The sequence below is a fragment of the Schistocerca serialis genome, chromosome 8, assembly GCF_023864345.2.
Source record: "Schistocerca serialis cubense isolate TAMUIC-IGC-003099 chromosome 8, iqSchSeri2.2, whole genome shotgun sequence".
NCBI classification, from domain to species: Eukaryota; Metazoa; Arthropoda; class Insecta; order Orthoptera; family Acrididae; genus Schistocerca; species Schistocerca serialis.
In genome coordinates this window covers 436,108,985-436,253,163 of record NC_064645.1, presented here as the reverse complement: position 1 = coordinate 436,253,163, position 144,179 = coordinate 436,108,985, and the positions used below count along the sequence as shown (strand labels likewise).

The window sequence follows — 144,179 nt, the reverse complement described above, 5'->3', positions numbered from 1 at the left end:
TCCGAATTGGGGCGTTGTATTCTCCTCTTGTGGAAACAAATTTAAGTGATTTTATTCCTTTTTTAAGTAGCTTTTAGATGCGTACATTTTGGCTCCATGTTTGGTGTTTTTATGGCTTCCACGTTAATTAAAGTTACAATAAAGGTAAATTTGGTTTCGTGTATTTATTAGTTGCTAAGTGGATCCTAAGTTAAATGCAGGAACCCTACCACTGATTGTCCAATAATCCTCGCACTTGTCGGCGCCGTCAAGTACGCACCCGGAAAGCGCGTCGTCGGTCTGCGACCTGCCTTAACGCCGCAGACTGGGGTGCGTCACGTCACGTCCGCCCGCCGACCTGCGCCAACAGGTCCACACGTGGCCGAGCCAGCCTGCTGCCGCTACCGCTCCTACTGACCGCGTTGCGACGTCTGGATAGTAGCGAGCCTCGCGGTGGCTCAGGCGCGGTCGCTAGGGTGTGGGGGGAGGAGGGGGGAGCAGGGTGTCGTGAGTGCTATAACATCCCCCCCCCCCCTCCGGAAAAAAGAACAGTTTCAGCGTTTACATTTTTACATGCGCGGTATCAATATCCGAATGTCACAGCTAATTTTCGGAGGAGGTGATAGCTTACAAGGGAACTTCCCCATCGCACCCCCCCCCCCCCCCCAGATTTAGTTATAAGTTGGCACAGTGTATAGGCCTTGAAAAACATAACACAGATTACTCGAGAAAACAAGAAGTTGTGTGGAACTACGAAAAAAATAAGCAAAATATTCAAACTGAGTAGTCCATGTGCAAGATACGCAACATAAAGGAAATTGGGAGCTTAGCAGCGCTGTGGTCCCGTGGTTAGCGTGAGCAGCTGCGTCTTGGTTCAAGCCTTCCCTCGAGTGAAAATTTTAATATTTTATTTTCTGTTTATGTGACAAACTCTTATGTTTTCATCACTTTTTTGAGAGTGATATCACATCCACAAGAAAACCTAAATCGGGCAAGGTAGAAGAATCTTTTTACCCATTCACCAAGCGTACAAGTTAGGTGGGTCGACAACATATTCCTGTCATGTGACACACATGCCGTCACCAGTGTCGTATAGAATATTTCAGACGTGTTTTCCTGTGGAGGAATCGATTGACCTATGACCTTGCTATCAAATGTTTTCTGTTTCCATTGGAGAGGCACGTCCTTTCGTCTACTAATCGCACGGTTTTGCGGTGTGGTCGCAAAACACAGACACTAAACTTATTACAGTAAACAGAGACGTCAATGAACGAACGGACAGATCATAACTTTGCGAAAATAAAGAAAGTAAACTTTTCACTCGACGGAAAACTTGAACCAAGAATCTCTCGCTCCGTAGCTGCTCACGCTAACCACGGGCCCACGGCGCTCCTAAGCTCACACTCTCCTTGATGTTGCCTATCTTGCGCATGGACTACTCAGTTTGTATATTTTGGTTATTTTTTCATAGTTCCACGCAACTTCTTCCTGTTTTCTCGATTGATGTGTGTTCAGTTTTTCAAGGCCAATGTGCCAACTTATAACTAAATCTGAGGGGGGTGCGATGGGGAGGTTCCCTTGTTAGTCTCTAAAATGGGAAGCAAACTCTATTACTTACAAGTTACGTTTAGTAGCTCACATGGATACGCCTGCGACCTGGCCGACTGCACAGGACATTCCAGCCAAGTAAAGACGACGATGGTCAGTCTGTTGGCGAATGTTGTCAACAACAAACCAGACACGGTTCGTGAGTCCACAGGTAGAGCCGGCCGAACCACAGGAGGCTGAGTGAGGTAAGACAGGAAAGGGAAGGCCGTCCACTAACAAAAATAAGATAACGGTAAAACTGATTTCTGTAACGCAACAGGAAACGACTGAAAGAAACGGGCTTCCGTTATTCAAACGCTCTTATAGCCACAGTTTGACACTAGTATAGTTCTGACAAGGGGACCGCGCCCATTCGTCATCGACGATTTCATCCAGACTTGTGGTATATTCAAGGCTTGGCCAGAAACGGAGTGGGATCTCCAGATGGCCAAGCGTTTAGATAAATATACCATTTTTGGCGCGGATCGGGGAGGCATGAGCCGCATTTATGGTAGCACAGTTTCGAGGAAGCTGTCGGCGTAGCGGAAAAAGCACGGAATGGCAATCGGAGAGTAGTGGGTTCGAGTCCCTCTGGGATAGCCATATCTCCATGGATCCGAAACACGGACGTTGACAGAAGCTCATAGAAACGAAGTACAGACTGCCAAAATGAGATCCTTGATTCATTGGTTGGTTGACTGATTTGGAGGGACGGGACCAAACAACGAGGTTAAAAAATGGTTCAAATGGCTCTGAGCACTATGGGACTTAACCGCTGTGGTCATCAGTCCCCTAGAACTTAGAACTACTTAAACCTAACTCACCTAAGGACATCACACACATCCATGCCCGAGGCAGGATTCGAACCTGCGACCGTAGCGGTCACGCGGTTCCAGACTGAAGCGCCTAGCGCCACCCCGGCCGGCAACAACGAGGTCATCGGTCCCATCGGATTATAGAAACATGGGGAAGAAAGTCGGCCACGCCCGTTCAAAGGAACCATTCCTGAAGCGATTTAGGGAAATCAGGGAAAACCTAAATCAGGATGGCCGGAAGTGAGTTTCAACCGTCGTCGTCGCAAAGGGGAGTCCAGTGCGCTAACCACTGCGCCATCTCTCTCGGTATAAGATTCTTAAGAACAGGAAAAGAATATACTTCTTCAGATAAAAATGCAAATGAAAAGATAAGGGAAGAACTAGGAATAAATTGATTTGAAGGAAAATTGTAAACTGTACAACTGATTGGATACAGAAAGTTGATAACATGCCTCAAGAGAACGTCCCAAGATTAGTGCTGTATTATAGAACTGAGGGAAGAAGGTATTCAGCAAGACCAAGGAATCTATGTTCAGCAACGTTATGAAGCCGGAACGGGCAAACATTATCTAATCAATGGAGAGCAGAAGAAGAAGGAAACGTTACAGACTGCATGTATATCTCCAAAGGGGTGTGGGCTTAGATTCAAGGGGGAACATACAAAGAAAGAATAACCCCATCAAAATTTTTTTAAAAAAAGTGCCTTTACTGTGAAATAAAAACAAAACAGTAACTAAAATAAAGGCACTCTCTTAAAAAGTGCACAGCTGTAAAATCTAAATCTGCCACTGGTTAACATTTAATACCTTGTTGCTCTGACCGTGCGTTGTAACATACTTGCATCCTCATTCAGATGCTGGCTTCGAGATGATCAAGACGTGTCTACTCAAACCTGTTTCATTCTTCGATGGCGGGCCTCATGAATTCATCCATTGTCAGAGGAGGGTTCCTGTGGCAGCACTAAGCAATTTTTCACTGTTCCAAAGAATCTCAGCTGGGTTCATCACAGCAGATATCGCAGGCCTTTTCGTTAGGTTAAAAGGTGTTACTGCTCACCGTTGTGGGATCCGTACCAGATAGGGTTGATAGAAGAGATAGAGAAGATCCAACGGAGAGCAGCGCGCTTCGTTACAGGATCATTTAGTAATCGCGAAAGCGTTACGGGGATGATAGATTAACTCCAGTGGAAGATTCTGCAAGAGAGACGCTCAGTAGCTCGGTACGGGCTTTTGTTGAAGTTTCGAGAACATACCTTCACCGAGGAGTCAAGCAGTATATTGCTCCCTCCTACGTATATCTCGCGAAGAGACCATGAGGATACAATCAGAGAGATTAGAGCCTACACAGAGGCATACCGACAATCTTTCTTTCCACGAACAATACGAGACTGGAATAGAAGGGAGAACCGATAGAGGTACTCAAGGTACCCTCCGCCACAACCGTCAGGTGGCTTGTGGGATATGTATGTAGATGTAGATGAAAGGGGCACTGTGTTTTCGTGCATGAACGTGTCTTGAAGGGCGAATCTATCGCCATAATAGCGACCGCACAGCCGGACAAAAGGCTGGATGTCCAGTTTGATTCTACACGCCACTCAGATGACCCTCAAGAGTGATGACATCCAGACGTGATATCGACCCAAGATATGAGTGCCGCAAGTCCCTGTTGAACCTGTCGGACAGTGTGCCTGACATGTGAGTTGGTATCTGACGGCCTCCACACAGTCCTACGAAGACCATCAGGCGTCATACACATTCCCTGCTGGTGACCACTGGTGAGCAGAATAGCGTTACTTTTTCCACAGTCCATCTGTGAACGGAACGGAATAGAACTTTTGTAAGAAAAGTACCTTTTTCTGTAGCCCTGTAGAGATTCACGGTGAATATATGTCTGCAGAAGAAAATATAGAGAACGTACTTCCTTCAGTATGTCTGTAGATACACAAGCTAAAATTTTCAACAACTAAACGTCATATTCATTCATTCAATATTATGAACAGCTTATACAGTACAATGTAAAATTTGTGTACTCTACATGTGTTTATCACTAATGTACAGTGATCAGCCAGAACATTATGACCACCTACCTAGTATCAAATGGTTCAAATGGCTCTCAGCACTATGGGACTTAACTGCTGAGGTCATCAGTCCCCTAGAACTTAGAACTACTTAAACCTAACTAACCTAAGGACATCACACACACCCATGCCCGAGGCAGGATTCGAACCTGCGATCGTAGCGGTCGCGCAGTTCCAGACTGTAGCACCTAGAACCACTCGGCCACACCGGCCGGCTACCTAGTATCAGTCATGTCCACCTTTGTCACAGATAACAGCGGCGACGCGTCGTGACATGTAAGAAGTGAGGCCTTGGTTGGCCGATGGAGAGAGCTGGCACAGCATCTCCATAGGCAAGTCTCTTAATTCCGGTAAATTCCGGGGAGGAGGGCCATGAGCTCTGATGCCACGTTCAATCACTTCATAGATTTGTTCCATCGGGTTCAGGTCTGGCGAGATGGAGAGCCAGCACATCAAGTGGAACTCACCACTCCTTTAAACTCTCCATCACACTCCTGGCATTGTGACATGGCCCTCATCTTGTTGAAAAATGCCATTGCCGGTGTTAAACATGATGGTCATGAAGAGGTGTACGTGGTCTGCAACCAGCGAACGATACTCCTTGGCCATTACGATGCCTTGCACGAGCTCCACTTGACCCATGGAGGCCCACGTGAATGATACTCAGAGCATAATGGAGCCACCGCCAGCTTGTCTCCGTTCCGCGGTACAGGTGTCAAAGAGTTGTTTCCTTGGAAGACGACGGGTTCGCTCCCTCCCATCGGCATGATGAAGAAGGTTTCCGGATTCAACTACCATGCAACGCGACACTGCACCAACGTCCAGTGCCGATGGGCACGTGGCCATTCAGTCGTGGTTGCCGATGTACACTACTGGCCATTAAAATTGCTACACCAAGAAAATATGCAGATGATTCATTGGACAAATATATTATACTAGAACTAACATGTGATTACATTTTCACGCTATTTGGGTGCATACATAGATCCTGAGAAATCAATACCCACAACAACCACCTCTGGCCGTAACAACGGCCTTCATACGACTGGGCATTGAGTCAAACAGAGCTTGGATGGCGTGTACAGGTACAGCTGCCCATGCAGCTTCAACACGATACCACAGTTCATCAAGAGTAGTGAATGGCGTATTGTGACGAGCCAGTTGCTCGGCCACCATTGTCCAGACGCTTTCAATTGGTGAGAGATCTAGAGCATGTGCTGGCCAGGGCAGCAGTCGAACATTTTCTGTATCCAGACAGGCCCGTACGGAACCTGCAACATGCGGTCGTGCATTATCCTGCTGAAATGTAGGGTTGCGCAGGGATCGAATGAAGGGTAGAGCCACGGGTAGTAAAACATCTGAAATGTAACGTCCACTGTTCAAAGTGCCGTCAATGCGAACAAGAGACGTGAAACCAATGGCACCCCATACCACCACGTCGGGTGATACTCCAGTATGGCGATGACGAATACACGCTTCCAATGTGCGTTCACCGCGATGTCGCCAAACACGGATGCGACCATCATGATGCTGTAAGCAGAACTTGAATTCATCCGAAAAAATGACGTTTTGCCATTCGTGCACCCAGATTCGTCGTTGAGTACGCCATCGCAGGCGCTCCTGTGATGCAGCGTCAAGGGTAACCGCAACCATGGTATCCGAGCTGATAGTCCATGCTGCTGCAAACGTCGTCGAACTGTTCGTGAGATGGTTGTTGTCTTGCAAACGGCCCCATCTGCTGACTCAGGGATCGAGACGTGGCTGCACGATCCGTTAAGCCATGCGGATAAGATGCCTGTCATCTCGACTGCTAGTGATACGAGGCCGTTGGGATCCAGCGCGGCGTTCCGTATTACCCTCCTGAGCCCACTGATTCCATATTCTGCTAACAGTCATTGGATCTCGACCAACGCGAGCAGCAATGTCGCGATACAATTAACCGCAATCGCGATAGGCTACAATGCGACCTTTATCAAAGTCGGAAACGTGATGGTACGCATTTCTCCTCCTTACACGAGGCATCGAAACGACGTTTCACCAGGCAACGCCGGTCAACTGCTGTTTGTGTATGAGAAATCGGTTGGAAACTTTCCTCATGTCAGCACATTGTAGATGTCGCCACCGGCGCCAACCTAGTGTGAATGCTCTGAAAAGCTAATTATTTGCACATCACAGCATCTTCTTCCTGTGGGTTAAATTTCGTGTCTGTAGCACGTCATCTTAGTGGTGTAGCAATTTTAATGGCCAGGAGTGTACTAAATGGCTGATCAGTATATGCGTTACGTGAGCTTTTGAAGCTACACTGGCCTACAATAGAAGCGTTATGACGGATGAGAGTCTACATATTCCAAGCATATGGTACATTCTGCTCTCTGCACCCTTTTTTGTCTCTCATGTGCCGAAAGTAACGGACAGTCCAGTGCTCGGATGCGGTAACTTTATGCGATCAGTGACTTGGAAGTGTTCACCAAGCGATCAGCAAGTCACAGGCTAAGAAGAACTGAACTGCTCGAGTAGGGCACCGAAAACTAAGGAAACAATAATTCACGGCGTTCCACGCCACCCGTTAGAGCAGTCAGAGATAACGAAGGAACTCAGCTGTCAACGACAGGTTGCCCACGAAAATTAATATTATCCGAAAATAATAGAATCCACTTATGCTACTTGACAAAAGCAGCGAAGCACTCAAAAGATATGGGCGAATATCAGTGTTTAAGGGGCAATCAAAAAGTTTCTGTGTGCGTGTGTTGCTGAAGGGTATATGAAACCCAGCGCGACTCCAATGCGGTATACTGGGTGAACGTTAATGAAACCGACAAACTGCGGGAACGAATTTCTGACTGGAAATGGAGGAAAAAAAAGTTTTAAAAACATGTTTTCGGAAATGAATCGTTGCCACGGGAGATGGCGCTGAACGAATGACAGGTCCTCTGACCACGTGCTGTATGTTCCTTGCGTGTTGCAGGCTGTGTGATTGACGCAGCGTACTGTAAGCAGCAGAATGGTCCGATATTCATTTGGGAACAATCCGAGAAGCTCTTTGCGTACAGCCAAGCAGATGGGAACGATCGGTAGGCAGCACGGTTATACCAAAATAAATACCCTCACAGATACTGATCACATCCCACAACATTTCAAGCCCTTTCTGGGCGTTTGTAAGCTCATTGGTGATATCGAGACGAACCCTAGCACAAGCTCCAGGCAAGTGGCCATCCAAGATGGTGCAAGCCAAAGTACAATTATGTGTATCTTGCATAATATCGCATCCCATGGAGGCCACTTTGAACATCTGTTGTGACGTGGATGCGATGTAGCTCTGTACTCTGTTCTGGGACAGTTTGTTGTCGTTGCGCCCTCACCGTTCATTTGCGAACACGCATGCACAGGACCTTTTTTCCCCATTTGCAGTCATCCGTCCTAGCAATTTATCGAATTTTTCGGTTTTATTAACGTTCACGCCGTATAAGCTCTGATATAGTGACAAGAGGTTAGTGTGGCCTTCGAACGGAAACCTTTTGGTCATCCTGTAGGGAAGCAGCCTACTCACGCCATATAGAATTCATATGCTTTCTATTGTGTTCCAGCCTGGTCCGCTGTAGCTAGTTATGAAGTCACGAATAATCTGAAAAGTTGGTAGCATGTCAGGAATGATGCTAAAATGATAATGTGTTAAGTTTCATTTTAGTAACTTCAACAGTTTTCGAAATTTGGACTTTTTACGTAAAAATCATCAGCGCAACAGGAAGGAGCCTCAAACTTCAAAATTTATATTGGGATTCCTTTTTCATTGTAAATTAATGGAAACAGCAAACCGGATCTCAGAAAGCAAACTTTTGGTTGAAATTCATGATTTTCTGTTTTTGTGTCCTACGAGCATGGAACCATGATAGATTAAGTAAGTGATTAGATAAAGCTAGGATGTTTAGATTTAGATAGAATGGAGATACGCTATAATAACAAAGATGTTCCAAAAGGTAGTTATAAAACTACAGCTGTAGCGTCTCTCCAAAGGGCAAGTTCAGAGCTCATCTATTGCGTGCAGTGCAATTAAAATAATTCTCTCGCCAAAAGTATTTAACCTAGCCACATTAAAATTTTATTATAGATAATTACCTGTGTGCTGATTGCACAGTTAAATCGAGAGCTTCACTGGCCTTCAGCGAATGAAGCAATTAATTATTTAGTAACTTGAAATGGTGTTTTGCTAGCCCAGCGGCTAGTCAGTAAGGCAAATGTTGTCGGCTGCGCCTTCGGCGGTCCGCACTACAGCTGTATAAATAAGAGAGTGAAAGCTAGAATAAGTCCCCAGTTCTCTTCTAGATTTGTATCAGCGCGTACTCCGTGTCGGAAGCCGCGTCGCGTTTGTGCAGTTGCCAGTAACAGCCTTGGATGCCGCATTACGTAACTCAATATGCACTTAATAATGAGTTCGCATTAGGGTAAAGTGTTAATTGCAGAAAGACTTCAGTGATTTTATTCTCAGTTTGCGTATGTCGTATTTTCAAGTGTCGCCGCAGGACAGACTATCTACCATTACTAGCGTGGCGTTTGATGAGTATTTACATCAAATTTTGGCGAGCATCCACTTTGAACATTAACATCGGTAACGATTATTGAACATTTTTGTTATCTAGGGATTATAGGATCCGCGCAATAGACTCTGAACAGCTCTGATAGTACAATAGCTGATTTGAGTAATCATTTGTCTGGAATTTTACGCTTTATCGTTTTCAGAATATAGTGAAAATTGTTACAGTAAACTGCATTTTCTATGAATCCCAGACATCATCCTAAATCCTGAGAGTAATGAACTTCAATAATCAATAACTTAAATTCTCCATCAGAGTGGGCACAGTGAACTTTAATTGCAGGCATCACGTTTTTGCTAATCACTTTCTGGTTGCCAACATTGTAGTTAGAGAGCCTGTGTTGAGAACGGCAACAAATATATATATATATAATAACTTTATTTTCCATCCGCTACACCACAGTCCCCTACAACATAGTTCACAGACACACCATCGGCAGGTTTGTAAATGATCAGAGCTCCAGTTATGTGGGGTACGTAGAAAGGCTGCCAGAGTGCATTAGCATTGGCTTTGTTTAGTGTTGTTACCAGGGCTGGTAGAGTATTTAAGGGGCGTGAACAGCGTCAAATGTTGAGTGATCAATGTGGAAGACATGCAGGTGCCGCATACTCGTGTGAGACAGCGTTATCAGCACCTGACAGAGGTTGGAAAAAGCCCTCATTGTAGGTCTCCATTTGGCCAATTGGGCAAATCGTGCAGTATCCGGATTTATTCGGAAGGTAAGTTAACTCGAGGTTGGATTGTATGGCAACATGAGGGCACACGTAACAGTCGTCGTCAAGGTTCTGGTCGACCACGTCTGACCACTATAAGGGAGGATCGGTGCAGTTTGCATCACCACTTTGTAGCGCCTTCACATCTGCGCCTTTCATCCGGGAACCAGTAATAGACTCTGTGCTACATTCAGTACACCTTGCACTACCGGTCGGAGCGTAGAAGCTGCTGGACTAGGGATTCACCCTCCCAACCCGTGGAATGACGTTCATATTACAATACAGACAGTTGCGTTTGGAGTAGTGCCCTGACCAGGAAGTAAGGGCTGGTGATGAATGGAGCTGCTTTGTGTTCAGCGATGGCTCACGTTTCTGCAGTACCCCTGAAGACCATCGCCAGCGAGGCTGGCGGCCACCTGGAGATAGGTACTGAAACGGTACTGTCAGCTCCGTTCCGTACGATGTGTTGTTTGGCATCTCCAAACCAGTTGTAAGTGCTTGAGCAGCCATGAATCTTATTCTCAACATAGGATTAAACAGCCAACAGGTTGCACAATTACGGTAGGTACATTGACCTAGGTTTCGACACATACTAGGGGTGTATTTTTTGCTCAATCGTAAAATTTCATTGCTAAAAAGCAATAGTCAGAATGTAGAGCAGCTATGTTCAAGTTAAAAGTAAAATGAAACGTTGTAGCCTACGCCTAGTATGCCCAGTTGGGAACAACCTCAGACATGATGTTGTTCCCAGCTGGGCGTACTTGGAAAAGGCTAGAAATGCTTGAGCAACATTTCGTTCTGATGAAGACACCCCTAGTGTGTCAAAAACTAGCTCATTGTACCTACCGTTTATGTGCAACCGGTTGGCTGTTTAATTCTATGTTGAAAGTAGTATACGTTTGCTGAGTAACAGCCATGTTCAAAACTGGAATCTTATTCTTTTACTATTATGAAGAGCCTCTGGAGGAAAAATGAGCAGGATAATGTGTTCATTTATTACCCCGTGACACCTCTCAATTCACACTCCATCCTGAAAACCTTCCTGAATGAGTGAATGGATGAATCCGTTTTAAAAATTCCGTGATAAATCAACGACTCCACCCGCATAAGCTATGCTGACCTCACAGTATATCGGAAGTAGTTGTGCTGGCGATGAACATAGGGCATGTCACCGGTGTTCCATTGCTTGGGACCACATTGTCTGGCATTTGGCAACGTAGGTAACGGTACTAGTTCTCCCCTTCTCTTAGCGAGGTCGGGCCCGGAGAAATCAGCGAATCGGCCAGCATTTTTCTCTTGGGTGCCCTGTAAATATGACGTGTTATATTCATGTTCAGAAAGAAAACAGAACACGTTGAACGGCCAGAGATAGGGTGTTCATATTTACAGGACATGTACATTAGAATGTTCTGCAGAAGTGAATAGTATTTGAACCATTTCGGGCCGCGAGTTCAAGGTCATCATCGATATCGCGGCGCAACACCACCTACCGGTAAAATGTGGCTGTGGGTCTCGTTATCTCTACAAGGCGAGGGTAAGGTAGCAGTGCGACCTGGACAGACGTGTAGGGTGCCTCGCAGACGTATGCGTGAACCGTACCGTCAAACCAGTGAGTCTGAAAGAGGGCGCATTATTGGCATGAGAGTAGTTGCATCCATGCGGGAAATTGCTCCACGAGTGGGACGAACTGTTTTGGCAGTGCAACGGGTATGGACACAATAGTTCGTAGAAGGCCGTAGAGCACGACTAGATGGGTCAGATCGTACGCATCACCCAGACCACGCCCCCTCCCGTCCCCTCCCTCCACCGAGACGATCGACGCCTCGTCCGAATGGCATTGCAGGACAGATCTGTGTCTTCCTTGGCACTGGCGCAACAGTGTAACAGTGTAACACATCGTACACAGTTGTTGGTGACTGCCCATGGCCGTTATTGTGCCTGGATCATGTGCGCGTCGTCTACTTCTCCGCCTACCTTTAACGAATGTGCAGAAACATGCTAGACGGAAACGGTGTATGGAACGACGTCACTAGAGACAAGAATGGCATCAGATAGTGTTTTCGGACTAATTCAAGTTATGTTTGTTTGAAAATGATGCCCGCATTTTGGTTCTCCGCAGACAGAGAGAGCGGCATTTGCACAAGACATATAGCACCAAGTCAAGCTCTTATGGTGTGGGGTGCTATTGGGTACAACCACAAATCACAGTTGGTGCGTGTCCAGGGCACTGTGACCAGTGCGACCTATCTGAATAAAATCCTGCGACCCAGAGCCATACCCTTTCTGCGCAACGCCCCTGACGCCGTTTTTCATCAAGACAATGCACGACCACGTGCTGCTGTGCAAACACGTGCCTTCTTGGTTCACAGGCTGTCAGCGTTTCGCCCTGGCCCGCCAGATCACCAGACTTGTCGCCAACCGAAAACGTAAGGGATATGGTGAAACGACGGGTACAGCACTGTGACTCAGTGCCAACCACCACAGATGAACTTTGGAACCAGGTGAATGCAGCGTGGATGGCTACACCACAAGACGCCTTTCGAGCCTGATACACATCGATGCCATCACGCATGGAACGAGTTATCAAGGCCCATGGCGGACCCTGTACCTACTAGGAAACAGGACACATGCTGAACCGAGGCGACAGAAATGCTAGTCACTTCTGCAGAACATACTAATGTACATGTCCTGTGAATATGAACGTCCCATCTCTAGCCGTTCTAGGTGTTCTGTTTTTAACATGAGAGTATATTCACTCAGTTTACTGATACACTTTGGACTTAGGTATCGAGGCGCTATTTCATCACAAATTACTTTCAGTCCGTTATAATTATTCACGTTTCCCGCGCAGGAGACTTCTTGGTGAGATAGCCTTTGTGCACGAGATGCTTCCACGTGTGCTTCAAAACCAATGCGCTGAATGTTTCATGATTTAGCTTAATTGTAAGTTCGTATGTGAAAGTAATTTATATCAGAATTCGTGCAATTGTAATGTTGTCATTTGGTCTTGATCCTTTGCTGGTAACCACACCAAGAGGTACTGTATTCGATCAAAGCTCCACCTGAGCTGTTTAAAGGAATGCACCATCGGCTTCAGTTATTGCATTTGGTCACTTCGTGGTGGCACCTTATGAAACACTTTTAATCGAGTTGAGAGATTCTCGTCCAGCGTTCAGCATAGTAGTCAAAGGCCGAGGCTGCCATGTGTCCTTTAGTGTGCATGCTTCAAAACATACCATGCTTCATATTTCAGCAGATGCAATTACTAGTCGAGTGAGTGCCAACGTGCATAACGATTTTTTTCGTTTCACATATAGAAATTAAGGTGTTTTTCACCATATCGGTATCTGACCAGTGATAGGCCTGTAGTCACCCTAATTTTACTCTAGTTGCTTTGATTGTAGTTAATGAACATCTGTAGATATTTAACAGATCTGTCTGTTAATTTTTGTGAGTTTGAGTGAATTGTTTCCACTTTCATCTTCCCATATTACTCTTCCTATACACTGTGCATATAAAACTAGCTAGCAACGTCGGTGGTAGCACCTTTATTCTCATGAACTTGAGTTATTGATCTTTGAGAGGAGCCTTATTCAATTCTATGTCATTTTCCTCGGGCTGTCCTTATTTCATTGACTGAAATCACTATCATTCGGCTTTTATGGTAAAGATCGATGGCCGTAGTATATGTTTAGACACAATAAATGTCAATTTTTGTGATCGGTGACGCACTATCTTTTATTAATGAACCTCGTAGATCCAAACATTACACCTTCCCGCAAGCTAACCTGTCATCAGAACGTACCAAATGCTAGAAAGGCAAATGAAATTAACTACTCATATGCATATAAGCTTCCTGTATACACCATCTCGTATTCTTGAGCATGTGATAATCAAATTTATTTGTTGTGTGTAAAATAGATTTTCACGATATTGTCGCAGAAACCGTGGTGTAGTGGTTATGATACTAGACTCTTGCACGGAGGGTCGTGAGTTCAAAACTCACCTGAACTGTAAATTTTCAATTTCTATATTCGGTTCGAGTACATTCTAGAAGTATCCACAAATGTCAAGAATCGTTGTACTGGAATGTTCTGTAACGTTTACGTGGCAAGAAACCCGAGTTCGAGCCATATTCAACAGATCGCAATCTATCGGAGACAGAAGAAGAAGAGGACGTTACAATGACAGCAACTGTGTGCCACCACATAAGGCGTCCTTCCAGGTTCTCTGGTGACGATGGCCAAGATCCAAACAAGTGGCTGAGGGTATATGAACGTATAACCAAATTTAACAAAAATGTTAACACCATGTGTTTGGCTAACGTATTATTCTATTTGGAGGGCACCGCCAAGCAATGGTGAGAACAACGAGGAGAAGTTCACAAGCTGGGAAGTATTCCAGGTGGAACTGCGGAAGTATTTCGGCGAGAGACAGCGACAGAAGTGCAAGGCTGAAGATGAATTAAATTGCAGGGCACAGCGTCCAGGAGAAACTACAGCATCCTACATTCAAGACGTCTTCGAGCTGTGTAAAATAGTGGATCCTAGAATGAAGGAGGTAGATACGGTTGCACATCTCATGAAGGGTGCAGCTGAGGACATGTATCAAGCCCTACTCCTGAATGAGGTTTCGACAGCAGACGACTTCATAAAATGGTGCCAGTATATGGAGACAATGCATCAAAAAAGAATTACACGCAAGAACTTTGAACGGCTTCCAAACGTCGTATCGATATCTGTGATGGAGGACGCAACTGATTTCACAAGTGTTCTTCGTCAGGTAGTGAAAGAGGAAGTTCAGAAGGCGCTTGGATTTCACGGCGAGCAAAAAATCAAATGGTTCAAATGGCTCTGAGCACTATGGGACTTAACTTCTGAGGTCATCAGTATCCTAGAACTTAGAACTACTTAAACCTAACTAACCTAAGGACATCACACACATCCATGCCCGAGGCAGGATTCGAACCTGCGACCGTAGCGGTCGCGCGGTTCCAGACTGTAGCGCCTAGAACCGCTCGGCCACTTCGACCGGCAGCAAAAAATCGAGACGCTTCAAGTGGTCATAAGGGAGGAAGTGGAACAGACATTGAACCCAATTTCTCGTCCTTCATCTTCATTTAAAAAAGTCGAAACCCAGGCGAAGTTACGTTCCTACAATGCCGCATGAGGAACCTGTATGGGCACCAAGGAAGACTGACGTCTGGAGCACCCAGCATAACCAACCAGTACGTTTCCACTGCGGACGGCCGCGACATGTGGTGCGCTATTGTCGAGAAAGGCGGCGGATATTTGATGACGCCCGCACCAGAAGATAGCAGACCGATCTTAGCCGACGCCAATTCCGGGACGACGAAGATGAACAAGAAGAGGTGGGTGCAGGACGACGTAGGTCACCATCGCCGCAAGCTAGCCGCTGGGGAGGACGTTCCCCAACATGCCGATCAAGGTCTCCATCACCGTTTAGAAGCTCCAGCCGATCACCTAGCCGCCGCAACCTGGAAAACTATAGGGTGCGACCTCCCTTGAAGGTGAGGCCGCCGAAGAGAAAAATCCTCCGCTGTCGATCACTTCAAAAACGATAGCAAACTACGTCGAGATCCTCATGGATGGCCGACCAGCCCAAGCTCTTGTGGACTCCGGAGCATCACATTCAGTCATTTCGGAGAAGTACCGTCGCCAGGTGCAGAAAACCATATTCGTCGACAGCAAAACATGTCTGCTGAAGGTGGCTAATGGGAAATATGTCAAACCTACAGGAAGATGTACAATTCGTGTGAGTATAAGTGGCCATACACAGCCCTTAGAATTCATCGTCTTACAAGACTGTAGACATGACGTCACTCTCGGATGGCACTTTTTGGAAGTTTCTCTCGCTCGAAGATTATGCTAGACGAGATGAGATACGTGGACAGGAAGATGCGCATCCGAGTGTGTGGAGACTAAGTGTGCTGGATGAAGTGGTCATTCCTGCAGACAGCGCTAGAAAGGTAACTGTCATGTGTCATGCCATGCATCAACCCATGGATCTTGTAGTGGGATGTAAGAGAAGCATACCACTGAAGAATAACTTGGTCATCTCAGCCTCAGTTGTCTCGTTTAAGAACGGACTCGATAAATTTTGGATAGTTAACTGTCGCCGAGAACCGCAGATCCTTCCAAGACGCATGTGCGTAGAAAACGCTGAGCCGTTAATTGAAGAACAGCTGAGCGTCATAGAAACCCCCCATGCCGAGTCTGTGGGCGAAATAAGCGCTACCACTACAAGATCTTCTAGCTCGACTATCACCAGATCTCACTAAGGAACAACAGAAGAAGCTACTTGCCATTCTTCGAGAGTTCTCTGAATGCTTCAATCCACAGGTGAAGCGTAAATTAGACAAATCGACGGTGAATCACCGCATTAGCACTGTGGACCATCAACCAATAAGCCAGAGAGCATACCGTGTGTCAGCAGCGGAACGTCGAATAATTCGCGACGAGGTAGAGAAAATGAAGAATGACATCATTCAGCCTTCGCAGAGCCCATGGTCGTCACCAGTGGTTCTCGTCAGGAAGATGGATGGCAGTTGCGCTTTTGTGTTCATTACAGGAAGCTTAATAAGATAACTAAAAAGGACGTTTAGCCTCTTCCACGAATTGACGATACACTAGACCGTCTGAAGGAGGCTAAGTTTTTCTCAACCATGGACATGTACTCAGGATACTGGCAAATCGAAGTAGATGCTGATCGTGAGAAAAATGCATTCATCACCCCTGAGGGCCTCTATGAGTTTAAGGTAATGCCGTTTGGTTTGTGTAATGCACCAGCAACTTTTGAACGGATGATGGATAATCTTCTAAGTAACCTGAAGTGGACGATGTGTCTTTGTTATTTAGATGACATTATATTGTTTTCAGAGACATTTGATGAACACGTAAAAAGACTGAGGACCGTTCTTAAGTGTCTCGAACAAGGTGGACTGAAACATAATCCAAGAAAGTGTCTCTTTGGAGCAAAAGAAGTCAAAACAGTGGACACCTTGTTTCAAACTAAGGTGTGCGGCCAGACTCAGAAAAGGTGAGATCTATAACGGAATTTCCTATTCCTAAAAGTGTTAGAGATGCGAGAAGCTTTCTCGAATTATGTTCTTATTACCGTCGTTTTATCAAAGACTTTTGTGTCAAAGCCAGGCCACTCCAAGAGTTATTAAAAGTCGATGCTAAATTTATCTGGGGTGGTGCTCAACAAGATTCTTTCGATATGCTGCGAAAATCTCTGACGACTGACCTGTACTTGGTCTGTATGGTGAAAGAGCACCTACAGAACTACACACAGATGCCAGGGGGTATGGGATCGGGGCTGTTCTGGTGGAAATTTCGGATGGAAAAGAGAAGCTTATGGCCTATACTTCTAGGACACTTACAAAAGCCTAGCGAAACTACTTAACTATAGAAAGAGAATATCTTGCTGTGATCTGGGCCATGTGCAGATTTCGACAATATCTCTACGGAAGGCTATTCACAGTTGTTACAGACCAAAATTTACTTCGTTGGTTGACACGTCTTAAGGATCCAACAGGACGACTCGCCAGGTGGGTGCAACGTCTTCAAGAGTATGACATTACCACAGTGTACAAAAGTGGAAGAAAACACCAAGATGCAGACTGTCTCTCGAGATACCCTGTGCAAGACCCTCAACACTTTGATGAAGATAGTGACTGTCTTGCTGAACTCCAGGATCTCTCTGCTGAACAGAAGAAGGACGCCAAGATATCTCAAATTATGCTTGCCTTAAATCTGTCTGGGTATATGAAAGGACAATTTAAGGTAGTTAGTCGATTACTTTGCAAGAAAAACTTTGATTCGTTTGGAAAAGGGTGGCTACCAGTGATTCCTAAACACATGCGCTTAGATGTTCTGCAGAAATTCCATGACACACTTGAGGCCGGACATTTAGGATTTATTAAGACATACGATAGGATCCACAAGAGATTTTTCTGGCCAGTTTTATTTAGGAGTGTCCGTCACTATGTGTCGCACTGTCGAGAGTGCCAGAGGAGAAAGGCAGTTCCTCAGAAACCACCTGGCCGACTCATACCAATTCCACCAGCCGAAACGCCTTTCCAGCGTTTTGAGATTGACCTCCACGGACGATTTCCAACGTCTGCTAGTGGCAATAGATGGATTATTGTTTGCACTGATTATCTGACACGTTATGCCATTACAAAATCCGTGAAAACAGCCGAAGCATTCGAGGTAGCCAAATTCATCGTGGAAGACATTGTATTAAACCGCGGTGCCACAAGGTCGTTAATTACGGGTCGAGGGGAAGTTTTTCAATCGAATCTTGTGACGGAGATAAACCGTCGGCGCAACATTACTCATCACATGACGACTGCCCTCCATCCGCAAACTAACGGGCTTACTGAACACCTTATTAAGACCTTGGCCGACATGCTATCAATGTTCGGCAATGTTGAGCAGGGCAACTGGGATGAGGTGCTACCTTTCATGACACTTGCCTACAACACTGCCAAACAAGACACCACAGGATTTACGTCGTTTTTCCTGGTGCATGGGCGTAGGCGACTACGACGACGGACACTGTGTTTCCGTTACATCCTGATGACGTGGTCGACGACTACATCGGCCAGGTGTTCACCAGAGCTGAGGAAGTTCGGCAGTTAGCTCGACTCCGCACGCTGCAGGCTCAAGAAAACGATCGCCGAAGGTATGACGCGAGCCACCGCCCTGTTGTCCACCAGCCTGGTGGCCTCGTCTGGATCTTCACTCCAGTTGGTCTCTCTGAGAAACTCCTCAGGCGCTACTCTGGACGTTATAAGGTTGTAAGACAGTTGTCTAATGTTACTTATGAAGTAGAAGATTTCGACCCCGACACAAGATGACGAAATATCAGAGATATGGTCCACGTCCTTCGAATGAAGCCCTATAGGGATCCTGCAACCCAGAGACAGGCAACAAGCAGAAATGTGACGAAGACTGTAGCGGCAAAGGAAATTCTAAGAAGATCACCGCCAGGGCGAACATCAGTTATCGGGAGTCGGAGTATGCAGGACCGATAACTCGTTCCCGGACGAGGAGGACATAACCACTGTTCTCTTTAGGAGCGAGTAACGTGGCGGAAACCGTGGTGTAGTGGTGATGATACGTGACTGTTGAATGGAGGGTCTTGAGTTCAAAACTCACTTGAAGTGTAAAATTTTAGTTTCTGTTTTCGGTTCGAGTACTTTCTAGAAGTACCCACAAATGTCAAGAATCATTGTACTGGAATATTCTGTAACTGTATATACACCGTAGGTGTTCTGGCCGGAGGCAGTTCGCTCCACGCTCTTGTATATGCAAGTGCTGAATAAACCTTCGTTAAGTGAAGTTAGTGTTCGTCATTCATCTAATTGCACCTTTTTCTACGTGACTTTATCAGTGGCCCAATCAGATTGAAGCAGAGTCACATCCTTTTCTTATCCGCTTGGCTCACGCATGCTTTATTAATACGCAGATAAACTTGTGCGAACATGCATTTACACCTTATTGTGTCCCGTGCAACCACACTCATGCAGTAACAAAATTTAAATCTTTTCAGACAACAACTCACATCTCTGTCATTCCTGAACAAGTCAGTTACACGACTGTCGGTATTCGAATCAATTCAAACAGCCCTCGCTGTCAGTCCCATTCTTCCAATGTTTTGGAGAGGCACAATCATGTTACTATTAGCGTCATGGTGCGGGAAGTTACTGTGTACTACTTTAGGTCGCAGCTGGTGGCGATTCAGGCAATTCTGGTGGTACAGCAGATGTCAGGTACATCCCACGTCCTCGTGTGTACTCTCATGCAACAGTATCGTGATGCCATTTTTCAATACGACAATGATCGTCCACAAATGGCAAATGTTTCTATGAATTGTCTCCGTGCCGATGAAGTACTATTGTGACCAGCAAGATCTCTAGATCTGCCCCCTACACACTGAGGTGACAAAAGTAATGGGATACCTCCATATATAGTGATGGAACTCTTTTTCATTGGTGTAGTGCAGCAACTCGACGAGGCGTGGATCCAACAAGTCGTTAGAAGTCCCCTGCAGAAATCCGCCCATAATTGCGAAAGTGTTGCCGGTGCATGAAATGACTTCTCGATTATGCGCTATAAATGTCGGGTAGTTTGATGCATCTCTCCATGCCACTCCATCCTGTGCAATCCTCTTCATATCTAAGTACCTACGGCAACCTACATCCCTCAGAATCTGCTTACTGTATTCATCTCTTGGTCTCCCTCTAGGATTTTTGCCCACACGCTTCCCTCTTCTAGTAAGTAGATGTTCCCTTGATGTCTCAGAATGTGTCCCACCATCTGATCCCTTCTTTTTGTCAGGTAGCAGCACGAGGATCTCTTCTCTACCATTATATTACGTGATCGATCCATTCTCTGTAGGACCACATTCCAGAACCTTTTATTCTCTTCTTGTCTAAACTTATTATCATCCACGTTTCATTTATACAAATGCTTTCAGAAGGGAATTCTTGAGACTTAACTCTATACTCTATGTTAACAAATTTCTCTTCTTCTGAAACGCTTTTCTTGCCATTGCCAGTCTACAATTTATATCCTCACTTCTTCGACCACCATCAGTTATTTTGCTTCCCAAATAGCAAAACTCCTTTACTACTTTAAGTGTCTCATTTCCTAATCTAGTTCCCTCAGGATCACCTAATTTAATTCGACTACATTCCATTGTACTCTTCTTGCTTTTGTTGATGTTCATCTTATTCCCTCCTTTGAAAATACTACCCATTCCGTTGAACTTCTCTTCCAAGTCCTTTGTTGCTCTGACAGAACTACAATATCATCAGCAAACTTCAAAGTTTTTATTTCTTCTCCCTGGATTTCAATTTCTGCTCCAAATTTTTCTTTCGATTCCTTTACGGCTTGCTCAATGTACAGACTGAATAACATCGGAGATAGGCTACAACCCTGCCTTCTCAACCACTGTTTCCCTTTTTTGTTCCTCAGCTCTTATGACTGCCATCTGGTTTCCGTACAAATTGTAAATAGCGTTTCGCTCCCTATATTTTAGCCCTGCTATCTTCGAGTTTGAGAGTATTCCAGTCAACATTGTCAAAAGCTTTCTCTAAGTCTACAAATGGTACAAACGTAAATATGCCTTTCCTTAATTTATGGTCTATGAGAAGTCGTAGTGTCAGTATTCCCTTGCGAGTTCCTTCATTTCTCCAGAATCCAAACTGATCTCCCCCGAGGTGGGCTTCTACCAGATTTTCCATTCTTCTGTGAAGGATTCGTGTTAGTATGTTGCAGCCGTGACTTATTAAACTGGTAGATCGGTAATTTTCACACCTCTCAAGACCTGCTTTCTTTGGCTCTGAGCACTATGGGACTTAACAGCTATGGTCATCAGTCCCCTAAAACTTAGAACTACTTAAACCTAACTAACCTAAGGACAGCACACAACACCCAGTCATCACGAGGCAGAGAAAATCCCTGACCCCGCCGGGAATCGAACCCGGGAACCCAGGCGCGGGAAGCGAGAACGCTACCGCACGACCACGAGCTGCGGACTGCTTTCTTTGGAATTGAGATTATGTCATTCTTCTCTTACAACTGCAGTTCGATTTCCGCACAAGTTGTAGACTGTCTTCCATTCCCTCTAATTGGTCCCTGTTACCTCCAGAATTTTAAAGAGTATATGTCGGTCACCACTGTCAGGAGGCTTTGTGAATGATGTTCGGAACAAAACAGTATCGTTAGACAAGTAGGTCACGACGAGAGATAAACCCTGCTACAAATCGCCGGCACGTAGCAGAGTTGCCAGGTAGGTGAGGAAGCCATACGCGAGCGACGAGGCGGTGCGTTTTATCGACATGCGTCGTGCGTGTCCCGTGTAGAGGCGCGGCGCCGATCGCCCTGTAGATGGCAGCAGCGGTTGTTTTCGTCGCATTGAGGATGCGCTATCGGCTTTAATGTTGCACCCTCGGGTCGCCCGCCAGAATCCATGCACACCAGCGCCAGCGTAAGGCTGGATTCCAGCCAAGCCACGAGCTGTTCACTCCGTACCACCGGCAGTTTGCTGTAGGAGAAACAGTCTCGTAAATTTCCAATACAGTAATAATGCTAGCTGCTTGAATTAGTTACTCCGATTAAGTACATCACGAAGACTGTCATTGCTACATAGAGGGCGGTGGGATATTCACGTTACAAACTTCTAGGGCTTGTAGTGGGGAGTTCATAATATTTTTAATAGGAACACATGTGTAATGCATAACGTGTAACGTTTCTTGTGTATGGCGAAGCTCGGAGTAACAGAAGAGCTGCTAGTCGGTTGTATCACAAACGTTTTAGCGCAATGTAACACGCCAGTCGCACAAACTCTTATACCGAGTTACACAGCGGCTCCAAGAAGCAGTTACCTACACCCTTAGGAGTAAGGAATGTGGTGCTCCATGGCAACACCATGCTCCCGAATTTGAAGGAGACATTCTGCTTCGCTTTGAAGAGAACCCATCAATGAGTTCTTCAACAATTGCGCGTGTTTCGTTATGTTCCCTTTCGAACAGTTACCTAATAATTGTACTGCATCACGTCTAATTCATTTCTTCAAGCAGAAGTCGACGAGTCACACATCTGAACTGAAACTTCCGCAGAACGGAAACCATACTCACTTCCCTCTACATCTACTACAATGTTTTAAACGGAATATACGAACACCCTATAGTTTAGATACCCTATAGTTTCAATAACAATCGTATTTATTGCCAAACGGAAGCAGAAAGTAGCAAATAGAATGTACATTGGAAGGAAAATGGTGTTTTGGCTTATTTTAATATTTATTTATTTTCACATTTTGCCACCCACGCCTTTTGCGCTGGAGCGGTAAGACACAGTAAATTATAAGATATCTTCGAAATGTCTAGGGTTAGCAGCTTTCACTATGCAAAGAGGTTTCAGTCTGTCTTCACTGCAAGCAACACCGCTACTCTTTCTTTCCTATGCTTTCCAACGAGACGGTTTTCTTATTTAAAAGTCGACGTCCGGAGGCGAAGACAGTTGAAGAAAAAAAAAGACTCCTTTCGCCGCTGTTTAACATTTAGCGTGGATAGCAGTTTGGCAGTGGTCTTTCCAGTTCATTTTTTCATGACGAACGAACTGTGTCACCAACGCTCGCGCGTTCTCCACCAATCTTCCTAAAAACGCTGTTACATCTTTTTTAAAGTTGATGAGCAACGCCTCACTAATGGCGAACTCTTCGGTGTCGTGAATAACAGTGAATGCCTTAGCCTTCTCTTTAAGTATATGATTTCTGACAGTAGTCTTTGTCTTCTACTCTGAGAAAGCCACATCCATAAGGATCCTTCAAGACGCGGGGACACACCTTGTCGGTTTTTCATCAGTCCAGTGTTTTTTTATTCCAGTCTTTGAACATAAAATCAATTCTTTTGACGAAGACCGGTTTCAGTCAGTAATGACCATCCTCAGATCTTTTCTACAACAGTCCGATCTTTGTGCTTCAAGGAGTGCAGAGAGCATGGATGAGGATATCATAAATTTCCTGCTACATCTCTTTTTTCCATTCTCCATTCCACTTACTCAATAACATGCTTCTTTTCTGCGAGTGCCAAACACTTGCAATTATTGGAGTAACTTTCACAACTGATGTATGTACTGTAGTACATAATATACTCCATGTGGTGTCACCGCCAGACACCACACTTGCTAGGTGGTAGCCTTTAAATCGGCCGCGGTCCATTAGTATACGTCGGACCGGCGTGTCGCCACTGTCAGTGATAGCAGACCGAGCGCCACCACAAGGCAGGTCTAGAGAGACGTACTAGCACTCGCCCCAGTTGTACAGCCGACTTTGCAAGGAAAGGTTCACTGACAACTACGCTCTCATTTGCCGAGATGATAGTTAACATAGCCTTCAGCTAAGTCATTGGCTACGACCTAGCAAGGCGCCATAGCTTTGATAATATTGTGAAGCATGTATCATCAAGAGCGATGTTCTACAAATGTGGATTAAAGTTAAGTATTACAGCAACTGAGTCCATTTTCTAAGTTCTCATTTCCTTTTAACTGTTCCAGACCTCACGCCAATCTGCGTGAGCTTAACGCGTGCCTTTCGGCTTCCTCTCGTTGTAACTTGGCTGTCTTGCTAAGTCACAACACTCCAAAATAAAACGGGTGTCACGAACAGTTGAACAGTGAACCAATTAGCTAAACAACTGACGAAACAGTTCGAAATATCGATTGTTAGACAGCCGTCCACTTCTAATTACAGAATGTTTGCGGGCTCTCTGTCACAACACCGATTTACTGAGTGTTTCAAAATACACATGATTTCTTCGATTTATAGAGGTTTCTTCAAGGGATTTTGTAGTTCAAAACATCTAGAAATTCGTTTTATCGAGGTTCGAAAAGCAAAAGTGATAACAGCCAAGGATATCGTCAGGAGTACACTAGGTAAGTTGATAGCACCGCTCTTTTTCTCTATAAACGTAGACCATCTGACAGATGGGATGAGCAGCCATCTACGACTGTTTCTGATGACTCTATAGTATATGGGAAAGTGTCGTCATCGAGTGCAGGGGGACACAGGATGCCTTAGACAGAACTCATATTTGGCGCGGTGAATGGTAATCTGCTCTAAATGTAGAGAAATGTAAGTTAATGCAGATGATTAGGAAAAACAATCAGGTAATGTTCGAATTGTTAGTGTGCTACCTGACACCGTTACACCTAGGCGTATCGCTGCAAAGCGGTTTGAAACGGATCGAGCACATAAGGGTGGAAGTAGGGAAGGCGAGTGGTCGCCTTCGGTTTATTGCGACAATTTTAAGACATAGTGGCTCATCTATGAAGGAGGCAAAGTGCAGAGTACTACTGTGTACTGCTCCAGTCTTTGAGACCCCCACCAGGTCAGATTAAAGGAAAGCAGTTCAGAGACGGGCCGCTAGATTTGTTACACGTCGCATCGGTCAATACGCAAATGTCAAAGGGGTGCTCCGTGGACTGGAGGGAGACGACCTTCTTTTCCGGAAACACTGTTGACAAAATTTATAGGACCGGCACTCGCGGCTAAGTGCAGAACGATTCTAGTACTTCCAACGTACATTTCTCGAAGGGCGTGAGAAGACAAGAGAAATTAGCGCTATCTTCTTTGAGTCATCAGCCTTCTGACTGGTTTTATGCGGCTCGCCACGAATTTCTCTCCTGTACTAACCTCTTCATCTCAGAGTAGCACTTGCAACCTACGGCTTCAAATATCTGCCGGATGTATTCCAGTCTCTGTCTTCCTCTACAGTTTTTGCCCTCTACAGCTCCACGGAAGTCAGTTCCCGATCTCTTAACAGATGTCCTGTCACCCTGTCCCTTCTCCTTGTCAGTATTTTCCATATATTCCTTTCCTCTCCGATTCTGCACAGAACCTCCTCATTCCTCACCATAACAGCCTAACTTTCAACATTCGTCTGTAGCACCAAAACTCAAATGCTTCGATTATATTCTGTCCCGGTTTTCCCACAGTCCATGTTTCACTACCATACAATTCTGTGCCCAAAACGTACATTCTCAGAAATTTCTTTCTCAAATTAAGGCCCATATTTGAAACTAGAAGACTTCTCTTGGCCCAGAATGCCCCTTGTGCCAGTGATAGCTTTTGATGTCCTCCTTGCTCCTTCCGTCATTGGTTATTTTGCTACCTAGGTAGCAGAAGTCCTTAATGACCCGCCAGGGTGGCCGAGAGTGCTAATGCGCTGCTTCCTGGATCGAATCCGTCTGGCGGATTAACGACGAGAGCCGGTATGCCAGCCAGCCTGGATATGGTTTTCAGGCGGTTTTCCACATACCGCTAGGTGAATACCGGACTGGTTCCCACACTCCACCTCAGTTGCACGACTCACGGACATTTCAACATGTTCGCACTATTCCTTGACTTATGCTAGATGCAGACAGCTGGGGTACACTGATTCTGTCCCGGGGGGCGGGGTTCGGGGTGGCGGCAGGAAGGGCACCTACCCACCCTCTGCAACTAACTCTGCCAAATCAATAGTAACACTGCCGACCCCACCTGAAGCGGGACCAAAGCCCCAAGAAAGAAAGAAAGAAAGTAGCAGAATTCCTTAACTTCATCTACTTTATGACCATCTATCTTGATGTTAAGTTCTCGCTGTTCTCTTTTCTGCTACTTCTCATTACTTTCATCTTTCTTCGATTTACTCTCAGTCGATATTCTACACTCATTAGACTGTCCATTCCGATCAGTAGATCATGTAATTCATCTTCACTTTCAGTCAGATGATGGTTTGCTTTGCGGGATCCTCAACTGTGTGGTCATCAGCACCTGTACAAAGTCCCAATTTTTACACCAAGTTTTTACACAATCTAATCGAGCCACTGTCACGAATGATTATGATGATGATGATGATGATGATGATTATGATGATGAAATGATGAGGACAACACAAACACCCAGTCTCCGGGCAGAGAAAATCCTCAGTTCAGCTGGGAACTTAATCCGGGCCCTGTGATCCAGAGGCAGCAGCGCTAGCCTCTGGAGCACGAGCTTCGGACTATGTCAGGATAGCAATGTCATCAGCGAATCCTCTCATTGATACCCTTTCACCTTGAATTTTAATTCCACTCCTGAACCTTTCTTTTATTTCCATCATTCCTTCTTCGACGTACAAACTGAACAGTAGGGGCGAAAGCCTAGATCCCTGACTTACAACCTTTTTAATCCGAGCATTTCGTTCTTGGTCTTCCACTCTCATTATTCCCTCTTGACTGTCCCTATAGCTTACCCCTATTTTCCTCAGAATTTAGAACATCTTGCACCATTTGATACTGTCGAATCCTTTTTCCAGGTCGACAAATGCCTTTAGATTTCCTAAAGCCAAACTGATCATCATCTAACACATACTCAATTTCTTTTCTATTCTTCTGTATATTATTCTTGTCAGCAACTTGGATGCATGCACTGTTACGCTGGTTGTGCGATAATTCTCGCACTTGTCAGCTCTTACAGTCTTCCGAATTGTGTGCATAATGTTTTTCCGAAAGTGAGATGTATATTGCCAGACTCATACATTCTACACCTCAACGTGAATAGTCGTTCTGTTGCCACAATTTTGGAAATTCTGATGGAATGTTATCGATCCCTTCTGCCTTATTTGATCTTAAGTCCTACAGAGCTCTTTTAAATTGTTTTTCTAATACTGGATCCCCTATCTCTTGTAAATCGAGTAGGGCTCGTACGGAAGCGTAATAATCCGTCGTTTTCCCTTGCTCCATTTGCGAGTGGAACAGTAAAGGGAAAGACTAGTACTAGTACAAGATATCCTCCATCATACACAGTGTTTGTAGACTTTATTTTTGTAGGGGTTAACTTTATTTCAACTTTTTCTTGATCACACAACGACCACGCAAACTTTCATTAACTCGAACTCTCAATTACTCGCACTTTTTCTAAGGTCCTTTGAACTTAGATTTATGGAGAGTCGAATGTATAGATTTTACTTTCAAATACACATTTAATAAACAAACGAAATTCAATAAATGACAAATGCAAGATCTTAATAAATGTTAATTATGGCATAACAGTCCTTGAGTAAGATAATAAAAAAAATTTTCTTGAATAATATTTCATAGTTTTACTCCATAGTATCTTTAAAACTTACTCACAGACTAGCTGTTCTTGGATACAAGAATAATATTGTGACTCAGTACTTAATGGGATATCCCTTTCGCTTTATAACCGCTTTCTAACGCTGTTGTTGGTAAACAACTTTTGCAGTGTTCTTTGAACCTATTAGTTCCCATTCTTGCTTCAGATCTTCTTCCAGGTCTTATTTGTAGGTTAAAGAACTTCTCCTGCTCCTTTTATTAGAGTTCGTCCAGTAAATTATTTGTGAGATTAACGTCTGACAACTGAGGAGTGTCCGAATAACTTCGGAACATTTATAAGGAAGCCGTTACTTTACAAGGTACAAAGTTTGCTTCGGATTATTAACTTGGAAAGAATTCTAAAGCAAATGAAATCTCGTAAATGAAATCTCCAACTTTTCTGCACCCTTCTGCAAATTTTATTCCAAGATGTTAAGATATCTCTCCTTGTTTGAAGTCCCGCCAGTGAGCGTTGACTCCCCCACACCATATTATGAAATACAGCCGCATACAAAACAACCCCTCCCCCCTGTCCCCCCTCCCCAACCCTCCCCTCGTAGGACGCAGCTGTTTACCCTGGAGCTCGTTACTTGGCTTCCAAAGCACCAAAGTTGCTCCGTCTGTTGAAAAGACATTTAATTTGCAGTCATCAGCAAATATGACATCATTCCACCTCTGGGACCGTTAGTTAACGCTGCTCTTTGAGAGCTGGAGCCATTTGCTCTGTGTCAGGTTATTCTTGTATGGCTTTTTCCAACAGTTTTACGGAGGAAATGCAGTTTGGTTTCAAAACATGCAGCTTGTAACTAAAAGCCTGCAGTTCTTGTCGAAGCGAATTAAAAATGCGCATTGTAAAGTGCTGAACTCATGTTTTAACAATAATTAAGAATACGGCTAGAAGAAGCACATCATTGTTCGTCTTATGTTCTCTGAGTGGATGGCAAGTTCCTATTAAATCTGTTTATTACGTCAACAGCGCACGGTGTTCACGAATGTCAAAAAAGGCCAAGAAGTGATTATTATTATAAGGGGCAATCAAGTGAAAACGAGACAGGTGTAAATAAGTAAGTAACCTGTTTATTGTTTGGAAAATTATCGCCATAGCTGTTAATACATTTAACCCACCGTGAGACAAGCCGGTTGATGCCTTCATGGAAAAATATACACGGTTGTCTACGTAATCATGCATCTCTTCGTCCGAAGCAAACTGGTGGCCACGAATGTCTTTCTTTAGGACTGCAAAACAATGGAAATGACCAGTGTCAACTTTTGTAGTTCTGTCTTCCTCAGTTGCGTGTAATATTACGGTATATTGATAAATGTAACTTTTTGGACCGTCTGACATAAAATTGACACTTGAAAAAGAAAATCAAATAAATTTTCTTGGCAAAACAATAAAAAAAAGAAAATGGCAAACATACATTTAACATCTTTAGAAAACCAACAGCACAGACGTAATAATACATTCTATATCTAATCATCCCCACAATCAGAAAGTTGCAGCACTAAGACATATGTTACATAGATTAAACAGGATCCCACTCAACAGGATGAACGATGAAAATGAAATGAGTACAATTATACAAATAGCTAGGAACATGTAGTACAAAGGCTCAATCAAAGATAAAAACACAAACACAAAATAAACACAACACTTCCAGAATACAAGATAACTCACAAGCTGCAAACTTACAAACACACTCAACAAACACACACAATGACGACATCACACAGAGAAGAAGCAGATGGCACACTATGGCCTACACACATAAATTAACACACAAAGTTGCAAAAATCCTACAGAGACAGGGCTTCTAAACAGCATATAACACTGGGCAAACCCTCCAATCACCCTAAGGGAACCAACTACCAAAAGGGATAAATTCCAGCGACGAGGAATATGTATACTTGAATGTCAAAGTTGTGATGCAGTATACATATTCATGACATGTAGGAATGTTAGAACACGGTACATGTGATGGAAGTATGAAACGAACCATTCTATATTTGCAGAACATTTAAAATACCATAACCACCATAATACAAACATGGAACAAGAAATGAAAATAATAAGAATTAGCAACCATGACAAAAATATTATACAAATGCATGAAAACTTCTACATTCAGAAAGCCATCGCTGAAAACGAACATGCGATGAATGAGGAACACAGATCAGTACAGGCTCCCTGCTACACTTACTAAAAGAAATGATACAAGCAGAAATAAAAATCTCCCCCTCCCGTCTTCTGGACACACACACACACACACACACACACACACAGACCACAGATTTACTTGGCAAAAACATTCGATCTTTGGCAATAACATGTTGACTTGGTGTTGTGTGATGTCCTTAGGTTAGTTAGGTTTAAGTAGTTCTAAGTTCTGGGGGACTGATGACCATAGATGCTAAGTACCATAGTGCTCAGAGCCATTTGGACCATTTGGATTTTGACAATAACATCCGACAGTCGGCAACACAAACCAAAAGAATGTATCAAAACAAGTGTTCAGTTCCTAGCGCTGCGAAATGTGGGAAAAACCCCAGTGGCAATTATACGAAGAGGAACAGCACTAAAAATGGAACAGAAACGTAATATGAGTAGAAAATCGTCCACGCAACCTGTAAATAGAATTTAAAATATTACTACACTATAGCAAAAGCCATCCACCAGAACTACTTATAACCTATAGATATACTGCCCCAAAATGTAAACTAAACAGTAAAAATATGTACATATTCCAGGCCACTGAAGATGCCTTGCAGAGAATAAAGGTGCAACGCGTATGGCAGGAAAATTTTGTTTCATTCAGCTGTAGTCAGACAGTCCATAAAGTAAAAATTATCAATATATCGTAATTCTGCAGTGTAGTCGAGAAAACCTTAGCAGCATGAGGGTTGACATCTTCCTCAATAGAATGATGCCAGCCTTCAACATTCCTGGGCGTTCGAACTTGGTGGCGCGCTTAAGTTTTTGCAAAGTGTCCACCTACTGCTGTGCGTTAATCGTAGCGCCGAGTTCCAGAAAGTCAATGAGCACCTGGCCCTTGGAGAAAAAGAAAAGTTAATCGTAAGTTTCCCGGAGCCGGCGTGCCTGTCGTTTCAATAGCAGTGCAGGAGTATCGCTAGAAAGCCCTTGCGCATCTTCCCTACAGTCCAGATCTCCCCCCACGCGATTTCCACATTGTCGGAGCTCCGAAGAAAGACATTCGCGGCCGTCGATTTGCTTCGGACGAAGAGGTTCACGCCTGGGTGCAATCATGGTTCCGCAGTGTAATCTTCCTCTTCCTTCTTTCACCCGTCTACTGTCTACATTAGACAATCCCCAGTCCACGTAGTTAATAAGCAAAGTCTTTTTTGAAGATTTGAGAGGAGCGAAGACTACAATAAACTTTCAAGTTTACTTGGATTGTCATGTTGAGATGGTTACAGTTCTTCTACGCGCAGTCTAAGGGCCTGATTCTTGAAGCTGAAAATCTAGCATCAGGTCCGCACGTTTGGTTTAAAGTAAATAAATTTGAAGATCGTTGTTGCAGAATTTTTTACGTCAATATATTTTCCACTGATTTTCTCACATTTTAGTATATCATACAGTACTTTGATTTTTCACATTAACAAAGCCGAAATTATATTGTTCGCACCTATTATACAAAAATACGTCCGATCACATCAGAGGCAAGCTTACGACTCACTCACTCCGCGTAAATAACAATATTCCAAAAGGTTTACAATTTTTCTTAACAAATGAATTTCTACTACTTTTCGTTACGTTATTACTTTCGATTTTTATTTCATAAATTAATCCAGAAATAAACATAGTGAACAGTACAGGATTGCGTAATTAATAATAGAAATTTACAGCGTGCAAATAATTCGTAATTTCAAATGTTTCTAAAAAAAAGAATTTACTGTACATTCAGAATTAGTACTTATCTACTATAACATCGAAACTGAAATATTTTATAAAATAATTTCTTTTCATAAATTTTAGCTCGAAATGTAACATACTTTGTATAAAATTACATGAAAGTTCTCAGAAAACCAACTGAGATAATACTGACCTGTCGAAAATTTTAAAAATAATGCTGGTCTCGGTTACTACTGTTGAGGAAAAGTAACGCTAGAGGAGGATGTCTCGTTACATCAGGCATCCACAAACATTTTCCCTTCTCATCAATGCACGTACATGTTCAGAAATACCTCACGTGTTCTGAATACAATGACAACGGTCCACAATGCGTTTCTGGAATTCATCGACACTGTCAACAGGGCTGAAATGCACCAAAGCTATTAAATATACAGATACAAAAAAATCTAACGGTTTCAAGGCAGTGGATCTGGCATGCGACAGTGTTGGCGAGCCACGACCGATTCACTTGTCGAAGATTCGCGCTACGTATTCCTGAACGGCCACATGAAAGTGTGCGAGCACCATCATGCATGTACCACGTACGCAACCTTTCACGAAAGGGCACATAATCCAAGTACTCGATTGCAGGGAATGAATGTACGAAGAACTAACAAGTTTTGTTACGTAAGAAATGTCACCCTATTAACTGATCAGCAACATCTGTCGAAACATAAAACGAAAATCTTCGCTGAGATGCTGGCTCAGTGATAACATGTGGACTCTCATAAGCCGAAGCCTAAAGGGGACGATCGTCGGCTTTCGGGCCGAGGGTGGAAGAATCTCCGAAACGGATAAATTTGAAAACTGTTCGCTTGTCGCCGTGGTTATAGAATACCGTTATGGCATCTATCTGAATGACAGCGTAATGTGTCAGTCAGATCGCAGTGTACATGCGTGGTTCGAAGGACACCAGAATGAGTTTACCGTACTTTCCTGGCCACCAAACTCCCTGGTTTTAATCCTAATTGGAAATATGTGGGACTGACCATCTCGATCGGGCTTTTCGTTCCTTGGATCATCGTACCTTCCACATCCTCACCCACTCTTTTCCCTCACGTCTCGCAGAGGCCTACTTGCAAAAGGTGGTTATTAAGGGTTTTGACAGGTGCTAACATTAATTTCACTGGTCAGTGTATATTCTTAGTGGGACATCCACAACTGTTAATTGGATTTGTCGTCATGAATAAAATCCGCTGCAATTGTAATTTCCAAAGTACCTTTATTTGGATAAAGGCATGTACACTGCCCGGGTTTCAGGACACTAACCTCATCTTCCGGTGCTACTGAACCGCGTATGACAAATCGTCCGTTAACAGATTTACTCAGTACTATGAGGGAACCATTGCAATGAGGCACGATAAATGTGGGACCATTCAGTGAGACTTGAGGCAAACAGGACCATATAAACGTTCTGGCAGCCTCATGAAGAGCGTGGCCAGCGTGACACATATAGCTGACAGCCGTGCTGAGTGCAAGAAAGCGCCTCCTGTCTCCCGGCTGACCCAATATTTTCCACTTCTCACCCGCACAGACTCTCTCATACTACTAGATAATTTTGTTCATGTTTCTACCTGATTTGTCCGTTTGAACGTAAGCAATTAACTAGCACCTGAAAATGTGATTAGTGTACACCGATCAGTCAGAACACCATGACCACCGACCAACTATCGATATAAACTCGTCCAAGCGATAGCAGCCTCTCCTGCTGAGGAATGACTGCTAGCCAGACACAAGCAACGGTGCACATGCAGTGTCAGTGAGAGTGTTGTCCTTGTGCAGAATGCGGAAGGAGCACGATCTATGTGTGTCTGACCGAGGACAAACTGCGATGGCCCGGAAGCTCGGCACGAGCATTTCAGAAACTGCACGACTTGTCGCGTATTGGAGGAATGTTGCGGTGAGTGTCTTCAACACGTGGCGAAACAAACGTGGAAGCACGTTCAGACGTCGTGGGGTTGGGCGGACACCCCTCATTACAGATGTCGGATGTCGTAGGCTGGACAGACTGGTAAAACATGACAGGCGGCGAACCGTGGCGGAGCTAACATCAGACGTTAATGCTGGACAGAGTACAAATGTGTCTGGACAGACAGTGCACTGAACACACATATATACATACGTACATACATACATTAATGCTTGTTCCATAGATCATGAATATAGATCATGAATACATTTCGTAATGATGTGGAACGTGTCACTTTAAGATTGGTTTTCTTTTCACAAAATAATTAATCTTTTTTTATCTTTATATATTTTTTTATATTTAGTACTTCACATCTAAGAATTCATCCTTTGAGTAGAAGGAGTTGTCATTCAGAAATTCTTTTAATTTGCTTTTAAATGTTGGTTGGCTATCTGTCAGACTTTTTATATTATTTGGCAAATGACCACAGATTTTTGTGGCAGCATAATTCACCCCTTTCTGTGGCGAAGTGAGATTTAATCCAGAACAGTGAATATCATCCTTTCTTCTAGTGTTGTAGCTATGCCCTTCGCTGTTATTTTTGAATTGGGATGGGTTATTAATAACAAATTTCATAAGTGAATATATGTATTGCGAAAGTACTGTGAATATCCCGAGTCCTTAAATAAATATCTGCTAGGTGATCTTGGGTGGGCTCCAGCTATTATTCTGATTACACGATTTTGTCCAATGAATACTTTCAGTCTTACTGAAGAACTGCCCCAAAAGATGATTCCATATGAAATAAGTTAATGAAAATAGGCACAGTAGGCTACTTTAAGGCTATGTTTATCGTCAAAGTTTGCAGTAACCCTAATAGCATAAGTAGCTGAACCTAACCGTTGCAGCAGATCATCGTGTGTTTCTTCCAATTCAATTTCTGATCAACGCACACACCCAGAAATTTTGAGTATTCTGCCTTAGCAACCGACTTCGGTTCAAATGGTTCAAATGGCTCTGAGCACTATGGGACTCAACTGCTGAGGTCATTAGTCCCCTAGAACTTAGAACTAGTTAAACCTAACTAACCTAAGGGCATCACAAACATCCATGCCCGAGGCAGGATTCGAACCTGCGACCTGCGGTTCCAGACTGCAGCGCCTTTAACTGCACGGCCACTTCAGCCGGCAACAGACTTCGGTTCGTAGTCTAAATTTATCAATGGTGTTATGCCATTTACTGTACGGAATTGTATAAACTGTGTTTTCTCAAAATTTAGTGATAGTCCATTTGCAGAGAACCACTTAATAATTTTCTGAAGACATTATTTGCAATTCCCTCACCTGATTCTTGTTTCTTGGGTGTGATTACTACACTTATATCATCAGCAAAAAGAACTAACTTTGCATGTTCATGAATATAGAGTGGCAAGTCGTTAACATACATTACGAACAATAATGGATGCAAGACTGAACCCTGTGGAACACCATTCTTGATAGCTCCCCAGTTAGAGGACTCTGCTGGTTTTGCAGACTATCTGTACGGTTAATTTCAACCTTCTGTATTCTTCCAGTCACGTATTAATTAAACCATTTGTGCGCTGTCCCACTCATACCACAATACTTAAGCTTATCTAGAAGAATTTCATGATTCGTACACTCAAAGGCCTTTGAGAGATCACAAAATATTCCAGTGGGTGATGTTCGGTTATTCAATGCATTTAATATTTGATCAGTGAAAGCATATACCGCATTTTCTGTTGAAAAGCCTTTCTGAAAACCAAACTGACATTTTGTTAGTACTTCATTTTTACAAATATGTGATGCTAACTATGAGCCCCCACAGCCGACGAGCCATACATGTGCCAATGTTAACACCACAACTTCGGCAACTACGGCTGAAATGGGCACTTGAACATCGCACAGAGCGTTGGTGCAGTGGCAGAGCATTGCATGGTCTGATTAAATCCGACACCTTCTTCACCATGCCGATGGGAGGACGCGAATCCGTCTGTCAGGGGAATACTTGCTTAACGGCTTTACTGCGCGACAGAGACAAGCTGGCGGCGGCTCCATTATGCTCTGGGGAACATTCACCTGGGCATCCCTTGGTCAAGTGGAGCTGGTGCAAGGTACCATGACGGGCAAGAAGTATCGTATACTGGTTGCAAACCACGTACACCCCTTCACCAGGATCATGTTTCCCAACGGCAATGGCATGTTTCAAGAAGATAATGCGCCATGCCACAAGGCCATAAGTGTGATGAAGTGGTTCGAGGAACACAATGGCGAGTACCAATTGATGTGCTGGCTCTCCAACTCACCAGACCTAAACCCGATCGAATACATCTTGGATGAGATTGAACGTTACGTCAGAGCTCATCACCCCATCCCGTAATTTACGAGAATTAGGTGCCTTGTGTGTGTAGATGTGGCCCCAACTCCGTACTGCCAAGGCCTCATTGTTTGCATGCCACGACGCGCCGCCGCTGCTATTCGTGCCGAAGGTGGACATACCGGCTGTTAGGTAGGCGGTCATATTGTTCTGCCCCATCAGTGTACATGCCTTTATCCAAATAAATGAGCTTGGAAATTACAATTGCAGCGGATTTTCATCTTCATGTTTTTGCGGCGTAAAGACGGATCCTCAGGAAACACAAAGTGAAAGTGATTTGTCGCCTTCCACGAAAGACTGCAGCACTCCTGGGTATCGTTAAAGATGATTTGGTGCTTCGGAAGCCTGGGGTTTGCAAGATCCCCTGTGAGTGCGGCCGTTCGTACATCGGACAGACGACACGTACAGTCCAAGAGAGATTCACAGAGCACCGCAGGTACACCCGTCTCTTACAGCCTAATAAATCTGCACTGGCGGAGCACTGTATTGACACTGGGCACTCTATGGTGTACGATAATGTCGAAATTTTATCCTCGACTTCATTTCTTAGACTCAGTAGTGAAAGAAGCAATTGAAATTCGGTTGGCGACGAATTTACGAGGGTAAGTCAAATAAAAACCTTAAATTTGTAATAAAAAAATCGATATTTCTCGCCATTATCCTGTAAAAGTTAGTAAGTGTGCTACAAACAGCGTGCAGAGTGGCCTGTAGGTGGCACCATAGTGCAGATACACACATACTGTCGCAGTATCAGTATAAAGATGGCCGCCCCACTTGCGACTTGCACCAGGGAAGAACAGCGTGCTGTTATTCGGTTTTTGTGTAGTGAAGGTGTGAAACCTATTGAAATTCATCGACTAATGAAGGTTCAGTACGGTGATGCATGTTTGTCACAGCAGCAAGTTTACGAATGGAGTAGGAAGTTCGCAAATGGTGTGACTTCAGTGGAAGATGCTCCTCGTCCAGGTCAGGCACAACGAGTTGTGACTCCACAGAACATGGCAGCAGTTGGAGCCATAGTGAAGGAAAACCGCCGAGTGACTGAATGACATTACAGCACGTTTACATATTAGTCACAGGCCAGCACACCACATTGTGCATGATGTGCTCCAGTTTCACAAAGTGTCTGCAAGATGGGTGCCACGGCAACTGACTGCTGAAATGAGAGAACGACGGGTTGAAGCCTGTGAAGAACTTCTTAGGAGCTTTGAACGAGAAGTTACTGGGGACGAAACCTGGGTTCATTTCCACCAACAGGAAACGAAGAAAGCGAGCAAGGAATGGCGCCATTCCTCATCACCAAAACCAAAGAAGTTTCGAACAGAACCATCAGCAGGGAAGGTTATGCTGACTCTCTTTTGGGACGAAAAAGGCATCATTTTGGAGCATTACGTGCCTAAAAAAATCATCTGCAGTCTGCAATCAAATCAAAGCGACGTGGATTGCTGTCAGCAGGTGTCCTTTTGCAACATGACAATGCAAGGCCCCACACTGCCCGTACAACAGTTACAACAACCACAGACCTGCATTTTGAGTGTCTTCCTCATCCACCATACTCACCAGACCTTGCCCGAAGTGATTTCCATATGTTTGGTCCACTCAAAGACGCAATGGGAGGAAAGAAGTTCCGTTCTGATGAAGGGGTACGCCACGCGGTGCATGAGTGGTTGCGCGGACTACCAAAAGAATTTTTTTTCTAAAGGAATTTATGCACTTTGTAAACGCTGGAGGACTTGCATTGAGCGTGGGTGAGATTATGTTAAAAAGTGATACAGCTTTGTACCACTTCTGCACAATAAATAACATTTTAAAAAATATTTAAGGTTTTCATTTGACTCACCCTAGTAATTAATGAAGATAGCGGCTTCACATTGGACAAATCATGGAATCCGGCAATTTCTGTAATTAAATCACAAAGACGTCGCGACAGTACAACTCTCCGTGACGCATCGATATCACCGTGTGGATCGACTGTGCAGCCATAGATTTAATTTCCATGCATATTTTTCACCTCTTTGCCGCCTACCAACGTCTCTGGCGCCTTGTGCATCTTTGGCCGCATACGCAGTGGTTCGTTCCTCGAGTTAACAGGACGGAGCAAGTGCTGGAGCCTTAGTCACCTCGGCTCACTCTGAAGATGGATGGACGGTATTCAGCCGAAATATTAGAAGAGTAAACTGAATTTATGCGGCTGCAAGTCCGAAATTTTATCCATCACGAACAAGCTCTGGGTCGTTTTACAGCGTGTAGGATCCACTGGCAGAGGGTAATATTGCATGGAAAGTGAGGTGCATACTTTGTATATCACATGGGTACAGTAGTCCCTCATGTAATCTCCGTCGTATGCGTCCACATGTAATACGCGGTGCTCTATTCGTGGTGTAAACACTATTGTTAGTCTAGTTCCATGTTGCATGATGGGTTTAAGTATACCGCTCTCTCGCAGGCGCTGATGGGAACTGCTGCTGGCAATGGCAAGGAAAGCGTTTCCGAAGAAGAGAAATTTGTTAAATCGAGTATAGATTTAAGTGTCAGGAAGTCGTTTCTGAAAGTATTTGTATGGAGTGTAGCCATGAATGGAAGTGAAACATGGACGATAAATAGTTTGGACAAGAAGAGAATAGAAGCTTTCGAAATGTAGTGCTACAGAAGAATGCTGAAGATTAGATGGGTAGATCACATAACTAATGAGGAGGTATTGAATAGAATTGGAGAGAAGAGGAGTTTGTGGCACAACTTGACTAGAAGAAGGAATCGGCTGGCAGGACATGTTCTGAGGCATCAAGGGATCACCAATTTAGTATTGTAGAGCAGCGTGGAGGGTAAAAATTGTAGAGGGAGACCAAGAGATGAATACACTAAGCAGATTCAGAAGGATGTAGGTTGTGGTAGGTACTGGGAGATGAAGAAGCTTGCACAGGATAGAGTAGCATGGAGAGCTGTATCAAACCAGTCTCAGGACTGAAAACCACAACAACAACACAACCATGCTGCCTCCCGTGCACTTCCTTTTGCGTGCCCGTACGTGTGCTCAATGTTATCTATTACTTTACGTGTGTGAGGCATGGCAGTCGCTCCTAAAGCTTGCACTAAAACTGACACTGGGCTTGCTGAGTGCGGGAATTGCTACCTTGAAAATAAGGCTGTAAATACGCTGCAATGTCGCTGCTCGTTCACCGTAGTCACATCCCGGGCCTTGAACTGCCCTTGTTTGCCTCAAGTTCAATCTTCGCTTCTCACCAATAAAAGTGCTGTACTCAAATAACCGGCAGTAATGTGCCAGCTGGGTACAGTGGCATCACTGCACTTCGGCATGCGTCGTATCGGAGAAGCCATGGGTTCTGCACCTACATTTAATAAGATTATTTGCTTGTTTCATTGCTCTATACTCGTCCTTTACGTTTGTACGTATGATAGCCAAAGACCCTGGTACAGGGTTTGGACAAAAATATGGAAACACTGAGACAAAAGCATGCTTGAACAAGAATGTAGGTGCTAGCGAAGCTTGCAGCTTGCGCTGTTGTATTTGACCACGAGCGGCATCTGGGAAATGCGCTCAGTACGTTTCAAGTGTCAATGGTGGCAAGGATAGTGTTCTCTGTAGTTGTGAGTGCGTTATCTGGGAGGTAAGTGAATTCGAACTTTGGTAAATTTCTGCTGCTCTCCGTAACCAATGTTTGGTTTTACAAGAGGCACCATATAGAAAATTTATACCTCTCGCAGAGACAGCGGAAAAATGTCATCCGCTAAGTCACAACGCGGACGAAAATGTGTGTTGAGTGATCGTGATAGGTGGCCACTGAAGAGGATTCCGACGAAAAATAAGAGAACTACAGCTCCAAATGTCACTGCAGAACCGAATGTCGCACTCGCGAAACCTGTCAGCACCAAAACAACATGAAGGGAACTCCGTAATCAGGGAACTGCAGGGGCAGCTGGAATTCCAAAACCACTCAGTAAATGTGGTGCCGAAGCTATAGAAGTTGAACTATGCTGGAATGGAGGATGGTAATCTGGTTGGATGAGTCTTGATGCACACTTTTTCCAAATTCAGGCCGAGTTTACGTACCAAGAGTGAAACCTGGCTAGGATTCTGTGATGATTTGAACAGATATTTCGTGGTATTCCATGGCCCCCATGGTTACTTCGTAAGATCGCATTATTGCCAAGGATTATGTGACCATTTTGGCTTATCGGGTCCATGCCAATATACACTCCTGGAAATTGAAATAAGAACACCGTGAATTCATTGTCCCAGGAAGGGGAAACTTTATTGACACATTCCTGGGGTCAGATACATCACATGATCACACTGACAGAACCACAGGCACATAGACACAGGCAACAGAGCATGCACAATGTCGGCACTAGTACAGTGTATATCCATCTTTCGCAGCAATGCAGGCTGCTATTCTCCCATGGAGACGATCGTAGAGATGCTGGATGTAGTCCTGTGGAACGGCTTGCCATGCCATTTCCACCTGGCGCCTCAGTTGGACCAGCGTTCGTGCTGGACGTGTAGACCGCGTGAGACGACGCTTCATCCAGTCCCAAACATGCTCAATGGGGGACAGATCCGGAGATCTTGCTGGCCAGGGTAGTTGACTTACACCTTCTAGAGCACGTTGGGTGGCACGGGATACATGCGGACGTGCATTGTCCTGTTGGAACAGCAAGTTCCCTTGCCGGTCTAGGAATGGTAGAACGATGGGTTCGATGACGGTTTGGATGTACTGTGCACTATTCAGTGTCCCCTCGACGTTCACCAGTGGTGTACGGCCAGTGTAGGATTTCGCTCCCCACACCATGATGCCAGGTGTTGGCCCTGTGTGCCTCGGTCGTATGCAGTCCTGATTGTGGCGCTCACCTGCACGGCGCCAAACACGCATACAACCATCATTGGCACCAAGGCAGAAGCGACTCTCATCGCTGAAGACGACACGTCTCCATTCGTCCCTCCATTCACGCCTGTCGCGACACCACTGGAGGCGGGCTGCACGATGTTGGGGCGTGAGCGGAAGACGGCCTAACGGTGTGCGGGACCGCAGCCCAGCTTCATGGAGACGGTTGCGAATGGTCCTCGCCGATACCCCAGGAGCAACAGTGTCCCTAATTTGCTGGGAAGTGGCGGTGCGGTCCCCTACGGCACTGCGTAGGATCCTACGGTCTTGGCGTGCATCCGTGCGTCGCTGCGGTCGGGTCCCACACGTGCACCTTCCGCCGACCACTGGCGACAACATCGATGTACTGTGGAGACCTCACGCCCCACGTGTTGAGCAATTCGGCGGTACGTCCACCCGGCCTCCCGCATGCCCACTATACGCCCTCGCTCAAAGTCCGTCAACTGCACATACGGTTCACGTCCACGATGTCGCGGCATGCTACCAGTGTTAAAGACTGCGATGGAGCTCCGTATGCCACGGCAAACTGGCTGACACTGACGGCGGCGGTGCACAAATGCTGCGCAGCTAGCGCCATTCGACGGCCAACACCGCGGTTCCTGGCGTGTCCGCTGTGCCGTGCGTGTGATCATTGCTTGTACAGCCCTCTCGCAGTGTCCGGAGCAAGTATGGTGGGTCTGACACACCGGTGTCAATGTGTTCTTTTTTCCATTTCCAGGAGTGTACAATTTTTGTGATGCTGTGTTCGAAGACGACAAAGTCTGTGTTACACAGCTCGTGTTATCCAGGACTGATTTTTTGAGCACGGGAATGTACAGGGTGATTCAAAACGAATACCACAACTTTAGAAATTTAAAACTCTGCAACGACAAAAGGCAGAGCTAAGCACTATCTGTCGGCGAATTAAGGGAGCTATAAAGTTTCATTTAGTTGTACATTTGTTCGCTTGAGGCGCTGTTGACTAGGCGTCAGCGTCAGTTGATGCTAAGATGGCGACCGCTCAACAGAAAGCTTTTTGTGTTATTGAGTACGGCAGAAGTGAATCGACGACGGTTGTTCAGCGTGCATTTCGAACGAAGTATGGTGTTAAACCTCCTGATAGGTGGTGTATTAAACGTTGGTATAAACAGTTTACAGAGAATGGGTGTTTGTGCAAAGGGAAAAGTTCTCGACAGCCGAGAACGAGTGATGAAAATGTAGCACGCATCCAGCAAGCATTTGTTCGCAGCCCAGGAAAATCGGCTCGCAGAGCTAGCAGAGAGCTGCAAATTCCACAATCAACTGTATGGAGGGTCCTACGAAAAAGGTTAGTTATGAAACCTTATCGTCTGAAATTGGTTCAAGCACTGTCTGCAGCTGATAAGATTAAAAGAATCGATTTCTGTGATTTTATCCTTGCTCAAATGGAAACAGATGAATCTTTCGTTTCAAAGATTGTGTTTAGTGATGAAGCAACTTTCCACACTAACGGGAAAGTCAACCGTCACAATGTCTGTATATGGGGCACTGAGAATCCGCGGGAAACAACTCAGTATGAACGTGACTCGCCTAAGGTGAACGTTTTCTGTACCATTTCAGCCAATAAAGTTTTTGGTCCCTTTTTCTTCGAAGGTGCTACTATAACTGGACTACAGTATCTGGAGATGTTAGAGAATTGGCTGTTCCCTCAGCTCGAACAAGAAGCACAACAATTCATATTTCAGCAGGATGGAGCGCCACCACATTGGCACTTATCTGTCCGTAACTACCTGAACGTCAACTACCCGAGGCGATGGATCGGCCGCCGGGCAGCCCGTGACAGAGCACTTCATCACTGGCCTCCAAGAAGCCCTGATCTTACCCCCTACGATTTTTTCTTATGGGGGTATGTTAAGGATATGGTGTTTCGGCCACCTCTCCCAGCCACCATTGATGATTTGAAACGAGAAATAACAGCAGCTATCCAAACTGTTACGCCTGATATGCTACAGAGAGTGTGGAATGAGTTGGAGTACCGGGTTGATATTGCTCGAGTGTCTGGAGGGGGCCATATTGAACATCTCTGAACTTGTTTTTGAGTGAAAAAAACGTTTTTAAATACTCTTTGTAATGATGTATAACAGAAGGTTATATTATGTTTCTTTCATTAAATACACATTTTTAAAGTTGTGGTATTCTTTTTTAATCACCCTGTATTATGGCCTCTCTCCAAGGCGCCACAGCCACCAGATCTCAGTACTGTTGAGCCTTTGTGGTCTACTTTGGAGAGAAGGGTGTGTGATCGCTATACGCCACCATTAGCGCTACCTGAATTTGGTACTATTTATAAGATCTCCCTGAAAACCACACAGGAACTGTATATACAGGGCGGTCCATTGATCGTGGCCGGGCCAAATATCTCACGAAATAAGCGTCAAACGAAAAAACTACAAAGAACGAAACTGGTCTAGCTTGAAGGGGGAAACCAGATGGCGCTATGGTTGGCCCGCTAGATGGCGCTGCCATAGGTCAAACGGATATCAATTGCGTTTTTTAAAATAGGAACCCCAATTTTTTATTACATATTCGTGTAGTAAGTAAAGAAATATGAATGTTTTATTTGGACCACTATTTTCGCTTTGTGACAGATGGCGCTGTAATAGTCACAAACATATGGCTCACAATTTTAGACGAACAGTTGGTAACAGGTAGGTTTTTTAAATTAAAATACAGAACGTAGGTACGCTTGAACATTTTATTTCAGTTGTTCCAATGAGATACATGTACCTTTGTGAACGTATCATTTCTGGAACGCATGCTGTTACAGTGTGATTACCTGTAAATACCACATTAATGCAATAAATGCTCAAAATTATGTCCGTCAACCTCAATGCATTTGGCAATACGTGTAACGACATTCCTCTCAACAGCGAGTATTTCGCCTCCCGTAATGTTCGCACATGCATTGACAATGCCCTGACGCATGTTGTCAGGCGTTGGCGGTGGATCACGATGGCAAGTGAACGTGCGGGTTATGGTATGGTGCTTCGACGACCAATCCACCTGTCATGAAATATGCTATTTAATACCGCTTCAACCGCACGCGACCTATGTGCCGGACACCCATCATTTTGGAAGTACATCGCCATTCTGTCATGCAGTGAAACATCTTGTAGTAACATCGGTAGAACATTACGTAGGAAATCAGCATACATTGCACCGTTTAGATTGCCATCGACAAAATGGGGGCCAATTATCCTTCCTCACATAATGCCGCACCATGCATTAACCCGCCAAGGTCGCTGATGTTCCACTTGTCGCAGCCATCGTGGATTTTCCGTTGCCCAATAGTGCATATTACACCGGTTTACGTTACCGCTGTTGGTGAATGACGCTTCGTCGCTAAGTAGAACGCATGCAAAAAATCTGTCATCGTCCCGTAATTTCTGTTGTGCCCAGTGGCAGAACTGTACACGACGTTCAAAGTCGTGGCCATGCAATTCCTGGTGCATAGAAATATGGTACGGGTACAATCGATGTTGATGTAGCATTCTCCATACCGATGTTTGTGAGATTCCCGATTCTCGCGCAGTTTGTCTGCTACTGATTTGCGGATTAGCCGAGACAGCACCTACTTGGGCATCATCATTTTTTGCAGGTCGTGGTTGAAGTTTCACATGTGGCTGAACACTTCCTGTTTCCTTAAATAACGTAACTATCCGGCGAACGGTCCGGAGACTTGGATGATGTCGTCCACGATACCGAGCAGCATACATATCACACGCCCGTTGGGCATTTTGATCACAATAGCCATACATCAACACGATGTCGACCATAACCGCAATTGGTAAACGGTCCATTTTAACATGGGTAATGTATCACGAAGCCATGGTATCGTGCTTCGACGACCAATCCACCTGTCATGAAATATGCTATTCAATACCGCTTCAACCGCACGCGAGCTATGTGCCGAACATCCATCATGTTGGAAGCACTGGCGGAATGTTACGTGATACCATGTACTTATACGTTTGTGACTATTACAGCGCAATCTATCACAAAGCGAAAAAAGTGGTCCAACTAAAACATTCATATTTCTTTACGTACTACTCGAATATGTAGTAAAAAATGGGGGTTCCTATTTTTAAAAAACGCAGTTGATATCCGTTTGACCTATGGCAGCGCCATCTAGCGCGCTAACCATAGCGCCATCTGCTTTCCCCCTTCAAGCTAGACGAATTTCGTTCTTTGTAGTATTTTCGTTTGACGCTTATTTCGTGAGATATTTGGCCCGGTCACCCTGTATATATATATATATATATATATATATCCACTGCGAGACCATTGGCAGCTATTTTGAATGCCAGCGGAGCTCCTACGGTGTATTAGACATGGTAATGTGTTGTGTTCTTCGTGTCTCGATGTTTTTATCTACCACCTATACAGCCTTTGGAGCAACTGCACTGACTTATTGAGTGTACTGTTCCAGCTCGCTGTTGTCGTTAACCGTTGTTTACTCCATATTCATCTCTTATACTCACTACTTCTTATATTTATTCTTCTGTTTTTTTTCCAATATCATTTACCTAAACATCGTTACTGATAGTGAAATGATATACTGACGAGCCGAAACGGTATGAAAACTTGCTTAATAGTGTGTCGGCCCACCAATGGAACTCAATACAGCTGCAATTTTGCGTGGCATGAATTCCACAAGTTCTTGGTAAACTCGTGGAACCAGATATCTGCTTACAAGTCACCCAGTTCCTGTAAGTTACGGACCAGTGGTTTGTGGAGACGGAGCTGGCGCCAGATAGCATCCCAGATGTAATCCATCCGGCTCAGATCAGGCGAATTTGGTGACCTAGGGGTCAATATCCCTATTACGGTCGTCAGATAGCTCTAGCGCGATTCTTGAAGAAGCCATCACCGTCAGTAAAGACATCAAACACCAAGAAATGCAATTGGTCCACAGTTATGCTCACGTAGTCCACGGCTGTGTTTGCGCCTTAGATTACTACCACACATCCCGTGAAATCGCAGGTGAACGTCCTACATTGCGCAATACTGCCCCTACTGTCTGCATCCTGCATGTATGGAGCAGCCGTTCGCCTAGAAGACGGTACATCTGGAGTCGACCATCGATGAGGTGCAACAGGAAACTTGATTCGTCCGACCGGACGACATGGCCATGGATGTGTGTGATGTCTTTAGGTTAGTTAGGTTTAAGTAGTTCTAAGTTCTAGGGGACTGATGACCTCAGATGTTAAGTTCCATAGCGCTCAGAGCCATTTGAACCGTTTTAACCCGACGGCACTTTTCCGTTGATTCACGGTCCAATCCCGACGATTCCGTGGGAACACATAGGGGTCGTCCGCTGCCGAAACACTTGTTCCCGGGCCAGAATCGTTCTCTGTCGTCACATGGTCGCCTGTGCTCCTTTATACATCTCCACGTTCTGTGCTGAGCCGCGGACGGCCAAAGCGAACTCCAGAAAGTGACGATTCTTTTAACGTTTTAAGCCAAGCGTGCACGGCACGCCTCAGAGTTAGAAAATCATTGCCACAAGTCGTTACCTATGCCATCACCTCTATTTACACCGACTGAGTAAATTTGATTTGCTGGAACGTTGTTTGACCGGTTTTACTCAAAATGTGAATGAAAGTTTCAGTGCTCTCATTAGGACATACGCTCCAAAAATAACGTCCAGTTGAAGCGACACTGTGAACATTGCTTCAAATTTGGCCATATGTCCATTCAATGTAGGCCATGCTCGTGGCAAATGCTCTCCAAATCAAAGTCGTCGATAAAATACGCCGATTCTGTGAAGATAGAGACGCCAGCAGCGATGGGCTCAGCGACGAAAAGGGATTTGAGAACGAAAATGAGGGCTTATCAGGTCAAAGCAGCAGAAAGTGGCCATCCACTAGCCGGAGCGATAGTTATTACGGACCAAGCACCGATGATATCCTGTAAGTTTCAAGTTTTGTCCCTTTTTATGTCGTAAATACTTGTCAAACTTTTACCGCATTTTTCTCAAAACCATGTTTTTTGCCATGGTTGTAGTCGCGCAACCTACAATTTTCATCCGGGTTTAATGATTTTTGGGCTCCCTTGAAGCAAACTGAAGTCTCTTCAGTTCATCGTAACCGATTTTTTATGTTGATATTTAGTATCTTTTCAGCCTAACAAGAGGGGTCCGAAAACGGCTATCTTTTACAGATACCTGTAATTTTATCAAACTTTTTTGCGGGCTCACGGTAAACTAAAATTAGATATGTGAGGATCGGAGTGATATGTTTTAATAAAAGCTTCATTCTATGCTTTATTCATTGCCCCAAATCCCATTTGTTGTGGACTGGCAAGACAGCCAATCCACAGTGACGGGTAACCGAAAGGCACGCGCTTAAACTCACGCAGGCTGGCGTGAGGTCTGAAACAGGATACGTAATGAATGCTATAAAGAAAAGTACGTAGCTGCTGGAATACTTAACTTTAATCCACAATTGGTGAACATTGGTCTTGTTGATACAGTATATGCGTCATTAGATACATAGCAAAGGATAATTGGCGCCTTGCTAGGTCGTAGCAATTGACTTAGCTGAAGGCTATGCTAACTATCGTCTCGGCAAATGAGAGCGTAATTTTCAGTGAACCTTTCCTAGCGAAGTCGGCTGTACAACTGGGGCGAGTGCTAGTAAGTCTCTCTAGACCTGCCGTGTGGCGGCGCTCGGTCTGCAATCACTGATAGTGGCGACACGCGGGTCCGACGTATACTAATGGACCGCGGCCGATTTAAAGGCTACCACCTAGCAAGTGTGGTGTCTGGCGGTGACACCACACCATTTATCTGCTACATTCCAGTACGGAGAAAAAATACTTGAATTTGAGTAATATTTTCGTCCGTCACGCTGTCGTTCCCCCTTAAATCGCTCGCGTCACGTAGTGAAGTGTTTCCTCGATGCGCTGCTTGAAGTCGTCTGGGGTTGTGGGTTCTGTGACACAAACACAATTCTTTAGACATCCACACAAAAGTAAGTCTTATAATTAAATGTTTCCCTGAGACATTTAAGTCTCTTTTTAATATCTACGATAATGATCGAGTCAGACGAAATGAATTAAAATTTGTGCAGCTGGGACTCGAACCCGGGTCTTCTTGCTTGCTAGGCAGGAAAGCTAACCATTACAGTACCACAGCACAATGGTCAACATTGCTGCACGAACTACCTAAGCTGAGTGCCCTCCCCAGCACAAATTTCAATTCATTTTTCCCTTATATACTGTCACTACTGCCAGGGCTCTCCGATATAAGGGAAAAATGAAGTTGGGGTGGTCAATCAGCTTAGGTGGTTCGTACAGCAACGTTGACCATCGTGCTGTGGTAGTGTAATGGTTAGCATTTCTGCTTACCAAGCAAGAAGACCCGGGTTCGGGTCGCTGCCGCAACACAAATTTTAATTCATTTCGTCTGCTTCGATCATTATCGTAGATAAAAGTGAGTCTACTTGTCTTGAGTCCGGCGACTCTGCTGGCCATTCATAAGGATCGCAGCGTCCTAATCAGACGCCAGGGAACGTGCTGTTCAGTTTTAGCACAGTATCACGCGCAGAACTGGTTCGGTTACCATCGTTCTGTATCCACACATGGCCTCTAGAGTGACAATTGCAAGTAGAGCTTCTAAATTGTCGACTATAAAAGTTCGACACATCCTCCCTGTCACAGAACATGCGAAGTAGTGTGGACCAGTAATTTCAACTCCACATTAGCGAATCGTCTCTTTTAATGATCGACATGGTGTACCCACCTAATTAAATTAACATATTTTTTATGTAAACTGATTTGCACAAAGTTGTTTTACAAGCATCAGCTACTGGATAGGAACAACTCTTCTACTCAAAAAGATTGTAGTCCCGCAACGGTAATTTGATTTATCCCATATTTAAACGGAGCAAAATAAGGGCTATTTCAGCATACATATCTTAGCTATTCCTTTCAGTATGAAGCGAATCGTTCCTGTTTCCGGCTATATGCTATGCTCAGAACACAGTAAACCACTGTTACAGACATTACTGATCTTGGTGACGTAATTATTTTGTAGTGGAACTAGTTAATAATTCTAGCATGCTCTTTAAAGTAATTACTAGGTCACCCCTAAATAAAAATTTTTTCCTACTCTTCTTCATTGGAAAATAGCAATGTGAGAGCGGTGAGCTATTCTGGTCGAGAGAACTGTGACAGAAATAGGTTAGCAAATCATTGCCTCATCTTTCTTGGAATCTTAAGGATCGCTTTCGTTCTATTCGTTTTCAGTCTGCTTTAATATCTAACAGCTAAGCAAGGCGTCCAGCGTTACCACCATTTTTTTAAAATAGAGGTGGAGCCCCTCCACGCCCACACCGGCATGATGGCCAACACAAAAGGTCTACTGCCATCTCTGCATAAGGGTTAGTATTCACTAAAGTGAGGTGTCGCAGGATGTGGGTACTGCGATGTCTGCGTACGTCTGGTTAGGATTAACTATTAATACGCGCTCATCTGGAGATAGATTGGTCGAAATCTGACGAAGGGTAGCGGTATGAAGGGCAGAGGAAAAAAAAGTGCCAAAGCAAGAGCCAAGGGAAAAAAAACCTCTGCGAAAGTTAGGTCGGGCGGCAAGAGCAGTAGCGGTTGTCTTGCTGCCTGCGATAGGTTGTGTAAGGATAGGCTTTGTTAGTAGTGGGTATCATGCATGTCGATACCTTGACGTTGTGCGTTTTGTGCTGCTCGGCGGCTGGCGCTGGGTGCGGGTACAGAGTCCTCGTTCAGCGTCCTGCAACCTGCAACAGTTAGGTTTGTTATCGGTCTTGTGTCCGATAGGTCATATACCGGAGGCACAGTGTGAGGGAGTGTTGGCAGATTGTTCGTGCGTCTGTGGGCGAGCTCGTCGGTGTCCCTGCTGTGGCCTGTTGGTTGGCTCTAATAGCAGCTGGTAGTTGCCAGTCAGTGTTGCTGATATGCAGGGGCTTACCGGCGTTTGTCGCTGTTTGCGTATGTTAGTTTACCATAGGTGGTTATGCCCTAGCTAGCAGTGTCTTTGGCCGCTTGTGTTTCCACCTGTGGTTGTGATCGTAGTTTCCCAGAGTGAGGATGAAAGGATTGTTCCAGTCTCTCGCGTTCCTGTATAGTCGTGTGGCGTGTTTCTTGAATACTTCCTTGAGGGTATCAAGGCGGTATTCATGGTGAAGATCCACGGTGCGTGTGTAGCGTGGAGCATTGCTGATGATTCGTAGCACCTTGTTCTGTATGATCTGCAGGCGGCGCAGTCGTGTGGGAGCTGCATATCCCCAGACGGGAGCTGCGTACGTCATTAGAGGTCTAATCAGTGTCATGTATAAGGACCTCGACACCCTCCTATTCAGTGTGCTTGCCCTGTTGAGCATTGGGTAGAGCTGTTTGAGCCTCGCGTGCGCTCGGTTGGCAACGTATTCGATGTGGTCCCCCCATGTAAGTTTCCGGTCCAGCCAGACACCAAGGTATCTGACTTTCTCTCGGAAACGTATTGGGCGTGTATGTAGTGTTATCGGTCTACAGTGTTGGTGTTTGCGCAGTAGTTTCGGTCTGCGTGTGAACAGAACTGCTTCGCACTTGTCGACGTTTACTTTAATACGCCATCGCTCCAGCCAAGGCTCAGCTGTTCTGAGTGCTGTCTGTATTCGTGAGTTGATGTTCGACGGTTTCCAGTCTTGCGCGAGGATGGCTGTGTCATCCGCGTAGACGGCTAACGTCGTGTTTCGTGTCGCTGGGAAGTCATTAATGTACAGGTTAAACAAGATGGGCCCTAGGATGCTTCCTTGGGGTACTCCAGCTTGGATACCGTGTTGTGTTGATTGTTTATCCTGCACGTTAGTGTTGAAACATCTGTTCGTGAGATATGAGTGTATGAGACGCACGAGTCCGTCCGGGAAACCAGCTTCGCTTAGTTTGCGTATGAGTCCGTTGTGCCAGAGACGATCGAAAGCCTTCTCGATGTCTAGGAACACGGCCCCTGTGGCTTTATTCATGTTGTAGCCGTTTGTTATATGTTCGACTACGCGGAGGAGTTGTTGTGTTGTCAAGTGGTGATTCCTAAAGCCGAATTGCTCCGGTCTTAGGGTGTCGTTGGCGATGCAATGCCTAGTGATACGTTTTAGTATTACCTTCTCAACAATCTTGCTGAGCGAGCACAGCAGACTGATAGGTCGGTAATTTTGTGGGAGGGAGTGGTCTTTCCCTGGCTTCCTGAACATCAGGACCTTGGCCGCCTTCCAAAAGTCAGGGAAGTGTTGGTGTGTCAGGATGGCATTCGTTAAGTGTGTGAGGTATTCTACGGCTTTATCCGTGAACTCCTGGAGGACACGGTTTTGAATGCCATCAGGCCCAGGGGCTTTTCTAGCGTTGGTGTGCTTGATAGCCCATGTGACTTCATTTGTGCTAGCACGTCTTATTTCGTTGCGCGAGGGCTGGGCTACAAGTCGTGTAACCTCCTGGTCCGTTTCAAGTGTGAATGCTGGGTCTGAAGGAACCAGATTCGGCATGAAAGACGCTGCAAGTGTTGTGGCCATAAGCTCTGCCTTTTCCGTCGCGGAGTAGGCTGGGCCGTCTGGTCCTTGTAACGTGGGAATGTAATGTTTCTCCCTGGTGAAGTGTCTGGCCAGCTGCCACACGCCAGGACGTGTGGTATCCAGCCCAGCGAGTTTTTGTCCCCATTGTTCGTTTCTGAATGTTTGAATTTTATTCCGTATTATGCCCTGGAGTCTGTTGACGTGCAGTTTATAGAACGGGCGCCTGGTACGCTGCCAGTATCTCCTGAGGCGGTTCCTCATTGAGATAAGGCCCAGGATTTCCTGGGGCAGGGCCGTCGAGTGTTGTCTTGGTGTTGTAAATGGAATGGCGTCAGTCATTGCGTCTTGGACGGCAGTTGTGAGAGCCTCCACAGCCTCATCAATTTGCTGTGTGTTGTTAATTTCGTGTGTGTCAGGAATGCGACTATCAAGCGTTTCCTTGAACAGTGTCCAATTCGCACGCTTGTAGTTGAGCATCCTGCGTGGTTCGATGTCCTGCAGTGTCTCTTCCATGTGCAGTATTACAGGCATGTGGTCTGAGTCCAGATCGTTTTCAACCGTTAGGTTGAGTGTACATGTGATGCCCTTTATGAGGGCTATGTCTAACACGTCTGGCCTATGTCGGGCCTGTGTAGGCACGAACGTGGGAACGTCCGGTCCAAGTATAATGTAGTTTCGGCCTAGCGCGTGTTCGTACAGTTTCTTGCCGTTGGAGGTTCGTACTCGTGAGTTCCAATCAGTGTGTTTTGCGTTGAGGTCTCCAGCGGCTATTACCCGCGGTGCTATGTTGAGTACTGTGCTGATATCGCGTGTTACTATGTTATTAGGAGGATTGTATAGCGATACCAGTGTGGTGTTGGCTCCGTTGAACTTGACCCTGACGGCCGTAGCCTCTAGTCTTTCAAGTGCTGGGAGCTCGATGTTCGTGTGGTCTATGTCTCTGTGTATGATGATTGCCGTGCCGCCTCCCCTCCTGCCATCCGCTCGGTCGGTACGATAGACGCAATAACCTGGGAAGTTTAGTTGTTTGCGAGGCGTAAGCAGTGTTTCGTTCACAAGAGCGATTCGGATACCCTTTCGCTCCATGAACGCGGCCATCTCGGCTTTTTTGCTTGCGATCCCGTTGGCATTCCAAAACAGGATCTGTGTGATTGTGTTTAAGTCTGCGTTTCGGGGCTGGTGTGGTGTATTATCCATGTAGTAGTGTGAAAAGCGGTGTGATAGTGGCTTGGAAGCTAGTCCAGTTGAGCGTACCCGACATGAACTGCATGAAGAGTTGTGAGACACACCCCATAATCTTCGAGACTATTTCGGTGGTCGTGCGTCGGGGGAATAATGTTTCCATTATTCTCTGGAACGTTGTCGTAATGTTGGTCATGTCGGCCTGCGAGTTATTGGTCGTGTTAGCGGCCGCTTGTTCCAGTGTTGGCGTTTGGTGAGGACTGGCCTGCGAGTCGGTTGTTCGTGTGGCAGTTGTGGTCGCCTGTGTATTCTCTGTGGTGAGTGGGTGTGTAATGTGAGTTGTTGAGTTGGTGTCTGGGATGTGTTCGTGGGTGTTGGTGTTCTGTTGCCTGTGTAGTTGTTGTGGTGTGGTCGTGTTCCTCGTGCTGCGGCTGTTTCTCCTTCTCCTCCTCCTCTGGCGCTGTGGTTGTCCCTGTGTAGGTGGGTTTTCTGTAGCCTGTGGTGGGCTGCAGTTCGCGATCTCAGGGGGTAGGGTGGTGTTGTTGCTTGTTTCGTGTGGTGTGCCCGGTGCGGGTGTGGTGTCAGGCGTTGTGCTTGTCTGTTGTGTGTCTGTTGCTAGGGGTGTTTGCTGAGCGTGTTCTGAGCTCTGGGGCTCCTCTGACCGTCCCGCGCTGCTGGGGCTGCCAGCAACCACTCCAGCGAAGGATATTCCACTTCTTACTGGGCGCGGGGGTGGTTTTGGAACTGTGATGGCGGTAGGTTTCGCATGTTTCGCGATTTTGCGCCTCAGAGCTGCTTTGTAAGCAGTTTTGCCGGATGGGCAGCACCACAGTTGGGGCACTTGCGAGGTGCTGTATGGGGGAGTTTGCAGCGTTGGGTTGTGTGAGCGCCAGCGCAAATGCGGCAGCGGGGTGCGAGACCGCATCTGATACCCGCGTGCGCATAGCGCTGGCAGTTGTGGCATTGTTGGGGGGTGCGCGGCGTGTTGTAAATTTCTACATTTACGACCATGTGAAGAAATAGCTTTAACTTCAGCAGGTCGCGGGATTTGGCCGTGTCGGCCAACTCCGCCATGTAGTTGTGAGACGGCCTCGCTGTGTTTATTGTAATCGATTTATATTCAGACGGTAAAAATTGTGAGATGATTTAAATACACACCTGGAAATGGAAAAAAGAACACATTGACACCGGTGTGTCAGACCCACCATACTTGCTCCGGACACTGCGAGAGGGCTGTACAAGCAATGATCACACGCACGGCACAGCGGACACACCAGGAACCGCGGTGTTGGCCGTCGAATGGCGCTAGCTGCGCAGCATTTGTGCACCGCCGCCGTCAGTGTCAGCCACTTTGCCGTGGCATACGGAGCTCCATCGCAGTCTTTAACACTGGTAGCATGCCGCGACAGCGTGGACGTGAACCGTATGTGCAGTTGACGGACTTTGAGCGAGGGCGTATAGTGGGCATGCGGGAGGCCGGGTGGACGTACCGCCGAATTGCTCAACACGTGGGGCGTGAGGTCTCCACAGTACATCGATGTTGTCGCCAGTGGTCGGCGGAAGGTGCACGTGCCCGTCGACCTGGGATCGGACCGCAGCGACGCACGGATGCACGCCAAGACCGTAGGATCCTACGCAGTGCCGTAGGGGACCGCACCGCCACTTCCTAGCAAATTAGGGACACTGTTGCTCCTGGGGTATCGGCGAGGACCATTCGCAACCGTCTCCATGAAGCTGGGCTACGGTCCCGCACACCGTCAGGCCGTCTTCCGCTCTCGCCCCAACATCGTGCAGCCCGCCTCCAGTGGTGTCGCGACAGGCGTGAATGGAGGGACGAATGGAGACGTGTCGTCTTCAGCGATGAGAGTCGCTTCTGCCTTGGTGCCAATGATGGTCGTATGCGTGTTTGGCGCCGTGCAGGTGAGCGCCACAATCAGGACTGCATACGACCGAGGCACACAGGGCCAACACCCGGCATCATGGTGTGGGGAGCGATCTCCTACACTGGCCGTACACCACTGGTGATCGTCGAGGGGACACTGTATAGTGCACGGTACATCCAAACCGTCATCGAACCCATCGTTCTACCATTCCTAGACCGGCAAGGGAACTTGCTGTTCCAACAGGACAATGCACGTCCGCATGTATCCCGTGCCACCCAACGTGCTCTAGAAGATGTAAGTCAACTACCCTGGCCAGCAAGATCTCCGGATCTGTCCCCCATTGAGCATGTTTGGGACTGGATGAAGCGTCGTCTCACGCGGTCTGCACGTCCAGCACGAACGCTGGTCCAACTGAGGCGCCAGGTGGAAATGGCATGGCAAGCCGTTCCACAGGACTACATCCAGCATCTCTACGATCGTCTCCATGGGAGAATAGCAGCCTGCATTGCTGCGAAAGGTGGATACACACTGTACTAGTGCCGACATTGTGCATGCTCTGTTGCCTGTGTCTATGTGCCTGTGGTTCTGTCAGTGTGATCATGTGATGTATCTGACCCCAGGAATGTGTCAATAAAGTTTCCCCTTCCTGGGACAATGAATTCACGGTGTTCTTATTTCAATTTCCAGGAGTGTATTTAGAATTAATGTCTAAATCCTGCGAGAGACGAATTCATTAACACTAAGAGTTGATTAAAATACTTATCTTCTGTTTAAAAATTAATAAATATTTATGTAATACTTGCAATTACGTGATGCAGCAAGATTTTCTACTGAGCAATTGCCTTATTCATTGATAATAACTAGACCTCTATGTCCTGATGCTAGCTGAATCACATTTGTACACAGAAGTACAATAAAAGTTGCGTCCGCTATTTTACACTGCTCTTCAGTGGTGTGGCCGGCCGGAGTGACCGAGCGGTTCTAGGCGCTACAGTCTGGAACCGCGCGACCACTACGGTCGCAGGTTCTAATGGGGTTCAAATGGCTCTGAGCACTAAGGGTCTTAACTTCTGAGGTCATCAGTCCCCTAGAACTTAGAACTACTTAAACCTAACTAACCTAATGACATCACACATATCCATGTCCGAGGCAGGATTCGAACCTGCGACCGTAGCGATCGTGCGGTTCCAGACTATAGCGCCTAGTACTGCTCGGCCACCCCGGCCGGCGCCAGGTTCGAATCCTGCCTCGGGCATGGACGTGTGTGATGTCCTTAGGTTAGTTAGGTTTAAGTAGTTCTAAGTTCTATGGGACTGATGACCTCTGAAGTTAAGTCCCACAGTGCTCAGAGCCATTTGAACCATCTTAATTGGTGTAATATTTACTATTCTAAACAACGGACTTGAGTTCCAATTCTAGCATTGGCGCTAACTAACCAACGTTCCCACTAACATACAAACGCCAATAAAGTCTAAGCTCAGCAAGAATCTGGTAATTCTCTCGCAGTAGAAAAGCGCTCTCTTGTATCGCTGATGAGAATTTATTTCAAAGACACGATACACATACGACCTCTGGCCGATTTAAAAACGAACAGCAGCTCTAAATTGGAAATTGGACAAACTAGAAGCGCTTTTCGCTACCATTGCAACAACATAAATACGTCATCTGCGGAAATTTTTGCTATGAGTCACGCAGGAGTATAATGGGCACTGTCTATTACTTACGGCACAATTTTTATTTGCTGTTGTAACGTCAGCGACCAGCCGTTTGCTGATGCTGGGCAGTTCCGGGGTACTTACTTTTATCTTTGTAGGCCATTACATTATACAATAATGTAAATATATAAACTAATTCTTAACTTCTTTCTGCATCACTTGTCTTCAGATTAGTTTGATACACTACGCCATGAATTCCCTTCCAGTACCAACCTCTTTATCGCAGAGTAGCACTTTCATCCAAAGTCCTTAGTTATTTGAAGGATTTGTTCCATCCTATGTCTTCCTCTACAGTTGTTACACTCTACAGTTCCCTCAGTTACCATGTAAGTAATTCGTTGATGTCTAACTTTCAACAGCGCTATACAGCAGCACATTTCAAACGCTTTGGTGCTCTCCTCTTCCGGTTTTCCCACAGAACAGAATTCACTCCCATATAATATACTGCTACAAAAGTACATTCTCAGAAATTTCTTCCCAAATAGAGGACCATGTTTGATACCAGTAGATTTCTTTTAGCCAAGAAGGCCATATTTTCCTGCACTGGTCTTTTTTTATGTCCCCGTTGCTTCGTCGGTCATCCGATATTTTGCTTCCAAGGAAATAGAATTCCTCCGTTTCCTTCACTTCGTGGTCCCGAATTTTATGTTTAGATTATCGCTAATCTCATTTCCGACGCTCCTCATTAATTCAGTTTTTCTTTTATTTATTCTCAGTTCATAACGTGTGTCGTAACATTGTTCGTAAAATATAGAGCATCCATCTTCAGTCACAATCGTGATTTTATTTCAACGCACGATCCGTTTCGAGTCCTTGGGGCTTATCTACGGGTACTTTGAAAGTCTACGACATTTTTTCCGGGTTCAGGGCAATTCTAGTCTGTTTCCAGTGGTGGATACATGGTTTTCAAGCACAATATGAGTAAACACGTATATATACATACGTGTTTACTCATATTGTGCTTGAAAACCATATATATATATATATATATATATATATATATATATATATATATAAATGCACAACAAGTCAAAGTTTGGATTTGTTTTGACTTGTGTTTACAAAATGTGTTGTAGACTGAAAAGCATATATAGGTACATAAACACGTTTACTCATTCTGTGTTTCAAAACCATGTATCCCCCACCGGAAACAGACCAGATTTAACATAAATCTGAAAAAAAGATCGCTGTAGACTTTCAAAGCAGCTGAAGATGAAACAGCAGGCCTCGAAATACATTGTGCATTGAAACAAAATTACGACCGTGACTGAAGGCGGTTGTTCTTTATTTTACGAAAGTAATACAGTCACGGAAGAAACACTGACAGCAAGGGATAAAATTAAGTATAATTTATCATTCCATTCAAAAAATCCTGCAGTTCTTCGGCACCGTCAGTGGGGATAGCTATGTCATCAGCGTATATTGTCATTGATGTAATATCATGAATTTTAATCTCACTTTTTCAACCTTTCTTTTATTTCTGTCATTACTTCGATTTATAGATTGAACAGTAGAGGCGAAACACTGCAGTCACCATCTTACACTGTTTCTGACTCGAGGACTTCTTTCTTGATCTTCTGTTCTTATTTTTTCCTCTTGGTTTTTGTACATATTGTTTACAACTCATCTTTCTCTAACGTTTATACCTTCTTTCTTGACATTTCCGAACATCTCGCACCATTCTACGTAGTCAAATTTTTTTCTGGGGCGACAAATCCTATGAACGCGTCTCCAGACTCAGAATATACACACCAACTAGAGTATTCATTTGATTGCCACTTACCTCAATGAACGTAGAAATTCCGAAGGAATGTTATCTATCCCCACTGTCTTATTTATCGCAAGTTTCCCAGAGCTCCTTCAAACCACGACTTACATGTTGAATCCCCCATGTCTTTTAAATTGACATCAATTTCTTATTCCGTCAATTCTTAAGCAAGATATTAAAATGTAACCTGTTGTTGCTCTATAAACACTATACTGTAGTTTTTTTTTTTTTTTTTTTTTTTTTGCAGGCTACCAGTTTTTAAATACAAATGTGTCCAGGTGAAATAATTTTACGTTAGATTTTAAATTTGCTTTGCTACCTGTTAGGTATGTTGTGTTATTGGGAAAATGATCAAATATTTTTGTTGTTGTAAGATGGAGCTCCTTTCTGAACCACTGACGGCTCTAATAAGGAAGCTGTTTTTCCCCTAGTGTTATAGGTATGATTCCCCTAGTGTTATAGGTATGAATGTCACTATTAGTCTCAAGTTGTAATAGATCATTTATGACGAATTTGATTAACGAATACGTGTATAATGATTGTGTAATTAACATGCCCAGTTCGTTGAAGAGCTAACTACAGGATGACCGGAGGTGAACACCACATATTACTCCTACTGTTGCTTGAGTAGAACTATGCAAAATATGTCAGAAGTTTGAATCGTTTTGTTTCCGCGAGTAGCAATTATACGAAGAGCAAATATACCTGAACTTAGCTGTTTGAGTAGCTCAGTGTTCTGCTTCTTCCAGTTCAAACTTTTATCAGTATGTATACACCCAAAAATTTGGATCATGCTACCTCGTTTACTGATTTTTGTTGAAGTGCTACATCAATTGTTGGCATGACTATTTACCGTACAGATCTGAATGTAGTGTGTTGCGTTTTTTTTTTTTTTTTCGAAATTGAGAAAGAGTTCTCCTTCAGAGAATTGCTTGATAAATATATAAAAAACGTCATAAACAATCAAGCGTATTGTTTTCTCTCTAATGAGATTTATTATAACATTAGTACCGTCAGCAAAAATGACCAGTTCGGTTGGATGAATGATAAGTGAAACGTCATTGACATGTATAAGGCAGGAATAGGAGTGGACCTAAAATTGAACCTCGTGGAACTCCCTTCATGATTTCTCCTCAATCTCTAAAATTTTCTATCCTTCCAATATTCTTTAAATTATTCAGCACAACTTTTTGCTTTCTTTTTGTTAACCATGATTTGAACCAGTTGTTTATACAGCCATCAATTTCATAATACATATTTTTTATTATTTTTAAGGGAGGGTCACAGTCGATGCAATCAAAGACCTTGGAACGATCACAAAAAATACCAACCGGCGATATTTTATTATTTAAGGCTTCTAAAATTAGGTGAGTGAATGTATAAACAGCAATATGGGCCGAGCACCCCTTCTGGATTCCAAACTGTGATGTACTAAGCAGTTGTTTCAATTTAAATGTGAGACTGCTCCTGAGTACATTACTTTTTGGAACGTTGTTACTGAGGCTCTCCTGCATTCACAGCGCCGCTACCCACGCTGCACTCAGAGCAGGCGGCGGCGGCCCGTCGCGCCTCGCTGGGTCACAAGTTCAGCGCGGAGAGCAGGGAGCCTCCCCCCCGGCGCGCGTGGCTGAGGGGTGGCCGCCATCGACCGCCGCCTGTTGCGGCGGCAACACGCCAGAGCCGGCCGCAGCGGGGCTGCCGAACGCGCGCTGTGCAGGCGTCAGCGCCACCTTCGCTCCACAGCACTGCTCCTGATAACTCCTTCTCGCAAGGGTTCCGTGGCCGTTTATAGCTACGGATGAAACGATGTTTCCAACTCTTATTTATTCTTGAAATAAACTATTCTGTCTTTTTCCCCATGACTAGGTAGTTACAGCAGAATGACCATCGGCACAGAAAGCGTATCAGTTTCATGTTCACCAAAGAACTATAGGTAGAACATGAAGCAGTCAGACATGGTGTACCACAAGTTTCAATTCTGGGTCCACTGTTGTTTCTTCTAGACATAAATGATCTTCCTCTTTCAGTTCCAGAAGACGCAAATTTTGTCCTTTTTTTAGGGTTCTGTACTCAATTGGGAATCAGTGAAGTTTGGTGGCAGGAGGCACAAGACGTCTGGTCAGGTGAATACAGGGTTATAAATGCAAAATCAAATAGGGTTAATGCAGGAGTAAGTTTAATAATGAATAAAAAAATAGGAGTGCGGGTAAGCTACTACAAGCAGCATAGTGAAAGCATTATTGTGGCCAAAATAGACACGAAGCCCACACCTACGACAGTTGTACAAGTTCATATGCCAACTAGCTCTGCAGATGACGAAGAGATTGAGGAAATGTATGATGAGATACAAGAAATTATTCGGATAGTGAAGGGAGACGAAAATGTAATAGTCATGGGTGACTCGAATTCGATAGTAGGAAAAGGAAGAGAAGGAAACGTTGTAGGTGAAAAGGAATGGGGGTAAGAAATGAAAAAGAATTTTGCACAGAGCATAACTTAGTCATAGCTAACACTTGGTTCAAGAATCATAAAAGAAGGTTGTATACATGGAAGAATCCTGGAGATACTAGAAGGTATCAGATAGATTATATAATGGTAAGACAGAGATTTAGGAACCAGGTTTTAAATTGTAAGACATTTCCAGAGGCAGATGTGAACTCTGACCATAATCTATTGGTTATTAACTGTAAATTAAAACTAAAGAAACTGCAAAAAGATGGAAATTTAAGAAGATAGAACCTGGCTAAACTGACAGAACCAGAGGTTGTACAGAGTTTCAGGGAGAGCATTAGGGAACGATTAACAGGAATGGGGAAAAGAAATACAGTAGAAGAAGAATGGGTAGCTTTGAGGGCTGAAATAGTGAAGACAGCAGAGAATCAAGTAGGTAAAAAGACAAGCGCTAGTAGAAATCCTTGGGTAACAGAAGATATATTGAATTTAATTGATGAAAGGAGAAAATATAAAAATGCAGTAAATGAAGCAGGCAAAAAGGAATACAAATGTCTCAAAAATGAGATCGACAGAAAGTGCAATATGGCTAAGCAGGGATGTAAGGATACAGAGGCATATCTCACTACGGGTAAGATAGATACTGCCTACAGGGAAATTAAAGAGACCATCGGAGAAAAGAGAACTACTTGCATGAATATTAAGGGCTCAGATGGAAAACCGAACAAAGAAGGGAAGGCATAAAGGTGGAAATGTTCAAATGTGTGTGAAATCTTATGGGGCTTAACTGCTAAGGTCATCAGTCCCTAAGCTTACACACTAATTAACCGACATTATCCTAAGGACAAACACACACATCCATGCCCGAGGGAGGACTCGAACCTCCGCCGGGATCAGCCGCACAGTCCATGACTGCAGCGCCTCAAACCGCTCAGCTAATCCCGCGCGGCAGAAAGGTGGAAGGAGAATATAGAGGGTCTCTATAAGGGCGATGTACTTGAGGACAATATTATGGAAATGGAAGAGGATGAGCACTGAAAGACCTAAGTCGAAACGAGGCCCCGTGAGTAGACAACTTTCCGTTAGAACTACTGACAGCCTTGGGAGAGCCAGCCATGACAAAACTCTACCATCTGCTGAGCAAGATGTATGAGACAGGCGAAATACCCTCAGACTTCAAGAACAATATAATAATTCCAATCCCAAAGAAAGCAGGTGTTGACAGATGTGAAAATTACCGAACTATCAGTTTAATAAGTCACGGATGCAAAATACTAACACAAATTCTTTACAAACGAATGGAAAAACTGGTAGACGCCGATCTCGGGGAAGATCAGTTTGGGTTTCGTAGAAATGTTGGAACACGTGAGGCAATACTGACCCCATGACTTATCTTAGAAAATAGATTAAGGAAAGGCAAACCTATGTTTCTAGCATTTGTAGACTTAGAGAAAGCTTTCGACAATGTTGACTGGAATACGCTCTTTCAAATTCTGACTTTGGCAGAGGTAAAATACAGTGAGCGAAAGGCTATTTACAATTTGTACAGAAACCAAATGGCAGTTATAAGAGTCGAGGGGCATGAAAGGGATCCAGTGGTTGGGAAGGGAGTGAGGCAGGATTGTAGCCTGTCCCCGATGTTATTCAATCTGTATATTGAGCAAGCAGTAAAGGAAACAAAAGAAAAATTCGGAGGGGGAATTAAAATCCATGGAGAAGGAATAAAAACCTTGAGGTTCGCCGATGGCATTGTAATTCTGTCACAGACAGCAAAGGACTTGGAAGAGCAGTTGAACGGAATGGACAGTGTCTTGAAAGGAGGATATAAGTTGAACGCCAACAAAAGCAAAACGAGGTTAATGGAATGTAGTCGAATTAAGTCGGGTGATGCTGAGGGAATTAGATTAGGTAATGAGACACTTAAAGTAGTAAAGGAGTTTTGCTATTTGGGGAGCAAAATAACTGATGATGGTCGAAGTAAAGAGGATGTAAAATGTAGACTGGCAATGGCAAGGAAAGCGTTTCTGAAGAAGAGAAATTTGTTAACATCGAGTATAGGTTTAAGTATCAGGAAGCCGTTTCTGAAAGTATTTGTATGCAGTGTAGCCATGTCTGGAAGTGAAACATGGACGATAAATAGTTTGGACAAGAAGAGACTAGAAGCTTTTGAAATGTGGTGCTACAGAAGAATGCTGAAGATTAGATGGGTAGATCACATAACTAATGAGTAGGTACTGAATAGAATTGGGGAGAAGAGAAATTTGTGGCACAACTTGACTAGAAGAAGGGATCGGTTGGTATCACGTGTTCTGAGGCATCGAGGGATCACAAATTTAGTATTAGAGGGTAGCGTGGAGGGTAAAAATCGTAGAGGGAGACCAAGAGATGAATACACTAAGCAGATTTAGAAAGATGCAGCTTCCACAGGATAGAGTATCACGGGGAGCTGCTTCAAAGCAGTCTCTGGACTGATGACCACAACAACAACAACAACTAAACAAATCTTTGACTTTTTCCGTAACCGCAAAACGAAACCCAATTGGTTTAAAGAAACTGAAAAAGACCTAGTAGAATTAAAGATTTCAGAAAATTCACTTATTGATTGAACAGCTAAATTAATTACTAAAGATGAAAACATAAGATTCCAAGACAAATCTACAAAAGTTCAAACCCATCATCTCGGAAGTAGAGAGGAAAAGAAGATCAGAAAGAATGAAGAAATACTGGGCCCTAAGAAAAGAACAACGCACAAAGAAATGATTGATCCCGCGTACCCCAAAGAGGGTGAAACGGAAGAAGAAGAAGGAAGCTCTTTGGTTCAGTTGCGTTTCCTCTTCAAATGATTATTGCCATAGGAGATTTATAAATCAAGATACTAGTTTATTCTGCATGTTTCCATTCACTAATGAGTTACAGAATTATTTTGTTGGGAAATTTAAGTTACAGTGTTTGTGAGTTATTTCCGCAGTACAGAAGGATGTTAACAGAATATATCTGGTGTTAATTGAAGAACATCTTGCAAGATCTATTGAAGAAAAATAGGTAGTCTGGCAACTACATCACACTGTATATATTGCCGGCCGGGGGTGGCCGAGCGGTTCTAGGCGCTACAGTCTGGAATCATGCGACGGCTACGGTCGCAGGTTCGAATCCTGCCTCGGGCATGGATGTGTGTGATGTCCTTAGGTTAGTTAGGTTTAAGTAGTTCTAAGTTCTAGGGGACTGATGACCTCAGAAGTTAAGTCCCATAGTGCTCAGAGCCATTTTGAACACTGTATATATTCATTGATGTCCTTTTTCATTACCAATATTTTTCTTTTCACAAAAGTATTGAAAAACATTAATATAATAACAATGAAGAGTATCGTTACAGAAACTCTTAAATTTAATGTTTTACATTATGTTATAACTACAATTAACACTGTAATACGGTAATGTAATGTCATTTCACTGTATTGTGCTTAAATTAAATGTACACTGACTAAGAAACAATCGCAACACTAAAAAGGAATTGGGTGACATAAACGAAAGTTGGTTGGCGTGTTTCAACATCTGAAATATGTCTATTCAAATTTCACATAAGTCGCATATAAGAGTTGCACTAGTATCACCTCTATCAAGAGACAAATCAGGTTTGCTTTAAATACACGCTGTAACGGTCGTGAGTGTTAGTTACGTCTGGGACTGGACGTGGTGAGTTGATGTTAGTCAAGAATGCCCTAACGGCGACAAAGACACCATTACAATCGCTCCACTGAATTTGAACGAGGTCGTGTAACAGGGCTACGAGATGCTGCGTATACCTTCTGCGATATTGCAGAAAAACTGGGCAGGAATGAAGCCAGTGTACATGATTGCTGATAACGGTGGTCACGGGAATGTACGGCCGCAAGAAAACTCCAGGTGGCCTCGGGGCACTACCGAGAGGGAAGACTGTCGAGTTCGGCGTATGGCTCCGGCGCATTGTTCTGTACTTGTAGCAGAAATCTGACCACCACAGTGACACAACGAACGCTTCCAAATCGGTCCCATCAAGGATAGCTCTGAGCTAGACGCCCTGTGGAGAGCTTTCCACTGACCCCAGATGGCCACCATTTGTAACTTCAGTGGTGTCAAGCGAAAGCTCATTGAAGGGCAGGGTGGAGCTCTGATGAAATCTGGTTCTGCCTCAGCGCCAGTGATGACCGTGTGTTGGTTAAAAGAAGGCCAGTTGAGGGCCTGCAAGCAACCTGTCTGCATGCTAGACATACCGGAGTTATGGTATGGATTGTGATATCGTACGGCAGCAGGAGCACTCTCGTGGTTATCCCACAAACCACGACTGAAAATTTGTATGTCAATCTGCTGATTCGACTTCTTGTGCTCTCTTTCCAAGGGCTGTTTTCCAACAGGATAACGCTCGCCCACATACCGCTGTTGTAATCCAGCATGCTCTACAGAAGGTCTAAACGATGCACTGGCCTGCTCGATCACCAGTCTGGCTCCAACCGTGCGCGTATGGGACATCATCGGACAACTCTGGCGTCATCCACAACCAGCATCACCCGTCCATGTGTTGGCCGACCGAATGCTACAGACATGGACTTCCAGTCCACAAACTGTTGGCACCTGTATGACAATGCAAGCACATTTGCGCACTTGTATTCAACATTCTGGTGGTTAAATGGTTCAAATGGCTCTGAGCACTATGCGACTTAACTTCTGAGGTCATCAGTCGCTTAGAACTTAGAACTACTTAAACCTAACTAACCTAAGGACATCACACACATCCATGCCCGAGGCAGGATTCGAACCTGCGACCGTAGCGGTCACGCGGTTCCAGACTGAAGCGCCTTTAAGCGCACGGCCACACCGGCCGGCCATTCTGGTGGTTAGATCGGTTGTTAATGTACCAGTAGTTCACAATTCCTACGGCTTAAAATGGTTCAAATGGCTCTGAGCACTATGGGAGTTAACATCTGTGGTCATCAGTCCCCTAGAACTTAGAACTACTTAAACCTAACTAACCTAAGGACATCACACAAATCCATGCCCGAGGCAGGATTCGAACCTGCGACCGTAGCGGTCACAAGGTTCCAGACTAAAGCGCCTAGAACCGCATGGCCACACCGGCCGGCTCCAACGGCTTATCCCGCGCTTACATTAACCTGTGTTCTTGCAACGTTAATCAAATATATTACGTAGAGATGTGTATTCCCCGAGATTTCATACTCTACATTAAATATTTTTTGGTGTTGCGTTTTTTTTTTCCTTCAGCACATGTCTTTAACTTCTTTGGACATGTCAAGAGACCATTCTCCGCGATATCTATGGGTTACGACCAAAGTAACGTAAAAAAAAGGAAGTCAAGTGTTCCGTGTAAGACTGCCAACTTACGCAGAGGGTGAAAGCGATCTCTACCAACAAAATTTCGGAGGTTCGATGCGATTTCGGGATTGCAACCGGATCATGTTGACTTCTTGCCACGATATTTCGGCTGGCAATCGTCCAGCCATCTCCAGGTGAGTGTCCGTCACTGGAGACTGCAAGTTCAGATAAGGAGCTATTCAAGTCCAGGGCCGGCAAGATCATCAGATCTCTCGCACATTGAACACATGAAGCGGAAACGTACTCGTTATTCAGGGCCTGCTACAACCATTGTCGAACTGCAACAGAAAGGTGCAGCGTGCTTGAGACATTCAATCGCAGGATGCCATTCGTCACCTTTATGATCGTTCGAATGTCAGAATACCCACCCGTAGCCGCCAGAAGGGGGTACACTGTGTATCGACACGACTGTCTGGGCACTCTTTACTGTGTCATGTGTGCTTCATTTGGTCTGAACTTTATGACCACCTAACTAATATCCGGCGTGTCCACCTTTGGCAAGGGTAACAGCGGCGAAGCCTCGTGGCATGCAAGCAATGAGGCCTTTGTAGGTCGATGGAGGGAGTTGGCATCACATCTACACGCATGAGTCACCTAATCCCCCTAAACTCCTGGGAGAGAGGGGCAAGGGGATGACCTCAGACGCCACGTTCTGTCACACCCCATATATGTTCGATCGGATTCAGGCGAAACTCTTCACCGTGTTCTTCGAACCATTCCATCACACAATTCGCCTTGTGAAATGGCGCTTTACCTTGTCTAAACAGGCGACTGCTGTCGGCAAACATGGTCATCATGAAGGGGTGTACGTGGTCTGCAACGAGTGTACGATATTCCTTGGGCACCACGGTGCGCGAGCTCCACTTTACTCAAGGACGCCCACGTGAATCTTCTCCAGAGTGTAATGGAGCCGCCGCTAGCCAATCTCTGTCCCGTAGTACAGGTGTCAAGAAGCTGTTCCCTCCCATCGGCAAGATGGCGGGTTTCATCATACCATGCAACGCTCTGACACTGCGCCAACGTCGAGAGTCGACGGTCATCTACCCATTTCACTGTAGTTGCCGATGTTGTGGCTTTATCATTGGCACATGTACAGGTCGTCAGCTGCGAAGGCACATCATTAGGAGTGTCCGGTGCACTGTGCATCCACACTGGTACTCTGCCCAGCATTAACGTGTAATGTTAGTTCCGCCAAAGTTCGCCGCCTGTCCTGTTTTACCAGTCAGACCACCGTACGATGTCCGACATATGTAATGAGGGATGACCGCCCATCCCCACGACGTCTGGACGTAGTTTCGCCTTGGTTTGCGTGTTGAAGATACTCACCACAGCACTCCTCGAACACCCGGAAAGTCTCACAGTTTCCGAAATGCTCGTGCCGAGCCTTAGGGCCACTACAATCTGCCCTCGGTCAAACATAGGTAGATCCCTCGCCTTTCCCATTACACACACGGACAGCTCGCTCACTGATACTAAATGCGCCGTGCTTTTGTCTGATTAGCAATCATTCCCCACCAGGTGACGCTGCTATCGCCTGGACGGCTTTATATCGATAGTACGTCGGTAGTCACAATTGTCTGGCTGATCAGTATACACTACTAGCCATTAAAATTGCTACACCAAGAAGAAATGCCGATGATATACGGGTATTCATTGGACAAAAATATTACACTAGAACTGACATGTGATTACATTTTCACGCAATTTCAGTGCATAGATCCTGAGAAATCAGTACCCAGAACAAACACCTCTGGCCGTAATAACGGCCTTCATACGACTGGGCATTGAGTCAAACAGAGCTTGGATGGCGTTTACAGGTACAGCTGTCCATGCAGCTTCAACACGATACCACAGTTCATCAAGAGTAGTGACTGGTGTATTGTGACGAGCCAGTTGATCGGCCACCATTGAACAGACGTTTTCAATTGGTGAGAGATCTGGAGAATGTGCTGGCCAGGGCAGCAGTCGAACATTTTCTGTATCCAGAAAGGCCCGTAAAGGACCTGCAACATGCGGTCGTGCATTATCCTGTTGAAATGTAGGGTTTCGCAGGGATCGAATGAAGGGTAGAGCCACTGGTCGTAACACATGTGAAATGTAACATCCACTGATCAAAGTGCTGTCGATGGGAACAAGAGGTGATCGAGACGTGTAACCAATGGCACCCCATACCATCACGCCGGGTGATACGCCAGTATGGCGATGACGAATACACGCCTCCAATGTGCGTTCACCGCAATGTCGCCAACACGGATGTAACCATCATGATGCTGTAAACAGAACCTGGATTCACCCGAAAAAGTGACGTTTTGCCATTCGTGCACCCAGGTTCGTCGTTGGGTACACCATTGCAGGCGCTCCTGTCTGTGATGCAGCGTCAAGGGTAACCGCAGCCATGGTCTCCGAGCTCACAGTCCATGCTGCTGCAAACGTCGTCGAACTGTTCGTGTAGATGGTTGCTGTCTTGCAAACTTCCCCATCTGTTGACTCGAGACGTGGCTGCACGATCCGTTACAGCCATGCTGATAAGATGCCTGTCATCTCGACTGCTACTGGTACGAGGCCGTTGGGATCCAGCACGGCGTTCCGTATTACCCTCCTCAACCCACCGATTCCATATTCTGCTAACAGCCATTGGATCTCGACCAACGCGAGCAGCAATGTCGCGATACAACAACCGCAATCGCGTTAGGCTACAATCCGACCTTCATCAAAGTCGGAAACGTGATGGTACACATTTTTCCTCATTACAAGAGGCATCACAACAACGTTTCACCAGAAATCCCCGGTCAACTGCTGTTTGTGTATGAGAAATCGGTTTGAAACTTTTCTCATGTCAGCAAGTCGTAGGTGTCGCCTCCGGCGCCAACCTTGTGTGAATGCTCTGAAAAGCTAATCAGTTGCATATCACAGCATCTTCATCCCGTCGGTTAAATGTCGCGTCTGTAGCATTTCATATTCGTGGTGTAGCAATTTTAATGGCTAGTAGTGTACGATCCCACAGTGATGAACCAACTGTCACCTCACTTGTCAATAAACTGACCTTGTCCTTGAGAGTGTTCCTTTTATTCTGGCAATGTATATTCGAGCGATATGTGTACCCCAGAGCTTAGTGAGGTGGAAGCTGTGGCCGAGCGGTTCTAGGCACTTCAGTCCGGAACTGCGCTGCTGCTACGGTCGCAGGTTCGAATCCTGCCTCGGGCATGTATGTGTGTCATGTCCTGAGGTTAGTTAGGTTTAAGTAATTCTAAGTCTAGGGGACTGTTGACCTCAGATGTTAAGTCCCATAGTGCTTAGAGCCATTTGACCTTTTTTTTTTTTTTTTTACTGAAACATGCATTTAGAAAGCTGTGCGAGATAATGAAAGGAGTAGAAAATACTCCTATCGGGGACAGTGTAGGGAAGCAGCCTACTCACGCCGTATAAAATTCTCATCAGTCTTTCCATTGTGTGCCAGCCAGTCCGCTGTAACTAGCTCTGACGTCATAAATGTTGCGCAATACTTCGAAAATCAAGTAAATAACCTGAAACGTTTCTAGCAACTCGGGAGTAATACTAAATCAATATGTGTTGAATATCAGTTCAATAACTTCAACCATTTTCGAAATTTGGACATCTTTCTGCAAAAATCATTGGCGCAACAGAAAAGAGCTAGAAACTTAACGGTTTATATTTAGATTCCTTTTTCATAATAATTTAGTAGAAGCAGAATTCTGGATCTCACAAATTAAAATTTTAGTTGAAATTCATGATTTTCTGGTTTTTGTCTTAAAAATTAAGGAAGCAAGATAGATTAAGTAGGCGAATAAATAAGACTAGGATGTTTAAATTTAAGTAGAAGGGAGATCCGCTATAATCATAAAGATGTGAGAAGTTTCAACTGAATAACTGTAAAACTATAGCTATAGCGTATCTCCAAAGGGAAAGTTCAGAGCTCGTCTACTGCGTGTAGTGTAATTAAATTAACTCTTTCGCCCAAAATATTTGACTTAGCCGCGTCAGACTTTTATTATGATTACTTACCTGTGTGCTGATTGCACGTTTAAATTGAGAGCTTCATCGCTCATCAGCAAAGGAAGCAATGATTTATTCGATAACTTAAAGTGGTGCATTACTAGCCCAGCAGCTAGTCGGGAGAGCGGATTTGATCAGGCGTTCCCTTAGCCGTCCGCACCGCAGCTTTATATATAAGAACGCTGCGTGAGAGAAAACGGCCCCAGTTCTCTCCAGACACTGATTAGTGCACCACCTGTGCCGGGAGTCGCGTCGCGTCGCTATCATTGCTATAAACAGCCTCGGATGCCGTAATAAGTTACTCGGGATACGCGTAACCATGAAATCGTTTTCGAGTGAAGTGTTAATCCTGGGATGACTTTAGTGATCTATCTTCAGTTTGCGTATGTCGTATTTTCACGTGCCGCCGCGGGACAGACATTCTACCATTATTTAGCGTGGCGTTTGATGAACATTATCATCAAATTATGGCGAGCATTCACTTAAACATTTAATTTAAACAGTTATAGTTGCATCAGTGCATTAGACACTGACCTGCTCTGGTAGTTGGATTGTGTGGATTCTTTTTGGTCTGTGACTTTCAGAATATAGTGAACATTTTAGAGAAAATGGTTTTTGATTATGAATCCCAGACAATCTCCTAATTCCTCAGAGCTATAAGCTGTAGCTATACATGTATTTCTCAGATGAAGTGGGCACTAGTGATTCTAATTACATTCTTCACGTTTTGCTAATCACTTTCTGGTTGCCAATATTGTAGTTAGAGAGCCAGTGTTGAGAACAGCAAACAACAGCATTAAATAAATAATAGGAACATTTTTATAACATCTAATTCAACCCGCCGCCCCACATATGTTGCTAATCGGCCGGGAAACAAACTCGAGTAAAAGTGAAAGTGATTTTTAAATATTTGGATTCGGAAGTGAAATGCGACACGCAGCTGAGCAATGGAACAGTGATAGACAGTGTTACGTGTGCATGTGGACGACGCAATTGGATTAGCAACGCATCTGGATTGACGGAGCTGGCACTGAGTCTAGCGGCGCTGCCGGCATCGCGAGAAGCCAGTTTCGCCTCACCACAGTCGTCCGCCCGAGCGACCTGAGCCGCGCCTGCAGTTGCAGGCCACGCAAACACACGGCAGCTATCGAAGTGCCGTCTTCATTCAACGCGCCGCGTCGCATCAGTAATCCTGGTACGCCGCGCCGGCAACGCCATACGTCGTGCAGAAGGAACTAAGTTAAGTGAAAATCTGTTAAAAATTTTACTAACCTGCACTAAAAGACTGTCGGCGATGGAACCGCCAGAAGAAACTGAGGTTAAACTTAAATCAGAACCTATGTCTGTTGAGGGAACAGTAAATCCAGACAACGGTTCAAGTGTAAATATGCATGAAAATAGTAATGTTAAATTGAAATATGAAGTATTGTCTCCTGACAGTAGTGTGAAAAGGGGCAATGATTCGATAATAGAGACCCCTGTAGTAAAACAGAAATCAGAAATTGTTAAGTTATTGGATGATAGTTTCTCTGATGAATTAAAAATGAAACAGTCGCCAGAGATGGTAGAGTTTAAAAAGGGGAAGTTAGATATGACTGATCAATCAGAAGGTTCATTTAGTTTTGATGATTCTGCTGTTGGAGCTAGTTTTTCGTCACCTGAGTGTGATAAAAAACCAGCCAGTGAGCAGCCCAAAGATACCGGGGCTATTGATTTAAATGTTATATTACAAGCAATAGCTACCAGTAATGCTGAATTAAAGTCTGAAATAACTGAGGTCAAAAGCAGTAATGCAAAAATGTCAGCCAGTAATGCTAGAATGACAGCTGAGTTAAAATCTGATATAATTGAGGTAAATAACAGGATTGTGGCCAGTCAAATTAATTTTAATAAACGATTGGAGGTAATGGACAATACCTTCAAGGCTGGCTGCAATAAGTTGAAAGAGGATATGGACAGTTTAAATTATAAAATTTATTACAACCATGAGGATATTAAGAAAAAGGCTGCTCAACAATTTTGTGAAATGTATAAAATAGTAAAATCCGAAGTTGCTGAGGTTCGCAAAGACTTCCAAATGGAAGATGCGAAGCTGTAGCACAAGTTAACAGAAAAGATCGAGGCGGAATCTGAACTGTGCTCAGATAGGTTTAAAGATGTTAATATAAAAGTAAACATATGTCAAGCAGAAGTAGAGGCAATCAAAACTGATAATACTCATACTGTGCAAAGAGTAGATAATGTTGAAATGAGAGTAGAAAATATTAGTACCAACATTGCTAACATTGAGAGTAAAGTAGCTTCAGTAACTTCTGGTAATGGTAGTATACAACAAGTTGTAGCTGCAAACGCCGCTTTTATCGGGTGTCGGCAGTTCTTGCGGTTCGATCCAGATAAAAATATCCACCCGTTAGATTTCTGGAATGATTTTGAAGATGTGATTCCACCAACTTGGTCTGAACGAGAGAAAATCTCATTTATTAGAGGCCATTTAGCAGGTGACGCCATGCGTTGGTCAGCTGATGTTATGTTGAAGTGTAAAACATTAGCGGAATTTAAAAAAGCTTTCATTAATGAGTATTGGTCTAGTAATAAGCAAAATGAAGTGTTGAGAGAATTTTGGAGTGGAAAACGCTTCAATGTAGGCAAGGAATCTATTAAAGAGTTTGCCATGTCATGGATCTCACAGTTGACACATTTGGCCGAAAAGCTAAAACGTGAAATAATAATACTGGGTCTTGAAGCCAAACTGCCATGGTATTGGCAAACTAGAATTATATCTGGCCCTAGAGACAATCTGGATCGTTTCATTGCATATTTGAAACGTGTAGAACGTGTTGCTGCCAATGAGGAGCAAGCACGTAATAACAGAAATGCTAATAACACTTGTAGTAATTTTAAGAACGAGCAGAATGGCAATGTAAACATCAGAATCAGAACAGTAGGTGTTCCCCATCCTAAGAGAGCTAGGAATTGGAGGAATAATTATCAGAACCAACAATGGCATCCAAATGATAGTAATTTTGTTCCGAACAAAATTATGCAGGTAAACAACAGTGCGGAAAGCAATGCTGTGCCAATTAACTATAATGGAAATAAAGGAAACAGTAGTAGGCCGAGGCAGGAAAACTAGTGCCCGTCTATGAGGACACTGGCGCTCACCAGGCGGTTATTTTTCCTAAGCCAGTAGTTACAGTAATTAGTAAGACAGATCAGAATACTCAGACTGAACATGTGGATGAAGGGTCGGTAGCATCTAAGGATACAGCATAAATATTAGATCACTAGCAGTATTTGATAGATACCGTGTTAGAGACGTTTTCTAAGTGGGAAGAGAAAGAGAAGGCGCAGCAGTGTAACGGTAGGGAAGAGCTACAAAATACTGAATTGTCAGGTGAAGAAGCAGAAGAAATTCGTGCTTATATTTACGATGAGGATGATGTGCTCTTATCTAAAGTGCCTGTGCAGGATGTTGATACTGTACTAATAGATTTAGGACAGGAGGTAAGTGAGAATATAGAGGATAGCCTGTTGGGGGTCGATGAACCCAGTAGCTGTGACCAGTTGTCACTTGAGAAGGAACCCGACGATAATAGTGAAAGTGGTTTAGCTGTAACTAGTGTTATGCCTGGTCTGGAGGCGCAGAATCGCTCAGACTACAGTAATTTGGGTCATGTTCAGCAAACTAAATGTAATGAAGTGGTGCGGTGTTTCGATTTGAAATTAATAGACCAACTGGAAAAGGCAGCTGAAAATGTAATTCAGGAAACCCCTACACACTTTGACCTAAACGTAATGAAGACAGATGTCGATCGCTTTAGCTGGAAACAAATCCAAAAGGAACTATTGCATGAGTTTGAGGAACCACCTGTACAAACTAGAATAAGCCACCCTATAATAATAGTGAATATGTTGGGTATCAATGTACGTTGTCTCTTAGACAGTGGAAGTGAGGTGAGTGCGATATCTCAGTCCTTCTTTGATGCATTACCTGGTAAAGACAAGCTTACAGTAATGAGGGTATCAGGACTAAGAATAATTGGTGCTACTGGCAAGGTGTCAAAAACGGTAAAGCAAGAAGCTTTGCTGCCCTTTGATATTAATGGTAATTTAATTGATCATCCATGCTTAATTGTAAACAATCTCAGTATTGAGGTTTTAATTGGCATAGATTTCTTGTCGAAATATCAGAGTGTTGTTGACTTTGAAGGAAGCCATTTATAATTGGTCTTGCCGATAACCGGATTAATTACGGTACCTTTTATTGATAAACATGTAGTAACTAATGATGAAACTTGGGAGCTGCCTTTACGAGTTCTGAAAAACAGGAGATATTGGGACGAAGGTGTTAATCTTAGTAAAAGAAAGCTAAACACAGAAGAAGAAGAAGCAATTATTCTGGACAAAATAGAAGTTACATTGAAGGAAATCGATAAAATTTCAGCTGATCAGAAGGAAGAACTGAGACAGGTTTTAAAAAGGCATCATAAGGTATTTTCAAATCGACCTGGCGTGGTCAAAGGTTATGAATGTCAATTAAAGGTGAAACCTGGCCAAGTGTTTTTCAGAAAACCACATGCCAATGCATATAGGCTAGAGTACCCTAAGAGTAAAAAGATATTAGGTCTCAGGAACGTGATCGACCTAAAGAAGTTCATAGGTAGTGAATGAATTCTGTAGGGAGGAGGTTGTTCTGTAACCTCTACACAGTGTGGCAGCTGTGCAGTCCCAGCTGTCTGAGATCTTCTTTCCATTTCAGGTCTCACTCATTCTTCATCTTTCCTATCTACAAAAATTTCGACCCCTTCTTTCCAGTACGAAAACCAATGAATTCGATAGGGAGGAGGTTGTTCTGTAACCTCTACACAGTGTGGCAGCTGTGCAGTCCCAGCTGTGTGAGATCTTCTTTCCTTTTCAGGTCTCACTCACTCTTCATCTTTTCTATCCACCTAAAATTTCGACCTCTTCTTTCCAACACATTAAATTTTCCGTTATGGTTATCAAGCCAATAATAAACTAGTGAATTCTGTAGGGAGGAGGTTGTTCTGTAACCTCTACACAGCGTGGCAGCTGTGCAGTCCCAGCTGTGTGAGATCTTCTTTCCTTTTCAGGTCGCACTCATTCTTCATCTTTCCTATCTACCAAAGTTTCGACTCCTTCTTTGTAATGCTAAATTTTCTGTCATGGCTATCAGGTCATGAGTTCTGTAACCATTCTATCCACCCATTAGCGAAAAAAAAATACCTAATGTGACAAACCTAACAGTGACATAAACAATAGAGAAGTATGATGTAATTAAGATACAAAGGTATTTGAATAACAAGTATGTATAGAACCCTGATAATATTATAAATACAAAGTGTTGTTTTATTGGAAATGGTCCCACAGTAATATTTGAAAAAGATATACAAGTTCGTTTATAAGCAGGATCTGAAGTGGCAATGAGACCTATTGTATGCTGTAGAGCTAACTAATTAATAGTAAAAGAGATTGCTTAGTCTTATGAAAAATATGCAGATAAGTTGTAAAAATGAACTCACCTTGTGTAGCAAGGAATGGCAGTGTAATAGAATTGAACAGTGTTTGTGGTTGAGACGTGAAGGACACGACCTTGAAATATCTATAAGGTTGGAGCTGGCCGTTATATGGTGTAGTGTGTGACAGGACACACCTACACGTATTGAGGTTATGAGTTGGAGGCGTGAATGCGACCATAGGTACCCTTATGTTAGACGAGACAGAGCAGCTCATGGCGTCCTATAGGTTTAAGAATTTAGCATTACGCTCGTCCATAATTACTTAATGCACTTTAGTGGTAGGTCGAGAGAGACTACTTGTGGTTTCAGCGTCAGATAGAGTGGAAATGGATTGCCACGTGAGCAAACAGATCAGCTGCAATACACTATAGATATGAAATAAATGTGCTATCCTATGCGTTAAATGTTAATAGAGTGAGTATTAGATAAGTACATACACTAGCAACATAATTGAGTAGCATAATGGCAGACGTGAAACATTATTTATAGCTCAGCATAAATACACTTCGATGAAGTAAGTACATAATTGCAGATGTGGAACTGACACAGCAGCAGAGGACCAATAAGTGGATTTAGTAGTTAACTAAACGTAGTGTATTTTGAACACTCAGAACTGTACTATTACCGCAAGTTACTCACATCTACAAAGAAGCTGAGAAGACAACTACTAATCAAATATACTCATACTATCTCTAAGAATAAGGTCGAAGATGAGTCTGCTAAGTAAATAAAATACAAATGTATCAGGAATGTACCGAGCATTGGTTCAGTGTTCCGGCCCAGAAATAATAAATTGAAATTAAATAGGATTTATAATTGTATGCCTTGAGCATAAATTTTCTCTAGTACGTGACTAACGGCGTTTTGAGCCATTTGTTTACCGATTTTATGACAGTTAAGTAACCGCGAGAGTAAAATTGAAAAATTTCTGTTAACTTTGTTCCAGTAACATATTGAAAGATAAAATGTATATATCCCCATTTCATTGTGATCCACCCTTACGTATTAAGTGAACAGAGTCTGAGGCACTCTTTTTGTTTGTTCTACAGGACAAACTAGATAACGGCAGCCTGGTAGCTGCGTGAAAGCGTGGAGTGACTTGGACACAACTCACAGCTGTGTACGTTCTGGAACAGCTGCTGTAGCTCTCCAGAGCGCTGGGTGCTCCAGCGTGTGGCGTGCGGCGCTACTAGAAGAGGACCTCGCGGCGCAGCCCGCGGCTGTTGACTCAGCGGAGTCGCTGTTGGGTTAGCGAGATGTCCGACCGCCAGGGGCCGATGCCCTGCGAGGTACGGCTGTTTGCGCGGCCTCTCGTCGTGTTGCGGGCCGAAAGGACACTCTGGCGCACTCCAAGTCTGCGTCGAAATCTGTACTTTCAAACCACTCTGCAGTACAGACGAGAGGAGAAAAGGAAGCTTCTGAGATCTGCTGTTACACAAGAATGACGAACATTAGGTGACAAACTGTTTTATGAGACGGTTACCCGCAGCTGTGGAAAGGCCTGATATTAGGAAGAAGTTCGCTAACAGCTGGTAAAAATTTTTGTTTATCAAAACACAACCGGTTTAGCGGCCTAAAGCCACATCCTCACGTGCAACTTAAGATTTCAGGAACATCTCAATAACCCATGATCTGCATTAACAGTGCACTTACCCGAACAGTAGCACAGTATCACAAGCCCATTACAAAATTTAAAAATACTTATTAAAAAAAGAAAAAGGTCATATTTTGAATATATTAGAGAAAGTTGAAAAATTTTTAGGTATAAAAGCGAAAGCGAAAACGCAGAGTTCACGTTGGATAACCAATTACAATTAAAGCACCATAGCATTCTGGCTAATTTTGATTGCTTATACGACTATGTATTACACTGAAGAGCCAAAGAAACTGGTATACCTGCCTAATATCGTGTGGGGCCCTCGCGAGCATGCAGAAGTGCCGCAGCATGGCGTGGCATGGACTCGACTAATGTCTGAAGTAGTGCTGGAGCGAACTGACTCCATGAATCCTGCAGTGCTGTCCATAAATCCGTAACAGTACGAAGGGGAGTGGAGATCTCTTCTGAACAGCACGCTACGGTCGCAGGTTCGAATCCTGCCTCAGGCATGTCTTAGGTTAGTTAGGTTTAAGTAGTTCTTAGTTCTAGGGGACTGATGACCACAGATGTTAAGTCCCATAGTGCTCAGAGCCATTTGAACCATTTTTTTCTGAACAGCACGTTGTAAGGCACCCCAGATATGCTCAATAATGATCATGTCTGGGGAGTTTGGTGGCCAGCGGAAGTGTTTAAACTCAGAAGAGTGTTACTGGAGCCACTGTGTAGCAATTCTGGACGTTTGGGATGTCGCATTGTCCTGCTAGAATTGCCCAAGTCCGTCAGAATGCACAGTGGACATGAATGGATGCAAGTGATAAGACAGGATGCTTACATACGTGTCACCTGTCAGTGTCGTATCTAGACGTATCAGGCGCTCACATCACTCCAACTGCACACGCGCCACACAATTACAGAGCCTCCACAATCTTGAACAGTCCCCTGCTTACATGCAGCGTCCATGGATTCATGAGGCTGTCTCCATACCCGTACACCTCCATCAGCTTGATACAGTCTGAAACCAGACTCGTCCGACCAGGCAACATGTTTCCAGTCATCAACAGTCCAATGTCGGTGTTGACGGTCCCAGGCGAGTCGTAAAGATTTGTGTCGTGCAGTCGTCAAGAGTATATGAGTGAGCCTTCGGCTCCGAAAGCCCATATCGAAGATGTTTCTTTAAATGGTTCGCACGCTGACTATTGAGGCCCAGCATTGAAATATGCAGCAATTTGCAGAAGGGTTGCACTTCTGTCACTTTGAACGATTCTCTTCAGTCGTCGTTGGTCCCTTTCTTGCAGGATCTTTTTCCTGCCGCAGCGATGTCGGAGATTGGATGTTTTGCCGGATTCCTGATACTGACGGTACACTCGTGGAATGGTCGTATGGGAAAATCCCCACTTCATCGCTACCTCGGAGATGCTGTGTCCCATCGCTCGTGGGCCGACTGTAACACTACGTTTAAAACACTTAAATCTTGGTAACCTGCCATTGTAGCAGCAGTAGCTGCTCTAACAATAACACCAGACACTTGATGTCTTATATAGGCGTTAAACACCGGAGCGCCATATTCCGCCTGTTTGCATATCTCTGTATTTGTATACGCATTCCTTTACCAGTTTCTTTGGCTTTTCAGTCTAGTACGTATAAAATTCTTTATTATTCCCGCTTGTAAAGGTAGTGACCAAGCACTCCTAGTCATGAGTATATGACGTAACACTGTGCACGTGGATAGCTTCCATTCCGCCAGCCACTGAGTCTCTTTTTGTCGTTCTCGCGGTCCGCGTTTATTTTGCCCTGCATCGAGCTGCTCTGCGTCGCACTCTTAAGAAACTGCCTCCTGATACATTCTACATAGCAATTTACATGTTGAAGCGAGTAAGCATGTTAGCAGTGACAGTTTTTTACCGCCAGAGTGGCTCATTTTTAAATACTTTTAGCGTCCGCCCACAAGCTATTTTCTTTTTTCTTTTTAGATGCATGCAAATTTTAAAGAATGGAGCACGTCTTCGTTACTTTTGCTCACCATAGTACTGACAATATCACTGAATAGGAAATATTGACTAGGAGCGATGAGTATGCCTATGACCTTTAACGTTGAGAGTATATTTTGACATTCCTTTACTAATTTTAGTATCCACAAAATGTGGTAATACAGTACTTTGCATTTTATCACGTACGTAGTTTGAACCTGATGATGCGGTTTGAGGCCGCGAAACCGGTTGTGTTTTAATAAACTACAATTTTGCCAGCTGTCAGCTGAATTCTCCCTAACATCAGACCATTAGATTGGTAAATTGAGTAACAGATGCAGAAATACTGTGTCGATTTATGGAGAAAAATTTATGGAAGAACGTAACTGAAAGAACGGATAGACTGATACTGCACATCGTAAGGCGTGTAACATTGGCGAAGAAAAATTGAGGCACCTTCATAGCATTTATTGATCCGGAAGAAGCTTTCGACAACGTGGAAACAAAGGTTCTACTTATGTGCAATGACGTGTAGTGTACGATATGAACAAAAAACCAAGAGGGAACAGTAAGATGGAAGACCGATAACGTTGCGACGTCTTAAAATGAGTGTAAGATAGGGGTGCGGTGATTCGCACTTACTGTTCAATCGGTTTATCGAAGAAGCAATGCCAGAAGTAAAAGAATTGGTCAGGAGTGGGATTAAAATTCAGTGCGAAAAAATACCAGTGACAAGATTCGCCGATGACATTGCAATCCTTAATGAAATACAAGAATAATTACAGGACATTTTGAATTTAATCAGCAGTCCCATTTGTACAGAATACGGATTGATGTTAACCCGAAAAAGTTGAATGTAATGAGCAGTAGGAGAAATGAGAATAGCCATATCAAATGGTAATCGCGAGATAGATGAGGTGGTGGAGTTCTGCTATCTTCGAAACAAAACAGCACATGGCGTACGAAGCAGGGAGGACGTAAGCAGCGGGCTAGCACTGGCAAAGAGGGTAATCTGGCCAAAAAGCATATTAATTTCATTCATCGATCTTAATTTGAGGGAGAAATTTCTGAGGATTTACGTTTCGAACACAGAATTGTACGTTAGTGAATCATGGACTACGGGAAAACTGGAAAGGAAATCTGGCCTATAGAAGTATCTTGAAAATTAAGTTGACTGATAAATAAATGAGGTGGTGCCCGGGAGGATCAGTGACGAGAGACATGTAGAAAACACTGACAAGGAAAAGGGCCAGGAAGATAGAACATGTGTTACGACATGAATAAATAACTTCCATGTATTAGAGGGAGCTACACGGGGTGTTCCAGGAGGAATAGTCTAATATTCAGGGATAGACAAAAACGATCATTCAAAGCAAGCAAGTCTACTAAACTTGGGCTCTAAAATGCGTACCTCAAGAGCTATGAGCATTTCTTCGTCTTCGATACGGTGAAAGAAATCGCTTTTTACCGCTTTCCATATTTTCAAAGGCTATATATAATATGCGCTAAAACAAGTAAAAAATGTCAATTTAACATAAACTCGAAAGTTCACACCTTAAGAACTATGAGCCCTTGTTTATCTTCGCTACTGAGAGACACATATTAAACAAGTGCTCATAGGTCTTTAAGTGTGCGTTTTAGAGCCCAAGTTACCTAGACAATTATTTCTTGTTTGGTCCGTACTGCCTCCTCTCAAAATGTGGGCAGCAAAGAGCTTGTAGTAGAAGAGATTTGTTTCACAGTATCGAAGACGAAGAAGTTATAATAGCTCTCAAGGTTACTAGACATTTTTTATTCGCTTCTGTCATATCCCTGAATATTGCCCATTCCTCCCGGGACACCCTGTAGAGGATAAAATCTTTAGAGGAATAAAGAGTGTGCCGGATGCGAAAGCGATGGAGGGGAGATTAATTACATTGAATTAGCTGACCCACCTGACACCACTTCTCTACTAGCAGATAAAAGGAATCTTATCTTCAGATCTTGTCCCCAGAGTGTAGTACCATCGCATGACAACGCTAATGCAGGCGTTTAAATCACAATGAGTGATACAAAAAGGAGCACTGGGAAGGCCATAAACATGTAACAGTTAAATACTAGAATAAATGTATACGAATTTTTAGAACACATTTGAATGTTATGTGCCGGCCAGGGTGGCCGAGCGGTTCTAGCCGCTACAGTCTGGAACCGCGCGACCGCTACGGTCGCAGGTTCGAATCCTGCCTCGGGCATGGATGTGTGTGATGTTCTTAGGTTAGTTAAATTTAAGTAGTTCTAAGTTCTAGTGGACTGATGACCTCAATAGTTAAGTCCCATAGTGCTCAGAGCCATTTGAACCATTTTTTTTTTTTTTTAATATGATGTAGCTTTGCTACGGCATGGGACGCCAGCAGTGAACAATTCTGGATTTCTCGTCGGATACCTGGTCCTTAGTAGGAAAAACAAGTAGCAACTGAACAAGGAATAGATCGTCCAGCCCCTAGTGTGCCCTAACTAGTGGAATGCTTTTAAACGTCTGGAGTAATGTACATGAGGTATGGTGATTGACCATGAGAGATACGAGATACGAACACGAAGGGCTGCAAGCACCGCAATCTTTAACCTATTAGCATCGGTGTGTGCGTTGTGCAGACGGCTCGCTGCGCTAGGTGTGTGCTCGCATATGTACGGCAGACGAGGTAATTCCAAAGGAATACCAGTTCATGTTACTTAAAGATGCCATCGACTTCTCCGTTAATGATTATACTTGTACAACACCGACAGATTCTCCGTACGAGGGTCTCTGCCAAAATGCTGCGTGCGAATAGGCTTCGTTTAAAAGCTGCGTCCAAATGGGCCCGGAATGTGGTATCTGTGGCTGTATTGGTTGGAGGAAAGGCAGTGGATTGCCTACTCTGACCAAAGAGCAGTTCCTGTAGTCTACCTGACTAGTGAGTGGGAGTGGGGAGGGGGGGGGGGCTACGACCTGAGAGGCGGGGAGTGACATCCTGATGCTTAAGTTGGCCGTTCTGCAGTGGAGCGGGAGGACGACTCCCACAAAAAAGTCTCCTTGTGTGCTGGCATATCCGCGTCGCAAATTTTAGCGTCTTACGCCATTTTGTGGCTTTCCTAAATTAATAGCTTGGCTGAAATCAAGACTTATTTGCCCCCACCAGCCGATGGTTCTGCACCTAGGCAACATATCGATGGTTCAGAAGACTAAGAAAAAATTGATAATACTCACGCTATACAAATTTGCCTGGAAAGTTTTCCGACTCGTTTAATATTATTGTGACAAAATAAAACACCTACAGCCGTCCTTATGATTTTATTTTATTTTGTTGCAACTAGTTTCAACGCTTCATTGCGTCATCTTCAGGCCTGTATGCGTAAAACAGTAACGATAGTATTATCAACTTATCAATCAAGTTACATAGAAACAGATTAAAACAGAATGAGAAACAATGGCAAGACTCTACAAGTGAATTTACACCGAACATTTGATAGAACGGACAGATGCATCCATTGTCACATATCTAAAATATATCATAACTAATTTCCGCTCAATACATCTATCTATTAAAAACTTCTTAAAACAACTATTCATGATTTTTATTGGAGAGTCAGACATACATTATCTGCACAACCTTGAAATAACCTACTGTAGGATAAAACAACCGTAGAAGGTGATAAACGGAAGGAAACAATACCTCACAAACAAGTAAAGAGAAGGAACATGACCTATGTGTCGTGTCAAAGCATAAAATGCTTAGTTGTACACAGATGAGGGGCATACATTATGTCATATCTATAAAATGAATGTCCAAGACGTGTTATAAACCGAATGTAAGACCCGCCTAAGATCATAATATGTAGAACATATGAAAGACGCCCACAAGGAAACACTCACATAGGAATGCATCTATATGTCGTGTACTGCCATGAAATAATTGAGATCTAAAATAACATAGTTGTGAACAAATACATTGAACCATACACACTTAGGTGTTTCCATGACGTTGAAACCAAAAGTTATTACATGCAAGCAATTAAATTTTTTTATCGAAAATACCAGGCATAAAAATCGTGTCAAAGTCAAACCACATACACTCCTGGAAATGGAAAAAAGAACACATTGACACCGGTGTGTCAGACCCACCATACTTGCTCCGGACACTGCGAGAGGGCTGTACAAGCAATGATCACACGCACGGCACAGCGGACACACCAGGAACCGCGGTGTTGGCCGTCGAATGGCGCTAGCTGCGCAGCATTTGTGCACCGCCGCCGTCAGTGTCAGCCAGTTTGCCGTGGCATACGGAGCTCCATCGCAGTCTTTAACACTGGTAGCATGCCGCGACAGCGTGGACGTGAACCGTATGTGCAGTTGACGGACTTTGAGCGAGGGCTTATAGTGGGCATGCGGGAGGCCGGGTGGACGTACCGCCGAATTGCTCAACACGTGGGACGTGAGGTCTCCACAGTACATCGATGTTGTCGCCAGTGGTCGGCGGAAGGTGCACGTGCCCGTCGACCTGGGACTGGACCGCAGCGACGCACGGATGCACGCCAAGACCGTAGGATCCTACGCAGTGCCGTAGGGGACCGCACCGCCACTTCCCAGCAAATTAGGGACACTGTTGCTCCTGGGGTATCGGCGAGGACCATTCGCAACCGTCTCCATGAAGCCGGGCTACGGTCCCGCACACCGTTAGGCCGTCTTCCGCTCACGCCCCAACATCGTGCAGCCCGCCTCCAGTGGTGTCGCGACAGGCGTGAATGGAGGGACGAATGGAGACGTGTCGTCTTCAGCGATGAGAGTCGCTTCTGCCTTGGTGCCAAAGATGGTCGTATGCGTGTTTGGCGCCGTGCAGGTGAGCGCCACAATCAGGACTGCATACGACCGAGGCACACAGGGCCAACACCCGGCATCATGGTGTGGGGAGCGATCTCCTACACTGGCCGTACACCACTGGTGATCGTCGAGGGGACACTGAATAGTGCACGGTACATCCAAACCGTCATCGAACCCATCGTTCTACCATTCCTAGACCGGCAAGGGAACTTGCTGTTCCAACAGGACAATGCGCGTCCGCATGTATCCCGTGCCACCCAACGTGCTCTAGAAGGTGTAAGTCAACTACCCTGGCCAGCAAGATCTCCGGATCTGTCCCCCATTGAGCATGTTTGGGACTGGATGAAGCGTCGTCTCACGCGGTCTGCACGTCCAGCACGAACGCTGGTCCAGCTGAAGCGCCAGGTGGAAATGGCATGGCAAGCCGTTCCACAGGACTACATCCAGCATCTCTACGATCGTCTCCATGGGAGAATAGCAGCCTGCATTGCTGCGAAAGGTGGATATACACTGTACTAGTGCCGACATTGTGCATGCTCTGTTGCCTGTGTCTATGTGCCTGTGGTTCTGTCAGTGTGATCATGTGATGTATCTGACCCCAGGAATGTGTCAATAAAGTTTCCCCTTCCTGGGACAATGAATTCACGGTGTTCTTATTTCAATTTCCAGGAGTGTAATTAATTGACCAGTGACGATGCCACACACCATGCTCGTAATTAAAACGTAAGTAATTGTAATTTTTCTGTCAGACGTAAACTGTTAACGAGTGACAGCAATCTATAAGTTGGCAATACATACACTATTACAACAAAAACACTGGCAATGCCACGAGTCGTATGACGTGGAACGTAAGGTAATGCAATGCAAATCTACGCGAAATTGAAGACAGGGACATAATCTCTAAATGTTCGGTGTAAATTCACTTGTAGAGTCTTGCCATTGTTTCTCATTCTGTTTTAATCTGTTTGTATGTAACTTTATTGATAAGTTGATAATGCTATCGTTACTGTTTTATGAATACAGGCCTGAAATGACGCACTGAAGCGTTGAAACTGGTTGCAACAAAATAAAATAGAATCATAAGGACGGCTGCAGGTGTTTTATTTTGTCACAATAGTAAAGGGCCGTCGTCCCAGAGACCTCCTTCCAAACGGATGGACATACAAAAACATTTAATATTAAGTCAGTCTGCCAGTGATTACTATAATTTGATTTTTAATTTAACCTTCAGTATGAACCCGCGATCAGAAATATAGGGTGATTAAAATTAGACTTTCGCTACCTGTGAGGGTCCCCATGAAAAATGAGTGATCGCAAGAAAGTGAAACTTTTTTGGCAACATTTGTAAAGACGTTGAAAGAAACATTTTGATTTTCACATGAGACGGTAACATGTGTTAATTGTGTACTATATTTATATTCCAGGCTACAAACGTCTCAAAGTGGCGACCATCTGATCCACGACAGCCTGAAACCGCGCTAGAGACTCTTCTACTGCTGCCCGAAACAACTCAGCTGGGATGTTGACTACCTCCTTGCTATGCTCAACCTCCAGCATGTCTTGGTATCCCTTTGATAAACTGACCTTGAGGTAACCCCACAGCCAGAAATCACATGGGTTCAAATCTCGTGATATTGGTGGCCACGCAGGTTGGAACGACAAATCAATGATTCAGTTTTCTTCAAATGTATTACGGAGTAACGGAGTGTGCTCACTAGCAATGTGAGGTGGAGCTCCACCGTGCATCAAAACAGTTTAATCCAAAGCACCTCTCTCCCGTAGGACAGGGATGGCATGTTGCTAAAACAGATCACAGTACCGTGTGGCGTTCACGCTGCATGTCCTTGGTCCTTGGGGTGCGAGTTCCTGAAACAGAAAAGGACCACCGATGAACTGTGCCGTGGAGCCACACCACAAAGAGGCGCATTTACTTTGCAAGGGAACTTCCTGAACCTTCGTTGGCGGTGACGATCCCCAAATGTGACAACTGTGTTCACGCACCAGTGAGGGTAAAATGTTCCAAGGCCACACGTCGTCAACTTCACCCCTCGCAAGGAACGTAAGAGTAAAGTCTGCTCGAATGTCTGCGTCACGTGGCAAAAGCTGGTGAGTAACGAGAAGTTTATACAGATACGATCTCACATTTGTTCGCAGTAGTTTTCGGACGGTGGACCTTGGAATGTTCAGCTGTGGTGACACAGCTAGTGCATTGCCTGAAGGTCGCACATTGCGTCCAGCACTCTAACCCGTGGCAACAATTTGTAGCGCAGTTGTCAGTCGATTTTTCCCAGCAGCAATTCACATATCACTAATTAATTCGAACGTCCGAAACATGTTCTTCAACCATGGTGCGGAAAGAGGACCTCTCCGTATTCCTTTAATACGTCGATACTCGAGAAGAGCAACAGCACTATTGCTGTTGTTTCGATAGAACAACTTTAGGAGTAAGTCCCTGGTCACCTTGTCCAGACCCATGTTGGCTGTCTGCAACTGTGATGCACACTGATGCTCGTGTTCCAACCCTACGTCGCCGTACCAGTAACGGCGCCTAATGGCAGGTCATGACGCTAACACTACCAACGACGCAAACTCTGCAGCGCACAGTCCGAACATCACTCCTATAAAGAAGGGTACCTACCCGGCCAATAGTTTTCCGTATTCACTGGTTCAAGTAGCGAAAGTTTAATTATAACCACCCTGTATTTCTCCTATTTTCTGACATGATCAGTGTGGAGAGGGAAAACGTTAAACGCCAGTGATTTTATACACAATCCTTTTATAGTCCAGATCGCAATATTTTAACAATCATCGATTATTAGTTTCCGTTGGGCAATCAGCCATCTTCAGATCATTTAATACAATGTGTGTAAACACAAGATTGGATGAAGACACGTTGTCACCAATATAACACACGCTTGTGCACGAAGGTGACCACAGGAAAAGTTTTCCGTGTTACAAAACTGTGAAACATTACCCAGGCAACACCTCTCCTATTCTAAAGTGCACACTCTACAGTGACAATGTACCACTTAATAACAACTTGTTATATAATAAACACAGAGTCTGGATTGGTCAGACATCACTGTTGTTGATTGGTACTACGTTACGTCAGCAACTCCGTTCATTGCACTGCCCTGGGTTCATAACACATATTGTTATTAAGTTGTATAATGTTACCGTAAAATGTTCGGATAAGAAATGTGCTGCTCACGTTTTTACGTAGACCCTCGCGGTGTTTGTAACATACAGCGTATTTATGTGTGGTTGCCTAATCTCTCCCTTATGGAATTCTCACTCCTACAAATGATTGAAACGACCCTGCCACTGACAGTTTACTCCTACGGATTTCCGTAAAACAAATTATCTTGTTGTGGTTTTACTTCACTTCAGTCTAGCAAATCAAAACAATTATTCCTATCGAGATGCTACTAGAAGACATCACAACTTGGATACCGTAAATTAATTAAAAAAACATTGAGGCTGCAAAAAATTGTACAAATATGAAGTACACAGTGTCGGATTCTACTCTAAATTTAATTTCGAGATTGGCAGACATATGTTTGGCTTTCTTTAGACAGGACCCCTCATTATTGGACGGACGCATCGTTGGCTGATACTGATTAGTGGTGAGAAAAAGAAGAATATCTATACCCTGAATCACCTACTGAAGTATAGAGAGCAGTTTTACTACACCAATAACAAATGTTGTTATTAATTACTATAATGTTACTTTACATTGTGCATGACGTTTGTTATATAGCTAGGGAAGGCCGAAATGCACGCTATAAGCTCACGCAGGATGGCGTGAGGTCTGAAACAGGACACGTAATGAATGCTATAAAGAAAAGTACGTAGCTGCTGGCATACTTAACTTTAATCCATCATTTGTATACATCGTTCTTGATGAGACATGCTTCATACGATAACTATCAATTGCTATGGCGCCTTGCTAGGTCATAGCCATTGACTTAGCTGAAGGCTATTCTATCTATCTTCTCTGCAAATAAACGAGGCTTCGTCAGTGTTGCATCGCTAGCTAAGTCGTCCGTACAACTGGGGCGAGTGCTAGTAAGTCTCTCGAGACCTGCCGTGTGGTGGCGCTCGGTCTGCGATCACTGACAGTGGGGACACGCGGGTCCGACATGTACTAATGGACCGCGGCCGATTTAAAGCTACCACCTAGCAAGTGTGGTGTCTGGCGGTGACACCACAACGTTCTTACGTATTCGAATAAGAAATGTGTTGCTTACGTTGTTATGTAAACACCTGTGGTGTTTGTAGTTGTACTACACCAATGATCTGCTCACAGGGGGGTTCGCTGCTATACAGATGATGCACTTGGCGTACCTCCAATTATTTGTCTACGTAGTCGAAGCAATACGCCGTCCTCAGACTCCTAGGGCTGAAATTACCTCAGTGAACACAGAATACGAGTCAAGATTTCTACTTGATCACTAGCCGGGAACAGAAATTCGACTCAACTATTCTTCCGTAAAGAAGCACTTCACCGTGTGTCAGGCACCACAGAAAGGTAAAGAATCGTCATTCAAGTAAACAGAATAACAGCGCCGTACACAGAGAAACGACTTCACACAGTCCTTGTGATAAAATCAACACTTCTCGGAATCTAACCTGCACATTTTCCGCTGTGGCTCTCGCCCGCAAAGTCTCTAGCCTACTCCCAAGAGCCGGCCGAAGTGGCCGTGCGGTTAAAGGCGCTGCAGTCTGGAACCGCAAGACCGCTACGGTCGCAGGTTCGAATCCTGCCTCGGGCATGGATGTTTGTGATGTCCTTAGGTTAGTTAGGTTTAACTAGTTCTAAGTTCTACGGGACTAATGACCTCAGCAGTTGAGTCCCATAGTGCTCAGAGCCATTTGAACCAACCTACTCCCAAGAAGGACGTGTCTCCAGTCGACCGCCCAGTAGGGATGTCTCTCGATGCCACACACCGTCTCCTTCTTCGATACATTTGTGCTCAGGCGACGAATGCCAGCGGCAGTTACAAAAACATTACCTCCACTACATGCGTCATGAACCTGCCAGCCAATCGCCTGAAGCTCATATTCCTTTCACAAGAATTTCTATAAGTTTCCTTTCCCCCCTTGTACATCCTTAGCAGTTCACCAATCAATTACGCACCTCCGTGTTTTGGTGGGAGGCACGTCAAGCGCTTCCTGTGAGAAGATATCTCAGATGTCTACTCCCGACCATTATTTGTGACCCCGCACATTCCTTCACACTAAAAGAATGTACTTCGCCTTGTTCCACGACAGACACGCTTCAGCTACATACGCTATTCCGAACATCTTTTCGGCACTCAGGAGTGCAACCTCCTGCACACAATATCTGAGCTACAGTGGTTCTACGGCATTGTAAACCGCCACCTCCCCATTCTGCTCTCTCTCTCTCTCTCTCTCTCTCTCTCTCTCTCTCTCAGGGCAGTAAATGTCGGCCCCTGCAGAATACGACAACTCTCTCCTCAGCCCCTTTTTAGCCGATAGCAGCTTCTGAGGAACGTCATGCCCACGTGACCCTTTCTGTCAGCGCTCAACTATAATTAACTCCCAGACATGCAATTATATAGAAATCACTAGTATGAGGTGCTAACCAACATCAGCCAATGAAATGATTAAAAATCCGATTGCGGATCATTAACAGTGACCTAAATAAACATAAATCGAAAAGAATGTTCAGAATATTAAATATATGGTGGCCAAATCTCGCGCCCTTCCAACGTAATGTTTCATCGATTTTTTACATACAAAGCTTTTCCTGTTGTCATCTTCGTGCACAAGCATGTGACACATTGATGCAAATATGTCTTTATGCAACCTTGTAATTAGAAACTTCCCTCATTTTATTAATCGATATGAAGATGACTGATTGCTGAGCTGAAACTAGTAATCAATTATTGGTACAATATTGCGATGTGAAATATTAAATTATTCTATATAAAAATGTTTAACGTTTATCAGAGATGTTATTTGTGTATTAACTGTACACACTTCCTTTGTGGGGGATGGGACGGCACAGCCGTTGAGGGCTCGTCACATGTGGCGTCATACCTGTACATCGTGATCGTGGAAAAGTCTCAGGTTTATAAGAGGATGGACCAGTTCCAACAAATAACACAGTCCAACGAAATTTTTTTTTTAAAACTTTTTTTACTTTGGTAGCTGATCTTTATAGATTTTTATGAGCTGAATCCAAATCTAGCCTTAGTTTTTTTGTATCACCCATAGTTTCGAGCAATATGCTTTTTATTATATATTATAAAAATCCTATGCTATACAGTAAACGGGGAAATTAATGAAACGCTTTGTTACAACATAAGCAAAGTTTGTATTTACAGTTGGTTGTTTTGGGGAAGGAGACCAGACAGCGAGGTCATCAGTCTCATCGGATTAGGGAAGGATGGGGAAGGACGTCGGCCGTGCCCTTTCAAAGGAACCATCAAGGCATTTGCCTGGAGCAATTTAGGGAAATCACTGAAAACCTAAATCAGGATGGCCGGACGCGGGATTGAACCGTCGTCCTCCCGAATGCGAGTCCAGTGTGTATTTACAGTAAGCTACTTAAAAAAATTATATGTGTTAATAGAGGTTTCACTTGTCAGCTGGGATTGATTTGTATTTTCTTTCTCTTTTTTTTGTGAAGCTTCTTGTGTAGCTTTTTCTACGACGGGTCGCTTGATCAGCTTCTCGGTAAAGTGAGCAACAGTAGTCCCCCATCATGTTGGTGTTCCAGGGCCTTAGTAGCGTTTTTCCATCACTTTAATGTCCTAGTGAAAACGCTCTACTTGCTCCTCACTAACATGTCCCATATTGTCCGGAAAGTAATCAAGGTGACTGTTCAAAAAGCGAACTTTCAGGCGCACTAAACATCCTAAAGTTTTAAACTTCTTTAACATTGTAGCTATAATAGAAACAAATTCTAGGTCTTTTTCATGTCTTAAGAACTTTAACGACTTGCGTGAATGATACCCATCCTTCTTTCTCATTTAAGGTCATTGTGGATTCAAAGTTAACATCGAACATTAATTTTCTAATGTCAGGTCCGACGAAGATGCCTTCTTTTAGTTTAGCTTCTGAGAGGTGAGGAAACTTTTGGCAGAGATACTTAAAACATGGTCCATCTTTAAGCAAAGCCTTTACAGACTGTTTCATTAGGTCTAATTTTATACGTGGAGGTGGTAGGAATACGTTTTTTGGATCTACAAGGTTTTTGCGTAGATTGTTCTTCTCACCAGGTTTTAAAGACTCCCTCACAGTCCAGTTCTTTCTGCACCAGTGTTGATCCCTAGCCCTACTGTCCCATTCACACACGAAACATGGAAATCTAGTAAAGCCACCTTGCTGACCAAGGATCATGCATGTTACTTTTAGATCGCCACATATCATCCTACCATGAGCAGAATAGTCAATTTTATTTATCACTGTTTCTAGGTTTTCATAGCTTTCTTTCATATGTGCAGGATGTCCAACAGTTACAGATGCAAACATGTTACCATTGTGCAATACAACAGCCTTTAAACTAGTTTTGGATGAATCAATAAAAAGCCTCGAGTCTTCCTTTTTGTATCCAATATCAAACTCATTCATCACGCTAAATCACCTTACTGAAACTTGGAAAATTGCTTCTCTCTCTTCCTATACATGTATATGCTGGTTCCAACTGCCAATAAGTTTTTTCTTTTCATCTAGAGCCAACCAATTCAGCTTTTTCTTTCGTTAAGCCCAGATCCCTAACCAAATTGTTAAGCTCGGTCTGAGTAAACAATCTGGACTCTAGACTTTCTGTATTACAATGGAATTCATCATCATCTGGTTCATGTAAATCACACTGTACATCTGAAAGTACTTCTGTTGGAATAGAATTTAAATCATCTGGTGGTTCAGGAACCGGCAAATCTACACCATGCCCCACTGGTCGGATGGCGGACGGAAGGTTAGGGTAGCTTAGTACCTTCTTGTTTTTCGAATTACGACCAGTAATATCAACAGTGCAAAAGTAGCAAACATCAGAATGATTTCTTGATCCCTCCATATCACAGGAACAGCAAATCTACAAGCTTTTTTATCCTTTTTGGACCATTTTCTCAGATCTTCAACACACATAACATACCTTATGCGGCGCACAAGATATATCTTGATCACCAAGTTTAGATCCAAAGTATGATAGATAAACCTTTTTCACAAAGTCTGTAATGTCTCTTTAGTGTTTCTTAATCACAAATTCACCACAAATATAACAAAAGCTGTCATCAGAGTTCTTACAACCGCGATTAGGCACTGTACTGAGCACATGTCCAGGAAACGGGAAAGTGAGGTTAGGTTGACAGTAAACAAAACACCATCTGTTAATACAAAAATAGAATCTACCTTTTTTTGCCAGCAAATGTTTTTCAGCAGTGCTACCAACGTCATCTACTTTCATTACAGCTCATTTTTAAATTATTTTAACTACATAAAAGCAGTTAAATTCTTTAAAAAATGCTTAATTTAATAAATTTAACTGTAAAATGTGAAGAAGTGGTGGGTTATACGGTTTTTTAAGTATCATATTTGAATTCCCCACCCTAAAAAAACATAAGAATAAGGTATTTTCAGCAAAAACGTTTTTCCATTGTTGGTGTGTGTAATTGATAATTGTGAGAAAATAAAACACCTACAGCCGTCCTTATGATTTTATTTTGTAGCTACGTTTCGGCGGTTCAGTGCACCATCTTCAGGCTCTAGTTGATGCTGAAGGGGTTGACACGATCCCTATGTATACAGCATCAATGCCCAACATAACTGGTAACGCAGACTATCTGAAAACTTCGGTGTTAGCACTCCAACTATCAATATATGTAGGGATCAATATATACAGGGATCGTGTCAACCTCTTCAGCATCAACTACAGCCTGAAGATGGAGCATTGAAGCGCCGAAACTGGTAGCTAATAAATAAAATAATAAGGACGGCTGTAGGCGTTTCATTTTCTCACAATAATAAACCGCCGTCGTCCTTAAGACCTCCTGACAAAAGGATGGACATACAAAAAAATAATTGACAGCGTTTTGTGCAGGTGCTACGCTGGGACGTAAAGGTTGCCACAGAAGAGGAATTGATAGTGCGGCACATCAAAGCAGTCAGAAGACTGATGACGTGGAAAAACATAAACCACACATGAATGCCCTTGCATCCGCCTGTGCCCTTTTGGTAAACGGGGCGAATTGCCCTACGTCATATACTACATGCTTGAAACCTACAATCAACGTGTAACAAAGTGTGCATGGCCTTGTCAGCCGCCCCTTCTCATGTACCAGGCCTCCGACGGTGCTATTCCCGCGATCACGCTAACTCCTGCCAACGCGTGGGAACACAGGGATGCGTTTGGAGCGTTGGGTTCTGCGGTTTTAATTTGCATGACCGGGCGAGGTGATGCAGTGGTTACCACACTGGACTCAAATTCGGGAAGTCGATGGTTCAAATCCTAGTCTGATCATCCCTGTGATTTCCCTAAATCGCCCCAGGCAAATGCCGGGAAGGTCCCTTTGAAAGGGCACAGCCGATTTCAGTCACCATCTTTGAAACATTTCGAGCTTGTGGTCCGTCTCGAATCACCTCGATGTCGACGGGATCTTCCTTCCTTCCTTCGTAATTTGCATGAATGTTCACCGACTGATGGTTATCGAGCGTTGCACCGATTTGTCTTTCCTGCACTGTCGCTGTTCTATCGATACACAAATCTGCGATAATTGACGGTGAAGGCTTTCAACGTCGCGCTGTCGTCCTCAGCAGCTAACTCTGTCGAAGACAGTTTTCCCCTTATCGAGGTACTCACGGTACGTCCTTGATACGGTGCCACTTGAAAAGTCCGGCGCCAGTCCGAGTTCAGAGATGGAGTGTCTCAACACACTGACCACAATGACATTCTCTGATATCGCACGTGTTGCCCATGCGGAGCTAAATTGTCACACTGACAGCCAGTGCAAGGGCTGACAACATCCAAGTAACGCTACACGCGAAAGGAATCGATTGTCCTGGAGACAGGAGTGCTGTGTTTCCAGCAAAGCCGTTGCCTGTAATTCATTAGCTTCAAGGAGTGCAGTACTGGTGAAAGGGGCCTATACACAAGAGATCGCCTGGTTTTCAGTAATGCATACAATTTTTCGTATATCTGGTTGACCTAAGACAAAGGAAGAGCGTACTTTTTGTATTTGACCTCATTAATCGTTCTGTGAAATCATTCTGTTAAAAAGTTGTGTATGTACCACTGAATATACTGATATTACATTAAACCTGTCAGGGTTGGCTACATCATCTTTCCTTGGCAATCCCTTTTAGCATTCAATCAACGATATATCCTACCTTTATATTAATTAAAAGTTACGGAAGGCAGAAATTGTCTTCACGCCTAGACGCTGCTGCGCATGTTGTTTGGGGATAGAATTGAAGACACCTAGGTACGTCGCAGTATAAACATGCATCCACCCCGCTACTCTTTTGTTTCAGCTGGCGGTCGCTAGTATGAGCGTTGCGGGTGTGTCAAGTACCGCCCCAGAGCGTATTAAAATAGGTATGAAAGGCGCCTGTGTAGTCAGGTTTAATGGCCGTAATGTGCTACCTTCATAAAAAGGTGTACTTTTATTGCGAGACTCAGTAACTTGTCCACGATCGCATTTCCATGGGTTCTTTCATCTTCAGAGGATTAATTATTGTCAGATGCGTTACTTTTGTTGTACATTGTGATACCGCACACATTTATAATCGGATTTCAAATATTCCGTTGCGTAACTTCCACGATGAGAAAAGAGTAACTTCCAATTTCTTCGATTCCGTATACGGGAGCCGGCCGGTGTGGCCTAGCGATTCTAGGCGCTTCAGTCCGGAACCGCTCTGCTGCTACGGTCGCAGGTTCGAATCCCGCGTCGGGCATGGATGTGTGTGATGTCCTTAGGTTAGTTAGGTTTCAGTAGTTCTAAGTCTAGGGGTCTGATGACCTCAGATGTTAAGTCCCATAGTGCTTAGAGCCATTTGAACCATTTTGAACCACATACTGGTTAAATAAGGAACAATATGAGGTACACGCAGGAAATTTCTACCAGGACTAAAAATCTCTGCAAAAGATTCAAGAGTTTAGAACAGCAAAAAATCATTTTTCGGGAACCATTCGCAACCCAGACTGTGATGGACATGTGCTGCTTCGTATCACTAAACACGCTATCTTATCGAAAGTATCCAGACACCCGTAAGTGGAAATAAATAAGGAATGTGTCCAGCCTTCGCCTCAATGGCGGTCTGAACTCTGTTGGTGACACTTTCAATGACCTGTCTCAATGTCTGTGGAGGAATGGTGGTCCGTTCTTCATCCAGAGCCGCAAATGGGGAAGGTAGCGTGAAAGGGTACAGTACCGCCCGACATTGAAAATAGGTACAACATACTTCATTATTTTTGTCAGAACAACACATTTTTTTTGTAAAATAGCTCAATTTCAATTAATACAGCGAAGCCGGATACCAGTGTGGGAAAGAATGACAATGTATTTATTTAATTGATCACATGTGCACTCCCACAAAGTAAATCCCTACATCCAGTTTGGTGAGATCTGTGAAATGAATGAATGTATGGTCGTCTGCTAACTGCAGATAGTGAATGTGAATATATGATCATCTTTGAGTCGATCCTTTGGCCACCTTTGGTGGGACCAAAGAGATGAAATTTACCAGAGCTTTGAGCGCCTGAAATGTGGCTGACCAATACGATAGCAAGGTGCTTCCCCCACCTCGACACAGGTGCGAGAGGACCTAGAGAACGGCCACGTTTCAGCACTCTGCCGCTGGATCTTGTGCTGTTAAGACCTGTTTTAGTTGTGCTCCGTAATGACGAAAGAGTGGAGACATGGTATGCATGTGGAATATTTAAGAGTAGTTTAAAATAATAATTTCTCTATTTCAGGAACTTTTGTGGGGAGAATTAAATGTCAGGCAGGTAATATTAAAGGGATTGTAGTAATCTTCGGAAGTGACCAACGGTCACAATGAAACCACGTGTAGCAATAAGTTGAAATACTTCTGTGTGCTTAAGTTAAGCTGAATTACTAGCGTGTGTACAATAAGTCGAAATATTTAAGAAATAGCGTGTGTACCATAAGTTGAAATATTTAAGAAATAGCGTGTGTACCATAAGTTGAAATATTTAAGAAATGGCGTGTGCAGGACTTGAAATTGCAGACGAGTACTTCCACGTGGTGAGTACTGTGTGAGTCTCAATCTGTGTATGAGACAAAGGATAAAGAGAAGTACTCGTCCATGGTATCAGGCGAGGACTCGCGTGTGTGATGTTCTTAATGTTAAATTGTGTGATATGATTCCGTGTGACGCTGGATTTAAACTCTGAGAGAGAATCAAGGTGAGTCGGCCGTCTATCCAGCAACGCCACTTGGCTTGCATTGCACAGGAAGACGTGCATATATCTTCAGAGTTCACAGTAGGAAAGTAGAATTACAAAGTGGGGCAGTGTCGTGTGAAACTGGGATAAATATTAATTGAAGTGGGAAAGCTGAAAGTGATAGTGTTGTGACTATTTAGTGTTTTATATTTCTTATTGCAGTGTGATGTATGTCATGTAATTTGGGTATGTGTGGTTTGCATGGGAGAGTAGCAAGGTAGTTTCAAAAGATTAGTGGGTTACGCTTGTTCCTTCGGTACCGCTCGGTCTGGAGGAAAGTTTTGTGATGATGATTGTGAGAGTCGAAGCGGGAGATATAATAAAAGAGAATAGGAGAAACTAATCCAACATATCAGCCCTTAGCATCATGCCTTAAAACACATGCAGCTGGCACTGAAAATTGTCTATGTAGCAGACATACTCTACTAATATGTAGGAATGCAAATACCATACTTTTGATCAGAGAATAAAACACCAGTAATGGCATCTGTTAGGCTGGTCTCTCAGAGCAAAATTTGCAAATTTTTATTTCGAACAGTAAACTAAAAGGACTGTTTCCTCAAAACAAACCAGTTGCTAAAATGTTATGTAATAATGCCAATGAGTCCAGTAAATTAGTGCAATTTGACTATTGCAGGTACTTAACACATAATGTAAAAAGTAAACATTGTGATCTGTATGGAATAGGGTACGTTTATACTGCTGTTACAGGTAACATCTGTAATGTGATCGAAGTTTTTTAAATTAGATGCCATCTGATCTATAGTATGTCATAGTCGTGGTGACAGTTATAATGAGGTGCTGTGTATGGTTGTTCGGAATCTGGAGTTAGTGAAAGAGGCCACTAGCACCAAAGTTTCTAACACTTGGGCTGTCCCATCTCTCCCAGCTTGTATATTCTCTGCACACATTTAATTTTCATGTAAACTTAGATTCCTAACTAGCAAATTCTTTACTGTGTATAGTGGACCATTCAGAGTGAGGCGGATTGTCCATGAAAATGCTGTACTGATTGAGACGATCAAGGGAAAACAATCTCGTGGGCTTCATCACATTTCTAACATCAAATTATGGAAAAGTTAAGGATAGATCTAAAGTAGGCAATTTATGGTAGATAGTCAGTGTATTTATTTGTGGTGTGTAACGTTGTGCAGGGTCAAATCGAACATAAGAATTTTCAGGCGGGATGTCAGGAAGTATGACGGAATAGACTGGTCGAATGAGTCATGAACAGGAGTTGACAGAGTGGTGTATGTACGTATTTTTTGTCATATGAATAAGGATCAAGCAGAAACGACGTGATGATTAATGAGTGGATAAAGATGGTAGATAGAGAAGCGACGTGATAAATAGTAGTGGATAAAGGTGATATTTAAGGAGAGAAGCGACGTGAAGCAGTGTGATTAATAAAGAGAGATTCGACGTGATGAAACAGTGGTAAATAAAGGTGAGTAGAATTAATAATCTGGAGATGTCTTAGATGCATGTTACAGAGAGGCCTGTGTATGCTGCAATAGAGATTGATGCCAATGGCGAAGGAAGACCAGGAAATGATGGAGTAATGGACGGACGGAGAGCCGAAATACGAATGAGGAGATGAGGACAACTGCACAATGTGAAAGGGCATAAAGGGAGTATGAGACCCAGATGGTGAACGTTGTGGAATACTGACGTAAGATGTAATATGAGTGTAGATCTAAAGCATAACATTTGCGATTTGGCAAAAATAATATTTTTTGTTGTTGAAGCCTGGTACTAGTATAACTAATCAAAACAGTACCAATAATGTGTACAGTTATTTTGCAGGATGAATAATTTGTGTATTTTTTGTTCTTAGATGAAATGTCGCAATTCTAATTTGACATTTAGGAGGATGAATAAGCAGTAAAGTGAATGCAGAGGTAAGCCGATGGAGAGAGGTGCCAGAGTGAAAGGACGAATTCGGAGACTGGAATGCTATCTCCGAAACAGCTTCATGTGTTATGTGGTTGAGTATAAGGGAGCAAAGGTATGGTATGTTGTGAGTGTGGTGGTGTTATGAGTATAAGGGAGCAAAGGTATGGTATGTTGTCGTGAGTGTGATGGTGTTATGAGTATAAGGGAGCAAAGGTATGGTATGTTGTCGTGAGTGTGGTGGTGTTAAGGTTAGCTGACTTCTAGACCTATTCTGTTAGTGTATTAATGGATTGTATGAGAAGGAAAATGTGATGTCTGGTGAGTGAGAGTCGTAGAGTAGTGTGATCAATGCGCACACTCCTGTAAAGGGGATGCTACCGATCTGTAACTAACACATTATTGTGTATTGTTTGATTTGGGTGAACCTCGATGGCAGGTCAGGATCTGACATCATGTGGATGGTACATACATGTCCTAGAAATGTTGTTATATATAATAAAAAAGGTAAAATATATAAAGAGATACTAATTTCAGTCTGTCACAAGCTCAAAGGTGCATTGTATGTTGTAGATTTAGAGTAACCAGTTTCTAAAATGTTTATTGTGATAGGATGTTAGAGTAGTCTACTATTTTATATTGTAATTATGAGTTGTATAGATTGTTTATTATTCCTTTTGTTTTATTTTTTCACATTCATGTTTTGTATGAGGGACGACAGGTACAATCAATAGCGCAAGTGTGGGCTGTATGTAGAAAAGGGATAAATGTTGATGTATGTGTAGAAAACTAGGGTGTATAGTTTTATGTTTTTTAGAACAAAGATTCTTTTATTACCAATGTATCTAATAGATCATACATGTAATCAATGAGTATTTAAATATATCCTTTTGTCTGTAATGTTGCGAGATGCACGGAAGGGTCTGACTGATTGGGTGTCGTAACGCCCGTACCGCTAGCGGGCCGAGCTGACGTAGCCATGGCGACGGGCGACAGAGCCACGGCACTCCCCACTCCACTGCCGGACGGGGTACACTCCACGCGCCAGCTACAGCAGGTCAACGGCCTGGGGCGACCCGCACGTACCACTGGCCATTCATAAGTTCCGCCACCCTTACGACTGGGGAAAGTATCCCGCGGAGGCAACAGCGGGTGGTTTCTTCTGCTCAACGGCGCGCGCAGCGGCGTCACGGCAGAAAGGACGACGCGCGGCAGAGCCCGGCGGGCATTTGTTACCAGCAACTATTAACTAGTACTGGACTGTGGAGCCGTGAAGCAAGATGACTGCTCGTATGTCTCCATAAGGTGGAAAGTGAAAGACTGGTGTTCCCACGTTGAGAGTGGTGGAAAAGATTTTGTCTTTAGCAGACAGGACGATTGTTTTGTTTTGTCTTGACCACTGGACGGTGGGATCCATAAACTTTTGGCAGTGACTTGTTAAGTGTGCTTTGTGAATTGCATGTGGGACGCTTGGTATTCTTGAAGAGGACCGTTGTCGTTTGGTGACCAATTATTGTATGAATGCAAGAAACTAGAGTGGGACATTGACATTTGCGTCTGTAGTAGGAGACATTTCTTTAATTGGTGCGGGAATAAGTGCTGTTTGCTGGAAGTTACGACTTTTAATTACACCATGAACTGAAAGGACAGAACCGTGGGTAATAGTAGTTGTAGGGCCATTTATGGACGATCAGATTCGTCTGGATGGTATGCTGAGATTGACTATGGCATTTGTGTTTAATGTGAGATACAGTTTACTGTTCAGTGCGTGTTCAAAATGCCGATTTGAGTGACTTAAAGACTTTCGTCCGGGTAACCATGGGAGAGCTTTGACACCGAGACATTGTTTCTAGGGAACCTGCCAGCAACTTATTTGACCCCAAGAAAAAGACAGAATGAAATGTTTCCGTGTGACTCGCAAGATAGGGAATAATGTATTTGTAATTGTGTAAATGTTTTTTTTTATGTGTTTCATTCCTGAAGGGACAGCAAGTGTAACTGTATTTTATTAACATTTGTGTTAAGAATAGTTAGTGTTTTTTTTGTGTTTGTTCTGGGTATCAAGTTCACGTAGCATGTTTATTAGAATATTTGGTACAATGATGCTTTAATTATTAGCCAGTGGCGTAATACTAACGTAGTGGCTCTTGTGGCATTGATCAGTAAGGTTGTCACAGGGGAGAAGAGTTTGCATTGCACAACAAATATCGGAATTAATTGATGCATTTTGATGTCGTGGACAGTAATGATCTTGTTGGTGTGTTGACTGAAGCCACTTATTTTATTATCACAGTGGTGATATTTCACATTAAAGTGTAACGAAGGCTAGTCGAAATGCAAGTTCTTGTCGTCCAAATGTGTGACAACAGAGAAATGAGCAGTAGAGTAAGATACGAGAGCTACTGGTGGATTCAAGCACTTATTGTTAAACTATTTACTGCGTGTATTGATATGGAGCCTGACTTCTATGTGTAACTAGTGTATGCAATTTTTTTTTCTTTTGTTGATTTTGTTTCGTATTTAGACATTGCCGTGTAAAGACTATTACAACGCAATTTATGAATGTCAGACTACTTGTTCTGTGTTTGGACGGTGAGCTATTTAGAATTTCACGAGTACAATTAGTATTTTCTTTTATTTGTCATAGAATTAGTGAAGTTTGGATTACTCATAAAAATAACGAAGATCCCAGTAACTAAGCAAATTTTTATCTCAACATTATTTTTTATTTGTGTGATGTAATGTTTTATTTGTCATGTGGATTGTTGTAAATATGTATGTGTACGTTACTCCGGATTGTGGAGAGTACAATAATGCAATAATTTGGTAAAGTAACAGCATGTGGTCGTCTATTTGAGGTCACCAGGGGCTAAGGTCTCCTCCTGGTTATTTTGATGACTTGCGAAGTTTGTTCTAATACAGCTTTCTTAAAAAAATGTTCGGAACTACCCTCGCATTGCAAGGATAGTACCGTGCCATTTTTTTCTGCATGGGTAGCCGGTGGTGAAAGGGTACAGTACCCCCCGACATTGAAAATAGGTACAACATACTTCATTATTTTTGTCAGAACAACACATTTTTTTTGTAAAATAGCTCAATTTCAATTAATACAGCGAAGCCGGATACCAGTGTGGGAAAGAATGACAATGTATTTATTTAATTGATCACATGTGCACTCCCACAAAGTAAATCCCTACATCCAGTTTGGTGAGATCTGTGAAATGAATGAATGTATGGTCGTCTGCTAACTGCAGATAGTGAATGTGAATATATGATCATCTTTGAGTCGATCCTTTGGCCACCTTTGGTGGGACCAAAGAGATGAAATTTACCAGAGCTTTGAGCGCCTGAAATGTGGCTGACCAATACGATAGCAAGGTGCTTCCCCCACCTCGACACAGGTGCGAGAGGACCTAGAGAACGGCCACGTTTCAGCACTCTGCCGCTGGATCTTGTGCTGTTAAGACCTGTTTTAGTTGTGCTCCGTAATGACGAAAGAGTGGAGACATGGTATGCATGTGGAATATTTAAGAGTAGTTTAAAATAATAATTTCTCTATTTCAGGAACTTTTGTGGGGAGAATTAAATGTCAGGCAGGTAATATTAAAGGGATTGTAGTAATCTTCGGAAGTGACCAACGGTCACAATGAAACCACGTGTAGCAATAAGTTGAAATACTTCTGTGTGCTTAAGTTAAGCTGAATTACTAGCGTGTGTACAATAAGTCGAAATATTTAAGAAATAGCGTGTGTACCATAAGTTGAAATATTTAAGAAATAGCGTGTGTACCATAAGTTGAAATATTTAAGAAATGGCGTGTGCAGGACTTGAAATTGGAGACGAGTACTTCCACGTGGTGAGTACTGTGTGAGTCTCAATCTGTGTATGAGACAAAGGATAAAGAGAAGTACTCGTCCATGGTATCAGGTGAGGACTCGCGTGTGTGATGTTCTTAATGTTAAATTGTGTGATATGATTCCGTGTGACGCTGGATTTAAACTCTGAGAGAGAATCAAGGTGAGTCGGCCGTCTATCCAGCAACGCCACTTGGCTTGTATTGCACAGGAAGACGTGCATATATCTTCAGAGTTCACAGTAGGAAAGTACAATTACAAAGTGGGGCAGTGTCGTGTGAAACTGGGATAAATATTAATTGAAGTGGGAAAGCTGAAAGTGATAGTGTTGTGACTATTTAGTGTTTTATATTTCTTATTGCAGTGTGATGTATGTCATGTAATTTGGGTATGTGTGGTTTGCATGGGAGAGTAGCAAGGTAGTTTCAAAAGATTAGTGGGTTACGCTTGTTCCTTCGGTACCGCTCGGTCTGGAGGAAAGTTTCGTGATGATGATTGTGAGAGTCGAAGCGTGAGATATAATAAAAGATCCACCATCCTATCCAGAAAGTGCACTGTAGCGTTAAAAATAATTACGAGACCATAATATAGAGATTCTCCATTGTAAAGCCATGCCCACTGGGCGGAATTTCTCATGTGTTATTGTTGTAGGTTGTAGAATTTGTGTGTTTAGGTTAGAGAAATTATTGGAATAAATAAGATAGTGAAAAGAAAAAGATTGGTAGACTATTCCTTCGAATTGTGTGTTGTCATAATGTCCCGAATTTATAATGTGTGTGCCATTCATATTCAGTGCGGTGGCCACGTGCTGACAAAAGCCGTTAAGTAAAAGACAAAAAGAAAATGTGGTATTGCCAGTGCGTAGTGTACAGTCAGAGTTCTGTAGATTATTGATAGTCAGATGCGTGTTTCCGTTGCGTATTAATCATATAGGAGGATAACTTGTAACTTAAATTGTGAGTACGAGAGTTCATGTTGCTCGATAAAATTAAGAATGAATCCACTCGCTTGGCAGACCACTCATCTTTCAGGCCTGACTGCTTGATGCCACAGTATGAGCAAGGCATGTGGGTGCCTCTCAAGCGATGTTGGACGCTGTAGCCTCGACTGAAGTGCACGTTCTCATACCAAAAGTATTCCATTGGGTTCAGGTTAGAACTCTGGGCAGGTCAGTCAATTTCAAGGATGTTGTTGCCCACAAATCTTTGCCTTAAAGGTGCTGGTTTATGACAGGATGCCTTGTCGTGATGATGCAGTCATCGGCACCGAACTCTTCCCCTTTTGTACGCAGTACACATCGCTCTAAAATGTGTTCATATTCTTGTGCATTTAGTGTTCTCTTAAAGGAACCACACCTTTACCATGAAACACACGCCCACACCGCAACGCCACCTCTTCTGTACTTCACTGGGGCTCTATACATAATGGCAGGTAATGTTCTCCAGGCGTTCACCAAACCCAAACCCTTCCGTAGCATTCCTGCAGGGCGTAACGTGATTCATCGCTCCAAATCACTCGTTTCCAGTCATCCACCGTCCAGTGGTGTCTTTCTTTACACCACCTCAAGCGTCGCTGACCACTGACTAGAGAAACGTTTAGCTTTTGAGGAGCTGCTGGACTTCGGTACCGCTTCTTTTTAACTCCCTACCCACAATAATCGTGCTAGATGGACTGCTGCTAGCACTTTGGAACTCACGAGTGATTACTTCTGCTGATTTCTTGCGATTTTTACAACCCTCATCTGCAATGCTTGATGACCCCTCTTCATCGATATAAGAGGTCTTTCTGGTCATGATTTAACTGTGGTTCTTCCTTTGCTTTTCCACATCACACTCACATCACCAACAGTCGACCTGGGCAGCTTTAGAAGGGTTAAAATGCCCCCGATGGATTTGTTTCTCAAGGGACATCCAATGACTAATTCGAAATCAATAAGCTCCCTTGGGCAACTTTAGAAGGATTAAAATGCCTCTGGTCGATTTGTTATTTAGGTGACATCCAATGACTAGCTCGAAATCAATAAGCTTCCCTGGGCGGCTTTAGAAGGGTTAAAAGGCTTCTGATGTAGTTGTTACTCAGGTGACATCCAGTGACTAGTTCGAAATCAATAAGCTCCCCTGGGCAGCTTTACAAGGCTCAAAATGCTTCTGATGGATTTGTTACTCAGGTGACATCCAGTGACTAGTTCGAAATCAATAAGCTCCCCTGGGCAGCCTTAGAAGGGTTAAAATGCCTCTGATGCATTTGTTACTCGGGGGACATCCAATGACTAGTTCTAAATCAATAAGCTACGCTTGGCAGCTTTAGAAGAGTTAAAATACCTCTCGTGGATCTGTTACTCAGGTGCCGTCCAATGACTAGTTAGAAATCAACAAGCTCCCCTGACGGACCCAGTCTACCGTTTCTGCTTCTCTACTGACAACACGATACGCTCCGTCTCCTTTTGTACAGTTGTGTCCGCCTCTGGTGGCATCTAGCGGTCAATTCTCCACCACCTAAGGGTATCTGGACACTGTTGATCAGATACTCGATGTGTCCCTGACTCATTTGCACTCCGTCTTCACGCCACAAGTGTCCCATCGAGACCATCCGACCGCCGTGTCATCCTCAGTTGTGAAAGCGGATAGGAGAGGTGTGTGGTCAGCACACCACTCTCCCGGTCGTTTTGATGGTTTTCTTTGACCGGAGCCGCCACTATTCGGACAAGTAGCTCCTCAATTGGCATCACGAGGCTGAGTGCACCCCGAAAAATGGCAACAGCGCATGGCGGCCTGGATGGTCACCCATCCAAGTGCCGGCCACACCCGACAGCACTTAACTTCGGTGATCTCATGAGAACCGTTGTATCCACTGCGGCAAGGCCGTTGCCCCTGACTCATTTACTGGAACAAAATTTTGTGCGGTTACAGTAGAACTCGGACTAGAATACTACAAAATGACAAAAATACTTAACTCCTCCAAAAAATTAATTTTAACACTATTATCGGCTTTTTCTGGAAAAGTAAAGTAAAATAAACAGAAAAGCTACCTCGTCTACGGAGGAGGGTACTTTGGGAAACTTCTAGAGACACAAGTTGTCCAAGTTTCTTAACGTGTAAGAGAATATATCAAACGACATAGTGAATTCATTTATATCTTTCTTTTATGCACATCGTCATCTCCTTTCAAGAATTGGGATAAATGGCATGATGCAATGCCAATCTCTTCATCCTCGCTCTTGGCAGATCTCTCCTGCTACTGATCGGTATTTCCTGGCTTTCTCACAGAGAGGCGACTCGCCAACATATGGGACTGATGATCATTCCAACGCTCGCTGTTCTTGCTTTATCTATTAAGCGGCGCAAGTTTATTTATTTTTATGGACTTGGTCCTTATCTAATCTTATCTAGAGTACCTCTTAAAACAGTTTTATGACATCTTATTTCAACGAACTACCAACTCAAAGCTTCTCTTTTCTCTGGTCATGTTTAATTTACATATTATAAAGTTGTCACGAGAAGTGTTTTGTAGAACTTGATATTTGTTTCCTTCATTGTTTTCCCTTCATTAACTTTGTAAATTATTTAACAGGTTTGCCTAAAGCTCTTAACTCTGAAGTTGCATCCCAGATGTTTGATGTCAAAAACATTAGGTAGAGTGTGTGGTTCGAACCCTGTTTTGGAGCGTATACATTTCACTCTGGGAGGCCACTACTTTTGTTACGTTTTGTAGGTACTACCAGCACTTAATCTTGGCAGATCAGGTACTTTTTATATAAGCGGTATTCAGATGAAAACGAGACAGATGGAAAAAAGTAAGTAAACTGTTTGTTATTTCAGAAGTAATCGCCATAACTTAATACGTTTATTCCACTGTGGGACAAGAAGATCAATACCTTCAAGGAAAAATGTTTGCGATTGCCTACAGAACCGTGTTTGTAAGCAGACGCTCAGGTGTGCACATTTTCGTCCGAAGCTAATCGACGGCCATCAGTGTCTTTCCTCAGGACTCCAAAGATATGGAAATCCCATGGGGAGATGTCGGGCCTGTACGGAAGATGTGCAAGGAATTTGCAGCGAAACTTCTGCAGCTTATTCGAAACACCTTGGTAACATGTGGGCGTTGCACCGGAAACATTTTTCCATGAAGCCACTGACCGTCTTGTCCCACAGTGCGATAAATGTATTAACAGCTATGGCCATTACTTTCGAAATAATAAACAGTTTACATGCTTTTCCCATTTGTCTTATTTTCATTTGACCATCCCTTATACATTCTTTTAAACGCATTTTCCAGATACCTATCTCCGTTTGTAAGACATTTCATAATCATAAACATTCTGACATCAAAGTGGATACATTATTTAAATGATAACTGGCACACCTGAGAAGTAGACTTGGCCATAATAATCGAGTCTCTAATGACTTTTCTGTTGGCGGGACAGTAAATCATAATCTTCCTTTTCAATTGGTGCAACGTTTCCGTTAATAGTTCTACAAACTTTCACCGAGTTTTGATATGTACACACTATTTTCGGTTTAATGTGACTTCATGATTGGTGTACAATAAGAGGAACGCTAGAATGGCATTACTGAGTTAAAATGAAAGTCAAATTAACAATGCGTTAAAAGAACCGAATATGAAATGCTGATAAATCTGAGAAAGACTAAGACAACATTGTTTTTTAAGGCGGTCAAGGAAGATAAAAGGGAAAACTGGTGACGAGTTAGTGGAAAAAGTTGATAACTTCAGGTACCTACATGCAAAATACGCAATAATATGACATATTATCAAGAAATAATAACAAGGATAATGATTAGAGGAGGAGGAATATTTTATGTGGTCCTTTAAATAAACAATCATAGAACAAATAATCAGAATTAAGTGTTCTCTATGAAGTGTTGCCCTCTATGGTGCCCGAACATGGACACTAAAACGGAGACAGAAGTAATACCTGAACGCTTGTGAGATGAAGATTTGCAGAAAAATAGAGTCTGAGAAGTGGATAGATAAAAAAGAAATTAGGTAGTGTCACGTAATGAGGAAAGACAAACACTGGGAACAATTAAGAAGAGGAAAAGAAATTGAATAGGACGTTGAATGAGAAGAAACTGGGTAATAAAGGATGCACTAGAGGGGAGGGTGACTGGGAAGATTACCAGAGGAATTAGAAGGTACCAGCTAATTAACGACATCAAGATAAATACGCCGTATCTATGTGTGGAAAGCAGGACGGAGAATCGGGAGGACTAGAGAATGCTGAATTTTCAGTGGTGGACGTGCCATTTGGGCAGAACATATTGTCATTGTCATCATCATCATCATCATCGTCGTCGTCGTCGTCGTCGTCGTCGTCCGCAGCTCGTGGTCTAGTGGCTAGCGTTGCTACCTCTGGATCACGGTGTCCCGAGTTCGATTCCCAGCCGGGCCGGGGACTTTCTCCGCCCGGAGACTAGGTGTTGTGTTGTCCTCATCATCCTCGCTGATGACATCGATGTTGAGCGCCTCACAAACCAACATCATCATCGTCGTCGTTGTCGCCGTCATCATCATCAATACTACTTCAGACAGTTAAATAAACTAGAATAATACGCGACGTTTCGAACAACTAGTTACGTGGTGGAAGAACATTCCGAACACTCCAGCAATATGGAAAGACAACTACGTTCTTGTATGAATCTGAAGCAGAATGTTGTTGAGCTCCAACTATATGGCGCTACGGCGGACTCTCTATCGATCCATCACACCAAGGCCTCCAATAAAACGGCTACTTCGGCCCCCTCGCAAAGCACAACGGGCACTTGCCTATCGCCGATTTCAACACGTCCCATTGCACCTCCGAATTTATAGGGGGACATAACATTATATACGGGATAGGGAGCGGGTCGACATAGAGGTAGTGTTGAAAAAGTAACTTCATAAAATTCGCTCATATGAACGCATCACCAACGTCTGCTTCTGAAATTAGGAAAATTATACTTTCTCTCAAAAATGAAATCTCACCTGATTTTGCAGGTGTTTCCAATAGAGTACGAAAGACTTGTTCACATACAATAAGCCCCATTAGTGGCGCATCACTAACTCAAGACAGTTTTCCACGCCATCATTAAACTCCTCTTTAAGGAAGATGATAGAGATGTCAATAGTTGCAGACCTGTTTCACTGCTTGACATGTTCCAAAATTTTTGAGAAGGTTATGTGTTCTAGGATAGTATCTAATGGTAGCAACAGTACTATCCTCAGCAAATCACAGTTTGGGTTTCAGAAGAGTTGCTCTGCCGAGAATCCCATTTACATGTTCACTCGCCAAATTTTACAAGCATTAAATAGTAAAATAGCGCCGGTGGGTTATCTTTTGCATTCCATTGTGTGAATCACACTATTCTCCTAGATACGTAAATTGAAGTTTTATGGGATTGATGATTTAGCTAACCAATGGATGATGTCATATCTAACCAAAAGAATGCAGAAGTTTGTACTTAATAACTCAACCAATATAGTTCGTGGACGTAGTTCTGACTGAGGAGGAATCACATATGGGGTTCCCCATGATTCAATCTTAGGCTCACTACCGTTCAGTACAACGAAAAACCAGTCCAAAGTTGGAAATTTTACTTTTTTTATTCATTCGATGCCTAATTTGTTCCTCATACATGTAAATTATCTACCGTCTAATATACAAGAAGCAATTTTTTTCAGATGACACTATTGTTGTAATCAATCGAGGCATACGTACAGAAACAGAAGAAGTAGTGAACAAAGTTCTTAAAAGTATCATTGACTGGTTTTCAGCAAACGGTCTCACCCTCAGTTTTAAAAAGCGCAACATATTCAGTTCTGGATATCTAGGAGTACTACGCCAATGATAAGCGTAACACATTGTGAGTAGATAATAAATAGGATGGAAACTTCAAAAATTTTAGATGCTCATATTGATGAGAATAAACTGGAAAAAGGACATTTCGAAACTCTTTAAAAAAAGCTTAGTTCAGCCACATTTGCACTTTGAATCATTTGCAAATCTTGGGGAGAGACAAATTAGTAAATTGACATGTATCGCCGGCCGGAGTGGCCAAGTGGTTCTAGGCGCTACAGTCTGGAACCGCTGCGGTCGCAGGTTCGAATCCTGCCTCGGGCATGGATGTGTGTGATGTCCTTAGGTTAGTTCGGTTTAAGTAGTTCTAAGTTCTAGGGGACTGATGACCTCAGCAGATAAGTCCCACAGTGCTCAGAGCCATTTTTTGACATGTTTCGCATATTTTAATTCAGTAATGTCATATGGAATAATGTTCATGGTAACTCATATTTAAGAAAGGAAGTCTTAGTTGCTCAGAAACGCGCTGCAAGAATAATACGTGGTACTCACCTACGATCATCTTGTAGACATATGTTTAAGGAGTTGGGCATCCTGACTACTGCTTCACAGTATATTTATTCCCTCGTGAAGTGTGTTGTAAATAACCCACTACAGTTCAAAAGGAATAACGATATACATAATTACAGCACCAGATGGAAAAATGACACGTTAAGGTTGTCTTTAGTACTAAAGGGGTGCACAATACTGCGAAAATAACTTTTGATCACTTACGGAGTGATATAAAATGCCTGACAGTAAGTTAAAATTTGAAAACAAATTGAAAAAGTTTCTCCTTGAGAACTCCTGTTTCCTAGAAGAATTTCTATTATTTTAGTGTGTAATAGGTGGTCGGTAGGAATTACTAACTAGTCTGTGTGTTTAAAAAATATTTAAATAAATAAACCTTAAAAATGTTCAGCATGTAACCACATTTACAAATTAGTTATTAATATGCGATGTGAATGTAAAATGACTCGTTCAACATCACTACGATTTATGGCTCAAAATGATCCATGAAACATGAAACTAACTTATTTAACAGTCTTTGATCGAAAAATAAGTTTGAACGCATGGAGGCTACTCAGCTCCTGAACTGACGGATTACTTTGAGACAATGGTAGATGTGATTATGGACTGTTTACAGTTCTAAACCAGTATTATTCGCACGAACTTTGCGATCCCACACTGCTAAACAAAATCTGTTGTTGACACAGCGATCGCGGTTCTCGTTTTGACATAAAATATCTAATTTTCCTTTCTTCCTTCTTTCTTTCCTTTCCTTCCCTTAAAAAAGAAATTGAATTTTTGTGCAATTCTGTTGCAACTTAGTTTCAAAATAGCTCTGCTGATTCGCTTCTCAGTGACTGCAAAAATAAACTCACGGAACAATATGTTTATCACCACGCTTAAAAAGATCACTGTTCGCTTTGGAGCGCTATAGATTCAACCGGTACCTGGAGGTCATGTGACCCTACATCATTGATGTTAAGTTGCTCTTACTTCGCTCGCTGTCTCCCATAGCGGGGTGCTACGCATACATACCACCAGAGGACATTGAATTCACATCCGTCACTGTCTGCGACTCTGGTGGGATACGTGTCTTTTTGAACAACCGTTGTCAGAGATTCACCCCAGAATGTGATTCTTCGGACTCACGTCAACCGCAGTACAAAAGACAGCGGTGGAAAATTACATTGTGTATAACGATGCCACGAAGCATTACTACGTGTCAGTGACTTGTCAGATTGCCGGCCGTAGTGGCCGAGCGGTTCTAGGCGCTACGGTCTGGAACCGCGCGACCGCTACGGTCGCAGGTCCGAATCCTGCCTCGGCATGGATGTGTGTGATGTCCTTAGGTTAGCTAGGTTTAAGCAGTTCTAAGTTCTGGGGGACTGATGGCCTCAGAAGTTAAGTCCCATAGTTCTCAGAGCCATTTGAACCATTTGAACTTGTCAGATTCTATCAGTGTTCAAGACTAATTGCTACTATCTGGAACATTACTTTCATTTTATATAACTTAAGCACCACAAAAAGACCTGCAGCACTTCAGCGTTATGTATATCTCAATTATTAACTGTACATGTTATAAAGAAACTTATTAACGTGTTACCTACTGACTGTCTTTATTGGCAACCTCAGTTACAGACACGTCAGAGTCAGCAGAGCAGGATTGATGTGGAAACGTTACAGAATGACAGAAGGAGAAACCGCCTCTAGACGTGCCCACAACCACTCTGACTAAAGTTGCCCGATTTTTTGGTGTATTAGTACATACTGTCTGGTGTGTCTAAAACAGAATGCTGTACCACTCGCAGCCATTTAAAACAACGTTAAGAAAAGTGGTCGTAAAGAGAACGTAATTTTCCTGCCAAAGTCCAGATAAAAGCTGAGGGACAGTCATTGTGACCTCCAACATTAAGCGGGCAATGCAATACCTCAGGGAAATAGAAGGTATGTCAGGAAAGAAGGCCAGTCCACTCGGTCCGAGATGCAGAGAGGGCTCTGCCGCCGGCTACTGGCCACAGTGGATGCAATCGGCTGCAAATCGTGGCTCATGGTGGCACGAATGACGCTTGCCGCTTGGGTTCTGAGGCCATCCTCGGTTCCTTTAGGTGACTGGCTGAAGATTGGATGAGAGCAGCTAGTGTCGCAAGCTCGGCTCACTGCACCGTGTCATCAAAAGTATCCGGACACCCCCCAAAAACATATGTTTTTCATATTAGGTGCGTTTTGCTGCCACCTACTGGCACGTACTCCATATTAGCGACCTCAGTAGTCTTTAGACATCGTGAGAGAGCAGAATGGGGAGCTCCGCGGAACTCACTAACTTCGAACGTGGTCAGGTGATTGGGTGTCACTTGTGTCATACGTCTGTACGCGAGATTTCCACACTCCTAAACATCCCTAGGTCCACTGTTTCTGATGTGGTACTGAAGTGGAAACGTGAAGGGACATGTACAGCACAAAAGCGTACAGGCCGACCTCGTCTGTTGACTAACAAAGACCGCCAACAGCTGAAGAGGGTCGTAATGTGTAACAGGCAGACATCTATCCATGACGTCACAGAGGAATTCCAAACTGCATCAGGATCCAGTGTAAGTACTATGACAGTTAGGCGGGAGGTGAAAAAACATGGATTTCATGATCGAGCGGCTGCTCATAAGCTCACATCACGCCGGTAGATGCCAAACGACGCCTGGACGATTGAACAGTGAAAAAACGTTGTGTGGAGTGACGAATCACGTTACACAATGTGGCGATCCGATGGCAGGCTGTGGGCATGGCGAATGGCTGGTGTACGTCATCTGCCAGAGTGTGTAGTGCCAACAGTCAAATTCGGAGGCGGTGGTGTTGTGGTGTGATTGTGTTTTCCATGGAGGGGGTTTGCACCCCTTGTCGTTTTGCGTGGCACTAACACAGCACAGGCCTGCATTGATGTTTTAAGCACCTTCTTGCTTCCCACTGTTGAAGAGCAATTCGGGGATGGCGATTGCATCTTTCAACACGATCGACCACCTGTTCATTTGCGGCCTGTCGCGGAGTGGTTACACGACAATAACATCCCTGTAATGGACTGGCCTGCACGGAGTCCTGACGTGAATCATATGGAACACCTTTGGGATGTTTTGGAACACCGACTTCGTTCCAGGCCTCACCGACCGACATGGATACCTCTACTCAGTGCAGCACTCCGTGAAGAATGGGCTGCCATTCCCCAAGAAACCTTCCAGCACCTGATTGAACGTATGCCTGCGACAGTGGAAGTTGCCATCAAGGCTAAGGGTGGACCACCACCATATTAAATTCCAGCATTACCGATGGAGCGCACCACGAACTTGTAAGTCATTTCCAGCCAGGTGTCCAGATACTTTTGATCACATACCGTGTATCGTACCCAGAGTCCATCGCAGTCCTCTAGTTTGAAGCCGAGTGAAAGTTCTAAACAGAGGCTCAGATGATTTTTCGTCGATATCGGATGCGAATTTCTCGACTTCAGCTATCGGTTGGAGAAATATAGGCGCCCTTTCAATAAGGTGGACTTGTGTACTACACAAAGAAACCGGCTATACGGAAAGCAGAGTACATGTGTCTGTGCTCATTTTTTTTTTTTTAAGTTAAAGGAACGCCTCCTTGGAATTATTAATGAATTACCCGCCGAAATCGAAGATATGTGAGGCGCATTACTCTCAGATGTTTGTCCTCGCATGCCAGAAATACAAGGTGAGTCCGTAATGTTAAAGTCTTTCAGGGATGATAGAGAAGAGTAAATATATCACTTTGAGGTAAGGGGCTCCAGTCCGTAAACGACCGAGTCGAGAGTTATAAGCTAAAATCGTTCTGATACCCCTGACAGCGGAATTCATGTACTGGTACTGCTGTTGCTTAGATTGTAGGGTCGGCAGCTTTCAGAGTACGGACTAAAACGAGAAAACAGTATATTGTGAGTATGAGCTATAAAATGCATACCGTAATAGCTATGAGCACCTGTTCGTCTTCGATACTGTGAAACATATCTCTTCTACTGCAATCTCTTTGGTTTCCTTATATCTGGAACAAGAAAAAAATGTCCAGTAAATATGGGCTCTAAAAGTCATACCTTAAGAGATAACTGCCATTTCTTCGTCTTCGATACTGTGAAACGTATCTCTTCTACTACAAGCTCTTTGGTTTCCATGCATTCGGAAACAAGCAAAAATTTTCAGTAAATATGGGCTCTGAAATGCATACCTAAAAGCTATGGGCACTTGTTCAGTGGAAGAGATGTGTTCCACAGTATCGAAGATGAACAAGTGCTCTTACCTCTTAAGATACGTATTTTAGAACCCATGTTTAGTAGACATTTTTCCTTGTTTTGCTCCCTACCTCTGAAAGTTACCTACCTTATAAATTCAGCAACGACAGTACAGGTACATGTATTCCAGTGTCAGAGCAATTAGAACGATTTTCGCTTATAACTTTGGACTCTATCGTTTCCGGACCAGAATCCCTTACCTCAAATTAAAACATGTGACCTCTTCCATCATTCCTGAACGACTGTAGCATCATCACGGAATCACCCTGTAGAAAAATGAACTGGATGAGCATCCACGCTAAAGCCGCAGAATTAATTTTTTGTGAGTCACCAGTCTTTTGACTGGTTTAATGCAGCCCGCCAAGAATTCCTCTCCCGCGCCAATCCCATAATCTCTGAGTAACAATAGCAACCTACGTCCTCAATTATTTGTTGGAGGTATTCCAGTCTGTTTTCCTCTACGGTTTTTACCCTCTACAGCCCCCAGTAGTACCACGGAAGTTATTCCCTGATGTCTTAACATATGTCCTGTCATACTACCCTTCATCTTGTAAGGGTTTTGCATATATTCCTTTCCTCTAAATTTCTACGGAAAACCTCATTCCTTACCTTACCACTCCAACTAACTTTCAATATTCTTCTGTAACACCCTATCTCAAAAGCTTCGAATCTTTTCTTTTCTGTTTTTTCAACATTCCATGTTGCGTTACCAGACAATGCTGTGCTCCAAACGTACATTTTCAGAAATTTACTCGTCAAATTAAGGCCTATGTTTGATATTAGTAGACTCCTCTTGGCTCGGAATGCCCTTTTTGCCAGTGCTCGCCTGCTTTTTATGTCCTCCTTCCTCCGTCCGTCACAGGTTATTTTGCTGTCTATGTAACAGGATTTCTTAACTTCATCTATTTCATGACCATCAGTCCTGATGTTAAGTTTCTAGCTGTTCTCATTTATGCTGCTTCTCAATACTTTCGTCTTTCTTAGATTTTTCTCAGTCCATGTTCTGCATTCGTCGGACTGTTCGTCCAGTCAGCAGATCCTGTAATTCTTCTTCACTTTCACTAAGGATACCAATATAATCAGCGAATCGTATCACTGATATACTTTCACCTTGAATTTTAGTGCCACTCTTTTATTTCCGGGATTGCTTTCTCAATATATGGACTGAAGACCAGGGCCGAAAGACTACATCCTTGTCTTACACCCTCTTCAATCCGAGAACTTCGTTCTTGGTCTTCCACTCTTATTGTTCCCTCTTATTTCTTGTACATATCGTGTATTACTCGTCTTTATCTATAGCTTCCCTTATTTGTCTCAGAATTTCCAACATCTTGCACCATTTGACATTGTCGAACGCTTTTCCCAAGCTGACAGATCCTATTAACGTGTCAGAATCAGTAGTGACTGGGCCAAATATCTCACGAAATAAGCGTCAAACGAAAAAACTACAAACAACGAAACTCGTCTAGCTTGAAGGGGGAAACCAGATGCCGCTATCATTGGCCCGCTAGATGGCGCTGCCATAGGTCAAACGGATATCAACTACGGTTTTTTAAATAGGAACCCCCATTTTAATCACATATTCGAGTAGTACGTAAATAAATATGAATGTTTTAGTTGGATCACTTTTTTCGCTTTGTGCTAGATGGCGCTGTAATAGTCACAAACATATGGCTCACAATTTTAGACGAACAGTTAGTAACAGGTAGGTTTTTTAAATTAAAATACAGAACGTAGGTACGTTTGAACATTTGATTTCGGTTGTTCCAATGTGATACTTGTATCTTTGTGAACTTATCATTTCTGAGAACGCGTGCTGTTACAGCGTGATTACCTGTAAATACCACATTAATGCAATAAATGCTCAAAATGATATCTGTCAACCTCAATGCATTTATCAATACGTGTAACGACATTCCTCTCAACAGCGTGTAGTTCGCCTTCCGTAATGTTCGCAGATGCATTAACAATGCGCTGACGCTTGTTGTCAGGCATTGTCGGTGGATCACGATAGCAAATATCCTTCAACTTTCCCCACCGGAAGAAATCCGGGGACGTGAGATTCGATGGCGTGCGGGCCATGGTATGGTGCTTCGACGACCAATCCACCTGTCTTGAAACATGCTATTCAATAGCGCTTCAACCACACGCGAGCTATGTGCCGGACATCCATCTTCTTGGAAGTACATCACCATTCTGTCAAGCAGCTAAAACACCTAGTTGGGCATCATCATTTGTTGCGGGTCGTGGTTGATGTTTCACATGTGGCTGAACACTTCCTGTTTCCTTAAATAACGTAACTATCCGGCGAACGATCCGGACACTTGGATGATGTCGTCCAAGATACCGAGCAGCATACATAGCACACGCCCGTTGGGCATTTTGATCACAATAGCCATACATCAACACGATGTCGACCTTTTCCTCAATTGGTAAACGGTCCATTTTAACACGGGTAATGTATCACGAAGCACTGGCGGAATGTTACGTGATACCACGTTCTTACACGTTTGTGACTGTCACAGCGCCATCTATCACAAAGCGAAAAAAGTGGTCCAACTACAACATTCGTATTTCTTTACGTACTACACGAATATGTAATAAAAAATCGGGGTTCCTATTTTTTAAAATGCCGTTGATATCCGTTTGACCTATGGCAGCGCCATCTAGCGGGCCAACTATAGCGCCATCCGTTTTCCCCTTAAAGCTAGACAAGTTTCGTACTTTGTAGTTTTTTCATTTGACCCTTATTTCGTGAGATATTTGGCCCGGTCACGATCAATGGATCACAATGTATACAGGAAGGAGAGACTGTACGCTTTTTGTAACAGCTTATTTATTACTGCCAAGAATTCGAAAAATATCCAGTAAGATAACATCAACATCTACATCTACATTTATACTCCGCAAGCCACCCAACGGTGATTGGCGGAGGGCACTTTACGTGGCATTGTCATTGCCTCCCTTTTCTGTTCCAGTCGCTTATGTTTCACGAAAAGAACGACTGCCGGAAAGCCTCCGTGCGCGCTCGAATCTCTCTAATTTTACATTCGTGATCTCCTCGGGAGGTATAAGTAGGGGGAAGCAATATATTCGATACCTCATCCAGAAACGCACCCTCTCGAAACCTGGACAGCAAGCTACACCGCGATGCAGAGCGCCTCTCTTGCAGAGTCTACCACTTGAGTTTGCTAAACATCTGCGTAACGCTATCACACTTACCAGATAACCCTGTGACGAAACGCGCCGCTCTTCTTTGGATCTTCTCTATCTCCTCCGTCAACCCGATCTGGTACGGATCCCACACTGATGAGCAATACTCAAGTATAGGTCGAACGAGTCTTTTGTAAGCCACCTCCTTTGTTGATGGACTACATTTTCTAAGGACTCTCCCAATGAATATCAACCTGGTACCCGCCTTACCAGCAATTAATTTTATACGATGATTCCACTTCAAATCGTTCCGCAGTGTATCAAGGTTGCAGGGGCTGGGCAGAAGCTGAAATGTCGCTCGTTGCCGACTCGCTGGCGCGACGTCACCGGAAGGTGTTACCAGCAGCGCCAGGCCCAGACGGCTGCCCCTGGACAGACGGCAGCTGAGAGCGGCCAGTGTGACACGTGTGGGCTGACTCGCTGGCAAGAGCGGCCGGTGAAAGCGGCGCCACCTGTCGCATCACACGGCGCTCTTCCGGCTGCCGCCGCTGTTTCGTAACGCAGGACACAGCATTAGCGCCATCAGAGCCGACGTGATAGGCTCCCACTCTCACGACTGCACTCCGACTTTGTTTGCCGAGTTGGGTCCGTCCATAAATCCTTTTCCTGTCCCCGTCAGAGTTTGGTTTCGACGTCTTGTCGAGAGTACAGCTGTCAAGAGACGGAGTGCTGGCGCCAGTGAATAAACAGTGTTGTGGTAGACCGCTGCGGGCTACCTATCACCATTCGCCTTACGTTCTTCGAGGAAATTACGGTAATCCTGAACCAATATGGCCGGTTACTGCACTGAACATATACACGCCCCGGACTAGTGCACCGTCCATTGTGGAGGGTACTTCTACCAAAGTTACTCACACTCCGTGATCAGCGCGACGATGAAAACAGAGTCCTGTCGCTTCTCCAGGAAGTGTTCTGTACGCTAAGACACGCAACAGCATGATTTTTTTCCATCGCGTACAAACTCTAGGGATTAATAATGAGCGTATGGCATTGGTGGACGGGAGACCCCTCGCGGTTCGGCCGCCGCTCCACAAGTTCTTTAACGCCACTACGGCGACTTGCGAGTGAATGAGGATGAAATGATGATGAAAGACACACAACACCCAGTCATCTCGAGGCAGATAAAATCCCTGACCGCGCCGGTGTAGTGGTTAGTAAAAAAGAAAAAGAGAAGAAAAAGAAAAGAAAAGGTTGACAATGTGGGAAGAAATGGTGAATAAAAAAGGAGTTTTTAAAATCGTTAATGACCGTGAAAAAGGGAAAGAATGAAATGCAAATCGGACTTCGTATTACAGAAAAGCTATCGGACTTCGTGATTCGGAAAAGCTATTGTTGGGGTGGTCCTTGTGGCGTTTCTGAGCCAAAGTCAAACCAATTTCCACTACAAAAATTATTTGAAAGAGAACAGAGAATAACAAACTGTGATTAACAGGGGGGAATGGCGTAGATAAGAGTTCATTCATTACCAAGATAATATGTCTTCTCTCGTGCGGCGTTCAGGTCTTGTTCTCCAACAATATCCTGCTTCATTTCTGCATGAAAAAGTTGTAGCTGCTCCAAAATCTTGCAGTAAATTTCATCGTCCAGGAATTACTAATGTCTACGAATGAATACCATCTTGATATTGAATGCAATGTATTTTACGGCTGCTTCCATCCTCCAAATTTCATACAAGCTTCCACAATACTATATGTCTGCACATCAATAAGTTTTTACATCTTAATCAGACCAAGACTAACCAATAAGTTTTTACGTCTGAATCACACCAAGACTAGCGAATAAGTGAAGTTAAGCTTTCGCTCTCAAGAGACAATAGCGGGTAGAAAACAAGAAGAGTTACAATATTTTCTCTACCGTCGAGCGCTCATACAGCTGCGACGGTATAATTTATATCTGAGGGAACGAGTGTAGCGCGGCGAAATTGAAAGTCCCACTACACCGGGAATCGAACCCGGAACCCCGTGCGCGAGAAGCGAGAGCGCTACCGCAAGACCACGAGCCGCGGACACTCTAGGGATTGATCGATGAGAGGACGCGGAACAAAAAAGGTCTAATGAACTTACGTCCGAAAATGCATGGTTTCCGCGCTACAGACCATTTATTCAATCATACATTGTTACAGACACTGCGGTCTAATAAGCGCTGTAGCATGCAGCCATAGTTACAGTATGTATGGTTTTCTCCTAATGGATGGTACTGTTCCTCAAATCCTCATACGTCATGCCCTACCGTCCTCTGCTGCAATAGTAAAGGTAATAAGTTTCCTTTAATTTACGTCTATGGTCACAAACTTTTTGTTACCATAGACATAAATTAAAGGAAACTTATTACATATGCGGGTCATTGTTTTCTCGCAACAATGCCGCAGCTTGTGTAATTGGTAGTTGTGTCCGATTCAGTTCTCTTCAGATGTGATACAGCGTTGTACACAATGGTTCCGTATTCGAATCGGGAGCTTGCCGACATGGTGTGTGCTTACGGAAAAGCAAATGGCAACGGGCGGCGGGCAGCAAGATTGTATCAGGAGACCTATCCGCACCGACAACAACCACAGCACTCAATGTTTGCAACAGTGTTTCGCCGCTTGTCTGAAACAGGGTCGTTTCAGAAAGCAGGAAATCGTTAAGGACGTACGCGAAATATTCCGACACCAGACTCGGAGGAAAATGTGATGAACACTGTGGAAGGCGACCGCTGTGCCAGTACCAGGCCCGCCCGCCAGTACAGGGTAAGCCGGACGACCGTGTGGAACATTCTCACAACTGTTACTACCGTTGTCATTTACAGCGTGTGCAGGGCCTATTAGCGACAGACTTTCCACATCGGGAGCAGTTTTGTCACTGGTTTCTGCACCAGGCAACGATTCCGGGATTTGTGTCAGCCATCCTATTCACAGACGAGGTCACCTTTACGCGGGCTGGTATCTTCAATTTTCATAACAGTCGACTGTGGGAGAGTATTCAGATCTCCCATGGTATGGTGACAGCGAATCATCAGCATCGGTGTAACTGGAATGTGTGGGCCGGGATAATTGGCGACCGTATTTTGGGACCAATCTTTCTTCCACGGCGCCTAACAGGCCGAAACTATCGGCGTTTCTTGCGGGTGACTTTGCCTCTCCTGCTGGAAGGAGTGCTATTGATGATTCGTGGCTGCTACATGATGGTGTTCCAGCCCATTTCGCCGTTAACGTCCGGGCACATCTCAATCGTGTCTTGTCTGGACGATGGATCGGTCGATGGGGTCCAGTTGCATTGCCAGTTCGTTCACTAGATCTCAACCCCATGCGATTTCTGGTTATGGCGCCATCTCAAAATTATTATTACTGCAGAGCCCATTCCAGATGAGGATACGATGGAGCAGTGTATTCATGCTGCCTTTGACATTGTTCGGATGCAGCCTGGCCGACGTGAACTTGTGAGACAGAACATGCTACGGCGCCTACACGCATGCGTTGAGGCACATGGAAACTACACTCCTGGAAATGGAAAAAAGAACACATTGACACCGGTGTGTCAGACCCACCATACTTGCTCCGGACACTGCGAGATGGCTGTACAAGCAATGATCACACGCACGGCACAGCGGACACACCAGGAACCGCGGTGTTGGCCGTTGAATGGCGCTAGCTGCGCAGCATTTGTGCACCGCCGCCGTCAGTGTCAGCCAGTTTGCCGTGGCATACGGAGCTCCATCGCAGTCTTTAACACTGGTAGCATGCCGCGACAGCGTGGACGTGAACCGTATGTGCAGTTGACGGACTTTGAGCGAGGGCGTATGTGGGCATGCGGGAGGCCGGGTGGACGTACCGCCGAATTGCTCAACACGTGGGGCGTGAGGTCTCCACAGTACATCGGTGTTGTCGCCAGTGGTCGGCGGAAGGTGCACGTGCCCGTCGACCAGGGACCGGACCGCAGCGACGCACGGATGCACGCCAAGACCGTAGGATCCTACGCAGTGCCGTAGGGGACCGCACCGCCACTTCCCAGCTAATTAGGGACACTGTTGCTCCTGGGGTATCGGTGAGGACCATTCGCAACCGTCTCCATTAAGCTGGGCTACGGTCCCGCACACCGTTAGGCCGTCCTCCGCTCACGCCCCAACATCAAGCAGCCCGCCTCCAGTGGTGTCGCGACAGGCGTGAATGGAGGGACGAATGGAGACGTGTCGTCTTCAGCGATGAGAGTCGCTTCTGCCTTGGTGCCAATGATGGTTGTATGCGTGTTTGGCGCCGTGCAGGTGAGCGCCACAATCAGGACTGCATACGACCGAGGCACACAGGGCCAACACCCGGCATCATGGTGTGGGGAGCGATCTCCTACACTGGCCGTACACCACTGGTGATCGTCGAGGGGACACTGAATAGTGCACGGTACATCCAAACCGTCATCGAACCCATCGTTCTACCATTCCTAGACCGGCAAGGGAACTTGCTGTTCCAACAGGACAATGCACGTCCGCATGTATCCCGTGCCACCCAACGTGCTCTAGAAGGTGTAAGTCAACTGCCCTGGCTAGCAAGATCTCCAGATCTGTCCCCCATTGAGCATGTTTGGGACTGGATGAAGCGTCGTCTCACGCGGTCTGCACGTCCAGCACGAACGCTGGTCCAACTGAGGCGCCAGGTGGAAATGGCATGGCAAGCCGTTCCACAGGACTACATCCAGCATCTCTACGATCGTCTCCATGGGAGAATAGCAGCCTGCATTGCTGCGAAAGGTGGATATACACTGTACTAGTGCCGACATTGTGCATGCTCTGTTGCCTGTGTCTATGTGCCTGTGGTTCTGTCAGTGTGATCATGTGATGTATCTGACCCCAGGAATGTGTCAATAAAGTTTCCCCTTCCTGGGACAATGAATTCACTGTGTTCTTATTTCAATTTCCAGGAGTGTATATTCAGCACACACTATAACTGTGGCTGCATGGTACAGGGCGTATTAGGCGCCAGTCCTTGTAACAAAGTAAGACTGAATAAATAGTCTCTAGCATGGAGATCATACGTTTCCGGACATAAGTTCATTAGACGTTTTTCGTTCCGTGTCCTCTCATCGATCAATCCCTAAGGGTTTGTACACGGTGAGAAAAATCAACCTGTATAGCAACGGCGTCTGACTTGTTCAAGTCTCAGAGTTCGGGCTTTCAAAGATACACACAGCAAAAAAAAGTTTTGCATCACCTCGGTTCCCAGAACTCCTGAAGATAGACGCTGATTGTGGATATTGTATCACAGACACAGTCCCTTTGATTGTTCAGAGCTGTCACGGAACCCGTTCAAATGGTTCAAATGGCTCTGAGCACTATGGGACTTAACATCTGTGGTCATCAGTCCTCTAGAACTTAGAACTACTTAAACCTAAGTAACCTAAGGACATCACACACATCCATGCCCGAGGCAGGATTCGAACCTGCGACCGTAGCAGTCGCGCGGTTCCGGACTGCGCGCCTAGAACCGCTAGACCACCGCGGCCGGCCACTGAACCCGTCCTACGATGAAAACAAAAATGCATGAGCAGCGCCTATTAGAGGGGGGGGGGGGGGGGGGTCCGACAGCCGATCAGTTCCAGTCATTCCACCAGGAAGGAGGTACACGGCTCGTGTTGGCTGTAGTTCAACCATGCCTAGACGGCCAATACCACGGTTCGATCGCGTCCGCATTGTTACTTTGTGCCAGGAAGGGAACTCAACTAGGAAAGTGTCCAGGCGTCTCGGAGTGAACCAAAGCGATGTTGCCCAGGCATGGAGGAGACACAAAGAGACAGGAACTGTCGATGACAGCCCGCCCAAGGGCAACTACTGCAGTGGATAACCGCTACCTAAGGATTATGACTCGGAAGAACCCTGACAGCAGCACCACCATGTTGAATAATGTTCTTCGTGCATCCACAGGACGTCGCGTTACGACTCAAACTGTGCGCAATAGGCTGCATGAGTCGCAACTTCACTCCCGACGTCCATGGCGAGGTCCATCTTTGCAACCACGACACCATGCAGCGCGATACAGATGGGCCAAACTACATGCCGAATGGACCGCTCAGGATTGGCATCACGTTCTCTTCACCGATGAGTGTCGCATATGCCTTCAACCAGACAATCGTCGGAGACGTGTTTGGAGGCAACGCGGTCAGGCTGAACTGAACGCCTTAGACACACTGTCCAGCGAGTGCAGCAAGATGGAGGTTCCCTGCTGTTTCGGGGTGGCATTGTGTGGGGCCGACGTACGCCGCTGGTGGTCATAGAAGGCGCCGTACGATACGTGAATGCCATCCTCTGACCGATAGCGCAACCATATCGGGAGCATATTGGCGAGGCATTCGTCTTCATGGACGACAAGTCGCGCCCCCATCGTGCACATCTTGTGAATGACTTCCTTCAGGATAACGACATCGCTCGACTAGAGTGGCCAGCATGTTTTCCAGACATGGACCGTATCGAAAATGCCTGGGATAGATTGAAAAGGGCTGTTTATGGACGACGTGACCCACCAACCACTCTGAGGGATCTACGCTGAATCGCCGGTTTGAGGAGTGGGACAATCCGGACCGAGAGTACCTTGATGAACTTGTGGATAGTATGCCACGACGAATACACGCATGCATCAGTGGAAGAGGGCGTGCTATGGGTATTAGAGGTACCGGTGTGTACACCAGTCTCACTGGGTGGTAGCCTGTTTGTTGCCAGTCTGGTGGATATTATTGTATGGGATTTTCACCAAGTTCCTTCGCGTATTATATTCGCCGTACATTTGCCACGAGCTGGTTAACAATGTTTCATACCAAACGCTTGAGCACTACCCTTACTGCGAACGTTCTTTGTGATATATGAAATTGGAATCAATTTTCAAAAGTTCACAGAATTGCACCTCCACACTCAAACTCGAATCACGACATGTACATTGTCTTTCACGGCGAGAATGTTTCGCTCCGTTTGCTAAAAAAGTTTTAGTACACAGGGCTGGTTACAGAATATCTTTCCACACATGCGACTTCTCATTGGACGTTCCTCATCTCCCTGTCTCCCTTTTTTCCTGGTAAACTTTGACTCTTATCACTTTCTTCTAGTAATTGTGATAAGCACTACATGCAAATGCTGCAACTGAGCGCCTCTGGCGCCCCAAGCGGCAGCTACTAATTCTACATCTACATCTACATCTACATCCATAATTCGCAAGCCACCTGACGATGTGTGGCGGAGGGTACCTTGAGTACCTCTATCGGTTCTCCCTTCTAGTCCAGTCTCGTATTGTTCGTGGTAAGAAAGATTGAGGGTATGCCTCTGTGTGGGCTCTAATCTCTCTGATTTTATTCTCATGGTCTCTTCGCGAGATATGCGTAGGAGGGAGCAATAAACTGCTTGACTCCTCGGTGGAGGTATCTTCTCGAAACTCCAACAAATGCCCGTACCGAGCTACTGAGCGTCTCTCTTGCAGAGTCTTCCACTGGAGTTTATCTATCATCTCCGTAACACTTTCGCGATTACTAAATGATCCTGTAACGAAGTGCGCTGCTCTCCGTTGGATCTTCTCTATCTCTTCTGTCAACCCTATCTGGTACGGATCCCACACCGTTGAGCAGTATTCAAGCACTGGGCGAACAAGTGTACTGTAACCTACTTCCTTTGTTTTCGGACTGCATTTACTTAGGACTCTTCCAATGATTCTCAGTCTGGCATCTGCTTTACCGACGATTAATTTTATATGGTCATTCCATTTTAAATCACTCCTAATGCCTACTCCCAGATAATTTATGGAATAAACTGCTTCCAGTTGCTGACCTGATATATTGTACCTAAATGATAAAGGACCTTTCTTTCTATGTATTCACAACACATTTCACTTGTCTACATTGAGATTCAAATGCTATTCCCTGCACCATGCGTCAATTCGTTGCAGACCCTCTTGCATTTCAGTACAATTTTCCATTGTTACAACTTCTCGATATACTACAGCATCATCCGCAAAAAGCCTCAGTGAACTTCCGATGTTATCCACAAGGTCATTTATGTATATTGTGAATAGCAACGGACCTACGACATTCCCCTGCGGCACACCTGAAATCACTCTTACTTCGGAAGACTTCTCTCCATTGAGAATGACATGCTGCGTTCTGTTATCTAGGAACTCTTCAATCCAATCACACAATTGGTCTGATAGTCCATATGCTCTTACTTTGTTCATTAAACGACTGTGGGGACCTGCACCGAACGCCTTGCGGAAGTCAAGAAACACGGCATCTACCTGGGAACCCGTGTCTATGGCCCTCTGAGTCTCGTGGACGAATAGCGCGAGCTGGGTTTCACACGACCGTCTTTTTCGAAACCCATGCTGATTCCTACAGAGTATATTTCTAGTCTCCAGAAAAGTCATTATACTCGAACACAATACGTGTTCCAAAATTCTACAACTAATCGACGTTAGAGATATAGGTCTATAGTTCTGCACATGTGTTCGACGTCCCTTCAGCAAAACAGGGATGACCTGTGCCCTTTTCCAATCCTTTGGAACGCTACGCTCTTCTAGATACCTACGGTACACCGCTGCAAGAAGGGGGCCAAGCTACTTCGCGTACTCTGTGTAAAATCGTACTCGTATCCCATCAGGTCCAGCGGCCTTTCCTCTTTTCAGCGATTTTAATTGTTTTTCTATCCCTCTGTCGTCTATTTCGATATCTACCATTTTGTCATCTGTGCGACAATCTACAGAAGGAACTACAGTGCAGTCTTCCTCTGTGAAACAGCTCTGGAAAAAGACATTTGGTATTTCGGCCTTTAGTCTGTCATCCTCTGTTTCAGTACCATTTTGGCCACAGAGTGTCTGGACATTTTGTTTTGATCCACCTACCGCTTTGACATAAGACCAAAATTTCTTAGGATTTTCTGCCAAGTCAGTACATAGAACTTTACTTTCGAATTCATTGAACGCCTCTCGCATAGCCCTCCTCACACTACATTTCGCTTCGCGTAATTTTTCTTTGTCTGCAAGGCTTTGGCTATGTTTATGTTTGCTGTGAAGTTCCCTTTGCTTCCGTAGCCGTTTTCTAACTCGGTAGTTGTACCACGGTGGCTCTTTTCCATCTCTTACGATCTTGCTTGGCACATACTCATCTAACGCATTATGTACGACGGTTTTGAACTTTGTCCACTGATCCTCAACACTATCTGTACTTGAGATAAAACTTTTGTGTTGAGCCGTCAAGTACTCTGAAATCTGCTTTTTGTCACTTTCGCTAATCAGCAAAATCTTCCTACCTTTTTTAATATTTCTGTTTACGGCTGAAATCACCGATGCTGTAACCGCTTTATGATCGCTGATTCCCTGTTCTGCGTTAACTGTTGCAAATAGTTTGGGTCTGTTTGTCAGCAGAAGGTCTAATATGTTATCGCCACGAGTCGGTTCTCTGTTTAACTGCTCAAGCTAGTTTTCAGATAATGCACTTAAAAAAATTTTACTGGATTCTTTGTCCCTGCCACCCGTTATTAACGTTTGAGTCTCCCAGTCTATATCTGGTAAATTAAAATCTCCACTCAAAACTATAAGATAGTCGGAAAATCTAGTCGAAATAGTTTCCAAATTTTCCTTCAGGTGCTCAGCCACAACAGCTGCTGAGCCAGGAGGCCTATAAAGATACCCAGTTACCACGTCTGAGCCTGCTTTAACCGTGACCTTCACCCAAATTATTTCACATTTCGGATCTCCGTCAATTTCCTTCGATACCATCGAACTTTTTATCGCTATAAACACACCTTCCCCTTCACTGTCCAGCCTGTCTCTGCGGTATATATTCCAATCTGAGTTTAGAATATCATTTCTGTTTACATCTGGTTTTAGCCAACTTTCCGTCCCAAGTACTATGTGGGCATTGTGACCGTTTATTAATGAGAGCAGTTCTGGGACCTTTCTATAGACGCTCCTGCAGTTTACTATTACCACATTAATACTGTAATTCCCTGTTGCGTTTTGCCTACCGCTACCTTGTCGCGTCTCAGGAGGCGTCTTGTCGGGCCTGACGAGGGAATTCTCTAACCTAAAAAACCCACATGTGCACTCCACACGTACTCCGCTACCCTTGTAGCCGCCTCCTGCGTGTAGTGCACGCCTGACCTATTCAGGGGGATCCTACATTTCTCCACCCGATAGCGGAGGTCGAGAAATTTGCACCCCAGATCTCCGCAGAATCGTCTGAGCCTCTGGTTTAAGCCTTCCACTCGGCTCCAAACCAGAGGACCGCGATCGGTTCTGGAGCGACACTACAAATACAGAGCTATTACAAATGATTGAAGCGATTTCATAAATTCACTGTAGCTACATTCATTGACATATGGTCACGACACACTACAGATACGTAGAAAAACTCATAAAGTTTTGTTCGGCTGAAGCCGCACTTCAGGTTTCTGCCGCCAGAGCGCTCGAGAGCGCAGTGAGACAAAATGGCGACAGGAGCCGAGAAACCGTATGTCGTGCTTGAAAAGCACTCACATCACTCAGTCATAACAGTGCAACGACACTTCAGGACGAAGTTCAACAAAGATCCACCAACTGCTAACTCCATTCGGCGATGGTATGCGCAGTTTAAAGCTTCTGGATACCTCTGTAAGGGGAAATCAACAGGTCGGCCTGCAGTGAGCGAAGAAATGGTTGAACGCGTGCGGGCAAGTTTCACGCGTAGCCCGCGGAAGTCGACGAATAAAGCAAGCAGGGAGCTAAACGTACCACAGGATGGTGCTCCACCGCACTTCCATCATGATGTTCGGCATTTCTTAAACAGGAGATTGGAAAACCGATGGATCGGTCGTGGTGGAGATCATGATCAGCAATTCATGTCATGGCCTCCACGCTCTCCCGACTTAATCCCACGCAATTTTTTTCTGTGGGGTTATGTGAAAGATTCAGTGTTTAAACCTCCTCTACCAAGAAACGTGCCAGAACTGCGAGCTCGCATCAACGATGCTTTCGAACTCATTGATGGGGACATGCTGCGGCGAGTGTGGGAGGAACTTGATTATCGGCTTGATGTCTGCCGAATCACTAAAGGGGCACATATCGAACATTTGTGAATGCCTAAAAAAACTTTTTGAGTTTTTGTATGTGTGTGCAAAGCATTGTGAAAATATCTCAAATAATAAAGTTATTGTAGAGCTGTGAAATCGCTTCAATCATTTGTAATAACCCTGTAGTTAGCTCAGATTCCACCCCGCGAGCAAGGCTTTCCACATTCACCAACTCCGCCAACCGCCTGTATGAACTGAGGATGACCTCTGACCCCAGACGGCAGGAGTCATTGGTGCCGACGTGAGCATCAATTTGCAGTCGGGTGCACCCAGTGCTCTCTATCGCCGCCGGCAGGGCCTCCTCCACATCTCGGATGAAACCCCCCGGCAAGCATACAGAGAGAACACTGGCCTTCTTCCCCGACCTTTCCGCTATTTCCCTAAGGGGCTACATCACCCGCCTAACATTGGAGCTCCCAATCACTAATAAACCCCTCCCCCCGTGTGCCTGCTCGGACATTGCTGAAGGAGCGGCCACATGTCCACTCACAGGCAGAGCGGGCGATGGCACACGGCCAGCCTCCACATTGACCCTCTGCCTCGTGCGACGCGAACGCCGTTGAACCCGCCACTCTCCTTGAGAAGAGGGTGGCCCAACCGCGCCCGGTACCCGCGAAGATGTCTCGACAGCAGGGACCGTAGGTCAAGCATGTAACACCTAGGGTGTACCATGCGACGCATCGGACTCCCCACTGCCGCTGCACTCTGAGGCAGCAGCTTGAAGACGGCTGACCGTGGCCTCCAGCACGTTCAACTGTTCGCGAACAGTGGCCAGCTCTTCCTGCGTCCGTACGCAGCAGTCACACATCCTAAGAAATCATCCTAAGAAATGGACAATTTACTGTAGAGAGTTAAGTAATCAACTTTTCACTAGACTGCTTATTCACTAAAGACAGCTGACTAAACTGTGGTTACTAAACACTTCTTGTTGGAAACAATGAAAGTAAGCACTACCTGTCTGTGGCCTGTATTCAGAAGAATTATGTACGGCACCGATTTGTTACAAGAAAATGTACATCAAGATAAGAATCTAGTTAAACTTACGAATTTGTTTTTTGTTTTCAATTATAGAATAAAAAGGAGTATGTCCTGACATTTCAGGCCAATAAATGTTCAACGTGGTGCCCATCATTTGCTGCACACATTTGCAATCTACCGCATAATGAATGTCTTACACGACGCAGTACGTCTGGTGTAATGTTGCCACAGGCTGCCTCAATACGATGTTTCATATCCTCTGGGGTTGTAGGCACATCATGGTACACGTTTTCCTTTAACGTACCCCACAGAAGGAAGTCTAAAGGTGTAAAATCAGGAGAACGGGCTGGCCAATTTATGCGTCTGCCACATCCTATGAAACGCTCGTCGAACATTCTGTCAAGGGTCAGCCTACTGTTCATTTCAGAATGTGCAGGAGCACCATCATGTTGATACCACATATGTCTACGCGATTCTAATGGGACATTTTCTAGCTGTGTTGGCAGATCATTTTGTAGAAACTATGTATTTTGCTGCTGTTTGGGTTCTTTCAATGAAGTGAAGACCAATGAAATGGTCGCCAATTATTCCGCACCATAGATTTACCTTCCACGGTCGCTGTCGCTCTACCTGTCGAAGCCAGCGAGGATTGTCCACGGACCAGTAACGCTTGTTTCGTAAATTCACTGCACCGTGGTTTGTGAAACCTGCTTCATCGGTAAACAGGTAGAACTGCAACGCATTCTCTGTTAATGCCCGTTGACAGAAATTCACTCAATTATTAAAGTCATCTCCATGTAATTGCTGATGCAGCGACACTTGATACGGGTGAAATTTGTGTCGAAGTATGCACATTACACTAATTCGACTCATTGCACTGCCTCTAGCGATGTCACGTGAACTCATGTGTGGGTTCACGGCAACACACTAACTGCACCTGCTTCTCCTGTGATGGATTTGTTACGAACCCGTTTGCGTATTACGACCATACATATTGCGTACAATTGTTTGCAGATGTTTTCAAATGTGCGGCTCGTTGGATGATCTCTGTCAGGGTACCTTTCTGCACGCAACGTGCAGGCTGCAGCTGCATTTTGTCTACACTCGCCATAGATGTGTATCATCTCCGCCTTTTCAGAGTTAGAATAAATCATTTTCACAGTTCTTGCAACACTGTACATACTCTTGTACTTGCGACCTTCTCACGTTCCTAATGTGCGTACTTTTGTTCTTACTTGTGTACAGTATACTACCACAGACGTCCGGTAACAAAGTGTACTACAGTTATTCTGAGTACAAGGACTAATTCAGCAATCGCTACATGCAGACATTGAGACAACCAAACTCGTAAACATCGTAGTCTTCGTAAACATACATCTGCAGATCTTGTTTGTTACAACACGCGACTGAACGTCGTACGTTCCAAGCGTCAACGTTACGTTGCAAATTACTCCGGCTGTACTTAACATTTTACAATGTAACAACCTGCATTAAGTATTTGTTTCTATTTTCAGTTGTGCTAATAATAATAACAGGTGTCCACCTAATAAAACATAAGTATGTGTTGAAGATCATCTTCCGTGCATTTCTCAGTGGTATGTACTAACCAATTCCACCAGCCTCTCTCCTCACTTTCGGTCTGTGAAATTGGTTATTCAGTGTTTATTGTGATTTGGGAAGTTTTTCCAGTGGTAATGTTAGGTGACTCACTCTGTATAAGACAACAAGTGTCTGGTGCAGTTGTGAGATCGGTTACTGCTGCAAGATTTGTGTGAGTTTCAATGTGGTGTTATAGTCGGCGCACGAACAATGGGACACAGCGTCTCCGAGGTAGCGATGGAGTGGTGATTTTCCCTTACGACCATTACACGAGTGTACCGTGTATATCAGGAATCCGGTAAAATATCCAATCACCAACATCGCTGAGGCCGGAAAAAGATCCTGCAAGAATAGGCCCAACGACTACTGAAGAGAATCGTTCAACGTGACGGAAGTGCAACCTTTCCGCAAATTGCTGCAGATTTCAATGCTGAGGCGTCAATAAGTGTCAGCACGTGAATCATTCGACGAAACATCATCGATATGGGCTTTCGAAGGCGAAGGCCCACTCGTGTACCCTTCATGACTGCACGACACAAAGCTTTACGCCTCTCCTGGGCCCATCAACACCGACATTACTGTTGATGAATGGAAATGTGTCGCCCGATCGGACGAAACTCGTTTCAGAATGTATCGAACGGTTGGACGTTTACGGGTATGGAGACAACCTCATGAATCCATGGACCCTGCATGTCAGCAGGGGACTGTTCAAACTGGTGGAAGCTCTGTAATGGTGTGGTGCGTGTGCGGTTGAAGTGATATGGGACCCCTGATATATCTAGATAAGACAGACAGGTAACACATACGAAAGCATCCTGTCTGATCACCTGCATCCATTCATGCCACTGTGCATTCCGACGGACGTGGGAAATTCCAGCAGGACAATGGGACACTGCACACGTTCAGAGTTGCTACAGAGTGTCTCCAAGAACATTCTTCTGAGTTTAAACACTTCCGTTGGCGTCCAAACTCCCAGACATGGACATTATCGAACATATCTGGGTTGCTTTGTCTCCAACCACTCGTAGTCTTCAGGATTTATGGTCAGCCCTGCAGGATTCATAGTGTCAGTTCCCTCCAGCACTACTTCAGGCTTTAGTCGAGACCATGCCACGTCGTTTTGCGGCCTTTCTGCGTGCTCACGGGGGCCCCACACGATATTAGGCAGGTGTACCACTTTCTTTGGCTCTTCGATGTAGTTTTGACAGCTGAACTTGTATATGGTTACCCATTCCCGCCGACCCGGTGAGTGCTTGTGTAGGCATCGTGAATGCAAGGCCGTCGGTTCTACAGGAAGTGACAAACTGTCTGGGGTGAGGGACCGAGGAAGGGCCATAAAACTCCACCTCGCCAGCCGAGGCACTGTTGACCTTGAGTTTGTGACACCTGCACAGAGCGACACTTGTACGGAGAGGGAATGTGTTGATATTTGCACGGAGTCCAGGGCATTGTAGGTAGTGGACAGGGTGTTCCAGAAGCAGGATACACCAGCCTGTCCGCCGCTACTTGCAATATATTCTGGGGAAGGCCAAATTTCCTGCACAAAGTTCGCTGTGTCCACACCAGTTCGTAGTGTGAGTGGCTTTCTCCCAGAGTTCAGTACTGCAGTTGACCTCTGTCTGGGTTTTAGTTTCACTGAGATGATCAGATGGAAGCCTTCACTGATTTACAATGGGCTTCAGTACGCAGTGGACTATACAAACAAACAAGAAGTAAATTCCTGGTGTTGTGTAAACTTTAAAAAGAGTAACTGCAAAGGAAGAGCACCACATAAAATAATATTGCTTTAGGGAAAGGTAGCCACCTTTGTATTCCAGATGAATCAGCAAATGAAGTGCGAAAATATTTTGTCAGCACAAAGAAGCGAACAAAAGAAGACAGTCGCTACAATTTCATCAGTTTACATTGAAGATGTAGGGCAGCTCTTGAATCGAGGCCACGGCTCTGTAACACTGTTATCATCACATAGAAGTTCGAAACAATCCTTACGTCACATTAGACGAATATATATGGAAACTGCAAAAGATCCCACCGATTATGGAAGAATATTCTTCCAAGAAAACAATTTACTGATGAATCATGGTAACAATTTCTTACTCTCAGATGATAACAAGGGATTGAATGACAGAATACTAGTGTTTGTTCGGTTTTGGGAGGTGTTTCCAGTGGTAAACTGTGTTTATCAAACTGAGAATCATTGTTTGTGGATGGAACGTTCAAGAGTTCGAGTAAGCAGTTTGGACGGTTGTTTATACTCTACGACGGGGAGAGGGGGGGGGGGGGGGTGTCGAAAAGTTTCTAGCCTAACAAATAAAGTATATTTTGCCTAAAGTTCAGTATTGATCACACCATTTATGTTCCAATGATATAGGTAACCGGTTTCGGTTATTTTTACATAACCATCATCAGACCCATGGCTTCCTTAGGATGGTAGGCGGAGCTCTCCTCACTGCTACGCAGATCAGTTGACTGCGTAGTGATCAAGACTGAACTTAAGTCAAAATATAATAATTAATTGATCACTGTTTTCCAAAAATGTTTACCAAAAAAATTTAACAAATAAAAAATGACAAATTTCATAATACCAATTTATTTTTTAATATAATACCCGTGTACACTAATACACTTGCAGGAACGCTCAGATAACTTCTGCAAACCACTAAAATAAAAGGTCTTCGATTTCGAGTCCAACCAAGCGTTCACAGCATCAATCACTGCATCATCATTGTCAAATCGTCGTCCTTTGAGGTCTTTTTTTTTACGTTTGGGAAAAGAAAAAAATCTGATGGAGCCAAATCTGGAGAATATGGTGGATGACGTAACAAATCGAACCCTCAATCACGCAGAGTTTCCAGTGCTGCGAGGGCTTTGTGCTTCGTTGCCTTGTCCTAATGCAAAAGAGCTCCGCACGCCAATTTTCCAGGCCTTTTTTGCTTTATCTTTTCTCTCAAACGGGGCAGGAGGGTGCAATAGTATGACGCACTAATAGTTACGCTCTTTTGCAAGTAATCAATCATAATAACCCCTTCTTCATCCCAGAAGACCGGTGCCATCACCTTACCGGTTGATTTTTGCACCCGGAATGTTTTTGGGGTAGGGAATGCAGCATGTTTCCATTGTTGTGACTGCTGTTTTGTCTCAGGATCAAAGCGGTGAACCCAAGTTTCGTCCATTGTCACATACCCTGCAAGAAAGCCATCTTCAACCGCTTCAAACTGGCGGACGATTTCTTCACAACACTGCACACGCTCCCGTCTCTGACCTGCATTCAAGTCTTCCCGGACTCACCGAGATGAAACGTACCGCTTTTCCCAAAATATCTACAATATTATGAGCACGTCCATGGGAGATTCCAAAGGTGGTTTCAATCTGCTGCAACGTTGTTCGACGATCTTGCAAAATCGTATCGTGAATTGCAATCACTGTTTCATCAGTGGCAACGGTGACAGGCATTCCGCTCCTTGGCGCATCTTCAACACTCGTTCTTCCACGTTTGAAGTCAGACATCCAGTTTTTCACTGTTGCATAAGACGGAGCACTGTCCTTAAAAAAGTGTATTCCGCATGTCCTCCGCGATGTACTTGGGCGTCATACCCTTAAAATGAAGATATTCGATCACAGCACAGTTCTTCGTTCTCTAAATATTCGCCGTTTTGTTTACACTACGGTATATAACGGATCCTAGCGGCAAAACTAACGAAGTTGGAGCCGCGAAATTTGACCTGCATACCCACAAAGGCTCACCATAAAAGAAGGTGGTGTTTTTTGTGCGAGACACAACGGTAACTATCTCGAACTAGAAACTTTTCAACCGTCCCTCGTACATCGACCTTAATAGTTCTTGGCAGGAAACAAACATCATTTCAGTTGTTCACGCTTTGCTGCGAAATAAAAAGCGAGAAACACATGAAAGTTTTTAGAAGCTTATATTGTAACAAATAAGCCCTCGGTCACAAATATTAAGTCAAAAATTGACCTGGTTTCGACGCTACTATGAGCGTCGTCTTCAGGATTAGACTAACTGTACTAAAACATTAGGTATGTAGTACATTAATAAAATTAAAGTTTGTACTGACTCGAAGACTTGCAACCCTTGTCCACAGTACGCGCAGCTCTTAGCGGCTCGCCATCTGACAAGTGTTCATGACATCGCCTTTCTCGCTGAGATCTTTTTTAATATGTGCCTTGTAAGTACTGCATCTTTTCGAGTCAGTACAAACTTTAATTTTATTAATGTACTATATACCTAATGTTTTAGTACAGTTAGTCTAATTCTAAAGACGACGCTCATAGTAGCGTCGAAACCAGGTCAATTTTTGACTTAATATTTGTGACCGAGGGCTTATTTGTTACAATATAATTCTGACACGGTCACTAAACCTTAGCAGCTACGTTCAAAGTTTTTTGAAGCTATTAAAACTAACATGCCTGGATGGAACTCTATCTCTGATGCTGCACTTCGAAATTACCATCGTCCAAGCAGCTAACAGTTTGTTTCTTAGAACAGAGATTACTGGTTGCAATCATCATTTTAATCAACGTTTTTGGAAACAAGTCCAGTGTTGCAGCCTCTTTCCAGCCTATAAGAAAAACGAGGAAATACCATGTCACATAATAACGTACTCTGCTCTAGCACACCTTCCCCTGGAAATGTCGGACGATGGGTGGCTGTGTATCCAGGAGGGCACGTCTAAAAAACCGAAAGCTTCAGAACTTTCAAGACAAATTTTTACAACAGTGGTTCGATAACAAACGTATGCCTCGAGAGATTTGGAATTGCAGTGAAAGGCACTATCGCACTAATAACGTCTCAGAATGATGGAACGCAGAATAAACACATTAAATCAGAAGTTCATCTGAATGTTTACTCATTAGTGAAAAACCAGTCTGGCGACTAATTTTAAGCTTTGATGGGAAAAGAGGAAGAAAGTCAGCAGCGAAGACTGATGAAATTATTGTAGAGGCCGTAAAGAAATTGCAAACTGATGGGAACTTAGAGTCACTTCTGATTTGTATGGCCTACGTACAGAAATTACAGTGACGAAGAAAACATCAGAATCATTGAAAAATTTGTAAATATTGAAAAGTGTTTTAATATAATCATTGGCAGTCTTGTAAATATTGTAAATAAATTTAATGGGTCGCTGAAAAAGACAACACCTTGCTGTTCACTGGAAATGACTCAAAGACGGCTAAATGTCTCTTTAAATTTGTAAAACATTCCCAAACTTGGACTGACAAGAGTATCTCAAAGGCCAAACTTTTCCTTCGGTATATTCGCAGCATTGGAAGAGCAGCTGTGGTGCACTCAGCCTCGTGATGCCAATTGAGGAGCTACTCGGCCGAATAGTAGCGGCTCTGGTCACAGAAAACCGTCATCATGACCGGGAGAGCAGTGTTCTGACCCCACGCCTCTCCTATCCGCATCCTCAGCTGCGGATGACACGGAGGTCGGATGGTCCCTATGGGCCACTTGTGGCCTGAAGACGGAGTGCTCTTGGAAGAACAGTCGAACGGAATGTTCGGTATTCTGAAAGGAGGATGTAAGATGAACATCAACAAAAGCAAAACGAGGATAATGGAATGTAATCAGGTGATGCTGAGGGAATTAAATCAGGGAATGAGACACTTACAGTAGTAAATGAGTTTTGCTATTTGGGAAGCAAAATAACTGATGATGGTCAAAATAGGGAGGATATAAAAAGTAGACTGTCAATGAGAAGAAAAGCATTTCTGCAGAAGGGAAATTTGTTAACATCGAGTATAGATATAAGAATCAGGAAGTCCCTTCTCAAATGGAGTGTAGCCATGTATGGAAGCGAAACATGGACGATAAACAATTTAGACAAGAAGAATATAACCTTTTGAAATGTGGTGGTACAGAAGAAAGCTGAAGATCGATCACGTAACTAATTATGGGGTACTGGATAGAATCGGGGAAAAGAGTACTTTGTGGTACAACCTGACTAAAAGAAGGGATCAGCTGGTCGGACACATTCTGAGGCTTCGAGGGATCACCAATTTAGTATTGGAGGGAAGCATGGGAGACAAAAATCGTAGAGAGGCCAAGACATGAATACTGTTAGCAGATTCAGACGTATATAGGTTGCAGTAGTTACTCAGAGATGAAGAGGCCTACACAGGATAGAGGGCATGGCGAGCTGCATCAAACCAGTCTTTGGACTCAAGACCACAATGATAACAACAACATTCGCAGCATTCGCCTTGAGAGGATCTTAGAATGAAAACCTGTAAGGGCGGATACCGAACACAGGCAACTGACACGCAATTAAATCAATACTTTCTCCCTCCGTTAGAAGATGAGAAAATCGGCATCGAACTGATGAAGACAAAATAAATTATAACAAAAAAGTTGCTGGTCGCAGTTTTGCAACCTTTTAAAACTAATTCCCAGTAACACATGTCGTACACTATAGCAGGGCTGTTGAAGATGTTAGTATGTTGCCGTAACTATTTAATCTCTGATATTGCTTTATTTAACCATTAATGTCTTAAGACACTCAAACGTGTGTTTCTGAATTCGCTTATAAGGTGTAATACGTGTATGAGAAACGCAGCGCCTTCAACAACTTAAGTAAAACTGCCGGACAAAACTGTGCAATGACACAACTACCATTAATTAACGTTGTAAATTTTAAGAATAAATAATAACCACGAATCTTCTATCATGGTAGCAACTCACTTTATTGATGAACATGCTAAAGTAATAACGCTTCTCGCACGTGATATAAAACAAAACCGGAAAGGAAAGAGACACAAAATAAATTCGAAAAGCGTCGATCATGTTTTCCCATCTGTTCTGCAGTATGTCTCTCGTGGAATCAAACTCCATGGCGTTCAAATAAAACGAAGTAAATTATTGAGTATGAACTTGGCGATTGCTGTTTTGTTCAGGTGCACACGCACAGCTATTAAGGCACGTGTTTCAACAAAACTGAGTACCAGAACCTTATCAGCTGTTGTTGGTGTTGTCTTGATAGAACTGGCAAAAGTGCACAGCGCATCGAAGGCGCACATGCGAAGAGCAGCGTTCGCGTCTGACTTACTCTGCCGCAGCCGGCGCTCAATGCCGATTGGCGCAAGCTCCAGGAATCATCGTATGTCGGCTCGACTTTAGATCCCAAAACGATTTGGCCATATTGGAGAAACAATCACGTCTAAGAAAGTTCTTAATCAGCTGGCCCAGGGTTCTTTGCACCATCAAAATATTACAAGAGGCGTCGAACGTCACAAGTTACCAAGCTCTTTTCAGCTTGCAAAGGATTGCTCAATTTCACTGATCTTCTTGTTATGTTGACAGCGTGGAAACTCCACTACAGTTACATCTTGCACACCTACTGTGTGAAGTTTGAGTGATTAGTTTCATAGTAAAACTAGTCTCACAGACATCTGCTTCCTCAACGTAAGCTTTAACGACTTCACAAGTCTGTCGATGTTTAGACTTATACGTACATGCTGCTTTTTTACGGAATGCAGAGAACGAAATCCACCCACAGAAGCTCACTGACAGACTCCAGCTTAACAGTTTGCATTAGAATTAGAATTACTCGCAAAGTGGTACCAGACATTGATCATTTCGTGAATTCATTGACATACGTATAAATAAAATGGTAACGAAATATAAATTTGTCAATTTCAATTTCGTCCTAAAATGGCAGTCAACATAAGGCTGCAACTGTCATAAGACATACCATGTTTCTTAATCAGCTGCCCCTCGGCTCTTTGCATCATCAAAATATTACAAGAGATGTCGAATTTCATTGTCAGTTTTCATTATGTTGAATTTCATCGTTAGTTTTCATTAATACAACAGTCTTAGAAAGAAATTTGCCACGAGACGCATTAGTGAGCCACCGTGAAGCGATACTTCGTTGCTCACTTGCGTTGTGAGAGTGGGCGAGCAGGCTGTGCTGAACTGCTACACTTCTTAGTGCGCCTGTCTGTACCCGCGAAAAGCCGGTTAGCCTAGCATGAGTCCGAGGCTCCATGCGTGCGAGTGTCACTCCATGCAAATGTCACTACCCAAACCCCATGACCTTGAGGCAAGTGAGAAGCGACCAAAACATTAGCGGCCTTTGAGCGGGTGAAATAGGGCACTTACACAGACTGGACGGGGTCGTACATAAACGCCAATATCAAAAAACTTTTGAACCCAAATAGAATACAGAGTCGATTGTGTTCATACCATTCGCCATTTAGATCTCCGCACAGCTTGAAGCTACATACGAGGTCTAAGTGGAACGAGTTACAAAGTATGGCTTGAGTAATACTAAAGTTTAAAGGTCGATTAGCTGAGAAAGTCCAACAGAGAGAGAGACTGTTACAGCTGAACGAAAGTTACATTTGCTGTGATTTCTTTTCACTGGCGTAAGGTTTTAAATAACATTTTCAGAGAAAACGTCTCACACTCGCAAATGATTTCGAAAATTTGACCAAAACTGTGAACAAATACAATACCATTTTTATAAAAGCTGTAACTGTTTAATTAAATATGCTGTAGGCAAATGTTGATATCGAAAATCAGTGATTTAAATCCACCTTTTGTGTGTTTCTTTGTTGGTTGGAAATTTAAAAATGTAAGGCTTATTGGTGTCGTAGTAAGTACCGGCGCAGAGAGGAGCACTAAACACGTTCACCATTATAAATATTAATACTCAACTGCTAGAGATAGTGTACGTCCCACGCTACTAAGCACAAAAAACAGATGATCTAATAAACCACTAGCAAACGTCCAGTTTAATTATCGTCTACGTGATGTTAATTTCTACTATTTCCTTAAAAATAATGATTGTAATTACAAAAAGAATCGTGATAGTAAGACTTTTAAAGCTTTACCAGGACTGCCAACACCCGAGAGAAATAAATTATATACAGCGGTGTACATAATAAAAGTTGCCTAATTTCTCTCCCGATATTTTATGGGAAACTGGGGAAGCTGAGACTCCAGCCATTCATCGAGGCCACAGCTGACACCACTCCCGTGCCCTCGCCAGCTGTTCTTTGTACAGAGGATGGTGCTGCAGGCAATGCTTCGATCATGGTGCTGGTGATACTGTTAGATGATTGCTGGAAGTACAATTTGGAGGCCGTTGTGGTGGCAACGGCAGGACAGAAGCAGGGGCGCTATACCTGGATCAAAATAACAAAGAGACTAACAGCTGGTTGTCTACAGGGTAGCTACCATGACAACAATAAACCAGAGAACGAGTTTAGTCACATACTCTGTCCCGGCCACAGTTGTCACATCGCTCTGCTCGCTACCTCAGCTGCAGTCGACAATTGTGGTGTATAACGTAACTGTTAATGTGAGTTCTTTGCATTGCTTCTTTGTGCGGCACGTTCCTTTTGTGAATCTATAAAACTGCTCAGGAAAGCGATAAGGATCTAGTGGGCCTGCTTAGGGAATTCAATTTTGCACATTGACCAGAAAGGTACGATCGTATTTGGCTACGGAACTGCCCAACAGCTGCTGCCATAGCTATGCTGTGCATGCGCCTAATGGAGAACCAGCAACATCATCCCTTCCATCCTCAGCTGTAATCACTTTTTTAAAAAAATCCAGGTATAGTGGCACCAAATGCAGCGAGGTGGCGAGGCTGAGGCGTGGCAGGATTAAAATCGGCATGTTACAAGGTTTTTTTTGGGGGGGGGGGGACGATGCAGGAACGAAGGAGCTCTGATTAAATACAGACATATTGGTAGTTAGGTTAACAACGTAAATAATAGTGGTGAGAACACAAGTGTGTATCTGAATACGAAGTGAAACTCATTTCGTGTACGTGCAGGTTAGACGTTAAGATCAAAACGGAACTGGCACTGGAAGAAATGAGAATTAGGCTGTACAAAGCTGGAAAGGGAACAAATTTATGTAGGCAGCTTTTAGGAAGTATATCTTCTGTTGTCGGTGATGTACAGCTGAGTGGTCAGTGCGACGGAATGTCAACCCTAAGGACCCGGGTTCGATTCCCGGCTGTGTCGGAGATTTTCTCCGCTCAGGGACTGGGTGCTGTGTTGTCCTAGTCACCATCATTTCATCCCCATCGACGCGCAAGTCGCCGAAGTGGCGTCAAATCGAAAGACTTGCACCCGGCGAATGGTCTACCCGACGGGAGGCCCTAGTCACACGACATTTATTTACAGAGGGAATTGTATAGAAACGATTATTAACTGGACATACTGATTTCTGGGACTGAAGGGTGAGTATTTTCACTGATGGGCCAAAACATTGTCATTTCCGTCCACTGCGAGAGTGAATGCCACCTGGTGGCGTTGCGGAAATGTGAGGCAGTAGGGATGCTATAAAAGAGGAATACAGGAGAATGGAAATTCACTGTAGCGTCGATCTGGACTGCACATGGGGAAGTCCACTGACATAAGCAACTTCGACAAAGGGCAGATTGTTATGACCTGAACCCTTGCAATGAGCATCTCAGAAACGGTGAGGCTGATCAGCTGTTCGCGTGTTCCTATCATGACCCCTTTGGTTGTCATATGTGTCTGCCTTACAGCGGAATGTCGACGATATTCTTCAATCTGTTTCGTTGCTCTCCATGGCAAGCCATCCTGGGCTTTCATTTCAACAAGATAACGACCGCCTGCACACAGCGAGAGATGCTACTACTTGGCTTTGTGCTTGCCAAACCCCGCCTTGGCCTGCAAAGTGGCCAAATCTCTCCCCATTTGAGAACAGTGGAGCATTATGGGCAGGGCCTTCCAACCTGCGCCGGCCGGAGTGGCCGTGCGGTTCTAGGCGCCTGAGCTGGAACCGCGCGACCGCTACGGTCGCAGGTTCGAATCCTGCCTCGGGCATGGATGTGTGTGATGTCCTTAGGTTAGTTAGGTTTAAGTAGTTCTAAGTTCTAGGGGACTGATGACCTCAGATGTTAAGTCCCATAGTGCTCAGAGCCATTTGAACCATTTTGAACCTTCCAACCTGCTCCGTATTTGACGATCTAATGAGCCAATTGGACGGAATTTGGCACGATATCCCTTAGAAGGGTATGAAACAACTCGGCCAATCAATGCCAAGCCGAATAACTGCTTTTGTAACGGCCAGAGGTGGACCAACGCATTACTGATTTGCTCAATTTGTGGAGCTCTTTTACTTGAATAAATCATCCAATGTTTTCTGAAATGGTAATCACTTGTTTGTCTGTGCATATACATCACATCTACCGAAATCTTTCCAACTCCTTTGTGGTGCATCTCACAGTGTATATTGAACACACCCCTTCCTCCTCCTCCTCCTCCTCCTCCTCCTCTCTGTGTTCACCTCTTGCTACCTCTGCCTGTCCACATCTCCTCCCACCTTTACCTCTGTCTCTTCATCTCCTCCTCCTGCTCTCTTTGTCCATTTCCTCCATCCCCTCACTTGACCATATCTCCCTGTCCCCTCTAACCGTATCCTTCTCCTCCCATTTCCATCCCTGCCTCCCCCACATCATTTTCCACAGTCCACTACCCCTCTAAAACTTCTAACTTCCTCATGCTTCTCTCCCTACTCCCCTCTCTGTCCATTTCCACATCCCCTCACCCTTTCCATCCCCTCCTCTATACGCATCAACCTGTCCCCAGCCATGCTCATCGGCATGCATAGCCCCTGCAATACAGTTCAATAAAGCAGGCTGATACTATTCCCACAACATGCCTTTCATGCAGGACACGCTTCACGTCAGAGACTTGAAAATCATTTATTCGCCCCTGACATACAGGATGCCATGCAAAGGAGGTTGATAAAGCAGGCAGATGCTACTCCAACATATCATGCCTCTCCTGCAAGGCAACCTACATGTTGGGGCCTGGAAAACCATTTCTTGCCGCTGACATGCAGACTGCCCTGAAAAGCAGGATAATTTGGCAAATCAATGCTGTTCCCACACAACATGTCTGTCTGTGCAGGGCAGCCTGTATGCCAGGGGTGTGAGAAAAACACTTTTTTTTTGCTCATACCTCCAATCCTCTTGTAGCTAGGAATTTCTAAACCTCACAGTGCTGATACTCACGTGGTCTGCTGTTTCTGTGCCAAATTTGGTTACGGTCGATGCAGGGGTTTGGGAGGAGATCCAGTACCGATACACATACATTCTGTTTATATATGAGGGTTGGAACTTATACATTGTGGTCAGAAAATGTCTGAAACTCTTGTAGGGATGTTGCAGGGCAGGTTTTACTGAGATATGAATGTTACAAAAATAAATTCGATACGTTACAGTCTGCCGCCGGCAGTGCTGCGAGGCGGTCACGCGCCAGAGCGCTGCGGGCGAGGCGCGCACGGTGTGTTTGTGTTTACTTCGGCCGCTGTAAGTGCCGTTTTCCTTCTAGACCACCATGGCGCACAACTATCGGAAGAAGACATTACGTTTCAACTTTTGTTCCGACTTCGCCCGACCCAAGGCCCTGGAGGTAGAACGGTTTATACGCGATGAAGTTAAAATACCACCAACGGATCTAATTGGTATCCACTTGTCCATAGTTAGCAGTACCGTCTACGTCAAAATGATCAACGATGCGGCGTGCGACAAGGTGCTTCAAGAGGCAAAACGTGGACTGCGCTTCTGTCATTCCGACGGCAACGTCGGACCCGTTACCGTCGATCACGCAGGTCCCGGCACACGGACGATAAGGATCTTCGAACTGCCGTTCGAACTACCTGCAGACGTCGTCATCGAGGCGCTCCGTCCCTATGGCAACGTTCTGGAACATGTTGCCGAACGATGGGTCCAATTTCAGACCTATCCAGTTTTAAACGGTGTTAGACAGGTCCGCATCGAGTTGCAGAAACACGTGCCTTCCTATCTACGTATCGGAGGCTGCCGTGCCATTATAATGTACGACGGCCAACCTCGGACCTGTTCCGGTTGCGGGAAAGAAGGTCACCTACGGTCTGAATGCATTCAACGACGTGTCGCGCAGCTCCCGTTGTCGGAAGCGTCCGTCACACCCACGATGACCGCCCTACCGGTCACTTACGCAGCGGCTCTTGCCACGTCTACAGTTTCGTCCAGTCCGTCGCCCGGTCCTTCCGATCGGCACGTCCCACCGTCCCAGTCACCAACGGACGGTACAGACGTCCCACCTGACAACCTTGCCGCCGAACAGGCTCCCGCACCGGACGCTGAGGAGACCAGTACATCTTCACAACACCTGTTTGACAATTTCATTGTACCTACCGACGCCTTCGAACCAGGTCGACGCTCCTCCTTGCCGTCGTCCGACACTGAGGAACACGTGCGCAAACAACGCTCGCCACGTAGGCGCAAACGCCGTCGCCGTTCACCCACGGGATCTCAGAGCGTTGCCACCCGCGACGACGAAGACGACACCCAAGCAGCCGACATTTCCACGCAGAGGTCGGCGGACAACTTTCACGATGAACAAGACGTTTCGCAGGACGGGACCACTATGGAGGTCGCCACGCACAATGTAACAATCGGTGCGCCGGTTGAGACGCCTGTCTCCCCGCCGACAACTCCAGATCTCTCTCACCACGACGCAATTCCCATGGACATTGGACAGACCCACGGCACAGGAGCATGGGCCGACGACATTGAGGAAGGTACGCCCCCTCCTCCGGATGAGTTACCTCCGCCGGACGAGGCTACCTGTTAACATCAAAAGCGAGGCATTGCAGCTGATGGGACGGGACTTCCTGTCGGTGCCCTCCTCTTACTTCCCTTGGTGATGGTAGATGCGCGTCCACCACCACTGAAACAAACATACCGGTTTGCCACACTGAACATCAACATGATCGGCACTGCACCCAAACTGCAACTCCTATGTGACATGCTTCGGGCCTCTGACGTCGACGTCGCCCTTCTTCAGGAAGTACGCGTTGCCACACTACCACCAGTCTACGGCTACGACTCATACACGTCCACATGTGATCAATCAGGGCGTGGAGTGGCTTTCTACATACGCGAAGGAATCCCACTCACGGACACGACAATCCTTCCATGTGGAAGAGGCATGGCTGTTACCATCTTCGACACGCGCGTCATCAATATCTACGCTCCGTCTGGCTCCACGAACCGTCGGCAGCGGTCCACTTTCTTCGGACATGACGTGGCGCCCCTGTTTTCTGGACGCTATGATCGCCTTATCATGGGAGGCGATT

At 44.3% G+C, this 144,179-nt stretch overlaps 1 protein-coding gene across 1 annotated transcript; it reads left to right on the top strand.

Moving 5' to 3' along the window:
- Positions 1-31,849: 31,849 nt before the first annotated feature.
- LOC126417053 (uncharacterized) lies at positions 31,850-143,674 on the top strand. Its single transcript, XM_050084945.1, has 4 exons — positions 31,850-31,884; positions 59,153-59,351; positions 116,679-116,829; positions 143,061-143,674. The coding sequence occupies exons 1-4, from the start codon at positions 31,850-31,852 to the stop codon at positions 143,672-143,674; spliced, it is 999 nt and encodes a 332-aa protein (XP_049940902.1).
- The last annotated feature ends 505 nt before the right edge of the window (positions 143,675-144,179 follow it).

Excerpts from the sequence above, each read along its gene's own strand:
- LOC126417053 (XM_050084945.1), top strand. The coding sequence starts at position 31,850 with ATGAAAGTGTGCGAGCACCATCATGCATGTACCAC. Across the intron at positions 31,885-59,152 it reads CACCATCATGCATGTACCAC|CGCCGCTACCCACGCTGCAC; the intron begins GTACGCAACCTT and ends CTGCATTCACAG. Across the intron at positions 116,830-143,060 it reads GAGCGGCCAGTGTGACACGT|TTTCGTCCAGTCCGTCGCCC; the intron begins GTGGGCTGACTC and ends CCACGTCTACAG.